Below are 102,230 nucleotides of genomic sequence, written 5' to 3'. Positions count from 1 at the left end.
CATAGAGTGCTGCAGTGACTCTAGGATGCTCTGCACAGTTTTCAGATGCGTGCCTTCCACATGAGGCCTGCTCCAGAGGAAGTGCTCTTTTGGTTGCAGACTCCATGAACTGAGTTCAGTTTAGCTGCCCTTCAGATTCCAGGAACAGGTCTTGAAGCAGGCAGCAGGGCTGCAGAAAGGCTTATCGATTTAAAAGTCCCTTTGTATGTACTCCAAGTTTGGTTCAAATGTTTTCTTGAATAAAGGTCAAGATGAAGTACTGAATTTCTGAAATGCCGAAGTAAGCTCTGAATATCCTAGAACTTCAATTTATTCTGCCTGTTTTGTCTGGATTTCTGTTAAAAAGCATGGTTGTCTGTCCTTCTTAACGGATTGATGAACAATACTGAGTGTGAAACAGCCTGAAAGAAATACTGACCTATGCAGCTGCTAGAACTGCTTGACTTATCTGGAAAACTGCAGGTTTCCATGTCCTCATTCAGCCTTAAGCATATTTGACTAAATTTATTTTTTTTTGTTGGCCTCTCTTACAGCTGGAAGAGAGATGAAAGAAAGCATGCAAGAAAAGATAAAGAGTAAAAAAATAAGACCTCCTTGTTTCAGGATGGCTGGTGCTTTAAGGGGAGATCAGCCCAGTTTCATCTGTTAAAAATCCTGCTGAGATGGATTGGTTTATGGAGAGGTGATTATAAAACCAGCAAGTAGCTTAATTAGGATGGACAGTTATGAGAAGTAGCTTGGCTTTTGTAAGAAGTACTGGAGCAAGTGACTCTTGGCAAGTGGCTGGGGAAAGCTAAGCTCAGGAGTCAGGCAGGATGGTTGCTTGGCATGCTGCACTCGTATTTAGAAGGAATAAAGCTGAAGATTGCCAAAATCATGCCTGAATCTGGCTCATGTCAGGCCTTATTGTCCTGAGATTACACTTTTCTTAAATAATATTTTCTAATCAGGAACTTCAGAACGCTTTGAACTTGTATCAGCGATTGTTACTGTGTCAGGTTTTTTAAGAGCCTGGAGAAAAGCGACCTCTGCTTTTCCAAGCTGCACGTTAGAGTTTGCTCTTGGCAAGAAGAAATACCATATATCGTACCATGAACTCCATCATATTTACTGTCATAACAGTGGATACACTGCCATCTAAAACTTTCATGTACCTCTTCAATGAAGAGCAATAGCTAGTGGATGTGCTCAACCATGTATTGAATAACCATCATGTTTCAAGCTTCCCCTTGCCTGCTGCAAAATCCTACCTCCGCAAGAAACTGGTGAGGAGTAGAATTCAAGCATTATATATGCAAGCAAATTCTGCTGACTGCTGCTAGGCAGTGAAGCTGGAATGATTGTGCCAAATTCTGGCCTTTCATGATAATGGAAGTGGAATTTTCCCCAGAGGAAACCAGTGTCAAGACAGAAAATCCAGGGGACAAGACAGAACATTTGAAAATACAGCCCAGGCATTAAAAAAAGGCAAATAGGCTTTAACTAGTTAAGTTACAGAATTCACAAATATCCCAGAATTATGTAAAAGCCTGATCCTGCAGTTGTTGGATAGGGAGAACAATGAGTTTAAGTGACTCTAATACTGCAGGATCACCAATATAGTCAAGAAGGAGCAACTGGGTCATTCTGTCTCAGCCACTTGCATATTGCAGAACTACTTGTCTGTTCTTGCTACTGTCTCATCCCTCCTAATGTCTGATTTAACCTGCTCAGGATAGTTGTCATTTTGAAAATGTGCAAAATATATTACATTTTAACTACATCATGTAAAAATACATGTATTTGTGCAGATTTTTCAAAGTGACTAGGATCTCAGTGTATAGGGCAACAGAACACGACTCAAAGCCCAATTTAAAGAAAGTATGTTTTGAGCAGGCATCAACAGATAGACTGAAAAGCTAGGCAAAAGCATAGGTTTTTTTTAGATGTTGAGTGGACTAAATGCAATGTGAATTTATCCGCAAACCATCTGTGATTTCTGGTATTTTTGATGCCTTCACAGCTCTAATTTTAAGCAGTTATCTAGCCTTTAAATAATGATACTTTCTCCCCATTCGGTTTTACATCAGATTCCACACTTGATCACTGAATGTTTAAAGAAAAGAAGTGGCTGAGTATACTTCTCTGCAGATTGCACACATACAGAATAAAACAGCAGCCTTTTATTTTTGCAAGTAAAATTTGACATATTTTGGGACAGAATTCCGCATGCATAATATAACACCACGAGTTTTGCTGGGTACGGTTTACTTTTTGTATTTTGCTTTACACTTCTCATGTAAATTCAGTGCTGGAATAAGGTGTTAAGTTGACTTCCCTGGGGACCGAAACTCCAGAAACAGCACGGCATAACAGCAGTTCTCTTTGAATTATCTTAAAACTGATTTCAGGGGTGCCGGTTTCATCAGACAAGGGGGAATTGAAGAGTCATAATCCATCCAGTCCCTAGTGGTTCTGCAGACAAATCTGTTACGTGCTGGATTTTCCGTGCGTGATGTGGACACTTTATAACCATAAACTGTAACAAAACGCTCTGGCTAAGGAACTGAAGAGCCACCCCAAAATTGTAGTTCTTACAGTTACAGTGATGCCCTAATGGGACTGGGAGGCCTCCGGGTCTGTCTTCCAGACACCATGATGTGGGCGAAGATCCTTTCGAATGTGAGCGAGGTCGCCTGAGAGCCTGAGACAATACTAAGCTAACTCTATTCATCCCACAGGAAATCTGATGATAACTACATCATTGTCAGCTTAGTTCATTATTTCACTGTTTCTCTGGCAGGAGTGTTCAGATAAGATTTTTTGCTCACTATTGTTGGATATAGAGGGAGATCCTGATTCAGGGAACAATAGGAAAGAAATAGCACTGAAGATCAAGGCTCCCCCACTTTGAAAATGTCTTGCCATTCCAATATTGTCTAAAAGGAGGCAGGATGCATTCAATTCTCTTGGCAGAAGCCTCAACCATGAGTCGATAACCCCCCAGCTTCTCTTCTGTTTCAATAATGCATCATGTAGTAAATTCTGTGGCTAACTGAAGACTTAAAACCTGAAAGAAATTAATAGGAATGTAAAAATAGCAAGAATATCCTACCAGTTGCACTATTGAGCATCACAATTATTTGAACAACAAAAAAATCATTTTATTATTTTTATCTGAAGTGCTGTCAAGAACACAGCAATGAAGTATGAAGAAATGAAGAGGCCCTGCTGATGAATATCAGTCCAGCTTGCCACAGAATAAATATCAGCATTTTTCTATCTCAGAGGAAGGCAAAGATCATTTCTTATGATGTCAGTAATTCCAAATGTTGAGTCCTGTCCAGACATTTCACAAGAGATTATCTGCACTTGGTATGAAACCCCATAGTCGCCATTAGTTGTCTCTCCTGACAACAAAATTAATTTCTCTTAAATGAGAATGCATTTCTAATTGCACATTTTCTTCCCTAACAAATTGTTTACAGCACCTCTGCAAGGATTCTGAAATCATCCCTTTTCTTTGATGTTGCTGATTAATTACAGCCCACTTGGTTCTTAGTAGCTGCAATTTGAGTAATATTGCCATAACACACTTCGCCGTGAAAGGTTCATCTTAATTACATGTGCCTCAGCCAAGCTTCTGCTTCAGAAGGGAACTGTACTGCTCTTGTCAAGCTGCATGTGATGCCAGGTTGGATTGTTACTTTTTTTTCCCCCCCTCTCTCTCCAAGTGAGTTCAGGGCTTATGTACGTTACCAGACTGACAGCACCCAAAATGAAATTCTCTCTTTAGCCACAGAACAGATCCAGAACTGGCAGTTCACTGCAGTCTTCTCTATGCCATCTCTTAGTCTGTCTACGTGGCACAGTGCAGCAGTGTGTGGAGATAACTGGGCTAGCTGTAGTATCACCGTGTTAGCACGGTGGTCTGCCAGAGCTCATTAGCAATGCTGAGAAGCAGGGTTTATTAGTCTGGTCAGAATGCTGAACTAACAGAGCAGGCTGCTTCCGGGACTGCGGTTGCTGTTTGCATCTCTCTACGCGGCAGTGCATTGTGCGATGTGGATATAACCCATATGCTCCAAACGCAGTCTTTTTTTGGAGGGAGATCGCTAGGTCCTTGAACTTCTGGTGGAGAGGATAAAAGGTGTCAGTTCTGATGCTTGCTCAGAGGCAGATACATGTCCATATTGGGCCACCCAAATAATTTTGCAGAAGCCCACTCAGCAGCTGTCAGATAACAAGATTTTTGGATGTTTTTGAACGTCAGCTGGATTCTTGCTTTTATGTTTCACTAGTGATTTTAAGGCAAAAAAATTTTTATCAGTATCTTGGAGATATCCTGGTTTCACGTATTTTCTATCCACAATGCCCACCTACAATATACCTATAATGAAGATGAAATTAGCATACTGCCTTGGTTTGGGCAAGCTGCCAGTTAAGGAATATTGCTTAAAAGAAAGCAGTGAGCAACTAAGGCAAGGTGATGCCGTACAAATGAGCACACCAAACTATGTAGTCTTTTACTTCTAGCTGGGACAAAACAGGAGGAAGAATAATAAGAGGAACTGAAACTCCTGCTCTCCTCTTTAGCCATTACCTTTAGGTGCTGAAGCAGAGTCTACCTTAACTCCCCACAGATCCAACATTGCCTGTAGTCTGTTCAGGAGAACTTGGCGGCTCATTTATGTAAGGAAAAGCAGTCTCCTCGAGCAAACAATGTGAATGCCCTCCTTCAAGTTTCTTAGCCAAAACTATGCAATGCTCTTTGCTCTTCACGGTCAAGTTCCAAATGGTTCCTTACGTATTTATGGGTTTTTTTCAGGCCACTGTTTTGTCATTGCTGTTTAAAAATGGTAAAACAACTGTCAAGCCCTTTTACTGTTCCAGCTAGGATGTAAAACCAGAAATCCTTGCACTTGGGCACCACAAGGACAGGGATCTTGGAGATAGTTAAAATAAATGTGATATTAACAGCTGAAAAAATATACGTTTAAAAATAATAAATCTTAAATCAGAGGGCAAAAGTGGAAAAGAATCATCCATTTCCAAAAGGTAACATATAAAACAGGTTACAGACATCTGCAGTGTGCATCCAGAGTCTGCACTTTGCAAGGAGAGGAAAAAAGAATAATGCCATGCAGGAATGATCCTTCAGTCTACATGTATTCCCTTATAATAACACAATACCTTCTTGACCAGTCTATTATAGTCTAAAGAAAGGTATTTTATGTCTAACATAACTAATATTATAGATCCATAAACAGTTTAAGTTGCCATTCTGGCAGAGGTAGTCCTGTGCTTTCTGCCTCTGGCTGCTACTCTTTGATTCAGTGTTTTTTTACATAAAGAACTGTTCCTGTCTTGTTCATATTTGCCTTACTAAGTGTGCTCAGTCCGTTGCTGATTCTTTGAAGTACACCACCATATATTTCATTGTTTATGTAGGCTGAACTACATTGCTTCAGACTATATTGCTTTCAGGTTTGCTTTACCTCCGCACTTAGATACAACAGCATTACTAAGCTCAAGAGAAGCAGAACCGCAGCCTTTTCATTTTCTCATTCTTCATGCTAAGTAATAGCGTTTCACTTATCAATACCTCGCATGTTGTCTGAGAACATTTAATTGATCAGATGCAATTTTCAGAATCCGTCGCATGATAGACAGGGAAGTGTGACTGAGTGGAGGGCAAAGCCTCGCTTCACTTGGCCACTGACACATCTGCCAGTCCTTGTTGTATCCATTTCCATTTTATATATAAAAAAACCAAAGCACCCCTGACTAAAAGATCTGGCTGTGTGGATTGTGCATACTGAATTTAATTAATACCTTTACGAAAGAGGTTGTTATTTACTTTAGAAGTTGAGAAAACAGAAAACCTAGCCCTGTGCAGCAATTTGCTCTGTGTGGAGTGACTATTGGCCTGCTCAGCACTTGATTTATTTCAGCTCCGTTTATTTTAGCTGCACTCTAAGGGTGAAGAGGGCTGGCGGTGGCATCAGAAACATAAGCAGCTCCTACAAAATCCAGCTAGGACTACTTAGTGCTGTGATAGCAGCCTCGAACTTTGCAGTGCTTTGCAAACATTCGATAATGAAGGCCAGGTCCTTGTCCTGTTGATTTTGGCAGTAATCATGACCGAGACATGAGCTGTAACACAGGGCCCAACCTTAAAACATTAATTCAGTCTGCCCGTGAGCATAAGGCTTATACAAGTATTCTTGCCTGCTTGAAGCTAAGCACAGTTGCAACAGGACGGGGACCCCAGATTCCTGTTTTAAATAGTTTTATTTCTGGCTTTATGCCTGGAAAAATCCATGTAGAGCACCCAGGGGAGAGAATATAGCCTGTATTATGAGCAGAGAATGATGCACAGCACAGAAAAATAGAAGAAAATACGACATTTGAGTGGAAAAAATTAATCTGAGGAAGGAGAGAGGTATTTTAGAGATGCACATGCCAGTGTTCATTTCTTTTGCCCCTGGCTCCCGCCCCGGGGCCGGGCAGACACCTCAGCCGCTCCGGTCACAGGAGGCGGGCACGGGGCGCGCGGGGCAGATGCGGAAGAAGTCCCTGAGGTTAGAAAAAGAGGATAAAAGACGTTAAAGTGCCCTGTTGTATCGGTCAGCCATCTCCCCCCGCCCGGGGCAGCCCCCGAGGAAGCGCCTCTCCTCGCCGCTCGCCCCGCGCCGCCTCAGAGCCCGGACTACATTTCCCAGCCTGCCCCGGGCCGCCGCGGCCTCGCCGCGCCCCTCACGGCCCGCTGGGCGGAGGCCGGGCCGGGCCGGCCAAGATGGCGGAGGGGGTGCTGAGCCCCGGGGTGAATCTGGAGGCCTTCTCTCAGGCCATCGCCGCTATCCAGGCGCTGCGCTCCAGCGTAACGCGGGTCTTCGACTGCCTGAAGGATGGGATGCGGAACAAGGAGACCCTGGAGGGCCGCGAGAAGGGCTTCGTGGCCGCCCTCCAAGAGAGCCTGCACTCCGTCAGCCGCGACCTGGGGTGAGTAGCTGGCCCTGAGGGGGCTTCCACCCGCCTCGGTGCGCAGCCGGGCCCTTGCCCCGAGGGGTCCGGGGGACCCCCGGGCTCTCGGAGGCGCCCGGCCTGCCCTTCCCACTCCCGGAGAAAGTTTTAGGCAAATAAATGCGAGAACGCTCCGGTTTATGCCTGCCAACGTTGTGCGCGATACCCCTCGCGGTGTTCCATTCCGCAGCCTCCGAAGGGATGAGTGCTGCCCATAACATTTACCTGATTTTTGTTCTTGTTTTGATTTACAAAAGGAGCTGGCGGTGGGATTGCCTTGGCAAGCTGAATGCTTTTGGTTGCATGGAGATTTTTCTCTGTTCTCTGAAAACTAAAAAAAAAACCCACAACCTTTTTAGGCTCTGACTATTCAGTAGCTTCCAAGCAATTAAAGAATGACCATTTTATTGCCAAAACTTGTAAGACTGGAAAGTTAGTGCATGTTAAGTGTAGTTGTTTAGTGCCAGCAGGTGTGTTTCACGTAAACAGAGACAACTGTGGAGGCTGACGGTCCGTGTGGGACCTGTGGACTGTTGGGTTCAGTTGTCTCCTGCCAGAAGCCATCAGCGCTGTCCAGGGAGGCGTCGGAGGGCAGGGCAGGCGCGTAACCACCCTTGCCCAGCACACCTTCTGGCCTCCTGAGATCTAGGGTTCGGGGTCTTGTGTACAAGAACTTGTTTCTTGCTGGCTAATAGGCCTTGCTGATTGTTTAGTTCTGATCGTGGTAATATAATTTGTTACCTACTTCTTCCCTTCTATTGGGAAAGATGGTAAATAATCATTCTTATGAATTATGTACGCACCTTTGTAGACTTCTCTTGTACCCCTTTGGTTTTTATTGTTTGCAAGTTGAGGAGGCTTCGTGGTTCCCTGCATGGAAGCCGTGCCATTCCCTTGGTTATCCTTCTTGTCTTTCTCGGTAGCTTTTTGAAGAATTATCTGGTATAACCGCAAAATCTTGTTCGCAAACAATAATAGATAGCAATTGGTTCTGATCTATCTTGTCTCATGTGTAGTATTTTATACTCGTCTACTTTGCAGTTTTTCGTCCAGTATTTCAGTGCTGTGAAGTTCTTGTGCGAGTCTTTGCAGTCAGTCCCTGTCCTTACTACCATACTTGAGAGTAGCTTCATCATCAAACTTCACCAGTTCCTTTTTTACCATGTCGTCCATGCCATTAGTAGATATGCTTATCGGTGCTTTGGTGACCATTTCTTTCCTGATTCCTTGCAAGAACTTTTCTTTTTTAATATTTTGGAGTATATTTAATTTGTCTTTATTGAAAAGTAACTGCCCCAAAATATTGTAATGTAAGTGTTACATGTTCCATTACATGTTTGGGAAGCACAGATTTCAAGTAGCAAGGGAATACTCCAAGGTGGATTGAGGTTAATGATATCAGTGGACTTTGGCTCATGTCATGAAAGTATTGACTGGGATCCCTGTTCAGCATTTTCTTATTTGTTATGTCTATTCATGTTTATTTTGTTGTATTCTTTTGTCAAGAAATATTAAGCACATTCATGAGTGTTCACAGCACCAGAGGCTTAGAAGGAATATAGGCCATGGAGGCTTGACGGAATGGTGATTAATAAAGAAGAATTTTGTGGTAGGAAAGCATGCAAGTCTCTTAACTGTCAGGTCTGCTGGCATTTATTTTTGTAACCTTCATTAAATGCAAATTGAGATATTCAGGGATTTTTCTTTGCAGAGATTTTCCGAAGTCATGCTTTGAAGGGTCTGAATCCCGCTTTTAATCTAGTAGAAGTTCTGAGGTTCAGAGTAGGATGTAACATTCAGAAGTCAAAAGGAAAGGCACCTGATTAGTCATGCCACTTTAAAAAACTGCATTTTATATCTGTGCAAAGCGGCCAGTCTTTCTTCTACAGCTGATTAATGCAAGTTTTAAAAATTGCTTAACTTTTGTTACTATTAAATGTAGCGTTTGACAAATGAGATATGAAGCAGTAATAGATCATTTCACAGTGAGCTTTTTTCATGGGAAAAGTGTGCTTATTATGCTTTAGTTGAGTATTTTATACACGTCTACAAATGTACAAACTGCTTATGGAAAACAAGATGCTTCCTTGCCCTGAGAACTTGGAATGTGTATACTTGCTGAGAGTAACTGTAGTTTTTGCAGGGCTATCTCCAGGCTTAGGAGTAATGTGAATTCCTCTGTATATTTTTTTGAGGACAATTTTAATTTCTAGATCTTTAATGAAATGATGAGGCATCTGCTTGCCTGATTGGCAAAAGACTATGTCTAGTATTGCCCCTAGTATTGCAGCCAATGCTCAAGTAAGAATTTTGGAGTTTCTCATGGTATGCATTGCTCAGAAGATGCTGTGGGTTCTGGAAGTGCTCGTGAATAGGACCCACATAGTTTGACTCTTTCGAGATTGTCTTACAAAGACTCTTGACTTGTACTTTCTCTCCCTAGAAACACTGAGCTTAATGACTAACAGACCACTTTAAATTGTTTGGGTAATGACAGTGATTAAGGTTTTTGTTTCTTTGTTTTAATTGAATTGCGTGGGTATTTAAAATTCACATAGGTATTAAATTAGAGTTCATGCATGATTGCCTTCGCTGCAGGGGGATTGTACATCTTGGATATCTGTATCTGCAGATCTGACTTAGAAAACAGAATGGCATTTTTTTTTTTTCAGTGAACTGGAGCGTCTGAGCAACCTAGTTGGTAAACCCTCTGAGAACCATCCCCTGCATAACAGTGGACTGTTGAGCCTAGATCCTGTTCAGGACAAAACACCTCTTTACAGCCAACTTCTTCAAGCCTACAAATGGTCAAATAAGGTAACAGAATACATCAATGTAATTTAGTTGTGCATTCCTACAGAATGTTTGGTTTGTGATGCAGTAGACCACTGAGTGCTTGAGACTGTCAAAATTGCTGAGTTTGTTAGGAAGTTGAGGAGCATAATATGTACCTAAATGTACTTTTAAGGGTAAAAATGGTGGTTTAATTGAGGGGAGACTTTTCTGCAATACTGAGGTGTGCCGTTGTTTTTGAAAGCAGGTGTTAATTCCCAAGCAGAATAATAATAGAATCATAGAATGGTTTGGGTTGGAGGGACCTTAAAGATCACCTGGTTCCACCCCCGTGCCATGGGCAGGGACACCTTCTACCGGACCAGGTTGCTCAAAGCCCCGTCCAACCTGGCCTTGAGCACTGCCAGGGATGGGGCATCCACACCTTCGCTGGGCAACCTGGGCCAGTGCCTCACAGTGAAGAATTTCTTCCTTATATCTAATCTAAATCTACTCTCTTTCAGTTTAAAGCCATCACCCCTTGTCCTGTCACTCCATGCCCTCCTAAAAAGCCCCTCTCCAGCTTTCTTACAGGCCCCTTCAGGTACTGGAAGGCTGCAATATGGTCTCCCTGCAGCCTTCTCTTCTCCAGGCTGAACAAGCCCTACTCTCTCAGCCTGTCTTTACAGGAGAGGTGCTCCAGCCCTCTGAGCATCTTTGTGGCCTTCCTCCGGACTCGCTCCAACAGGTCCATGTCCTTCTTATGTTGAGGGCTCCAGAGCTAGATGCAGCACTGCAGGTGGAGTCTCACAAGAGCAGAGTAGAGGGGGAGAATCGCCTCCTTTGACCTACTGGCCATGCTTCTTTTGATGCAGCCCAGGATACAGTTGGCTTTCTGGGCTGTGAGTGCACGTTGCTGGCTCATGTTGAGCTTCTCATCAACCAACAGCCCCAAGTCTCCCCAGGGCTGCTCTCAATCCATTCTCTGCCCAGCCTGTATTTGTGCTTGGGATTACTTGGCCTTGTTGAACTTCATGAGGTTTGCATGGGCCCACCTCTCCAGCGTGTCAGGGTTGCTCTGCATGGCATCCCTTCCCTCCAGTGCGTCAAGTGCACTGCACAGCTCAGTGTTGTCACTGAGCACCTCAGCACCTCAGCTTGCTGAGGGTGCAGTTGATCCCACTGCCCATGTTGGCAAAAAGATGTTAAACAGCGCCGGTCCAAGTACTGACCCCTGAGGAACACCACTTGTCACTGGTGTCCACTTAGGTGTCAAGCTGCTGACCACAACAATTTTAACTGTGACCATCCCATGTCAGCTGTTTGGCATCTTATGTAAATACAGAAGTATATTGTGTCCTTGCATCTGGTAGTAAACACTGTAGCAGAGGACAGTGGGGATATTAGAGCAGGGATCAAGCGCTTACGTCACTTCCAAGCCTATTTCTAGGAAAGAAACTTAGAGGGAAGGTGTCATCATCAGAAATCTTGATGCCTTTCTGTACAATTTGCTGCTGCTAAAAGCATCTGCACCTGGTCTCAGAAGTAACTTTGTATTCAACAGTTTTAGCATACTTAGTGTTTTCAGACTGTATATATTGCATCAAATTTTAAGTAATGTATAAAAAAAAAAGACATGTATTGTTACTGCATTTTTTACATTTTTAAAAAATTGTTTTTGTTGAAACTTCTTTCTCATGAGCATAATTCAGTTCCGTAAGCCTGTATGCTGAGTGTTGCCCAGAGACAGAGATAGGATAGGCATCTTTCCTTCTCTGCTCTGAATGTAGTCTACTTGTGGGTCAAAAATATTCCTTTTCTCACATCTGACTTTATTAAATAAGTAAACATTGCATTATCACAGTTATTACTGGTCTCTGAGTGTTTCAGGTTGCCTGTTCCTTTTGAGTAACCTTATTACTTTTTATAGAAATATTTCAGTGAATACATATTTAAAAGCTTTCTTAAAATTATCTTTGAAATACTAATGAGCTGTTACAAGGTGTAAAAGATGGATTCATATCTGTTATGGTAATTGTTACTAGCGAGAGATTCCAGAGTTGTAGATTTAACAACCTTGTACAAGACAGCAGGAGTAAACAAGAATAATAAATCTGAAAATATGTAGGGCATTAAAAGAAACAATTCCACTTTAAATTATTTATTGTGATACATGAGCAAGGAAGACTTTCAGACTACACAAGTCTGGCAAATTCTTGCTATACGTTGAGCCAACCAATCTAATATTATTCAGATTTAAAATAGAATGCTACAATAATATTTGTATGAATACCACAATACTGCTTGTACAGTCACTTTTCAGAATACAATTCTGTGTTAATGTCTTCTAAAATCAGTAGAGTTCAGCATCGACAGAAGTTTTGTATGGTTGGAAAATGGGGGACAGGAAAGATTTTTAAGTAGAGATTTATTAATTGAGAAAATGTTTCAAGATTGTGTTTCTTGCTTTTAGCAGCAGATTACTGGCACTGAAGAAAAGAATTAATTTGCTACTTTCAGAAAAAATAAAACCATCTAACACATGAAAACTTCTAAACTTTTAATGCAGTTAAGTCTTCAGTGATTTAGTTACTTCTTCAGGTCATTATCAGAGTAAAATCAGCTGGTGATGAAATGGCTTTGGCAGAGTTGTTCTAGTGCAGTTTTTTTATTAACTTAGAGTGTTATGGAGCTTTGAAGAGCAGTTTTTTGTTTTACTGGATTCTGATTTCAGAAAGAAAGTTTTAGCATCCTGTGCGCTGATACACACAGTTAAATGTTCCAGGAGAAAACTAGTGGATTTTTTTTCTTTTATCTCTGTTGTCTTTGACTTTTGTTTTACAGCTAAAATAAAAGATACTCTTTAAGTGGTATTTAAATAGCTACTTTCTACCTGGTGGTTCTTCTGAGCTTGGCTAGCAACCTCTCTAGGGTTTGCAGTAACCAGGAGGCATGGATAGGTTGCCCCTGTTCCTAACAGCAGATGTGTTGCCTGTGTGAGGGTGTTAGCTGCTGGATTTACCATTAGCAGCAAAGACCCTGTTCATGCTCATGTGAATGGCTGCTTAATTCTTCATTGCTAAATAAACTTCCTGAGTAAGTGTTACTTCATTACATCTTTTGGCCAGCTTCTGTTCTTATTATGTGTGTCTGGTGTTTTCTGTTGCTTCAAAGGGAGGATTTAGATGTGGTGACGTGTCAATACACTTTGTCTGTCTGCATTTCATATTTAATTTGTGACCCCTTTGTGGCTTGCTTGTATTTTTGATGAGCTGAGATAAGGGCATTTTCCTCTCTCTTTCATTGTTCGTTCATTACTGATGGCATGAATAGCCACACGGCTGTCAGGGGAAGATGGATGGAGTAGAGTTTTGGGGCTGTGGTGCAATTCAAAAAGGGCATTAATGAAATACAGGGAAGATGAGCGCACAGACTTTGTGTTGCATGTTTCAGTGCATTCTGTTTATTTTTAAAACATGGGGAGGGTAGTAGTAGTAGCTTGTAGGACAAGGATGAGTGAGGTTGGTAGTAATAACTGGGCTATCTCATGAGAAGCAAATTATTGTTCAGTATATCAAAGCACTATACATACATAGTACTGTATATTTAAAAAAAAAAGCTCTGCTGCATTATTTTTTTATCTAAAATTGAACCATTAGAGGTAACTATTAAAAAAAGCTGCTTAATTGTAATTCTTTTAAAAAAAAAACCAAAACACCAAAAACCCCATAGAATTTCAAAAGTTATCCTATGTAATAGTCTGTTTAAGAGCTGAGGGTTTAGTTGGTCCACTTACCAGTATTTCTGCGTTGGAAATGATAGTCTTGGCCACTTTCTGGAGAATATAGTGACAGTAACCTTCCAAATACTGTAAACCACATAAAGCTCTTCAAAGCATAGTACTACCAAATTAGTTCTTTTTTTTTCTTTTGTGTATTAATGTAGCTCAAAATTCAGCAGTTTTGCAAAACTGGATCATATCTACCTATCTGACTGACTTTTTCTGGCAAAATTGGTTGCAAAAGTAATAGCTTGTTTAGTTTTCTTTTCTTAAATTTCAGCTGAGGCTGTATTAATCATTGTTCCTTGTGGTTCACAAGATACTGGATGTTAGAACAGTTATTTATTTACATTTGCAGCTTTGTTTCAATGCTAAGTGAAGCAAATGCCCAATTTTGATCTGGTCTTGGATCAATAGACAAGCCGTTTGGGTTAAGTAGCAGTGCTGGGTGGGAAGTGTAGTGAGGATCATACTCGCAGGCATAAATAAAAAAACTTCTTTAAGATATGAATGTTAATGTAGGAGATTAGACATACCTGACACTTTTCAACTTTTGTGTACCATATTTAATACGTGTAGCTGTGGCTGGTTACGTACTATGAGGAGACTTTTAGGTGCAAATTTACTGACCTAACTCTTCGGCTTAGTGCAGGAGAGATTAATTGCATTTAATTGTGATTTCAGAGATATTTGCTCCAAACCTTATTTTACTGCGTCTGCAAGTCACGACGCTAATTCCTCTGTTTCTGAGTATCTTAAGTTTGCCTGCTCCAGGGGTATAGAAAAGTCCAGTGGGAAAGATTAAAACTTTCCTTATGGAAGTGTGTTATCTTGGCAGCACTTGCTATTTATTAGCACCTGCTATCCTGGTATTTACTTACTGTAGTTTACCCAATAGTTCTGCAGATGGTAAAGTTGTCCATATAATGGAAGCAGCTGTTTGGGGGCACGACAGCTTGTCAAATGCATTAATTACATACTCATGCAGCTGTAAAGGAACTTTACTTTTCCAGGTGTTTAACAGAGCTTACAACCTACAGCTGAAAAACTCAGGAAGTTTAAGTTGGTCTTACTGCAAGCAAGAGCTAAGTGGTTTTTCTTCTTTGCTTTAGCTTCTTTTATGTATCAGTAGAAATCATACAAATAAATTACTTTTCTGACTGTGGGGTGCATGGAGGCATGTAGTAGCCATGGAACAGTATTTAGGTCTACTTGATAAATTTTTTCCCCCTCCTCTTCAATTTCATTTAAGAAATGTTTCCATCATTGCAGTTGAAGTGCTCCTTCCCAGAAGGATCCATATGTGCCGTCTAATGTAATACTGAAGATATAGTATTAGAGAAGATAAAAATGAGCTATTGCTCTGTATGGGTAATGCAGATAAAGTATTATTGGTAAGTTAGGAAGTTTGTAGCAATCAGTAGAGGTTTTTTTCACGTGGACTGTCTCAGTTTAGTAATTGTAATTCCTGCCCTGACCTTGCACTAACTTAACCCCCTGGTTTTAGTGGTTATGTACATCTTAGCTGTTGAATTTTTTTGTAATATGATTGTTGTGTCTGAGCAGCTGAAATTTAAGATGGCAGTAGCAGTCAGAAGGGATTCTGGTGTATATGTACATGGCCTGATACTACTTGGAGGAGTCAGGACTGGACCTGCCTGCAGGGTGCTGCTGCCTTACCTCTCATTACCAGCAGGTGCCTGCGTCTTGCATTATATTGGAATTCAGGAAACTACCACAGGGGAGACTGCATCAGCTATAAGTTTAGATGAATGGAATTTTTAAAAGTCACTTACTAGACTGAAATGCAGATTAAATTTTTATTTAAAAAAAAAAAATGACCTTATATTTGTGACAGGGCACTGGAAGAACTCGCTTCTGTTCCTCTTCAGGACACGTCTGTAAGAAATGCCCTTACACTGGCCTTCCTTGTTCCTGGTGCTTCTTGTTTTCTGCAGTAGATGAGACCATGATCTCATGAGTAACAGCGTCACTTACTAGGCAACTGCATGTTTCTTGATATTGGTTCTCAATACTGGGTGACAAAGAGGTTTTGTGGGGGCAAAAATACTTGTTGATGATGTGATTAAACCAATATTATATACTTATCCATATATAAAATGTTTAATAAAGCTTGTGATAGTGTGGCTGCCTGATCCAGCTACAGTAATGCTGGCAGTCAGGGTAGATACAGGTTTTTGGAATCCTGGAGTTTGAACTCATTCACTGAGTGGGATAAACTTTTTGTTTTCCATCTGCAGCTTTAGTGAGGTTGGTTATTGCCTGTAGCGTCTATTTGTTCATCCTCTTTGCCCTTGGCAAAGCATTTGTATAGCCTAGCCCCCTGTGTGCCCGAGGCAGTATCTGTTAAGGTGTTTCCACTGACTCCAGTGGAACAGAAAATATACAGCGTATTATACATCCACTGAGCCAGGCAAATGCTTTTATAGGGCAAGCTTCCCCTCTCTTAATGGGGTGCTGTTAAGTAGTTCATGCCCAACATTTGAGCTTTAATCACTGGTAGAGCTTTTTTGCTTATTTGCTTTTGTCTGCTTATTTGAAGGGTATATGCAAAATGGATCAACTACCAAACCAACACTATAGAATAACTCTTTCTACCAAATTTAAGAAACATTGAGTTTGTTAGATAGCAGCAAAGTCTTCCTGGAGTTGCTGAGTGATAGCAGTGTTAGCAGAATTTACTTGCCCAACTGAAAATATTGTCTTCTAGAAGTTGTCTTTCCTTTGTTTCCCGCCCCCCCCCCCCCCCCCCCCTTTGGAGTAAAGGGTTTGTTTTCAGACTTTCAAATAATACTATTAACAGGAGTAGAAGTGGAGGAAATTTTGAATAATGGTAGTCTTGAGCAGGTGATGTTATTTTAGATTTTTTCCTTGATTTTACCTTCACTGAAGTGCAGTGTTGTATGCTTTACTGTTTTCAGAATTGCACTTGTCTGTTTGCTATACTCCAGTTCCAATGCTTCTGTAGTTTGAACCGATGTGTGTAGGTGTGAGTGAGTGGTGGTATTGTTTTATCATCATGAGATGGTACTTAATAAACATGATAACCATGTGTTTGGAAAGGCTGTCATCTACCACTTCAAGCAGAAAGCAAAAAATCAACTTTTCTGACTTTGTGACTCTTGGTGAGTAAGATTTAGATCGAATTATTCTACTCTTCTGTGAAAGGAAGATTATGGCAACTTGCATAAACTTTATACTATCAGTGTGTTGTAAATTTTCCAAGGGAACAAAGCTGGGCAGGAGTTCCAATAAATTTATTTGGAAGTCATACACTGGCAAATACAAAATGCAGAAAATTACTGTTGATCTGCATGTTGAAATACACTAAAAATATTTGGATTTAAGTTTGTTACTTCATGGCTTCCTCTTGCTTTTACATAAATTTAAAATCGAACTGTTGAGATAATTCCCATTAATTAGTTAAAATGATTTTCTGTCACATGACAGAAGTGAAAAGGAATATATAGTTTTTGTTTATTAAATTAATTTTGTGTGTTCCTGATAAATTATTTGTATAAATTGTATTTGTTGTAGGTCTCAAAAAAGAAATCAATAGAGCCTGTAGAGAAAGTCCAGACTTGTTACAACTGCCCTTGGTAGCTAAGTATTGATTAGACACAAATATTGAGTTTCATGACAATAAATGACATTAAATGTTAACCATAATAGTAGAGGAACACTGTTGAAGTAAATTTTTTTTTTTTGTCCAACTTGATTGTAAAACGAAGTGTTCATTCCCAGGAACATTAATTTTAAATTTTGGAGGCACTTGAAACATTTAGAATTTAATGTAGTTTTACAGTAGCATGGACAATGTAACTGAATTATTATCTTGGCAGTTCTTTGGAGGTTCGGGCAGATGGCCAAGATTTTGTCCTTTTAGGACTTTTTTTCCTACAAAGATGCGAGGTTGTAATATTGTGACATACTGTTCCATGCAGATCCAGCTTCTTCTGCTGAGATTTCATCCACCCATCTTGGGAGACATTTTCTTTTCAGGTCTGCTGTATGATCAGTTGCAGACATGTGGCATGGAGGAAAAATGTATCATGATAACTGGATCATCTGCTTGCCCAATTGCTTTTGAAGATCCCCTGTGCTTGCTGGGGTGAGAGTGGGAAGGTCAGTGGTGCAGCTTGAGCCACTGGTATTCTCAGTGAGGAGGAGCTGTGAAGAAGTTACTTAAAGAAAAGATTTGAAGTGACCAAAATCCCTTGGTTTGTTCACAGAAGGGAACAAATGAAAAAATAAGATTTTAACTGAAGCAATGTGACAAGTCCCTACAAGGATATCTCTATTGCACTCTGAAGAGCACATTTTAATCTGCTTTGTAAGAGCAGAATTGGTGCTTCATCGAGGGAGTGGGAGTGGAAAGGTTCTTAGGGATTACTGGCTGTCGACTCCTTTCCTGTGCAGATAAGCCGTGGGAGTTTATATTCCTGTCACTAGAGAAATGAATGATGCACGAACTGGTGTTTTCTTGTACATGGGGCACAAAATAGGAGCTGGGCCACTTGGATTCTATTCTTGCTTTTCTTATTAATTTTTGTTGTAACCTTGAACAGGATGCCTGATTTTTCTGTGCCTCATTTTTCTTACAGATAAAACAGGATAATAATACTTAACCTACTTCTTGGGAGAGTTTCTAGTCTAAATGTGTCTCAAGTGCATTGGATTCTTTGGACAGAAATGCTTTGCAGATGCCAGGTATTATACAGCTGGTGACTAATGTTGTTTGCCTGGCAGTCTGGAAAAATGCCCTTTATGGGCTTTTAATTTTGTGTGATTTTAGGCAAATGTTTTGGTGAAATGCCCTTGGCTGTTTGGAGTTACATTAATGTGGTTTTTTTTGTTTGTTTGTTGTTTTTTTTTAAGATATGGCTAGGAAACAGGTGGTCACCTCTTTGCCTCCAACGGCCATAGTTATTAATTATTGCTCAATTGTCTGCCTGGAAAATCTGAGTTTTATTATTGCAGAGTAGATTTTTAGTGACCAACTATGACAGGGGTGGCAAAATCAGATAATGTGCAAATTATCCTTGATCATAGAATCATAGAATTGTTTAGGTTGGAAAAGACCTTCAAGATCATAGAGACCAACTGCTAATGTAGCACTGCCAAGTCCTAAACCATGTCCCTAAGCACCACGTCTATGTGTCCTTTAAATACCTCCAGGTATGGTGACTATTACAGTGCTGTGGCAAGCAGCACTGGAAAAGCTGAGGAGGAAAACAGAGCTTGTACCAAAATGCAACGGTGGGCCAGGAATTACGGTAGTCTATGTGCACTTTATTGGAGAAGGAAAAAGGTGGCACAAGAAATTTTTCTGAGCGTCTCTGAGCTATGTAATGATAGTTTAGTTAAAAAAAAAAAAAAAAAAGGAATGTAGTAAAAAATATTGAAAAGCTTAATGAAAACAGGGAAGCTTATAAAAATAGCAACAGTAAATGTAAAGGCAGAATCACCAGCTATTGTATGTTGGGTGGGTTTTAATCTCCCTAGAGATCCTGCCTAAAGCAGCACATGGAGATGGATAATGCTGGGTATGTCCATCTTCTTTTTGGAGGGTGCCCCTTTCCTTCTCAGCTGGGAGTCCCTGGAATCTGCAGCTCTTGGACTCTTGTGTTTCTTTGTCTTTGATTCCTATGCTGGTTTTGAACAAAAGTCCAGCCCAGGGCTATCCTATCTATTTTACTGTTAGCATGCATAACTATGAAAGTGTTTTTGACACCTAATAATTGGAACAAAAGGAAATGAAAATTACTCGTTTCTTTTTTCTTTGCACTGCCAGAAAGACGCTATAGCAGGTGACAATTTGCCATCTTGTGCCAGTATAATTCCCTTGGTTAGTGGAATTTCATTGACATTTTAGTAGACTGAGTTTAGTTTCTTTCTTCAGGAAGGGAAGAAAATACTTCTGTTGCTAAAAAAAAAAAGAGAGAGAAATAATTACCCTTTGGTTCGGGCTTGTTTGTTATGTAGTTGGATGTTTTGTGTCTGTGATCTTCCCGGAGTGATAATAGTAATAAAATTCTCACTAGAATGCTATTGTGAGATAAGGTTGTATGCATTCAAACAGAGTTTGCCTTTCTTACTGAATTTTGCTAGAATACTTAATTTCAAATCTGAAGCAGCCTGAGAACATGATATGGTGTTTTTATGTTGTTGTGCCTGGTGTTTGTTGTTATTCAACAGGGTTTTTCAATAATGCTGTAAGCTGTACCAGTCTCACTTTTTCTAATTATGGGAAGTGATATATCAATACACACTATTATAAATCACAGCCCTCTTGTCAGCTGGTGGGAATTATTTAATGCTTTACAACACCTTTATTTGCTAATGAGTGGGTTCCCCCCCCCATTTCTTTGATAAGTATTAATGTTCTAGCTGTTAGCCTATTTCAGGATGGAAATGATTGATGTTGCTCTATTTTAACCAAAACACTTCTGCCCACTCCCGGTTCCTCCTCCTATAACTCCTTTTTTTCATCTGCAAGAACTCTTCATACAGTTCTTGTTGGATGGCTGGATTATGTAATTTGTAAATCGGTGATCACTTTCTGTTTAAGATGTATAATGTGGTCATCAAACCAAATTGGTTAAAACTGTTATTAACTCAAAGCAATGCAGACTTTGAATCAAAGCAAGCCATGCACAGGCACAGAAATGCAGTATGTAGCTGAATAAGCCATGGTACAACCATTAGATTGGAAGAAAAGGCCTTCCTTTTAGAAGTTGAGAAATACAATAAAGTAACTGGAAATCTGTGTTGTCTGGGGATTAATTGAAGAATATGTAGCACTGCAGAACAAGAAGAGCATTGTAAGAAACGCTCGGACCCAGAACTCCTTTGAATTTCATACTTGCCTGCTATCTCAGCTCCTGGTAGCTCAGACTGACTCATCTTCTAGTAGATGGTGGCTGCCATGAAAGCACAGAGGATGTTTTCAGAGTCTAAGTTGTGTCTTATTTTCTCTGAGGCAAATTAAAGATGTTTGTAAAGCATTTGGGGACCTTCATATGAAGGGCATTCAAGGAATACGAACACTAATATAAAATAACTGATACAGGTGATAAGCATCCCATTGATATTCTTTATATGGAAAAAAATTTTATACCTTCTAGAGGAAATCAAAAAATGGAAAATTTAATGATGTCACCCTGTTGCTCTCTTCTATTGTTGTTGTCAGGCCTTTTTGTGTGACTGTTATTTGTTGGTTTGTTTTTTTTAATGTAGAAGTGTGCTCATCTCTATCTTTTTTCAGAGTTCTCCTTTGGAGTTACTAAAGTCAGCCCTCTCAGACAGTGCACAGAGTGATTTGTGTGAATTGCATATAAGCAATACTCAATTCTATCCCATTGTATCTTAATCAGATAGTGTTGATAACTGAGCTACAAAACATGGAAATCATCTAAAAGCTAATAAAATTGAAAATAGTCTCGGTAAGGAGCTGTATCTAATCAAAGTGTGGTTCAGGTCACTGGTTTGGCTACTGCTTCATGGAAATGTACGTTTGGCAAAAGTGTGGCAACAGTTTTACATTCAGCAGTAGTTAATACGGAACTTCTGACGTTGAAGGCCTGTAACCCAGAAGGTCTATGGTCATTCTTGAAACCTCTTGCCTCTTGGGATCAATGCATACTAATTTTTATTTTCCTGGGAGGAAAGAGTAATCCTGCCCTGCAGGAGTGTTGTTTTGTGGCTCTGATGCTGTGACAATTGAAGAATGTGAATAAGGAATTCCAGACCATGGCATCGGTACCATTACTATTCACACCTGTACCTGGTTTTTAGTTTTAACATAAAGGTGTATTTAAAAAGATGTGCAGTTGGTCTCAGATGACCTTTCAGAGTGAATTTGCTCTTTCCAAAATATTCCTGTTAATAAGGTAAAATTTTGCTTGATAGTTTGAAGCAAGTTGTCTTCTCCCCAAAGCTTAAGGTTTCACTAATGATGTTAAGCTAGCTATTAAGGAAGCCCACGCTTTGCAGTAGATGTCATCATTTTATGTTCTTCTGAAAATGCTTGTTTTTGCAGGTGAACTTTGTTTCAGATCTGGCGGGTATCTCACCCAGCTTTTAGGGACACTTGAAATTGGTCTTCTGCTTTCTGCAGGAGCTCTGATGAATGACTCCTCCTACAGAAGACCAATACTTTGCTTCTGTTGTAAAATCCTGCCTCTTGAGAAATGGCCTTGAGCTTCTTTTTCTTCCCCTCTACCCCCTGTAATAATTTTCTTCTGTCTTGGGTCAGCTGGGAGTAGAAATGTGGAAAAACAATATTCTAAACGTGGTAGTAAGAATTGTAGCCTGTGTTACTTTATGGCTGACTGTCGGGCTTGTTCAGTAGTTGCAGAAACGTATCTTGGCTCTCAGAGAAGTTTGAGTAGTGTCACAGTTGGGCAGGTTTGGGGGTTGATAGGAGAATAGAGACAAGAATATGAACATTGCACTCAGAGTTACTTCAGTCTTAACTCCATTTGTTGTTGGTGCATATTCTTTGTGTGAGCTAGCATTTAAATTGATTAGAACTGTAAAATCCTGAAGTTCTGGAGATAAAGATGACTTATCAGTACATCTTATCGCTTTCTCTGCCTATACAAGATTAGCCCAAGCATGTGTAGCAGTTCATTTTATCTAATTTTAAATGCCTGAATATAAGGCTTCTACTTGCATGAGAAACAAAAACCATGAATAAAATCTTTTAGCCACTGACATTTGTTTGGTTATAGTATACCTAGAAAAAGATGTCCTCTGAATTTATGAAAGAAGATTTAATGAAAGCTGATTGATTCTACCAGATGCTAGCCTTTCACATTTTTGATCTTTTCACAGAAAGATCAAAAGTTTATGTATCCTGAGCGCAGTTACCTTGTTGTGCTCTTTTGCGAGGTTCTTGGCTTAGTGTGAAGTGTTCAATCATGCTCTGGTGCTCCACTGAGTTTGCTGAGATCTCAGGTACTCCAGTTTAATGCCTAAAGCTAGACCATGTGAGTAATCTGAAAGCTGAAATGGCGCATGACTGCAGTTGCACACTTGCCTGGCGTCTTGGTGAGTTAAAAATGCATTTCTTGGAGTGTGCATTTTTTTATATGCTCAAGAGTCGGCTTGGTCCCAGCACATGTACTGAAAAGCTGACAGTAATAACTAATACACTTATTGGGTAGAATTAGTCTATAACATTATTGTGGAAAGTAACAAACATGTTGAAATGCTAAGGATATTTTCAAGTTTACTTTAGATTTGGTTGGAAAGCAGATATAAAGTCTACATCTTACAGCATAACAGAATAACAGTTAAAATCACAGGGGTCTTTGATGTTCAGAGTTGAGCTTTGGAACAAATAGTTCTGTTCAAAACCAGAACTGGTCTTGATTAATTTGGTGGTTGTATTTGAATTCTTTAAGTTTCTGTAACTGACAGCGACATAGTATTAAGTGGTGCTCTGTATCCTGCACGGGCCATTAGGCACAGAGGAATTATATCTAGATGTGACATTTTACAATATATTCTAAAATAGATGTATTTACTTCTCATTATGTGCAACTGCAATTCCTGTGGAAATCAATATTGAAAATACCCACTAAAAGCTTCCTAGGATCTGCAGGCATGCACAAAAAGGAGTTGTACATGTGTACTGTTACTCAGAAGTGATGGGCTAAAGTGAATTCCTTTAATCTCTTCATGTCAACAGCAACTGAGTGTATTTTCCTTATTGCAACATCCTGTTACTGCTACAGAAGATGCAGAGAATGTGGACTAGAGCAGAAAGAGTCCTCAGGTATCTTTAAACTGTTTTAAGCTGCCCATGGTTTGAAAATATTCAGGAATCTGTGATATGAGCTGTTTGACATTTTTCCTATTCCAAATGCTCAAAGGAATAAATCTACATAAAGAGTGTTAAAAATGAGAGAGTCTTTGCAACAACGTCTGGAATCTCAGAATGTTACTTTATTTCTCTCTTTTGGCTGACCACCACGATAAAACAGCTGAATCAAATACATTCTTTTATGTATAAAATATATTTTTTAGGTCTTGACAGCTTGTTTCCAGTTTTAGTCTAATTCAGTTTGAAACAGCTGTTTCTAATCTCTGCAAAACAGTTTTTTGATGGAAATCATGACATTCTCAACTACTGCAGTGTTCCTGGGCTCTATCTCAGTTCAGAAGTTGGCTTTTCTTTAGGTTAAAAGAATTCTTCATTCAAAGAAAATGTCACTTCTGTATCAAATAGGCTGCAGTTAAAAGAATAATAGCTGCCTCCTCCCCTCGAGGTTATCTCTGAATGAGGTTGGATATATGTTTCTCTTCCTACATGACTTTTAAGAAAAAACATCACTATGTGTTTTACCATTAGTTAGATTTTTATTCTAATGTTCCCTGCCCTACCCATATGCTTTCAGTTGGGTTCTATTTAGAGTTTTCTCTGCAGTTGTCTCTGCACTCAGACTTAACAAGTTCTCTGGCTTGCCTTACGGTTCAGTTTTACTCTGGAGTCAAATCTTGTATTTTCAGAATTTTCAATGTAACATTTTCAGTTTGCTCGGTGCCATCATCTTTTTTTCTTTTTTCTTCTTGGTTGGCTGCACTGCTTGGTGCCTCTTCCAAAGCTGTTTGTAGAAATTTCATAGATCACAGAGCTGATCAAGTCTGTAAGCTCTGTTGTGCCTGATAAAGGACAAGCTAACCTTTCATTTCCAATTTTCTGGTTCTTTTGGACAACCTAGCATGTAATATGGGGTGAAGTTAATGACTTTCTGCATAAAAGAACTTGCCATCTAGTTGTGTGAACACAAGTATGTGATGATACCATGCACGGACATTTCAAAACATTTCTGATGGGGAGGCTGAAGGTTTCAGGAGTGGCAGTGTTGTCAAGTTTATGAGGAGACTGGACGGACTCTGGAGTTGCACATCCTCTTTCCTCTGTCCTTATTTTGGTGGATGAGGTTTCACAAGTCATTTTGTTATGCATGTTGTTGTTTTCCCATCTATAACGAGGACTGTGCTACAGAATGAGTACTCTGAGAAATCTGAGATGCTGCGTCTGAATAGGATCACTAGTGGTTGCTGATCTTGGTCTGAGCCCACTAGGGATAAATACCATCTTGAAGACCCTTTTGGGTTATTTTTTTAAAGCACAGTTTATCAGCTGAAATAAAACTAACATCTAACACAACACAAAAGCTTTACTATTTAAAGAGCTGTTAAATAAGTTTTCAGTTCTAAATTCAACGTTTTGCCTGGCAAATATATAGGGGTGTTTATTGTTTTCCTTGTGTATTTTTTTTCCCACAGTCTAAAGAACCTGACTTGGGGCTGCAATAGGATTAAGTGAGATTGCTAGCATCTTCTTTCCATCCCTCTTGTGTACCTGGTATGAATACATCCTAATAACTATTGATATTGCATTCATCCTGCAAGAAGCTAAGACCTTTAGTGTCTGCTGATGCTGCAGTTTTGATGTTGTGTTTTTCTTGCAAGTAAAATCAATTGAGACAAATCTTGGTAACTTTTACAGCAAAATAAAATGACTATGCCAGGCAGCCATTGGAAGTTTTTAAAGTACGGGTACGCTCATAGATCACATATGCAGGGTTGTTCCAGCAGAATTGATTGGTTGATCTACTAGATTTAAAGGTCAACTGTAATCACATTTCAGGAAGATTGAAGAAGATAGAAAATTGCTACTGTGCTTTTCTGGGTTGTATACCCGCTTCTGGTGCTCTTTGCTTTCCTCCTGTACATCTTAATTTACTCACCTCAAGCATCAGTACATAAAGGGCAGGAGTCAATCTGCTTGCTTTCTCCTGTCAATGAGGGAACCAGTTAGTTGTATTTCCTCCAAGCCAATACCTTCCCTCTGGAAGACCCGAAGCAGAGAGTAGTCCACTACATTCTACAGAAATGGAAGAAACAAATCCCTTTTTCAGGGGAAGGCTGTGAGGAAAGCTGCAGTCCAGCTGGTTTGTTAGATGATCTGTTCGGTTCCTAGAGTTGATGCATCCAAGGGATGATATAGTCCATTCAAAGTGAGCACAGATCGGGGAGAGAGAGATGGCGTAACCCTCTTAATGGGTGGAGACCTTTGACTGTGGGCAATCAAAAGAACATCTCATGAGTAGTGTTTGATGTGGCAGCTTGGTATTACACAGATGTCCATAGAGACCAACCATATCTGCATACAGAGGCGAATAAATGTAATGTTAATTTTTTGCAACAATGCAAACGACAACTGCTTTGCTGTAGCAGGTAGCGTGAACTAAAGGCAACAGGGACGTAGAATACTCACCTGCACCTGCTCAGATACAATTCATTTTCCCTGCAACAAAGCAAGAGGAGTCCTGAAATGAAAAAGGGGTTGATGGGGAAAAAGATGATTTAATTTAAGTTGGTAAACCAAAACACATTATTCTTCAAGATTTTTCCCTCATGAACCATATTATTGCTATATTAATTTGATAGGACTTTGTTCATTGTTGTTTTGCTCTTTTTCTGCACTGACAAACTTGCTGTCCTTCTGTGTGGATCTATTCCATAGAGCAACAGAGGAGAAAGTGTTTAAAATGGAATAGACTTCAGTGGCACGGGAACTGTTCCTTAATCAGAGAATACAGCATTGCAAATGCTTTTAGCTAATCTTCAGACAAATTTGAAAGTAACTTTATGATTTTGTGTGGCTAGTAAATGCATATTTGATGATGGGCGTGCTAGACTAAGGGTTTTGTTGCATTAATAGTCCACAGAAAGATAGGTCTTTTTAAGAGTCACTATCCGCCAAAAAATCCGGTGTAGGGGATGTTAACTGTTTTACAGAGGTTATCTGTAGTACAACTCCCAGAGTCTATTTAACTCGGAGAGTACTGTCCTTCGTGCATTTTCATACGTGCTAACTTGCAAAATGTACTAATTCCCAAATGCGTAGAAACCAAGAGTCTGTCGCTTTTCTGTAAGCGTCCATGACCTGCTTTCAAAGTAGACGCTGACATACAGCAGTGGCTGAAGACTCTGCTTGAGTGGACTGAGGAGACATTTACTGTGTGTGTGTTTAAAGCGGCCTTTTCAGAGATTCTTGCTCTGATGGCCATCTAACTTGAGTACGCGTTTTGCTTTGTCAGCCGCAACGTGAAGTCTGGGAAGCTAATGTCTCATGTTCACTACACTTACAGTAAATATGAAAATAATTTTTTTAAAAATAAATAATGGACTAGGCTAAGTTTTCAGAGGCTTGCATGATCAAATCAGAGTAGCAGCAAATCCTTTGTGATTTTCCCAGCGGCTGATGAAGTCCAACAGTACCGTGACTGACTCATTTGCTTTTTGTTTTCTTGCAAGTTGCTTAAATCTGGGGGTTTTTTTGTTTTTGTTTTTTATCCCTTCATGATGCCTGCCTTCATTGAAAGGGTACTTATGGAAACAAGGAATTTTCTAAAGTGCAGTAGTAGTGTGGTATGGTACTAAAAACGTGATTGCTCTTTTGGTGTACGCAGCTGCTTGTCATCCTGATCAGTAGGCCAGAAAGACATTTTTGCAGGGACTTCAAAGAGGTTAAAAACAAGAATACCTGACACATTTATGAAGCTTCCAGGTTACAGGGAATTGTCAACTTATCAAAGAATGATTCTGTGTGGATGAAAGTTTGCAGGGTAAAAAAACCTGTCAGCAGGACTGTTATAGTGCTGTGGAAACTTTGTCTTTCTCTGCTCTTGTTTTCCCTTGAAATCACGGGGCTCCAGCATCCCTCCTTTCTTCAGCTTGGTAGTTGTAGTAGCAGGTTTCTGTTTTGAATGAAAACAGTTTAATACAGGATCCATCAGTTGCCAATGTAAAAAACCTATTACAAAAGGGGAAGAAAAATCCCTTTATCAAGAGTATTTGAGCAAAGTAGGTATTTAATCAATCTCAGGCATTCACGTTATTGAGAAGAGCAATACCAGTAGCAGCATTCATGGCAGGCAAAACGCTGGGAATATACATGCTGGTAATTTGTTTGCAGGTTCTGTTCTAATTCCTGTTGTCAGTGTACTCATCAGGCTTAAGTCCAGAAGAAGAGAAATGTGTTAGAAAGCATCTTCCTTAAAACGAACTCACTTTTAATTTCTTACTTGATTATTACTTTAAAGAACAATAATATTTGGTTGCTCACTGAGAGCGATAATAAACTTGTGTTTTCATGTTTCTTTCACAAACTAAACACAAGTGCAGTGTTTTAATGCTGACTTCTTTCAAAACACTGCTGAGCTTATGCCTTCATCAGTGTCCGGACAGTGCACTAGCCCTGCACTTTGGAGATGCTTCGGACAAACTTATTCCTTTTTTTTCTCCTGAACTCCAGTTGTCACCTGTAGCAACATGTACGTCTTGGTGTATTTACTTAGAACAAATTGCACTTTCCTCATCGTCAGCAGGGTTTATGGTGGGATTTGCATTCCAGAGGCTGTTGCAGCCTCATAGGGAAACATTTGGATTTCACGAAATACTGGTAGGTAATGTTATTTAGTAAACAATACCTGAAGATTGCTTTAATCAAATTCCTGAACTATGGAAAGTTTGGATTTGAAAAATATTTCACAGAGGCTGGAGGGGCTGATGCTTCGGCGTAAGTTTGCTGGCTCTAAACCATATTGCAAAACTGCATGCTGAGGCCTTTGATTTCCACTGCCTTATAACAGCATCACCAATTGTGTCAGTGAGCTTTGATTCAATAAAAACAAGTGTTTTACTATAGAATATGTCTGTTGTTTTAATGGACTGTTTTAAATTAAAAGAGTCTTGTTGCTAAAACAGAGAATATGTCAGCATGATCTGTAGCTGCATAACATCACCTGTCATGGTGTGCAGGGCAAGATGATGCTTCCTCTGTTAACTCCAGCTACTGACCTTGCCCTTAAACAACCTGGTTTATTGTAGGAAAGTTGCAGAGGAAGAAGAATCTTACACTTGGCTTTAAACCTAGGTTTTCATCTGTGCTCCAACTCCTTAGAGAGCATATATATATATGTATTTTAAGAGGTTCCTGTGGTCAGAGAGTTTATAATGATTTGGCCTTTCTGAAAAGTTGCCGGGTAAATTTTTAGGTTATTAGAAGTCCTTGCATGACTGATACATTGCTTAGTCAGGATGACCTTAAAATGTAATAATATTTGAAGGAGCTCGAACTAATTTGTTTTCTTTATATGTTTGTCAAGAAGTCCTTCACCTGTTCTTCGTGTGTCTGTGTGCATGTGCACTGCGAGTCCCTTGCCTCCAAGTACGTCCTCAAGTTCTGAAACAGGACTTCCATTGAAAGCAGCCAGCTGCTTGTCTGCTCCAGCACGTGGTTGGAAACTTCCCTTGGCGAATTTTCATTTTCCTTCACAAATTGAATAAGTCTGCCAGAAAGAAGAACAAAAAATAAAACTCCCACAGCTTGGTAATGCTGCCCAATTGCAGTCTGTGCCATCTCCATGGTTTTGAGCCTTCATTATGCAGCTTGTACTCAGCACGCTTTTATTTAAAGCAGAACTAAAAGTAGAACTAAATAGCTGACGTTCATAGCTGTTCGGTATGATGCAGAATTACTGGGAGGGGGACGGGACAGGAAGAGGAACACGGCTAGTGCGGTGTGGATTAGGCTCATTTATTTCCACAGAACTATGCAGGACTGTCTGAAAAAAAACTAAACTAGACCATGCTTTATCAGGGAACATCAGCTTACTGAACTAGGAAGTTCCATCTTGGTTTGCCGTCGTTAAGTTTTGCTTTGGTTTATATCCTGAAATGATGCAAATCAGTTTGATGTGGCTGTTGCAACAACCAGATGAACTATTGCTACTATGTTATTGCAGCATCCCTGTGCCGGTTGCTTTTCATGGACCCATCTCCATATTGCAGAGCCATCTGTTTTCCTTACTGTCCAAGCATTCGGCTCAGTAGTATAAATTACTAACCGCTCCGTGGCTTTCAATTGTTCCTGTTTGTTTAGTGTGCCAGCAGCGAGTCTTCAGCTCTTTCAGCACCATTTATAATTTTCCTTGCTCTTTTTAATGCCTCAGGCAAAAACTATAGTTGACCAAGTTGTCAGTTGTTCAAGTTGCTAAATTATTGGGTCGATAAAATAAACTTCGGGCGGTAGGTAGGTAGTGTCCTCATTTACAGAAGATTTTGTAGCTAGACAGGTGATAGTAACAAGTCAAAAAATCATGGTTTGTGAAAAGCAGTATTTTGCTCCCCCACCACCCCAGGTTCCTTAAATGCACACTAGTTTGTCATATCGCTGGCGGTATGATCTCAGACAGAAAGATCCTTCTCTGTGTGAAGTAAGTGCACAGTAAGGAGGCTGTGTAAGTATGTGCCCTGCTGAAGAGTTAAGGATACTTTTGGAAAACTTAATGCTGAGTTTATCAGCTTGTGTCTGTTTCAAAATTTAATTGTAATGTAACACTTGTGTAGGTTTTTTAATGTGATTTTCTTGTCTATCTTTAAGACCAAAAGTATGCAGGTTGGGGTTGGTTTTTTGGGTTTGGTTTTTTTCCCCTTATGTATAATATGTTCTTACGTTCTCAATTTGCTGTTCAGACTGAACTTGTCACTTCCACTAGTTCTCTGATGTTCTGTGCCCACCATAGCTGCAGCGGTGGGCACTGTGAGTGCTTGGCTCCGGAAGGTGTTTGCTTCTGGGCAGCTCAAAACTGTTGGAGGCGAAGGGGTTACTTTGTTTTTTTAGATGAGAAAGGTAAGAATAAGTGAGAATATAGGGTGCAGCATTTTGTGGCTGTTGCAGATTGGCAAGTTTTGGAGGGTGGCAGGACATGTATATTGGATGCATTGTGCTTTTATGGGAGGCAGTTGGTAAGGTGGGGTGAATACCTGTTCGTAATAGGCTGGTACTGAAATTTTGGTGCAGTGGAAACTGTGTCTAGGGAAGCCGGTGCTGTTCCCATAAGTCAGATGGACTTTGGAGTTTTCCAGCCCAGGTTAGAGGAGTGGTTTTGGTAATACACCATAAAATGAATTGGACAGCAAGGGAAACACTTCTACCCTCTCTATTTCAGCTATGTCAGGCAGCTCAAATCTAGCTGAAGGCTTTGAGTCTCCGTAGCATCTGAAGCCTCGTAAGCTGCTGCTGCTATTTCAGTCAGGCTGTGAGGTACGGCGGCGCGGAGCGTGGAGCGGGGCAGCCTCTGCCGCCACGTGCCGTGCCGTGGGCAGTTCTGCCCTTCCCTGGGGGGTCCCTTCTGGGGAGCTGTGAGCTGGGTGACAGCTGAGTGGGGAAGGAGAACCTCCTCCAAGCCGCCCCAGATTTTTTCAAGAGACTAAGTAATAATATCATTTTTTTTCCCTTGGTAATGGGAAGCATTCAGAAAAAGAAAAGGCCAGTAGTGTCGATTTTTTCTGACCAGTACATCCTCTGGACTTTTTGGCAATGTGGCCTTCAGTAGAGAAGGGTGAAGCAGCTGAAACAATCACAGAAGTTTTGTCTTATGATTTGAGGGAGGAAACGCAGCTCTTGGTCAGATGAAGCTGTGTAGGAGAATTTTCTATTCCAATCCAATGTTATTGCCTCACTTGTAGCACTGTGGTCATTAGTGCTCTTAATTTACCTTCCAGTAAATATGCCAGATAAGCCACTGTGGCCAGCCACATAGCTTTATTTTTCTTATGATGGCCACCTGAAGCAATAGATTGATGTCTGCAATTTTTACTTCATTAATAATGAAGTCCACAAAGCAGTGAGAGGAGTGTCTGTTTACTTGGTGCCTTAAACTGGGGTATTGATGAACTGCTGGTTTTTGATCCGGTCAGGTTTTCTTAGTGATTATCAAGATACAGCAATAAGGTATGTCCAGATTTAGATAAGGAGCTGAAATGTCTGTGGGTTAGATGGTAGATTTTAAAGTGGTAATAGGGTTATTGAAGAGTGCCTGCAAGATAGGCGATGCATGAAAAGTCAAATGTGTGTGAGTCTCCTTTGAAATCCATAAAAATTAATCATTTAGGTTTTCCTGTGGTTTTAACTGTCCCACAGCAACTTAAAAATGGCTCAGTCTCAAAGTCTTAAAACTCTTTTGATAACATCAGTGTGAATCCCTAGCACAATAAAGAAACTGTAGTGTTTATTTTATTATTTTCAAAAAGTAATTTTCAAATTCTTTTGTGGCAGTGAGTGATAGGAGTACTGTAGGACTCGTGTGGGTGGGGATGTTTTGTGCTGAATATGGTGACAGCTGCAAGTCTGGTCTTTAGAAACCTGGGTTTGGCCCTGAGTATCATTCTCTTTCCCCTCTATTCCTGTTTTGGGTCCGGTAAAGAGAAGCATATGTTTTCTTGCATCACCTATATTGGTGTTACCTTGAAGCATGACAAGGTTATGTGTTTGTATGGCAGAAGAGGAAATCTCAAATTGTGTTTGAATTGTCTTAGACCTGCTTTTTTTTCCTTGTGATGTATTTAAAGATTTCTGTTATATACATGGTTAAATTCCATTCATGTAGATACACGTGTGTTGATGCGGCATTGTTGCTTCTGAAATTGGTACTGTTATATTATTAACATTGCAGATCATGCCAAGAAGGTGTCTTGCATTTCATATAGAACGTAAGAAGGTTTGCTTATTCCACATGAATATCTCAAACTGGGACTGAAGATGCTATAAAAATTTAAAAGGGATAAGGTCAGCCTGAAAAGCACATATTTTAAAAAGCAGAAAATCATCAATTTTTAACAAGCTTCCTTACCTCTTAGTACCTGTACTAATAACATTGTCAGTTATTAAAGCTTGAAAATGTTTTTAAGCATTATTTTAATGTAAAACTACTTGGTTGCCATTTGTCTACATGCCTGTTACTTTTGGGTTTTCTAGTTGAGAGACATGAGAACTGATCAAAAGCATTTGGGTTCCTATGCTCCTTCTGGATGATCAAACAAGTTCATTTTATTTCACTCATGAAAGAAAAGATAACGGATGACTCACTTTGTATCAACATCTTTACTGAGGGGGGGGAAAAGTGAGTAAGAGGGTTCTTCATTATAGCAAACCAAAGACAAAAAAAATCAGTAATTGAAAATAGAAGTTTAATAAATTCAGACTACAGCTGAGGTGCATGGTTTAAACACTCGTGATAATTAAGCACTGAAACAATTGGAAAGGAATGCCATGGGACTCAGCTTCCTTGGAAGACTTGAAAGGTGAGCACATGCGCATTCTGCTTTTTTCTAACTGTTTGCTAAATTTTAAACAAAGTAGCTTGAATTAGTGAAGAGGCAAGACTAAATGTTACAAAGGTTATTTTAGGTTGCCTTAATATTTCCTAAGGAGTTTGTGGAAAGGATTGATTCCAACTGTACAGGCTCTTAACCATAACATAACATTTTTAACTCTTTTATTTTCCTCTTTTTTTTTTTTCTTCCTTGTTCTGTGATGTGATCACTAACTATATGCCTTCTAATTTGAGGACTCGAAAGGAGAAGGGTCTGTATCCATGAGAACATGATGTCCTCCAAAGCGCAGAATTTAGTTCGGAAGTTCAAGATCTCAGTTTTTAACTTATTTCCAGACAATAGCAGGCAAGATGTGCTTCAGTTCCAGTTAGTGGCTGATCAAGACAGAAAGTAATGGTGAACAGGTGAACAGCTACCAACTAATCCTTTATTTCAGGTGATAGAAGTGGGGGTAGAGATTCCAACCTTGCCATGACCTGACTTTCTGGCTGCTTCCAGGACTTCCTGAGCACCTGACTGCAGTTATCTATAGGAAGTATACTACAAATATAGTAAGCAGTAAAAACGTTTAGTGTTCTTAAAAATCTGAGAGTGCTCAGATCCACACCCAGCATGAGTAGAATAAGAATTGTGAAGGTAAATTTAACAGTATTTGTAAAGAAGCAAGATAAAGCAGGAGACTATAGAAGACATCTGAGAAGATAAGTGTAGATGTGCGAAATACTGTAAATAACATTCTGTGCATGAAAATGAGTGCTGAATAGCTGCCTCTTCCTCCACGCGATCCTGCAGGCTGTGGTAACTTGAGGTCCTTTGGAAAGAAGTGCGTAATCAGTTTGAATCCTTACCATAAGCAGACTGATTCAGATTGCATAGGCAATACGAATTCAATCATTTCCTAGCTACTGAATTCTTCATTTGTAACCTTAACCATTTCAATATAACTTTTTTAGCATATATAACAATACATGAAAAAACACTACTTTTCTCCTCCTGTATGTTAGCCTTTGGATATGGAATGTTTCTTGGGTTGGCACAAAAGCTCAGATCTTACTGTAAACAGTGTGTTATAAATACCTAGATAAATACAATAAAAAGTGTTTGGAGAGGGTTTCTTCCTTTTGGTTCCAGTGAGAGAGCAGTAAATAAAATAATTGATGTGCCCTGTTAGCTGATGACCAAGTTTCATGTGGCATGTCTTTCCTTTGGCATGCACATAGCAGCAGCGCATTTTAGCACCTCGCCTACAGCATCCACCTCCTGACAGCAAAACTTGCCAATAGAAAAGCATTCAGCACTTCATTATTTCTACAACCTGAGTGCATTTGCAAATTAATTGATGTGTGGGAGGAAAGGCATCTGCTATTGTAGAAGACCTTAACTGTTGCAGTAAAACTAGAAATAAACTGGTTAGCTGTAGTGAGCTGCTATGCTGTTGCAGGTGTTGAAGCCTCTAAAGTGGCATCTTGTCCATTTTTGTTCTGTCTTAAGTATTTTTTTAAAAAAAACAAAGCAAACCGCTCACTGCATTGTGAACATTGAAACAAGCAGCATGATAGAGATAATACCGTATATAATTATATAGGGGCAGTTAGCAAGTAGTTTCATACTTCTTGCTGGCTCAGCACCAAAAGAGAGTTTTAATTAGGCCTGTAATGAATGACTGGGAGTGTTTTAAAGGCTATTAATCTTGTGGTATAATTGAGTTAATTATAATATCATTATAAGCTCCCATGAAAATAATATGAAGTGTATTCAATTGGTTTTACTCCTAAAGATATTTCTCAGGTCCCCTGGCTTCATCTGAAATACTCCTACTGGAAGTCATCAACACTGACAGAGAAAAATGTAAAACCGCATTATGTGCCATTCCACCAAATGTTTCCGTCCAGTTCATCGTCCTGTTCCTGGCCTTGGGCTCTCCGAGCTGCTGCTTTACCTGTAAACTGCGGGTAACTGCTTGCAGTGGAGTGTGTCTTTTTTTTAGCTTTCGTTGCACAGTGTAGTATTTCCTTGTTTCTCTGGTTTCTGATCGGTTAGCTTACCCGAGTGCGGCAGATGAGGGTAAGAATATGTGATCTATTTTCAGAAATAAAGATTACAGCAGCTTTCGAACTGTTACTCTTTGTGCTGTGGTAAAAAAATGTGTAGCAAAAGAGGTGTTTTTGCAAAGCATATGGCCTTTACACTGGTTCAGACTACAGCAAGTTTTGGATTTGGTTGTAAAACATCCCTGTGCTTTCTGCACTCTCTAGTCAGAGTGTGACATCTTCAACAGATGGACAGATAAACTTTCCATAATCCATGTCTTTCCTTTCAGAAGAGGAGATGAGGCTCTTATTTGCAAAAGTTGTTGAGGAAAACCTCATCTGTATAACTCTGTTGTATGCTTAGATGTCGGGGTGTGAAACTTTGACGGGTATGCAGCTAAGCGCTGGAGTTACTGATATTTTTGGGGCTGCCTTTTTGCAGATGCAAAGTCAGCCCTGCTTTTGTACGTACTTCAAGCCTTATTAGAGCATTTGGTTTATCTATTTTCAGAAGCATGTGCTTAATTGTGGAACAGGCATGTTGCTCAAATCCACCTTCTCTCTGTTTTGGCTGATAAACTGTCTGGTTTGCTTTTTGTAACCTTGTGTTATCAGGTTTGTTTTGCTTTAGTATTTTTAAATTCTACAATCAAAGGTTGTTTCCAACCTTAATTAACCCTGCTGGGATGGTAGAACTGCCTTTTTTTCTTTCAGTAACTTTGCTGGTGACACTTCTATATTTTCCATCCCCTTGACTATTACAGATTTGTGTAAATAGTTTAGAAATGGCAGCTTGTGATGTATGGGCCTCTTTAACATTTCTATGATTTATGTGCACTGTGCTGAAAAAAAGCAGAGGAAGCATATTATTCTGGAAGAAATGTTGCCAGTCTTCAGTTTTTTCAGTCTTAGTTAAAAGCTACACTTTTATCAATCAAACCTGATAGATTCTTATTTCATTCCTAAAAACATTCATAACTTAACTCTTTGAAGTCTAAAGAAATAATTTGACTAAGACTTTAAAATGTCTACCTATTTTTTAAATGTCTAACTTTGAAATATCTTTTAAACTGATTTTTCAAAAGTTGGCTTTTTTATGCATTACAGCTTGGTCACCTGAAGTAGAGATTCAAAAATCAGAGTTGTGGGGTTTTGTTGGTTTTGTTTGTTTTTTTTTAAATAACGTTTGGCCATTTGTTGCTATTATCAATAGTGCATTGCACAGACTGATGTAGTAGAACACGTTTTGGTCTCTAGCAGTATGGAGTAAGATGATTTCGCTACCTTCTGTACAAATGACAAGGACTGCAGATCTGTGATTATCCAGCTTCTCATGTAAGTGTCCTAATGAAATGCAGCAATTGAATTTTTCTGAAGGCTAGTATTTTCTTTCAGACAAAATTCCTGAAAGTCCGTGATGTAAGCCGTAAATGGCTATTCTGAAGGGTTTTAAAAAAAAAAAAAAGATAATTGAGTTTGCATTAACTAAAAACTGTTAATTAATGTTTCGGCTGGAGAAAATTTTCAGTGAAACTTCTCAGAGAAGGAAGAGTTCGCGCTGCTGCCGCTGATCAGCGGGATTGCTCTGTCTCCCAAAAATCATTGAGAGGTTGAAGGCAGGATTCAGATACATGTCGTTAATTTTTGAACACAGAAAACTTGAGTTAAAGGCAGAAAAGCTCTTTTTGAATTGCCTTGTGGGGGGGAAAAAAGTTTCAGGTTTTGTTGACTGTTACATTTCAGCATTCTGCTTGCGAGTACAATGGTTATGGTCGTCTCCTCCAGCAAGTGTTCTAGAGATACTGCATTCAATTCTGAATGGACATGTTTTAAAGGGGAAAAAATAAGTGCTTCTTTTTGATATTTATCCTCCAGAATGCAGTTGATCTCGAACTTCCAGCCACCTACGGTGATTCTAGGGTTTGTCTGTGCAAAAATCCGTGTTGTTACAAGCGAGGGTGAGATTTTAAACCTCTTTTTCTAATTGCTTATAACAGTGACCTGTATCAGTTGCTCTTACTTGTGTATTTGCGCTTTTTGTGGGTTACTTTATACTGTCTTGGAGTATAAATTAATCCAAGTATGAATATACTGAAGCTATAGTAGGAATGTTCATATAGGGAAATAGGTCACATGCATTCTGTTCCAGATCTAACTGTCCTGCTTCAAGCTTTAATTGGTTGTCCTTGCTAGCGGGCTGGAAATGAGCATTCCCAGCAGCATTTCTTTGGGATGCCTGCTAGATGTAAAGAAAGAGGATATTAGCAAAAGTAACCATTTGAGGAAGAATTCTCTCCTAATTTGGCAAGCTCAGCTCAAACAGCTTAAACCGTACTCATGCAACCCCGTCTGCTGGCACAGTAGTGGGATAACCTCTAGTAGAAGAGATCAGTGATGTCTGGTATAGCTTTGCAGAGTGTATCTGTCTGCCCACGGCATACCTGTGTCGGGGTGAACTGTATGCTGGGGTTCTGATCTTTGAGTACACCTTCCCTTTCAGGAAGGCCATGGAGACTGAGTAAAGCCAGGTTTCCGTATGCTGGAAGGAAGGCCCACTGCTAGGCTAATAGCTACAGCCTGACACTCAGTGTGGGTATTTGCTAGTCTAAATATATTGTGCATTTTAATTATTGTGCAAGTGACCAAAGCTAAGGAAAGGCACTTAACAGAAGTTAAAATAATTAAATTTAATGAGTTTAGAAAAAAAAGTAATTTAGCAGCTCAAGTACCAGCCGGGGTCATTACTGCTACATTGCTTATCCACTAACGGATTTCCCTCTCATCTGTTCTTTGACTGTCTTTTTCCCATTTGTCTGATGGCACAATTGGACTAGTTGGATTTGCGTAAGCAGCACCTTATAGACATTTTATTGAAGAAGAGTGTTTATTTCTCTGTTCATCTGAAAAAGTAGTTTGTTTGCTATAGTGGTAAAGCCAACCACAGTGCTGCAAGTCATGCATGCTGCTAGACAATTTGAAGAGTGTTGCTGACCCTGATTCCAGCCCTTTATTCTACCACTCAGTTTTAAAGTGTCTTCACATTTCTTACATAAGCACCTGAGCATCCCCTGTCACCGAGACAGCAGGCCATTCTTTATACTGACATCGCTGCCACCTGAGCCCTTGACACCAAAGATTAAGTCTAGGGCTTTAGAAAATATTAATTTTAGTGTGAGAGCAGCATCTTCCGTTCAAAGTTCTGGTGGCTGTTTAAGGGAGCACAGCAGCACTGGGGGAAGGTACTAATTGTGCCCTTACTCAGTCTTGAGTTTTAGTGATGACTTCTCCCTGCTACAGATTATTTGTCCTATGCAAAGATAATACTTTTGTCAAAAAGGAACTTGGATTTTCTGTCAAATACTGATCAAGTGCACTTCTTGGGTTTTAGACTTTAATGAAATCCATTAAATGAACACACAAGTTTGAATATATCACACAGAGTGACACTAAGACCATTTCCGTATCAGTGGACAACCTCTGTACCAACTACTACCCTTGAGCTCATGGTTACTTGAAAATACTGCTGTTTTACTGCATGTGGTTTTTTGTCATTTAGATGCTGAATGCAGTGTAATAGTTTTACTCTGCTTTTTGTGATTCTGTTATGTGTCTGGGCTGTAGCTGCATATCCAATGAAATGCCAGTTCGTTTAGTTATCTTTCGGGAAATACATATGTTCAAGCTCTTCAGAGCACCCGGAAGTGTTTATAAACATCTTAAGCATAAAATACAGCTCTTCTGAAGAGGTAAATAAGGTAGTGTGTAGCCCCAAATTATGATTGCTCTGCCTCGTTATCCATTTCAAATACTAGATCTCTTTAAACATCAGAGCCTGTTGGCTGTGTAGTGTCCCTTTGTGTTGACATTATCCAAAAAACTGATGTAACTATTAAATGGATTCCAGAGTACTTTAAGTTAAAAAAAACCAAACCACCAAAAACAAACCCCAACACCTGGAGGAGGAGTAGTGGCTTTTGCAGAGACTCAGCACAGATAATTCCATTGGCAGCAACGATGCCGATGCTGAAGTTTTGACCAATTCCTTCAAGAAAGTGCCACCAGATTTGCCATCTCTGCATAGTAAAAAGCCAAAGACTTGCAGGCAGTGTTGGAGTGAGGGAACATTGATGCAGTCATTCATTAGCAGAACTTCGGTGTTTTCGAAAGAAAAGTATGGGAAGAGCACACTTCAAGGCAGAAATCTGACACTAATTAAAACAGTGCTCTCAGCAAAAATAGGAATTCAAAAACAATGGAATAAAAGGGGTAGTGAAGACAAGATGTTAAAAGAAACAGGGATAAGTATCAATGCATTTCTGGCTATTGTAGTTTTTTTTATATATATATCTATGTATAAATGTCTAAACTTGTTTTTCAACACCCTAGCCTTGGGAAGGGAGGAGGAGAGACCTAAAGGAAAAGACTCTGCAGGGGCATGTGCATGTAGATGTCCTCAGAATGCTCCACACCTCCAGGTTTATTAACCAGGGGGAGGCAATGGTGCTGTGCATCTCAATGCAATGCAAATAAGACCTGTTGCACGTGAGAGGTTTTTAACAGAAGTGCGAGCTCGTTAGTTTCATAGTTTAGTCAGATCAGGGTGTTTAGGAAAAGATCCAGTAACTTTTGTACAGGGATTTAAAAAAGAATGAAATGGACATAGCCTTTGTTCCCATCACGAAAGGTATTTATTACTTAAATATTCTTGTGAACTGGAAAGTGTTTGGGGGGCATAAGTGCTTTGAAAAAATAGAACACAGTGTCCTAATTAAATTGTGAACTAGAGCAAAGGCACAACGTCTAGCTTTCCATTAATTGAAAAGCCAGTTCCACAAGAGGAAGACCAATGAGTAAATAAATTGGAGATTGCTCTTTTGGTTTATTGATGCTGTTTTGGCCAAGTCAAGAATTCAGCTATCCTAAAATGATCAAACATTGTTTGGAGAAAAAGAGAATTTCCAAACCGGCCTCATTATCTGAGAGAAGCTTAAAAATATCAATTAAGGTAGTTTAATTTCTCTCTTGCCTACTTTAGTCTGCAGAGATGAAACTGTGGGAGTGTCCTGCTTGCTGGCTCATTGCTCTTTTCAAAAGAACAACTAGAGTTTTATCATAATAGACAAATCCCTTGTTAGCTGCAAGGGAGAAATAATTTAATGATGAGGGGCAAAGTACTGTGCATCTTAAAAGGAGGCACATGTGCATGAGTTCGCCAGCATTACAGTGAGCTCAGAAAAATCCGTAATGGGCAAGTATCTCTCAGCCGCTTCTGTAAAACACCATTTCTTGGAGGAACTTTTTTTTTTTAATATTACCTGTATCTGAGAAAGTACTTTGTATGTGGTCTGTAAGTGTTTACATGAGAATGGAAAAATATCACAACAGGGTAATGTGGTCACAAAGAAAAGTCATGCTTCTGATTTCACTTTTTAAAGAAAACCTATTGGTGCCTAAAAAGCTTTAAATAATGGAAAAACCGAAGTTCAACGTGCAACTGTGCGTTATGATCGATTGTAAATGCCCCAAGTGATGGGGCTTTTTTTGGGTGGTGGTTCCACACCCCGCCCCCCCTGACTCTTCCCTTCTTCCTACCTGACCAATTTTTGCAACTTTAAATGGCCTTGTAAGTAAGTGAAGTGTAATGACTTGTTTGGTCAGCAGTCAGCACATGCAAAATCTCCAGTCCATGAATTATGTAAACAAAACACCTTTAGACCCAGCATGATTCTAATGATGAAGCTTTAATTTTAAAAGTTCTAAATTAGCTCTGTGTACATGTTTTTTGTTTCATAACATAGATTGTCGAGTAATCCTATAGGCCAAAATATAATCAGTCATGGTACGGTTGGTACATTTCTGTTAAATGAAGGGGCTTCACTGCATTGGTCTGGTTTGAGCCCTTTGGCTGTAGCAGAAGTTCTCTCTGTGCTCCAGACCTTAAAGATCATCTTCAGACAACTGTGATCTTGCAGGGGGGCTGGAGGGGTTGTTTTAGGGGGTGTGTTGCCTCGTTTCTGACAAGAAGAGAGTGGGCAGGGTAGAATAAACAAAAGATATTAAGTGATTAACTTTTTTTAAAAAAATAATGCTTTTGGAACTAAATCCAGTCTGTATTTTTCTGACACGTCCTCTGTTTAAATAGTTCATGCGAAAGCCAAAAACATCTAACACAAATGAAGAAATTGCCCTCCTTCAATTACTACTGCGAGAAAAGTAATCCCAAAGTGCTATCCCTGTTATGATGTATTTCAGTTTGTGAGGAAGATTGAGAGCCGTTAATATATGAACATAGTTTTCATATACTCAGGAACACTGTGAAAATGTGAATTATGGCACCTGTAAAACATTAGTGATAATGTTTTCTAGACAATAGAGGCCATGTTGCCATTAACATTGAAAAATAATGAATCTTAAAAACAATGACATTTAAAAATAATCCAAGTTCTGTTTTTATTTACCTTCAGGTAGAGCTTTTGTATGGATTGAAGTGTTAGTTTCAGTACTTTTCCTACATCCTTGAGAACTAGATTCTCCTTTAATTTTAAAATGCGGAATTCACACATCTACTTGGAACCACAGTTTTAAGAAAAATATCAGCTATCATGAGACTCATCCTAAAACTGTACAAGTTGGCACTGGCATATATCCTAGCTGCTAAGTGTTATAAATTGATTTTTTGTTGTTGTTGTTTTTTTATTTCTTAGTTTTCTGAAATACATTTTATGTTTCATCTGCATGTATTTGGGAAGAAAGATCAATCTTGTTGAAATTTTACGGAGGAATATTTCATTAGGAAGTAAAGAGCTTAGCTTCACATAAACCAGTTGGAATTCCCCAAGGCTGAAAGACATGGATGCTTGCTGTAATAAAGCTGCAGAATGATGGGGAATTCCTTAGCGACTGATAAAGAAATGATTTGCAATACTACCTAGTGCTGCACCAATATTCAAGTTCAGTGAGTATTTAGCATATTTTGTGGATAAAGCTATTGCTGTTTACCATTCTGCTGGCTTAAATGAGCACAGTTGTCAAAAGCAGATGGGAGGTTGTTGGGAAAACACGTAGAAAAGGCAGTTGTGCCCATCCATGAGTGCCCAACTCTTGGCTGCGCTGGGTCGCAGGCTCTCGCAGACCTGTGTGGAGCACACCTCTGTAGACATGAACTGAAACACACGACAGCTCTGCTGGGTCAAACCAAAGGCTCGTGTAGCCCCATATCTCATCTCCAGCAGTACCTATAAGCACATGCCTGTTGTCCTCCCCAGGGTTCTTCCGGCTGTCAGGAGTCTCTGGCTCAGGGACTTCTTGAGCTAAATGTGGTTTCTATGTGTTCATTAACCCTCAAAGGGTTTGTGATGCACAAGCTCATCTCAGCTTCCCTGCATGAGCCTTTTAGGACTCGTGATATCCTCTGACAGTACGTTTCATGTGGCTTCCCTAAGGTGAAGATAGTATGTTAGGAAATGGCGTTCTTTTGTTAGTAAACAAAAACTTTGATGGGACTGGTATGTTTTTAGCTGAGATTTGCTGTCATGGCCAATGATGGCAGACAAAGGTGTTTATTTTGCAAGGGGAAAAATGAATGATGTGGCACGTTTGTTATCCACCAGGACTGTTGAATCTCCTGGCTATAGTTTTGATGCTAGTGGTACTGCTTTGGCACTATTTTCAATCTTGCTTCTATTCCTCAGAACAAATGATTAAGAAACAATTCCCCAATTTCTTCAGTTAACACCCCTCTGCCCCCAAAACAGAATGCATTCTGTGCAATACAGTAAGTGTTACTTTAATAATGTATAAATCAAGTTGGACAGAAACTGCCTGTCAGTTTTATTAACTTTGACCTTTTCTCCCATTATAAGGATGGTTTGGTAAATATTTAATGGCCCTCATAGATTTTGACAGTTGGATCTGCATTCCTGGGAGCAAAGGTAGATTATAAAGAAATACTTACAATTAGTGAAAATAGCTTAATCACTGGGAGAGAGCTTTCAAGGACATAATTGTGTTTTAGAATATATTTATTTTTAATTCCTTTTTTTTCATGCCTGACCACAGAATGTCAGACTAGCCGGGAGGTTATGAAATATTTTTAAAAGGTTGCATTTAAAATTCATCTCTGATTAGCACCTGTGATTACCTCTGTCCCTGAGCAAGTGTCCAAATGATGTTGTTTACTTTAAATACCTGTCAGTGTCATTCTGTGCAGTGAACGTAAGTGAATGGTGTCAACAGCACAAAATGGCTGAAGGAGGGCTGTTCGTAATGAGATGCAAGAAGAAAAGGGAAAAGTGTGTTCCTGGAGTCAGAGGGGTCTTCTGTCAGAGCTGTCTTTCCCTTTAATTCCCTGCATATTGCACTCGCTGCAAATTCTGGTAGTGAAGATTGAAAACTAAGCCCCTGACACTTTGAAACATTGCCTTTCAAACATGTACTGTCCATTGCTCTCATTGATTTCCACCCCCTCGCCCCCTCCAGGAATCTGTCGGAGAAAAAAAAATTTGAGCAGAATTCATTGGTGTAAGCGGAGCCACTGGGGCAATGCAATGCCCCCCTTCCCTGGCAGGGCACGGTTCTCTTCCCATTAGGAATGCGATGTGTCTTCATGTTGTGCCACAGCCGAGATCACGTGGCAAAGCAGCCGAGTAGATCAGGAGCCTGTTAAAAAGCCTTATGGATGCTCTGAGCACTGACATTTGAGTCAAATTGGCTCACGGGATAGCTTCACTCATTTTAATAGCTGTCGTCGAGTAGATCGCTTTACCAAGCTTTGTTTCCCTCATTTTTCAGAATAGCTTTGCCTAAGATTACTTTATTTTCTGAACACTTGTAAGTCATGGTTTCCTAAATGTAACCTTTTTTATATGCAGATCATGGAAAGAGAGTTGTTAATTTATTAAACAGCTCACCTTTTTCACAACAAATCTTTAGATAATGAGCACATTGATGTAGGGAGTGGAATGGTGAAGGAAATTGCATTTGTCTGACACTGAATCTTGAACTTTTTTTCCACCCCCTTCTCTTCAGAAATGGGGAACTAAGAATGTAAATTGAAGGTGTCTACAGGCGAGCTTGTAACTTGTTGCACTCAAAGCTGGTTTCAGGACTGACACAGCACTGTAGCTGTTCTTATATCTGCGAGCAATGGGAGTGTGCTCAAAATCTTGCAGATTCACATTGCATCCTTCATAAATCGGTCTTTCATTGGCAAATAAAAGGTTAGAGGAGAAAGCTGCTGAATGTGAATCTTTCTGTTGCAGTGCTGTGGAGATGTGCTGGCAGGTATTTTAAAGGCTAGGTTTTTCTTTACAGTGGTAGAAACTTTGTGAATGTTTTGTGTTTTTGTTTAAGAGAAAAAGATGAGTGTTCTTTCACTACATAAACCAGCTTTTTAGAAATGGTTGCGTCTTTCTTCCTCTTATCCTCTTCAGAAAAGTAAGAATGCTTGATCCTTTGAGAGGAGAAACAGTCTCAACATTTAAAAGAAAGCCCAAGTTTCAGGAGAGTTAGGACTTGAGAGGATTCATCATCTTACTTGCCTACAGCATGATTTCCATGTAATGCTTATTTCACACCAGTCATTTTAAATATGCTTTTGTTCGAATCATCTTCCATCCAAGCAATATATATGAAATACATACATTAACTTACTGACTAGCTGTAATTTGAATCAGATGGTACAGATAGTAGAGGTCTGACATAGATAGAGTACTGCAGTGGTGTATATTTTAATATATATGTTTTTTATTATGCAGTTGCAGTACCATGCCGGGCTAGCATCTGGCCTTTTGAATCAGCAGTCTTTGAAACGTTCAGCCAACCAGATGGGAGTATCTGCAAAACGCAGACCAAAAGCCCAGCCAACAACTCTTGTCTTACCTCCTCAGTAAGTAATGGAATATTTTGAAGAGTTTACATGGTGGGGGGGATTTTTTTTAAAAACCTTTTATTGTAATTATTATTTTTTTAAAAGTCATTATATTAGCAGCTTGGTGCTTGCATTTTTGTTTCATACAAGATGAATTATTCTTGTTGGAAGGGTGGGGTACTCTATGGAAACAGTATTTTGCTGCTTCTGTTCATGGAGGTACTGTGACAACAGAAAAGTTGCAAGGTTCTGCTTTGTAGCAGGTCATAAACGTTTTTGCAACACAAGATTGTCATTGAGGAATGATGTTCCCCTGATTAGTATGACTTGGAGCTTCAAGTAGGACTTTTCTGAAGGTCCTGAAAGGCTGAAGCCAAAAAGTCTTTGGTGTGTGTACTTTCTCGACAAAGTCTCTCTGAGTCCATCTGTTCACCATATGTTAATTTTGCATTGGATCTAAACCTCTTTTACAGGTGACAAGCAATTATGAGGACACTTAGAAACTGTTTGAGGACACAGAGTATCAACACTTTAGGCAGTCTGTGTACTGATGCCAAAAACACAGAGAAGTCCACGACTAAGCTTATAAATTAATAAACTGCTTAAAATATTTAGTTACATATAAGAAAATGATTATTATGTAGAAAACGAAGTACTAAGCAATTATTCATTGTACTGAGTATCCGTGTAGTTTGTGGAAACTGCCTGCCTTTTTCACAGAACAAGAATCACTGATGTATAAACACTGTGCTACTAAAAACTTCATAGTTGTAATAAAAAAAGTCCCTGTTGTCACCAAAGTCCCCAGGCCTAAGTTGATAAAGGAATGAAAGGAAGTTTAGAGTTTTTTCCTTATATGAAATGAGAAGAAAAAAATCAGTGAACAGAGCTTTCCCCTTGTATATTAACTTTAAAGGGCTGCTAATTCAAGAATTCATAAAATGACCTATTGTTTTATTGATATGTCAGACAAAGCAGAATGGCGAGAAGGGCAGCTCTACCAGAACTACAGGTTTGAAAACCAGATGTTATTTCTCTTATATCTATGAAAGAACAAGGGTATGTTGTGACAAACTGGCTAATTCAGTTTCTTCCTTTGTTTTGGTATCAGGTTTATCTGGAGCTTACAATTGGAATTCTCCAAGAAGTCTATAAACTAGAGTACTGTGACGTCAGTGGTCACAGTTTTTACTCAGAGGTCTTAAAATATTTCAGTGTTTTGGTTTTGGGGATTTTTGTTTGTTGTTTGTTTGGGGTGTTTTGTTTTTTCTTTTTAAATTATAGCTTCTCTGGTTACTAGAAATATGTATGGTGAGACAGAAGGAGCTAGCTTCCATTTTTGCATAGAAGAGTCTGTACTTGAACAGTTGCAGCTGTATAAATCTTAGTATGAGTATGTAATGTACACATTTAAAAGTATCGTATGTCTTTTTATCTGCAGGTGATTTTTCCTTCAGTGCTGCATTTAGCTAGAATTTGCAGATAGAATGAAATTTTAGTGTGCTAACTAAACTTGAGCTAGTAGTTGAATTATGTTTCAGTATCTTATTACCACTTCAAGCATTATTCACAGGGAAAATATGTTTATGCTGAGCTGGCCCTTTATCTGTCCCCGGTTTCCTCCTCTCTGGCTTCTCTTTGACCTTTCCATATTTGTCCTTATTTGTTATCTTGGTGTGTCTTAAGAAGAGAATAATAGTTATATTAAATCAAATCAAAAACCTGTTGAGCTCAATATCATGTCTCCAACACAGGGCAGAAGCGGATTATGAAAAGACTTATGCAAATAGGCTTATGAAAAGTATTAAAAAAATACAGCAAATGGATTTTAATATCTTGATTTTGCTGTAGTTTCATGCAAATAATGATGAATCATGCTGTGATTTTTTTTTTTCCTTTCTCTTCGTTCCCTCTAAAATGCAAAAGAAGAAAACATCCAGGTGCAAAACTACATATCTTGTTGAAAGGCATACTGCATACTAATTTTCCCATGGCAATTCAGGGAAAATTTTTTTTTTTTTGCGTTATTGATTAGTCAGGGAAGGGGTAACTATTCCATTTTCCTTTTTTTGCTTTGATGTATGCAATTAAAATTAAGTTCAGTGACAAGTCTTTGGGCTGAGTAACAATGTGCTATGAGTTGAGTATATATTCAATGTTGTTCAGAGTAACTATATTATTTAGAGATTTTCTTAAATGTAAGTGGTTAAAACCGGCTATATGCCAAAATGTCATTTTAGGGCAGTAGGTTGGAGCAAGTAGCAATACCGCAGTAATCCTTTTCGGCCAGCAAGGGAGTGAAGGAAACACGGTTGCTTGGGAGGTAACATAGGTGATGATTTGGACAAAGAATCTACTAAAAACTGTTCTGTTTTTATACAGATTCTGCATATGGATAGTTTTGATATTAAACAGGTCTTAATTTGAGTTAAAGGTAGTGTTAGAGAGCAGGTTACCAAATTGTATATGTTCCTGTTCCTTGAAGAAACTGCATGGGTAACTTATGCTATTGCACATTACGTTTTTAATGGCAATGATGCAAGCTGAGCAATTATCTTGCTAATCCATATCTTTGGCCTTCACTGCTATGGTGAGAGTTGAGTTTCATTCCACAGACTGAACATATGCAAATGGGGGCTTTTCTCGCAAAACTTGATTCTTGTGCTGTGTCAACTCATCGTTCACTTGAGCCCTTCGTCTCCCTCCCTGCTCTGCTTTTTCTTCTCCTTTCCTCTCCAAAATGGCTTTAAAAAAAGAAAAACAAAAAAAGCCCAAAACCAACTAAAGAAAAAAAATCCCAAACCCCTCTCAGCCTGTCCTGGAGGCGCGGGTATCCCTTCCTGCCTTATGCCAGAAGGAGCCGGAGAAAGGGTTTCGCTAGTGGTGAAGCTCACTTTTGGTGGGCCCACTCATTTGTCCCTTGCTAGCCTTAGGCCGCCTCTTGATGCGCTCTGGTTTGGGAGTGAGAAGCTCTAGCTTTTCACTAGTAGATACCTGAAACAGCAGCAGCCATTTTGAATTAAGAAGTTATTTTTAAAACTTGAAGCTCTTTGTCCTGTGCAACCACTATCAGTAAAATTTTCATTTTCTCACTGTTTTTATTATCTGAGGGCTTCTAAGGGTGCTGAACAGTTTTGGAGGGAGGCCTTTTAGTGTTCAGTTTTGCTTTTCAGTATTGGTTTTCACTGGCTCTGAAAGTGCAGAAAGGAATACTAGATTGATATGCATCTCATGTCTAGCCAAATGTATCTGTATGAGAAAATGACTAACTGCTGGCTTCTTTCTCTCCCTACTTTGTCCCTCCTTCTGTCTTCTATTAACAAGACATCTCCCTGTACTTGCTAATAGATGCGTTCCCTCACATGCTTCTCATCTGGCTGCTGATTCCTTCCTTCTGTTAAAGAATCTCAAAGCAGTGTTTGCTGAAGTGCTGAAAGCTGTCAGCTCCTTCCAAGTGACTAGGAAAGCATATATATGCAACCCTTCTGAAAACCAGGACGGCTGTTTCTGGTTTGAAATAAATAAATATGTTAAGGAATGATGGCTCTTAGGTTCTTTTTTTTATCTTGAAATGTAGTAATTGACACCATTAATTAACCTTGTATTATTCTGCTTGGCACCACATCTCAAAAGCAAATTCCTGGTTATGAAGTTGGGTCCGTGACCCCGCGGGAGCCGAGCTCTGTGCCCCAAAGAGTCTGGCGTGGCTGAGAGCAGTGTGCCCACCGAGGTAGTTCCTGCCTGTGCACCACCCTGCTGAGAGCCCAACAGATTCTGGTATGTCACTGTCTAGCTGAAAAAAGTCAGCAGCGAGTTACCGTGAGATGAGGAGGAAGAAAGAAAAGAGAAAGCACAGGATGTTAACTATATTCTTGCAGTTATGTTCACTGGCACACACAAGAGGGTTGGTTAGTTTTAATGGGAATTTTTAGGGGTCTCAGCTGAGAACCCTGTGACTTTGATAGCTCTGTTGTGTGGGGCTTTCTCAGTGCTCCCAGATTAATCATCTGTCTTCTGGCAATTTCCTTCCAGACAGAGAACAAGAACTCACTCACCACAAAAGGTACTGAGACTCTTGCCCTTTGTGGTGCCTTTTAGGGTCATTTGTTGTGACATTTGCGGGTTTGGGAAAATAAGCACACTATAAACAAGTGGAAGTCTGGTTCTTGTTTGACAACTTCAGGCTCAGTGGACAGAGAAGCTTGAGTAAAAGAGTCCAATTTTTTGTTTTAGGGCTCTTCAACTCATCTTGTAAATCTCTTGTGCTCTGATGTATGCCCTAACCTGACAGTGAAAACATTGTTATAGCTTGAGTAAAAATCTCTGAGTTTGTACTCTCTTGCTGGGAGCAGATCAGCAAAATTACTTTTCCTTTATTTAAAAAAAAAAAAGTGCTTCCCATGATATTGCTCTAGATAAAAGAGCAACAAAGCTGTGAAGATAATTTTTCTTTTAGGAGATAATAAGAATTTGAGGATAGAGTGCTGGCCAGAGACTCAGGAGGGCCACATTGTTCCTGCTGCTTGTTCTGGGTGAGATGAAGGAGTTCTCTATTCTGCTGGAATCCATCTGGATTCTTCTTCTAGAGAAGACGGATATATTTAAAAGTCCATCCTTGCTTCATCCTTTGGAGCTACATTAGCAAAAGATGCTCTTCAGTGAGTGGTCTCCTTTAAAAGTTTCATTTTCTGGCTCAGCAGGTCTCTGTTCATCTGGATTTGGAAAATAAATTTACAGATATCCCAAACTCCGTGTTTACTGTAGCTTGATTCAAACCAGCGTAGTCAAAGTGTTGTTCTTCCATAGCATTAATGGCCTATCAGTTTTAGGGGTTCTGGCATATAAGTAGTACTGTAAACCTTCTATGGTGTTTGTTCAAGAGGTTTTTTCAGGACACAAGTTGAGTCTTGATGAAGGAATTTAATTTAAAATAGTCTGTGATGTAGTATTCAAAAAAAAGTTGCTATTTTTACCTGTTAACTGAAAGGTATGTGTGTATATATAAACTATACACCCAGACATCAGATGTGCCAGAATAAATTATTTGGAACTTAGCTTGTGTAATTTATCATTTTTACATTAAGAAAAAATCTTGATGAGCCCTTTGCCAAGAGTTTTTGGAGGAAAATTCTTTTTTTTTAGCATTTTGTTTTATAAACAGCATCTAATTGCTTCCTAGGTTCAGGGATTTTCATTACGAGAGGCGGGACAGATTATTCTAGAGATAACAGAAAAGCATGCTTAAGCCAATAAATGTTCATAGGTTTTGTATTTTTTAAGACTGTATGTTTAAATGATGTTTGTCTAGTCTGACCTCGCTGTGTTATAGCAGTCTGAAACTCCAGCCGGGGGATTCATACTTTGAAACCAAGAATCCAATTTACCAGTTAAGTGTGACACCTGGCATATAGGCTGTGGGGAATTTGGCTGTTGAACATGCAAGTGTTGTTATTGCAGTGATCCCATTCAGTATTACGGGCTGTATTCTAACGTTTGGGCCTCTGCTTAGAAGTATTCAGGAGTAGAAGAGCGAAGTGTGTGGCTGTGTTTTCCATTGTGAGAAAAGTCATCAGAATTTCTTTGTGCAGTTCTAAAATTCTTCTTTCCCCCTACTGGCAAAGCTGCATTAAGTATCAATATTCATTAAATACCACAGAGATGATAATGTAATAAAGCAATAATCCTCAGGCCCACATCTGTACTTCTCTCCAGAAGAGTTGAGGTTGAGAATATAATTAAAGATTAAAACTCTGTTTGCATTCTGGAACATGGAGATATCTTTTTGTACATGGTGGGGAATTGTATTAATAAGGAAGAGATCAGTTTCCAATAACTTTCAGTACTAGGAGCTCATTTAATATCCCTGTTCATGTTTAAGTTTCTCACGGTGTTCCTTTAGCTTGACTTGAGCAAGGCAGTTCAACAGGAAGTGTAAAAGAACATGTTGCTGAAATATGTGACCCTTTTGCTCCGCAAATTAATCCCTTTTTATAAGAAGAAAAAAAGATTAAAAATCAGTTCTTTATATTGTAACAATAATATTTACATGAATAAGTTTAATTACTTTGCAGCCATGTGCCATGTAGATCAAACATTAATTTTAGTATTTGGTAACTTGTGCACAGTTTGGACCACACTGCTGTACTGTTTTCTTTTTATTTTTAGTAAATTGGTGAACACCTGTTCTGCAGATGTTTTGTGAGGCTGTTCTGGTGTAAGTTGCAGCGTATTGCCATACAGTGAGGTTGCATCAATCCTTAACCGGTAGACTGATTTTTAGTGTCTTCAGAGTTTATGTGCACATCTTGCAGGATGTTTTGATACTCAAGCCTCTAATGTTTCACCTGGTTCAACTAAAGAGAAAGTTTCTTTAAAACTTTCTATATTGTATTTCATCAGCTTGTAAAATAACTTACTTTCCCTTAAAGAATCTTAGCCAATTGGTTCTTTGCTCTTTTATTTTTTTTTACTGCCCATGCATATGGTTTTGTTGTATATGGTCAATCTTTGTTAAATACTACTTTGTCTTGCTTTTTATAAGGTCCATAATTTTGCACAGAGGGTCCAAAATATTGGCTTTCCCCCCCTTAGATACTGGTATTTGAACTACCAAAGCTAATCTAGCTCGCTAGAGTACTAGTTCTTAGTAACCTCTGATGAAAAGGATTGTGCTCATTAAACAGGTGCTTTTGTGAGTGTTTGTCCATTCCCTAGAGGGAAATCAATCTAAATTATAAGACCCATGCTGTCCATTCCGTTCTTTTCTAAATGTAGTGGTGCTGGCGTGGTATGATGTAACAATGCTGTTCCATGGTATGCGTTCCCTCAAAATTTTTCAAAGGAGTACAAGTAGTGTATATGTAGTCCTTAGTTTTTAAAGGAAGACTACATAATAATATGAACCTGTTCAAACTGCCGCCTACAACACTGCTTCAGAGAATAGCAATGTCCCCAGGCGAATTTTTCAAACCATATAGAATATAGTAGAGAGTAATGAGCAAACAGGAAATGACTATTTTGACAGCTTTGTTACAGGAGGATAAGTGCTGACAAATTCAGATCATAATGAATTTTAGCAGCTATTGAAAATATGATACTTTAAAGTTATTTTAAGATACAGACATGTTTTGGTTTGTTTTGGGTTTTTCTTCAGGTTTCCCTTCTGCCTACCAAGCAGAGGTGCCAACAGTTGCTTTTAGACAAGTTGTTTTGGAGAAATGGGACTGGACCCTGTTAGAGAAAGATACACCTTTCGTTTTGGGTTTAGTGAGACCTTTGGGTACTTCTGGTTACCTTAAATACGGTTAATATTAAAGTTGTATCCCAGGGCATGGGAGGAAAAGTTATTGATATAATCCTAATTTCCTTGTTTTCTTCTCAACAGTGTTTCCCCACCACTGAAAGCTCAGAAACCTGGTTGTGTGGATTACTACGAAGTACGTTGCCACTGCAGTATTAGAAATTCTGATTTAAGTTACCCTTAAACTCAATGGCAACATCTAATAGACAGCTCAGAGCTGATCGGGTTCTTTTCAGATTCAGTAGCCAGGACACTCTGATCCCAAAGCTGGGGAAGCATCTGCTGTGATTGAACCCATACCGTATTACAAAGGAAAATTCCTAGGTGATAACACATCATTAAACTTCATTGGACTGAGTTTTATCAAGAGAACAGCTGTGCATGCGGGTGTCATGTTCTTTCTGGTTTTTGAATGTAACACGAGTGAGTTAACTAGTGCTTGTCATTTGGATGAAAGATGAGTCTAAGCTTTTAGAGGTGATTTTTTTTTTTTTTTCCTAATGGCCCATGTTGACAGCAGTGACAAGTGGTTCGTAGAGCTCAGTGGCCAGCTGCTCTCAGGTGCAGAGCGGTGATGGGCCTGCTGTTGCTTTATCCTGTTTCTTTTTGTGTGTTTTGTTTAAATACGGGGGGAGCAGCAGTCTGCTATTAAATGTAATAGCAGTCTGTCTCTTTTAGTTATGTGTTTATTGTTTAACAGTCAATATAATTTAACTTGAAAGAAAAAAATCCAAAATACTGTTTTGATTCATGAGGGGCTTTATTAGACAACTCCAATGAGATCAAATCCAATAACTTACCAGGGATAAAACATTGATTAGTCATCTCACTATCTGTAGCCAAAGATACTTAACCAAGCTCTGCTCCAAAAAAGAGAGAAGCGGGTAATCCAGTTGAACTTTCAATCTCAGTGTAAGATGTAAACTATAAAACAAGGTGCTGCAGATTTGTTTTGTCTCTGCTTTGCGTTCACTAGATATCTCCAGTTATCTATCATGTTAACTTTGGAACCATGCATGTGTTTTGTAACCTGTTTAGATACCGGAGATACCGGTAGGCAGATGGTTTTCCCCCCTTGCCTTTCTTTCTTTCCCTGTTCAGTCTGTGGGGCTCTTGAGGTCAGCCCATTGTCCTTTCCTGTGCTTTATTAAGGGTGTATGCAGTTTCTTTAGTTAGGGACAATTCTGAATAGTGGACCAACACTGATTTAATGAGAATCTGAAATCTGAGGAAAAAATGTCATTTGCTTTTAAAATTTGTAGCTAATAAAAATATACTATAGCACTCAGGCCTGCAACAGAGCTGCTGGGACACATAGCCCACTTCTGCATCTCTGGCTTCTAAATTTTTGTGTGGCATATTGTAATACAGTATAAATACAATTCTTTTTTACACTGTAAACTTGATCACTCCAACAGTATTAAGCCAGCATTCAGACAATAGGAGAAACCCTCTTCCAGTGTTAATGTGTTGGATTATCGTTCGTTTTATCTCCGATCAGTAAAGGTGTTTGAGCACCTGATAGAGCTGTACGACTCGAGGAGTTGGCTAGGATCCAAACTAGACCCTTTTCCTGGTTAAAGGGAGCAGTTCCATAATAAACTGTTGTGGTTTTTAGTAGATTTGGCCCCAGTATGTGTGAGGAGGCGCTGCTCTGCTCTCTGTGCCTTGCCCTCCTGCAGTAGTCAGTAGGTGTGTCGTAGGGTGACTTCTATAGAAGCTCACTGAGTGTTGCCAGAGGTCTAGTAGTCATCTGGGTACGCTCTGCGTTGCCACTTCTTGCGTACAATGTGACTTTGTGTGGAAGGCTGTTGGGTCGTCTTCTGTTTTTTTTGTAACAGCTGCCATTCTTGAGTCTGGTGATGCTTGCTAGCTCAGTACTGAGTCGACACCTTTGCTGTTCTATGCATCTTTAGACATGATTCTTTAAAAAACTTTAATCTTGAGCTAATCTCCTAATATGTTGGTATATCCGACAGCAGGGTTTTCTGTAATCATCTTCTTTGCTTTGTTATATCAGATCAATGCTTTTTTTTGGCTATAGTTTCATGCTGAATTTCACTTCATTCCATTAAGGACTATACGGCTGCCTATCTTCTTACAAAGCAATTAGAAAAAAACAGCAGGCATTGATCAAAGAGATTGTCCAAAGAAAAGATTTCAACTAAAAGCAAATGTTCCTTATGATATTCATTAACAGGATAATAATTTCTGTCCACACAAGTACAAGAGACAAGGGTCCTGGATGTTGCTTTACCCCTAGTAAATTGCTTAAATGTGCGTTAGTTGTAAAAGTTCACAGTGTATTTTAATACCAAAGAAAAATCTATTTTATTTATTCACTTTTCAACAAATATTCTAATCAGCCACTGCGGAAAGAGAGTGCATGTAATTAAGATTTCATCGTTTCTTTACAGTGTATAGAGCTTTGCCTACTAGTGTGTTGTGAGCTGTTATGGGCTGATAGCCTTAGCTCAGATGTCTTTGTAGTGAGCACCTCCATCAACATCTGTCTTGAAGACATTAACCAAAAGAGGCCTGAGGCTGATTGCTGTTGATATTTTGGTGTCGTATCCCACAAACTAATCCCGCAAATAGGATTGCTCCCAGTGTGATGTGCAGCCCTGTGTGACTGAGCACAGTGATTTGAAATAATTCCTATCTACTTTGCTGAAGATGAGCTGGAACGCTCCGTAGTTGGGAGATGAAAACGCTGTGTCTCTTTGGAAACTTTGGGCTGTGTACTGGCCTGGATCTGCATGTCCTTTCTCCAGAATATGCACAGATCTGGAGCCATGTGTAGCCCTTAGTGAACGTCAGTGTTACTGAGGTTTGCAGCTCTCTTGTAAAAGAGCAAATTTCTGACTCTTTGATGTATGTTTGCCTTAAAGGTAATGTTTGTGTGAGAACCACGCTGTTAAAAGGTGGCAATTAATTAAAAGTTGTTCCATAGTCCCAACCGTTAGAAGATGCCCTTGCAGAATTTAGAGCAGAACACTAATATTGTACTGTAGGGAATCCCTATACTTTCAGTAAAAAAGACAGTTAAGGATGAAGATTTTTCATGTGTAATAAAAGACTGCAAATACTAGTTTAACTGCTTGTTTCTGTGTCAAAAAAAAAAAAAAAAGGAATACCCACTACCAGTGGTTGGACTAATTAGACAGTGAAGAACAAGCTAGATAAGAGAGGAAATTTGTATCGACTTAATAACGATATCAAAGCTTTTGCTAAAGCTGTGATTTTATCATATGATTGCTTTACCCTCTCTTTTTTTTTTTAACTTGATTATTTTGGGGAGAGGGATTAGAGGCTGCTTTACTGCTGCAGACAATCCAAAAAGAATAAATCAAAACTGCCGCTTGCCAAATTCAGAAACGCATTATAGCAAGTGTTTCCATCTGCATTGGTTGTATATTCCCTTGTCAAAGATGACAAGCAAAAAAGCAGAGCCATAGTAAGGTGGAGGGAGAAGGTCTCTCTCTTTTGGTGGCTTAGCAAGAATGGCATTATTGTATAATCATGTTGTCTAATGTGGTGTGATACGAACGTATTGTGAATGTATTTATTAATGACTTTTATTTCTGTACCTCTACATGATTCTAAGTAGCCTTTAGCTATTAGAGGAAAACTAAACAGCTATACTGTGAGGGGGGAGAAAAGTACGTTCAAATGTGAAGGTTGTGCTGTTAAGGAGAAGGAAGCTCCAGGTGAATGACAGTATAAAATGTTGAAAAGTAAGTCGTGCCTGAAAATAAAGGCAATTGGAAAGCCCCCTGTAGTTTTGACAGTAACTCTACAAAAAGGGGAAGTTTTCCCAAGTAACAAACTGCGGATGGGGACTTACCTGGGGACAGAAGTGGCCGTTCCCTTCCCTGAGGAGCGCAGTGGATGGTGGGCTGGCCGAGCACAGCGCTGCCACGCGCGGCTGTATTCAGCACCCATCAACCGACCCAGCTTCTGAGTCTGAGAAAGGCAGTTAAACGCCCTTTCTGACTAGAAAGGATACAGAGTAGGAGAACTGCTTTGTTCTGCTTTTGTTACTTCATGTGAAAAATAACTTATTACATTTTAATTTCACTTCAGGGCATTCTCTGGGTATTCTTGTGTTTACAAGGAACCCTATGGATGGGTTAAATGAAAAAAGCTTGGGTAGCAAGTCTAGCTGATGACTTCATAGAGTTTTCCTCTAAACATAATCTTAGTTTGTAATGATACAATTTTGATACAATTATTTTGCTTGTCCAATTTTCCCAACTGCCAGTGGAAAAAATACATAAAATGCAACCATTAGAAGTTTCACTGGGTGAAGCAGCTTGGTTTCATCCCTTTATAGATGCTGCTTCTCTCTTACTTTCGTTCCTGGTGCTTTAATTTTGCAGAGCACTTCCTCTTTGCTGTATAGGTTTTTCCTAATAAAGTCTTAGCACTGTCTTTGTAACTTCAGTAATGTTACTCAGTAGCGTATGTCATTTTGAAAACAAGTGTATTAATAGTGTAGCGCACATTTCTAATTATGTATAGATACATTTGTCTCATTATTTTAGTTTATTTCCCTGATTCTTACTTTTGCACGGGTAACACAGTGAGTGAAACACTGGACAGGGAAGATCTTGTTAACATTGGCAGGCTTGGTTTTGATTTTTTTTTTTCTGTGACTGCATGAAAGGTCCTTATTGTTTGTGAGTCATGACCAGGAGAATCCTATATGAAGTCCTCTAATTTTAGCAACCAAAAACATCTTCATGCAGCAATTTTTGTATTGAAATTAAAAATTTTTTGTTAGTTTTTCAGGGTTGTTCTTACAAATTTTATTTTGGGAAAGAAAGTCATAGTCTGGCATAGATACCATAGTAAAGTAGTTACTTAATAGTAACTACTTACTATTAAGTAGCTACACTTAGCCTTTGCTAAATTTACCTGGACCCCTCAAATGAAATGAAGTAAAGATTACATTCTGTGTATGATCATCATGCTCCATTATTGCCTATAATATTTCATTTGTATCCCTCACAGAAAAGGATTGTGGAATAGTGTTCAGCCTTTTCATGCTGTACCTACATGTGTTCAAAAGCACTTAAAGGTACAGAGGTTCCCGAGTAAGTTGTTGCAAATTTCTGATATTTTTAGTTGGTCTGTGCCTCGGTTTCCCCATGTGAACTGTGTGAAGTGTATCATCTGGGAATTGTGCAGGAGCTCTGAGAGTGACTTGAGTAATATTTGTACAAAGCTGGGATAAGAGAAGGCATTAACTGTAAAGCAGATGCTTTCATCCAGGGGAAGAGTCTGGATTTTTGTCTTTTACTGTCAGTTGTTCAAAACCCGTTAATTTTTTTACAAAATTCAAAGTCCAGGAGTGACACGTTGTGAAGAATGGGTGACCCTATCATCCCTACTTGCAAGACCTAATAGGAAGAGGAAGCTGTAACTATCCACTGTCAGCGTTTGTTCTGATAAATGAATGGAGATGTGTTATTCTGTATCCTTTGTGTTCTTGCCTTTAGGTGTTCGTTTCAGTGATGGAAGACAAAGTGCAGACACATGAAATAATTACACAGCAAGCTTGGCTGGAGCCTGTCAGTCTGTGTCAAGCTCCCTAGACTTCTTGAACCTCTGAATTGTTGAGCTCTTTTGCTGATTGTTGCATTCAGTGTTTGGTGTTAAAATCAAATGTGCTCTAGAAGTGGCAAAAACACCCTACTGTTTTGATGTATTTTAAGTCAAAATTTAATAGCTCTGTCCAAAATAGCACTGTAAAACTGAGCTCCCCTCAAGCCAAAAAGGAGGATTTTCTGCTTTTCTATTTTACATGCAGAACGTTCTTTCATTTTGGCTTTTGCATTTTGACAGTTGCTCAGTGAAGATGATGTTTTTGCTCATGACAAATCTGTATGTGCCTTGTAGACAGGTCTTATAAAAGAGCCTTTTGTGAAGGACTGAAAGAGAAATCAAACTTGGATCTAAATTTGGGGCTAATCAGCTACATGGCAGACTCCTAGTTTGAAGAATCCTAGTCATATCTAACAGTACCTTACCTTTTTTATAAATAAAATCTAATTTTAAACTTTTATTGCCTTTTAACTTTTTTATCATTCAATTTTAAATTTAAGTTATGAGAAGAGGGTGTTAGGCTGATTAGCCAAATGTCACTGAGGTGTATTGTTAGCAAGTAACCCATAAATCTGAAAGTTTAGGAAATAATTCCTGGTTGATAATCATTGGTTTGGTGTTTCAGTTACTGAAGTGCGATCTGTCCACTGAGCGCACTGAATAGGCTCCGTAGTTGTAATTCCTCCAACTGTTCTCCTGTGTGTTTATTCTTCAGGTACCGCCTCTGCCTACCCTCTGCCTGCTGCAGCTTTTTGTATTTTCTAGTCAAGTAGGCATTAATAGAAGAGTCTGCTGTGGCAGTGAGTGCTCCAGACTCTCAACTCTGAATTCTCTTTGATTTCTAGTTGGAGATTGAGTTGGAAGGGACCACGGGAGGTCGTGCAGTCCAGCCTCCCATTCAAAGACTGTCTCTTGTCACAACTAGATCAGATTAGCCGTGGGGTTGCCTGGCTGAATCCTGAAAACCTCCAGGGATGGAAGACTGACTACACTTGTAGCTATCATCAAAGCAGTTCACCTCCTTCTGGAGGTCCAGTTAGTGCTGTTCTTGTTTATACAGGTCTGCTGAAAACCTCCATCTTGAGAAAAACCTGTTCTAAGGAGGGTTTGAGGGAAGGTGGCTGATGGAGAGAGAAAGCAGATATTTTTGGAGAATCTGCATTAAGTAGTAACGTAGATTATAGTAGCCTGTTTAAAAAACAGTGAGAATCAGGTGAGTTAACTGAAAGGAGGGCTACAAGGAGGTTTGCTTGTGTTTTAAATAATATTTGTACAATTTCTTTTCATTTAAAATTTTGGCTTAAAAGCTGTTTACATGTTGATGCTTGCATGATCCTTTCTACTTTTAAATTTGCTCTTTGTTGAGACAAAAGCTTACTTCAACAATGTGCTTTTTACAGCATAACAGACAATAAGGGAATTTAATAGTATCTAATCTTAGGTATTTCTAAGGAAGTTAAACAAATTTCTTGACACAGCAATTGTGGCTCTTGTATGATGCCATTTCTAAAATGAGCTTGTTGACAGAAAATGCCAGGTAGAACTATTTTAATGTGTGATTATGCTTTGAAAATGAAAACTTATTTCCAGTGCAAAGATAGTGACTTTAAGACCACAGACAGAAAATCAATTATAATTTTTGTTAGTACAGCTAAAATATTATCTGCTGCTACTAATTTTTTTGTTGTTCCACAGTTGCTGTCTTCCTTCTGTTTTTAAGTCATCAACAGGGATAGAAACTCTGATATTGAAGCCCGAGCGTTGTAGTGTATCCTCCTTTCTCTCCTGCTATCTACTTTTGCATCTGTCTGCAGTACCATGGTTGAATCACCTATTTCTATGCTTGTATGTACCTAAACCACTTGATTTTTATTGTGTCTTAGGCATCATCCTCCACCAGCAAGCTCTTATGCAAGTGAACCACTCTTTGGTTTTGCTATTAATTGCTTTGTTAAAGTGTAAGTATATACTGGACCCTAAAGATCTGCATTTTGCAGATCTCAAACACCTTCTGCTGAAGTTCTCTGCACATCTTAAAATGCTGGTGTAAACAAGCTTCGTAGAGAACCTGGTTGTTGGGCGGTGCTTAGTTTTTAGGTTGTTTCAAACATTTCCTTACCTGTTAACTTGTTCTTTTTGGTTGTTTCAGAGGATTTGAAGAGGTTTTCTCTCTCACATAAGGTCTGTCCAAATAGTTGACTTCCTTTGCTTTCAGATCCTAAGTAAGTAGTTAATTTCCATCTCCGGAGTGTGAAGGATAGGATATATTAAGAAAAATTCAACTCTGATTTGAGCATAGAGCCTCTCCAGATGCGTTGGTTAGCACTGATGGATACACTGTGGCATGCGAGGATAGCAAGTGCTCCTTGACTGCTCTGTGATACTGTGAGATATACGTACACACACTGTATTTAAGGTAATGTTTTAGGGGTTGGGGTTTGGTTTAAGCCCTTGAAGAGTAAAACAAGCCCTATGTTTTGCCCATATTTTCTGCCTTTTGCTGTTGCTGACTTCTCACTAGTTGCAGCTTACAAAGTAGTCTATTTTCAGTATAATGGGATGGGTTGCAGAAAGACAGTCAAAGCCGCAAACCTCTCAGTAGTGCAGCTGAGGATGTAACGATAACGACATTTGATTTGTTTTCAGTCTTTTTTAGCTTTCCCATCTTTGTGCTTCCTTTTCAGAGATGTTGTGCAACGTTGGTCTCATGTCTTTTGCCAAGTAGTTATACGATATTGTCTCCTTTTAAAAAATACCTACAAAATGCTATTAAGAATGTCTGACACTAGATCAATGCAATTGTATTTTGTGTTTGTGTTTTGAATCTACAGAAAACTTGATTGCAATTAGGCAAAAAGTGAAGAATAATGAAATGATTAGGCAGAAGTCAAATAGAGAAATCCATATCAGTGCAGTGAGTACTGAATGCAAAGTGAGCTTGAATGGAGCACTCCCTTGAAACATTTGCAAAATCACTGATGTTTGGAAATATAACTGCAGGACAGTCTTTTGAGGTGATAGATGATGTTTGGTAATATTTTCACTGTTTCTGTAGGGCATCAGCTTCAACTGGTAGACTCTTAGTAGCTACATGTTAGCTAATTAATCATACAGTTTTCTGTCATGTTACTGGGTGAACCTGTATCCTGGCAGCAGCGTGAATTTGAGATCAGGGTTTCCTAATGATCGAAATAGCTGTAATAGCCCTGGCCCCCATGGTTGACTTCAACTTGCCTCAGGTTGCTTTTAGAAAAATCTTTGATATAAGGTTACTCAAAAGTTCTGTCTGCTAACACAGATAGTTTGCAGCTGTATGTATTAACACTGAGTCCCATTCACTTCTTTATATGGTATATTTTTAATTAAAACACCATACTACAATAATACATTGGTATATATTGTACATGTGTTTGATATCAAACTATTCTGTAGCATCTGCTCTGTGATGAAGCGCAGGTTTTTGTTTTTAATTGGCTGTGGTATTTTGCTTATGCTATCATCAGACCTTTTCCTAGGAAAACAGTTCTGTTGGGCAGAATACTTCAGATTTGCCTAGAGAGTTTTTAATCAAAAAATTATGGAACTTTTTTTCCCAAGAAACCTTTAAGCTAGACAGTGTAACTGTGTAATGTGAACAGCGTCTCAAGGAAAGGGAAAATATAAACAGTAAGTTTAAAACAAAAAACCCAAAAGTAACGTTGGCTTAAAATACACTATCATTTATCTGCATATTTTAAATTTTGTCTGTGTGCAGGGAATGTCTTTAGTCAGTGTAAAAATCTAATTAAATCTTCTCATGGTAGTGATTCATAGCTGACCCTCTCTTTATTGCAGCATCTTATTAGAATAATAAACCACTCCCTGCTGAGAGACACTGTCATAGACAGACAGGCGAGACACTTAGGCAACTGATTAGGAAAGGTTGATCGGGCTGGTATTGTCTTCAAAGTCTGCATTTTATTGTCCCTTCTGTAGCCAAACTTTTGAGCTGCTGTTTGGCAGCGTCTGAGTTCTCACTTGTGACCCTGTGCAGTCCCATCCGGTGTTGGATTATTTCATGCCACTCATTCATGTTACAGAGGGCAGTCTCTTTTTTTCCCCCCCCTCTTTAATTAAGGACTGTGAGTGCAGAGAGACTTTAAAATCTGTACCTATTTACTATTAGAAATTACCTGACAATTTGAATCTCTTTACTTTGGGTAACCAACTTGACATTCCTTAAAGGAACTTGCTTTTTACAAGTTCTGAGCCCAATATTTGTGAAATGGATGCTCAGAATTAGGGAAATGTATCTAGGAACAAAGCTAGGCAGCATTAATAATCACATTTGTATTTACCTAAGGAGATCTTCAGTCCTTGTTTTTCACTTAGGCAGTTTTCTTCATTAGTATACTTACATAAACAGAATTGTATTATTTTTTAATAGGCTGAACATTTCTCCCTGATAGCCCTGGACACAGTAGTTCTAGAGCGCTTTATGTTTTACTTCTTAGGGAAGCTCTGCAGGTCATGTAAAGCGATGCAGGTGTAAGGATATACTCATGAACAGAACTGTATTTGCATACTGTGGTGGTACTTTGGCTTTAGTCCAGGTTTCAGCCCTGAGAAATACTTCAAACTCTGCTCTGCCTGTTCTGCACAGTGCAGGAACACAGGCAAAGCTGCGACTCCAGCGCTTGAAAAGCCACAGTGAACATAAAGCCTGTCTAATCTGTGCTGTGGTTGCACGCTGATCCTCGTGTGCGAGGGGAAATAACATCAGAGGAGAAAGAACCTGATTACAAGAGTAGGGAAATGGCCAAAAAAGTGTAGCAAATTTCTGCAGTTGCTTTGAGGTGTCTGGACTGTATTTGGCAAGGCCAGAGTAACTCCGTGATGAGCCCATTCCTTTCACCAACTCTGGTGTTTAAGTGGTGGTGGTGTTTAAAGAGAAAATTTTTGGGGAGAATTTGCTGAAGGGGATTATTGACTTGCAGTGGAAGCCACACAATTAATTTCCGTGAGCCCTGTAAAAATCCTAACCTAAGGAACAGCTTGTCATGTTGGAGGAAGAAATGATGACAGTGTGTTTTTTAGAAAATAGTATTTTGAAGGGCTTCTATCTCCAAAATGTTTGTACAAGAGAGTCTTGAGTTTACAAGTCTAATTGTACTTATGCTAGAGTGTAAAGATGACCTTGAAGGAGTCTTTAAAAATCTATCTGAAAACTCAGAGGTTTATCAAATCTCTAGTATCACTGGCAGATCGAAATACTTGGTCAGAGCATAATCCTGAAGAAAAAAAAAATCAGGACTAATTATGAAATTCCCTCAAGAAAACTTAAGTAGGGGATCACAAAAGTTTAAATTGGTATTTGGTAGGAGTTTGTGTAACAAATTGCACTGGGCTGTACGAGCGATCATTTGTTACTGTATTTAATCTTTTCTGGGTTTTTTCTTCACCTTTACATCCCTATTAATTACAGAAGAACAAATTGATCTTAAGTGTTCTTAAAGGCTGATATCAAGTATCCAAAGTACCCTTAGAACTAGGGCTATTAAGATTTGTCTGTTTCTACCATAATTTATAATTTAATAAAGCACTAGATCTTGAAGTGGATGCTCTTTTTGAGTGGCTGCTTGAAGTCTGTTGGTGAGGCCTAAAATCTGAGCCTTTACTTCCTAGTCCTGTGTGTTCCAACATCTTGTTCTATAAGAATAATATAATTCTAACAGAAGAAATCAGAAATATAATAATACATCACTGTGAGGACTTGAATGAAATAACAGAGGCCATACTTTTAATGCCTCATGTCTGTGATAGTTTTTTTGGTTGTGCCTTTTCTCTTGCCTGGGGCTCCTTCAGGCTTAGATGTTAGCACGGTTACAAGGTTTTGAAATCTGCTTGCAAAATACAAGAGTCCAGTGCAGATTCCAAGGTAACAGACAGCACTGAGTCTTAGCTTTAAACCATTTTGCATAAAAGTTGACTGTCTTATCCCAGTAGCTTCTAACAGGTCATGAAACATTGGATATGATAGAGTCAATAACTGTACAACACACTACACATGCATTAAATAATGAAATAAGTAATGAAGCTCTGGCACGCATGCTGGTGCCTGAGTTAGGTGCTAACATGAGAGAGACAATAAGCTATTGTATTTTTAGCTGAAGTTAAAAGAAGCATATGTTACGGATGCGTCAGGTTTTCAGAGTATTGAGCCATTGTGAATTTAAAGAATGTTTTAAACACACTCCTGCAGACTATCAGAGTGTGATTTAAGTAGGGCACACCTTTTTTAAAAGCAGAAAATGGCAGGGCTTTGGTAACTTAACTGATAGAAACAAAACCTGTCTTATGAAATGGTCTGCTCTGCTGTTTTGATATGTTAGCCATTCCCTAGAGGGTCATATCCTTAATCCTCCTTTCCTCCCATCCTCTGGAAGTTCTGTTGCCTTCCCTAAGTTGTGGGACTTGATGTGCCTAACATAAATGATTACTAAGTTCTCTTCCTTCCAGCAGTGCTAGTTATGTGGTCCAGCATAGTGTATAAAAAGGTCTAACTGTGCAAAACATGGTATGTTTCCTATTCATCAATCTCTCCACCCAAAGGTAAAATCTCACTGTTTTTGATAGGTATGGAATATATAATAGGTATCATGCATCATCTGTTGCTTTTCATAAAAAGAGGTAAGTACTGTAATTTCCCCTCTGTTGAGGGAGAAATAAAGCACAAAGAAAGAAAGAGAGACGACTTTGCTGTTGAAGTAATTCTTCAATAGCAGAGCTGAAAATAACATGTTACAAAATACTGAATTCTAGCTTTAGAAGGTTCAATTCAGGAATGACAGCATGGAATAATGTGCAGCATCAGGATCCCATCAGGTGGCCAGTCCACACAATGGGACCTTCCCTGTCTGCAGGGAGCCCCGTTTACTTCGTTTGGGAATCTGGCTGGGCAGGTGGGCTGGAAACCGTCACCTTGTCTGGAAGCAGGACTGAACTTGATGTGTTATTTTGAGGCCTTTGTCAAAGCACCGTCTGGTGTTTACTGAACATCAGCATGTCACAGTTTAACCCTCTCTCCCTCGCTGCATGATTGACTAGAGAGTGCCGGAGAGGCGGTCTCGCCTTACAGCGCAGACCCAAGCAACCTCAGATGAGCTCTGCTGAACCACAGGTGGTAGAGAGGGTGGGGATTATCCATCTCTGAAACCTCCTGGGGTGGGACTGTGTGTAGTTTGTGCAAGCATTTTTTTCTTTTCTTTCCTTTTTGTTTTTTGTTGAAGGCTGGCTGGATCTCTTGGCTTGAGTTTCCCTGAGCACTTTCGGCACAGCTTTGTTGTGCAGAGTCATGTATGTGCGTGTGCAAATTTGGGCTAACAGGTGGGGCATAAATTGCTTGACAAGTTAGGAGTAATTCAAGAACCATCTTTGTAGGTAAACACTGATATAATAATACTGATTCTCATCCAGGCCCCTGAAAACTACTGTTCTTAGCATTTATTGTTGGGCTGTGGAGCAACATCTAGTTTTATGAAGAGGAAGTATAAACAATACATACGTGCTGTGAAGTATTGCTTCTGAAATTCTATTGCTACCGATGCTGCATAGTTAGGGAGGGCTGTTTTTCCTCTCGAGGTATATGTAAAAGAGTTAATGTTTTCCATAAAGCACAGACTAGTAACAGGCTCAGACAAGATCCTGGTGATGACTGTAAAGTAGATGCATGCTTGTTTTGTTACCCAGCTTTCACACATTCTAATATCCATATTCCTCTCTTGATTACTGCTGTGAATTAAAGACGTTTTGAAGAGCGTTCCATATAAGTACAAAGAAAGCTATTTCAACAATATGATAAAATACCTATGGGAATTTGACTGCAAGGTCTCTATTTGTAACATAAAGTTTTCCTTATTAAAGTTACGCTTTTTAAGGTGGTGCACTGGAATTTGATATTGTGAACAGATGTCTTTTTGCTCTATCTTAAAAAAACTGTGCAGTGACAAAATGTGTGTTTTCAGAGTGCATTAAGGAGGTATTCATATTTAACTTATATGTGCAGATGTCCAGAGACTTTGATTCAGGGCCAGGTTTGCATTTCCCGAGCATTCAGCATGAGAACCTGCGTGCATTCGTACCATCACTGTCAGCTCATGCCTTTGAGGAGGACATTCCTCGCAGGTTTACACCACATCGCTTATCAGTGGATTCACAGTAGCACTGAAGAATTCAGAATTGTTTTGTTGTATAAACAATACAGTATAAGTAACACATTTTACCATAAAGTATTTTATTCTTGAAATAGAATGACCCCAGCGTACAGTACGCCTGGCCCAAGGTGCACAGTCCTAGCACGAAGTGTGCTGGCGCACAGTGTGTACAGCCGCACCAGGGAGCTGAATCATGAAACTGGTTTAGATTTAAACTAATACATTTTGCCTTTTTTTTCCTTTTTTTTTTTTTTTTTTGTAAACCAGATCAGTTGTGTGATCCAGCTCTCCCAGCACAGCACAGTTGAGGGGGTTGTACACTGCAGCGTGCGGGAGGGGATGTGTCAGTGCCTTATGGCACTATTGGTGCTGAAGACTGAAAATTGTTGAATCACAGCCTTAGGTTTCTGAACATCTTTGTAAATCCAACCCTTAAACACTCTGTCTTGGCTTCTAGAGAACTGTCCAAACGGCTTCACATGCATCCTTAAGTGCTGTACCAGGTTTGGCCTTTTGTGAGTGAGAAGTGCAGATGGTTAAGTGTTTGATACAGCTATATGTGCATATGCTTTTGAAGCAGACCACCCTGTGTTTACATATAAACACTTCTAGACTATTTAGGCACATAACTTAATCTTTTGCATCCACTCAATAATAAAACATAATTCCTCTATGACCAAAATAACATCCTTAGCAAAGTTGAAAACGAGCTGACTTGAAGAATAAATGGAAATCTGCCTTCTTTCAGGTTTGGAGTTGAATCTTCCAGCACTTTCAGATGCATGTTGTCTCACTTCTCCACTGCAGGGTTGGGCATGAATCTTAGTGAATTTGTACCTTAGGACCTTTGTCCAAGGTCTCTTAGCAAATCTGTTCTTACAGGCTGTGCATTCTGCCTTCTTCCCACACCTGTGACTTCATATTACCAAGACGTTCCAGTGCCGAAACTCCCTCATGTTGATGATATGTTGTAGCCCCAAGATGGAAGAGCTGTGTATAACTGGAGAGACTCACGTTTGCCCCTTCTGCCCTCAACTTGCCTCATGGTAGTTGGAAGTCAGTTAGTTATTTGAAAAAGGTAACATTTTTCCTTCATAACGTATCATGAATAAAGATTTCACAGCAGGACGGAGGCATTGGAGGAGTAGCAGAAGACCGAGTTAGTGTGCAGATGAGAAGGGAACAGAAGGAAACAAGATGAGCCAGGAGGAGCCTGGCTGGAGTCTTCCACCAACAGAAACTTGGAAATTGGGTGAGAAGAGAGAGGAAACCACTGAAGCACCTTATTCGGAAAGGACAGGAGGACAGTGTTAACAACTCTGAGAAGTCAGCCTGGCAAGGAAGTTTATAGATGGAGGGGAAGTTGGTCAAAACAAGCAAGTGATTTTAGTACTGGAGCTGGGAAACACTGGCATTTTTATAGAGGCTCTAGGGAACAGAAGAGCAAGAGCCTGAATTAACAATTAAAAAAAACCCCAACAAAACCTGTGGAATTTGGGGAAAGAAGCAGAGACTTCCACGATTGATGTACAGATGTCACGGATTGTGCCAGCTGTCTCATTTAGTCTTGAGACTTGAAGTCGCTTTCTCAGCGTGAGCGCTGTTGAATTTCTTTTCACGCTCTTCATTGCCTATCCAAGCAGGAAGTGTCTTTTCACAAAAGCTGACAGAGGTCACTGTTTTAATAACTATTGTTAATTGATGCTTCTGAAAAGCCTTCTATCAACTTGAATTTGCTACCTGCAGAGACTTGCTCAGCAGGTAGCTGACTCAAATTAAAACTTTAATTCATTGATTAATAAATCACACTGGAACTGTGACTACCCTGTATGTTTTATAATACAATATTTCTCTAATCAGGTTGCCTGAAAACTATTTAATCTCTGTATAAAATCTGTAATATTTAAAATCCTGCCCCTGCTAAAAGCCTTAAGTTACATATTGAGCCTGGCTCTGCAAAAAATAGCTGTTCCATAGGTCTTAGTAGAGTGCAAGCAAGCTCTTTGCACGATGCCTTCATTAGCAGACACTACATATGCTAGCAAAAGCCTGCAGGGCCAGCCCATGCTTCTGAAATATCAGGCATGTGAAAAGAAATTATTAGCTGTGTTCAAAATAGTAACTGGGGAAAAAAAAATCTGGGACCAAGCAAATACTGTGCTACTAAGTGAGAATGTGTGGAGAGTTTCCCCTATTGCTGTCTAGAATATCGTGAATCCAGGTTTAACAGAATCGTAGAGTTTCTCATAATCTCATATGTGTTGTTTTCCACTGAGTGTATAGGAAAGATTATACTCTCTTATATTACAAATGTGGAGGGTTTTTCTCCTCTCCCCCTTCTCTGTCTTCCCAAGACCATTTAGCAAAATTTTCTTTCTTCCGAAAGAAAAGTATTGTTAATACCTATAATTTTAATCTTTAAATTGTTGTATTGAGTGGAAAAAATGAACAGCATGCAAGTTAAACACTGTGTGGGATAAATGCTATTTAAATCTTGTCTAAGCTGTTAAACATCACACTAACATTGGATCACTGGATCTAATCCAGTAAAAATTTAAAAAAAAAAAACCTAAAAACTAAAAAGAGAGGTCACATTAGAGAACTAAACCATCTGCCCAGTGTGGAATTGAAAGACATTTATAATGAATTACTTTTCTAAATTACTGTCTTTGGGGGGGCCTTTGTGTGAATCGGAGAGTTGTTACCAGGCCGTTCATCTGCAGAGATGGTTCCGAAATTATTTCTACCATGTCAACCTGATGTTTTAGTATGAAACTTCTCATTTAGCATTTTGCATAACTAGTAAGTCCCTTATAAACAGTATTTTCTAACTGGCTGCAAAAGTATCTTCTGCCCCAGGCATTGTTTCTCTAACACAGACTGAAGGATTTATGTATGCGCTTCTTGGCAAAATGGCAGAGAGATTTTTCAAAGAATATTTCTGTTCATTTATTCTAGGGTTGATTTTTCTGCATGTTCATAGTAAGACTTCATTTGGAATATAAAATTTTGAATTCATTTTAGTCCTTGCTAATGTTAATGAAGTAGATTGTTGTGTTTTAAATTCTGTGGTATTAATGAAGTGTTTCTGTAGAAAAGGTATTCTACTATATTAAAATGAAAATAACAATTTATAGTGTTGATAGCCTTGAAGAGCATCTGATGTCAGGTCTGATCTTACTGGTGGGTTCTGTTGCACATTCAGATGCATACCTCTGAATGATACTAATTATCATTTTTAAAATAAAGATTTTCTGTCTGAAATACAATTTTAAAACCTCCTTAAAGTTATGAATATGTGTCATGAAGGAGAGAAGGATGAGAAAAAAAATAGGAGAGGGAAGTTGGTACAAACCTGCTATTAAAGCTTCTTTAAAAATCCTCCCTCTGACCAGTAAAATTACATTAGCAAAATTGCTTTAGTATTTGATATGATTTAATGATCGGAAGTCCTGGTGGTCAAGTCTGTTGTTCTGTTCTGACTAGGGTGCGTACAGGTCTGGATTAGGCTGAAGGTATTGATCAAGTTACTTGAAGCTTGTTTGAGTGGAATGGGACTAACTTAGGATGTTGCAATCGTAAGGGATTAATGGGTTGTCTTTTGAGGCCTACAAGAATAAGAAAGATGAAATTCTGTCTAGAGAGTTTAAATACTGTGCTGTAATTGAATAGTTACTGAGTATGACCTTTGGCAGTGGTTTGCGATCTGTCTTCAGACCTTTTTGAGCATCCTTTGCATGATAGAGAAGCTATGGGGAAGGGGTTTGTCTAGACGCTCTATTCAACCCTTTGGAGGTGGAATAATGCCTGTTCTTGGACAAGAGGGGAAGCTGCTACCCTATAATTTCAGCTTGTATTGAATTTTAAGAATTCCTTTTTTTTTCTCTTAAGATTAAGATATGCCAAATGTTTGAGCAAATTTATTTCCAATTGCTTTTCCCTGCTTTGCGTTATTTCTCCAGGGTTTGTAAATGCTTGTTCCAACCAGCATCTTTTGTAAGTAGGAGAAAACTGAGACGTACGTTAAAAGTTAGAAGTGCTTATTGGCAAAGTAAAATTAGACTTTTCTCCATCCTTAACTGCTGCGCTTCTCTGAGACTGTGTAAGAGATTCTGTAACATACATAAGAACTATCATCTTTTTGAGCTAAAACTGATTGGACAGAGATGTGTAAGTTGTGACTCTGCTTATTTTGGCACAAAATTAATGTATTTCAGCTCTGTAAAATAAGTTCCAGACAGCAGCTTTTTCTCTGACCCTCTTTGCAGACAGCCTCGGGAGTGCACTTTATCTTGTCTTTATCATATGTTCTTCAGTTTTCTCTAAAGTCGTCACCAGTTACACTTCTACATTACTTTGCTGCATCTGATTTATCATATCCATCCTTTTGCAAGATGTTTTACCAGATGTCCTCTCTGAAGGGCATATCTATAGAAGAATTTTGCCTAAGATTAAGTTGTTTGTCATTTTATATTTGAGGCCGCCATGTAGTCAGGCTAATTTAGTAATTATATATGCATCTTTTGAAGAATCCTTCTGTTCCGATGATTCCTCAGGAAACCCTGATGTCTACTTGAAAAAAGGCAAAGGGGCAAAACAATGATATGTACATCAATGCTCTTTTCTCATATTAGCCTTGGATTTTCTCTCACATCCTCTTGACTGAGAAGAGAAGGAAAAGGCTACCTGTGTGGATGGTCCTGATACAGCTGCTGAGCCTTGCCAAAGTAAAATGTTCTGTTTCCTTAAGTGTGTGGTTTTAATTTTCTTTTTTTGTCACCTGACTTATGAAGAGTAGTACAAAATTAACAGGCTTCTAAGCCCAAGGTATCTCAGTAACTCATCTTTAAGTTCTTTCAGGAGGTGGTTAACATATTTTCACATTTCAGTTTTGCTGGACATGTGATTTCACTTAAAGGGAAGGCTTCACAAGCTCCCTGTGAATTCCCTGTTCTGCCTTCTACTGCTCAGGTAGTAGAAGGTGACAGTCGGGTTTGAGTCAAGTCAGGCACACAGTGAAGACAATTTTTACATTTAAAAAATAATCAGATCTAAGAAAGAGTTAAAGAATTGGTTACCTCCAGCCATCCTGGATCACATTTTTGAAGAATAAATGTACATGTCTCCTGGGGTTTTTCAGAAGCAGATTAAATGCCTAAATCCAGCTGTTGTTTATATGTTTGAAAATAACTTGAATTTTGCTTCCTTAATGCATATAGACTCTGTTGGTGTGTAAGCAGCCCTTGTTTTATGCAACTTCATATTTTGACATTTTTTAACTTATTATTGCCCAAAGTTTGGAAAATTAGAAAATTTAAGTTATGCAATAATCTGCATCATAGTGTGCGAGGCTTTAAGACACGTTCCTAACCACATACTTATCAAGAGACACAGAATCTCTCCTTGCCTGTTTCTCAGTCACCTCTACTCACGCACAAGCGATACCGGAGCCTGGAGTAATTGCATTTATGAAACAATATGAACTCGAATGCTGTATTAAAAAAGTATGGGATTCAGTAATGTTTAAAATCAGTTAGGTGCGTACTGTCGATGTGTCGCTTACTCATCCTGAAGGACTGCTTACGCTCTCCTCTCTCACCGGCTAGGGAGGTTCTTGGTTTATGGATGTTTTGACTTTGCTTATCAGCAAGCAAGCTGTTAATGAGTCACTCACGTGAATGGGGAAACTTTTTTTCCTGCACAAAGAGAAGTGCGGATTAAGATTTTTATGCAAAATTGTCATAGCCAATTCCATTCTTTTGTTATTTTTAAAAGTGGATTGACTTTACCAGCTGTGTAAGTGTAGCTTTCTTGATTTTCTTTTTTTTCTGATAATTTTTAATCCTTTGCAAAATAGTAATTGGAGCAGAGCATCGCACTGGTTTTCGGGCAGGGGGGCAGCAACTACCATTAGAATGGAATAACTTTGAAGAGCAAGAATTCCACTTTTTTTTTTTTTTTTTTGCCTTTATTTAGGCAGGTTAAAGAGAAATAATTAGATTTCTCAGTTTTACTGTTAATCTAACTGGGGCAGCCGATTTTTCCAGAATCTTTTTTTCAGAGCATGTATGTGGGCTAGCATGAAAACAGTTCTATCAATAAACTCATTTGTGGGTCTGATCAAGTTGCAGAGTTTGTAGATGCATATGATAACAAGGCAGCAGTGCCCCTCCCTTCTGCCTCCTTCAGGAGAACTGGAGGTAGTACCGGAGGCCAGATTAGGGCATAGATGATACAGATTGTCTTGTAAACTCTGCTAAAGCAAACACTGTGCATTTTAACGAGTCCAGGAGAATGGCTGAAGGATGTGAGACATGTCTGTGGGACAGGGAAACAAGGTCTCTGAAAGGAAGCTTTTGCTGTAAATGGACGTCAGCTCTTAATATGATACCGGGGAGCCAAGACACAAGTATGCCGGCTGGCTTTGGCCTGCACAAGCAGAGGGATTATACCCAGCAGTAAGGATGTTATCTTACCTCTGAGTTTGATCACCCCAGAGAAACTCCTGGAATGTACTAGCCAATTTGAGAGTCACCAGTGCATGAAATAAAGTCGAAAGATTAAAAAAAGACCTCTGTAAGAACTGGTTGAAGACTTTGAGAAAACCTCTACCTGTTTAGTTCATCAAAGAAAGGGTAAGGAGGTGACCACCTATGAATTCCTACGCTGTAATAATGTATCCTTTTACCCTGTGAGGCAAAAGTATAGAAATACGGTGGCAAGATTTGGAGGCTAACAGATTTGGACTAAGACTTTTCAGAATTAATTTTCAGAACAGCTTACATAGGGCTGTGCTATGTTTCCTCTTATAACTTTTCGAATTTTCCTTGCATGTGTTTTTGAAGAATATGGAGGTATCAAAGAGAAATTAACTCAGGGAAGTCCTGTGAACATTGTTAAAAAGGAGTAATAATCTGAGTCTGTGGCAAGGAGCACGTGTGTTAATTCTGTTGTTTTGGTTTGTTTGGTAGATATGTTGATGATGTGATCAATCGCATTGATAGGATGTTCCCTGAAATGTCAATCCAGCTATCACGGCCAAATGGAACCTCAGCAATGCTTCTGGTAAGTTGGATCATTTAATCCCTTGAGATGGATTTCTCAAGGGATTTAATTACTGTTCCTAAAATTGAGGCTATTAAAGATTTTTATTTGGTTCGGAAACACTGTTCTTCATTTGTCACAGCAATGTAGGATCTTTCTTGCTCTTAGGCAAATGAGTGATAAAAAGAATTTCATCTTTAAACGAAAAATCTATTACTTTTTATTGTTAAATGTGATTGTAGAAATAATAGTGCAAACTCAAATATTCCCTGCGTTTTTCAGCAGTCTTTGCAATGATTGAGTCTTAATCGTGATAATTAAGGAAAAGGGTGGTCAGAGGAAGAAAAGGAGGAGGAAACCAATATGATTTAAATTTGTTCAGATTGTTCCTGGGTCAGTGAATTTCTGTTTTATGATGAAGTCAAGAATTTGCCTTTGAAGTAAATGAGCAGTAAAGGCTGGATTAGAGATAAACAGGTCCAATACATTTGACTTACTTCTGCCTGACCAAGCAAGATTTCACTCCAGAAGAAGCTATTGTTCACATCAATTTTCACAGGCAGCTGTTGTGCTTGTAGCAAGAGAAGTCTTTAAAGCTTTTACTCTAAGACAGCAATAAGACAGCAACATGGAAGTGGAGTCTGTAGCTTAGCAGTTGGATGCTGATTTTCCTCTAGGAGGATGAAAGGCAGAAGTTGCATCTTTTGCCAAATTTTAAAATAAAACTAGAAAATACACTGTATACACAGGTGGAGATTTTTATATTGGTTTTAGAGTTTGTTGACTTTAAAAGACTATTAGGGTTAGATTTTTGCCTGTATTTTTCAAAGGTTCTGTTAATTTCTCTATAGTAAGTATAGCTGTGACTATATTTAGTTTTAATTAATCAACTGTCTAACATCCTGTTATTAACTTTCTTTGAACAGCCCCAAATTTGCAAGAGATTAACTGAGTCAGAGGTTAAAATAAACAGCTGGCATTAAAACATTTAATCTGCAATTGTTGGATTCACCAAGTGGAACAATATATTCCAGAAAAGAATTGAATTAATTAGTGCAGTCTTAGGAAGCTGTAAGTCTTGGAAGCTTTTGCATTTCCTCTTAAGCTGACTTTAGTTAACTGTTTTGCTATAGAAAAATCTCTGGCTTTAATTCCTTACTTTGAAACCCTTTGCACTGTCTTAGAGCCCCTCTTTGCATATAGTAAGTACCTTCCACTTCTAATGGCTTTTTGAGGTCAGAAAATAGATGATGCTTTTCAGGACTCAGGCATGATTAGGAAATCAGGTAAATTATTTTGGATATGACTGATAAGGAATAAGGTAGGGTGGAAGGGTAGTAACTGTAAAAGAAGCCTGTTTTATAAGCAGTAGTAATTTAGTGAATTCTATGTTGCAGTTGCTCCCTAAATCAAGGACTTTAGTTGCTACAAGATAGCAGCCCTGTATTGAACCAGTGGAGTGCATATTTTCCTTGGATCAGAGATCAAAAAGATTGTTTTTAAAGTATTTTTGTATGTGATTGTGTGATGGGTTTATCATTTTTTCTTTTAGGCAGGTTTTCCCTCTTTCCCATCTGTCTCAGTTGATGTTGCCAATATGGCACTTTCCATCTGGCCCTGACTGCTACAAAAGCTTTTGCTGTTTTCAGCCACAAATCGCTCAGTGAAAGGTGCTGCAGGATGGGCAGTGTGAAGAGCACCTCCCCCAGAAGAAGGGAGGTTTTTTCAGTACTTGTGATTTCTCACTCTGAACTTATCCCAAGTTAGATTTGGAGTTGCTCCCATGCAGCAGCATGGTTTACCACAATACCAGAGGATTCAGATAATACTTATTTTATGTAAAAATATTTCACAACCATGCTGTTTGCCCAGAGTTAATTAACTAACTGTATCATCTCAATGATTTCATCCTCGGACTGTTCATATCGTACCTGTTGCTGCTTTTGAAGGTCTTTGACGCAGAGGTCTAGTTGTTATATTAAAGCATCTTTATACACAATCATTCCGTTTACCAGAAAAAAAAAACATGTATTCATCTTCAAAGGCACTGGTAAGCACTGTAAATATTTTATGAATGGCAAATGATCGGAAGGAGACTGGGAAGAAGGGGAAGGGATTGCCTGTGAGATTCTTTGAAACTTCAGAATAGCTGGAGACTTTGCCAAACAAGTCATCTTTCGGAAAAAGACCTAATACAGAAAGTTTCAGCCCCAGACACTACAACTGCGTGTGCCCCTGTAAATCCATTTATGTCCGTAGCTGTAGAGGTGGGACTTCATTGGTCTAAGATTCATCTGGTGTTTCAAGAGGAATAATTAGCAGCCGCACGAGCCCGCTGGTCAAACTCTTCTGGCGAGTAACCTTTGTGCTAAGCTGGGTTCTCCCTAACCAGGGTACAGCTTTCACATAAGCCAAGAACTTAAGCAAAGAGAAAAATAAACTATTCCTGAGAGCATAAATGCTGTGACTTGGAAGGTTGCTACCTCCTAGTCCTTTGAGGCTACTGTTTCATCCAGACAATAAGGAGGTTTTTTATACTTTAGATTTATACACAGCAATTGTACCTCATTAGTCTGGATTTATGCTACACAGACCAAACACATAAATAATTGAAACCTTTCAGAGCGGTGTGAAATCCTCAACTGATTTTAAAAGCAGTTTATCATGGCATTTCAAGGTGCTGTTTAATCCCAGTCTTCACTAGTGATTTTTCAATTAATCTTTTAATTGCACTATGCATAAAAAAGACTAAACATAGAATTATACCAGCTTTAATAACAGTGTTATGCAAAATTAATTTGCAGCAGCAGCGGAGGGAACTGCAGACTCCTTAAGGTTTTTGTGAGCTTTTGTTGGTCAAATGCCAAGAACTGTAAATAGATAAACATCATCTTATATGTTAAGAAAACATTAATTGATTTTTAATTAATGAAAAATACCTAGATTTTTGCTTATTTTGAATTATTAGTTGTATTCCTAGATACATACTAATTTTTTTCTAATAAAATAACTTGATGGTGTGAATATTACACGATGGTTTCACACACTTTGTTTCCATTATCAAAATTCATAATATTTTTGTCAGCGTGAAACACTTAATTCCTGTGTACAATTCATTCATTCATTAATATCAGAATTATTTTAGAAAACAGTAAAATTAGCCCTACTTTTCCAGTTGACAAACATAACTTCCTTAGGGTCATGTACCGAGCCAGTCCTGGTTGGGTGTGGAAACTTACCTTCTTGTCTTCATCTGGACACCACTTTGTCTTTAAAATTATTTGTCTCCCCAGTGTTTGAAATGCTATAGGGAAGCACTACTGTAGAAGTTACAAACACTGGGTAAATATTTTTACATGTCATTGAATAGTTTTCTGTAATTTGAGCAGTTTCTAAAGGATAATTATACATATAACTTCCATTTGAAAAACTAAATTGTTTCTGCCAAGCCAAATCTCATGGCAGAAATCATGATTTCTTCTTTTCATATCATCTACAAATTTTCAATGCTAAATTAATTTTATAATTTTATACTGATGTCTAGATTTTTACTAGATCTTTCAGAAAGAAATATGAAACATGTTTTTATCCAATTTTATTCTTCCTCCATAAAATCACACACATTTGCATTTCAACTTTCAAGTCTTGTTCCAAGCATTTTAAACAGTCTGATTCTATGGAAGTGGGCTGTATTAATTGCAAATAGGCTAGACATCTGTTCGCTAAAACGGAGTAATTCCTCGTGTCTCATTTTTGTTTATCAGTGTTTTACGTAAAATCATTATTATTTTCTGTTGGAAAAATAGATTCTGAAACTGATTACTTGCCCATTAAGAACAGCCACCAAACTGATCTTTGTTCGGGAGACGCTGATCTTGAAGAACTGGGGAGGGAGGGGAAATTTGCTGAGTGGTTTGAAAGCAGTGTTGATGTCATACTTGAACGAAAACAATTTAATGCTGCTGTTTTCAAAACAATCTCTTTTTCTCCAAAACACTTAGCAGTGTAACTGATCCTCCTTGCAGGTCTGGTGGCTCGTTAGGAAACGAGTGCAAAGTGGCCACTGGGTAGAGGTAGGCAGGTTTGTGAGGGGGTGTAGGTTTGACGGCTTAGGCACCTAATTTTGGACACATATGATGAACATTAATTTAGGGTTTACTGTCTTGGAGACACTAGCTAGGTTTTGGTCTTTGACGGAGGTACTGGGACGTTTAAGGATCTCGGGTGAGCTGGATCTTGAGGAGTCACTTCTGAGCTCATAGGGGGACTGTTGTTACTGCAGTGGCTTCACAGTTTGTCTCTTGAGAACCCACATTTAAAAAGCATTAAGCCAGCATTTGGGGTCACATATGTGGAGGAAGAATGTCTTGAATCAGCAAAGTATGTGAGCAGGGAGTGGTAAGTAAATTGTAAATTATTCTCTGTTTGTCTAATATAAGAATGGGGAAGGGTCTTTTGATGGGAAAGGGAGCAAAATCAGCAAAAGTAGAGGAAGACCCACAAGAAATTTCCTCAGCTTTGCTCCCTCCACAGGGCTACTGTACCCCAAGGTTGCTGTCTAGTCCCAAAGGCTCACATGTCTGTGTTGATCTTGCAGAATATAAATCTATGGGAATATCAGACATCATCTTCATCCCTGTAAAATTCCTGGTGTGCTGTAATTCAGAATGGAAAAAGAGGCAGAATCCATTTAGTCATCCATAGCAGTGCTGGACTAGGGTGACCCTTCTCTAAGTGTGACTAGCCACTGGCAAAATCAGTCTTTTAACCTTTGAACAATACTCTGTGCAAGTTTGCTCACTTTATTAAGAGAATATGCCATGTTACCGGGGGAGAAGATCACCGGCTCATCCCTAATATGGCAAAATCATTTCAAGTCCTTCGTTTATGTTGATTTTTTTATCATGCACTATTGCAATTAGGTTAGATTAATGAAAGGTAAATTCCAGCCCTTACATAAAAAAAGAAATCCTTGTAAAGAACCTAATTAGTATGTTTGTTTATTTAGACTCTAATGGCTTAATTGCATCTTATCTTGCTATTTACAAATAGGCATCATTAAAAAATAATGAGCATGTGAGGGAAAGTGCAGCGTTCATACCAGCAGCAGATGAGACATAAGAAAAAAAAGAAAAACTAGGTGAAAGTCTGGGTGGGTTTTTTACTTTATTTTTAATATAAAACCTTATTTTTCAGTTGAGAGATATATACACACACCATGTATATGGTTTCCAGGCATTGTACGGATTAGTAAGATAGATACACAAGTGGGAGGACAAGCTTATGGCTGGCTGTATGGCAAGGAGCAGGTGTCTGGCCTTGCTGGAAATAGGTACAGCTTGGTTACATCTCAGGTTTGATGTTGTCTTATTGTTTTCTAAGGTGAATAAAAAATGCATACATACTTGTGCTCGTTTTATACAAGCAGGGAGGTACCCATGTTAACCGAAAATAATGTTTTCTTTCTTTTAGCTCTGCATTGCAGAGCATCTGCAGCTCCAATCAGCAGCAAATTCCCTGGGATGCTGAGAGGAAATCTGGAGCTTTGGGATTTTTTTGTGAAGTGTTGGAGCTTGGCGTTGTCAGCATACGTTTTCCTGATACCAAACTTCTGAATAAATTTGAAGGAAGGGTGTGTGTTAAGGCAATTTTAGAAATTGTTTACAAAAGGGCTTTTTGTTTGGTATCAGTTTCAGTGAGGAGGCAGAATTGAAGGGGGGGATTTAAGCTATTTCCTCCAGAAATTCTGCAGAATTCTGGCATGGCAAATTAATTTTGATCCTTTAAATTTCGTAAATTAATTTTGACCCCAATTCTGACTTACTTGGAGAGGTACTTATTTCTTTTCCAGTCATAAGGGATGTTAAATAGGAACTTTTTTAGCAGTCTTACAAGAAATTATCTAAGCCATTCTCACTGATTATTCTGTTTCCCCCTCCCCCTTTCTTGGCATACAGTGTCTGTCATATGCTCTTTGAGAATTATCTTGGTGATAGACAAAATATTTTTAAAACTGGGATATTTCAAGAACATTTTTATTTTATATATCTTTGTCAGAAAAGCTGCATAATATTGCAGCTTTCAATCAGCTGGAGCTTGCCATTTTAGGAAGCAGGGGATTTATGAATAACTTAACTGTCTGAATTTAGTATACTTTAGTTAAAAGGAAGTTAGAAGTACATTGTTATTACACAGACCAAAACAGAAGCTACAGAAGTATTTAACTTGCAACTGTTCCATTTTCAGCTCACAGAACTGTGGGGCATATTTTTTCATTCATATTAATTGAATTTTAAAGTGACCTTGTACATGTATTGATTTGAATTAAAATTTTCTACATCAAGGACGAGTTGGCATATATCCTTCAGGCGAAATATTAAAAAGCCAAGTGCTGTCTTAACAGGATATCGACAGAAGTTGCTGAAATTTAATAGGAAAAGTTGGCTTCGCAAGGAAATTATTGTCTTTTTGCCACAAGTGAAAGGTATCTTTCCTGTATAATGAAAGGAGTTTCTTTCAGTTGATATCTGTGGAAATGCAGGGACATTTTAGTACCCATTAAATAGGGACCATCTGGGTGAGTCTTGACCTCCAGAGGAGAGACCTGGGCTGCTGGAACTTAGAGCAGAACTACCAAATTACTTTTTTACCAGAGCCGTTAGTTTTTTATTACGTTCTTTCAGGTGATCTGTAGGGACACAGTTGTATGACTATAGGTGTAAATTACATTCCATACATAGATCTTTTCTGAACATGGACTCCACTTAGCTAAGTTGAGCAGGCATTGAAAGAAAATGATTTGCTGGAAAACATGATTTGTAAAATACAGTTGAGGTGAACAAAAACATTAAGGCCTGAAAACAGTTACCAGTCTTGATTATTAGAGGAAAAAATAAAGGATATCCCATTTACTTTGTATAGTACAGAATGTGCTTTACCCTGAAAATAGCTGTGGAGCATACTTTTGGCTTCCAAATCTAACAGCATCCTCCAGCCTAGTGACAGGCTGTTGTTCATTCTTTGTACTACAGGCCTCATTCTTTCAATGCTGTTAAAATGATGAGCCATAATTTCTCTGAGCTACGCTTAGTTACAAAATTTCTGCTTCTGTCAGCCTTAACCGATGATACAGTCCTGCAAAAATCATCTGAAAGTCCCAAACTCTCTTCCAGACAGTGTAAAATCTACAGGAATCCCATGTCAAAACAACAGCAGCACAAAACAGGAAAGCTTTTTTGTTTCAGTGCCAGAGCACTGCAAGAGCTAATTCAGACAACCTATCCAAAGTTGCAATGTATTCAATTGTTCATTTGTATTCCCGTGACGCCTGGGTGCCCCTGCTCCTGGAGAGGACCCCCTTGCACAAACCATTGTTTAAGCTGAGATTGCAACAGTAGTGCCTTCCTCAGGGAGCTCAGTCTTAGGTACCTGCCGAAGGATGGCTCTACACTGCTCCTTACACATGTGGGAGACAGCGTAACCTTGCTTGTTCGACCTTCAAGCAAGTGGGTGGTTGAGGTTACTGTCCCGGACCAGTCTGCAGAATCTGACCTTTCAGTATTGGATGGTGGATGATAGCTGGGGTCTGGGTAGCTGTGGCAGATTCTGAAGGTGTGGAGTGAATCATTGGAAGGGTATGAAAACAGATGACCTGGGGAAAGGCAGTGAGCTAATGCAGAAGCATTTTGAAAGCATTTGTGCAGGTAAATCTTGTGGGGAGGTTTGAGGCCAGCAATAAGTATATTCAAGCAAGCCGGAGTGCCAAACATGAGGTTTTTCAGCTTGTTATGTTCCACTGTTCACTCTGAGGATTTTCAGGAACATCCCACACAGGCTTCAGATCAACTTCATCCAATTTTTTTTCCACCTGGCAGCAATGTGGGTTATCATGAATGCAGAAATGTAAAGGAAAAGGAGGGAAGTGAGCATCCACTAAAGTGTGTGAGGGCAATAGAGATATAAAATATTATATGTAAAGCTGGGCCTGGGTGTTCGTAGGGCAGCATTTTTGCTCTTCCATTAAGAAGATTTCTTTTCTTTTTGTTTAAAATTTCTTCTTCTCCTTTTAATTTTACCGTGTACGGTTGATGCCTAGTGTGAAGTTATGAGTCAGTTCTCTCAGCAGACCTCTATCCTAGCAAAGTGCCAGTCTTGCTAAGGTAGAAAAATAAATAAAAAACTGTTAACTCTAGGTGTGCTGACAACTTTTTTCAAAACGACTCCATTTCCTCATACTAGCAGTTAGGACAAAACTGTCTTCCTAATTCTAGTGGGTGATCAGCATCATGGATCGGGCACCTCTGGGTCATGGTATTTTTAACTTAATTGATGGAGTGGTAGGTGCTGAAATAACTCTGCCAATTTCTTTTATTTGCAGACTAGCTAGGTCTTATTACAGAGTATCACAGCAAGATACTAGCTTTAGATGCAAATTCACAGTACCTGATATCATGATATCATGTTGCCTGAGAACACTAGGCAGTTCTATACACGTTCAGGAAATCCCAGTCTATATTAAGAAGGTAGGAACCAGTAAAATCTATTCACTGTATGTGCATGGCTCAGGCGTTGGTACAAGTTCCCCTACTTAAGCCTGTAAGATTTTTCTTCAAAAACTTACCTGTTCTTCCAACCTCCTTTTTCTCTTCATGTTCTTGCAAAATTATACCCAGCAGCCTGTCTTCTTGAAGTCCGTCATTGACTCTTTTTTCCCCTTCTCGTTTCCGTGTCCTCTCTTCTGCTGTCAACTTGTTCTTCCCTGTTATTTAGACTTCTCTGTGCTAGAGTTGCTTTCTCCATGTCCAGTGCCAAAGAGTTGTCATCAGTTCTTCTCAGGATTTGTAACTCGGTCCTGCTATAAAGTGATATAATAAGCAGCATTTAGAGTAGTTTGGGTAACTGTTCTGCAAAGTCCTGTATCGTCATCTCCTCCCTACCACCATTTCCCCTCCTAACGCTCCTTCAGCAGCATGATCCCTGCATCAGCTTTGAGATGCAGTCTTTGTGCCAGATTTTCTGTCTTCCTCCTTGAGGGGAAAAGCATTTTGGCACTTCCGAGTTGATTTGCCTGTTAGTCTCCTAGTTAGTCAGCATCAAGCTGAGGTTACTCATGTTGAAATGAGCTGGTGGTTAGGAGTCATTAGCAGGAGTTAAAAAGGAAAAACATGTAACAAATCAATAAAGATGCATATTGACTGATTTCTTTGGGTGTGGATTTGTCTGCTGAGGTTAGGAGTGAAAACACAATTATTCTAGCCTGTGTTAATCTATATTGGAGGAAATGTTGGAACACAGACAAAGGAAAATGAGCCGCTGCTGGTTGGGAAGTATTAAAATGAACAAATTGTTTCTTTTTTATCTCAGTTTTATGCTTTTGTGGGTGAGGAAAAATCTGTAATAATATCTGTAATAACAAAACACAACAACAGAATTATTGTTAGACACACATCTTAACAATATTGAAGTGCAAGTTCATCTTTGAAATATAAATTGATTTTTAGATTAAAATGCGTTCATTATTGCATTTTTGTCAATAATATAATTTAGTCTTATTTCTGTTGTTTTACTCTGACTGACCCTATATATTTTCCATGGTACTAGTTTTATTCTTCACATTTACTTCTTTCACAGAAGAAAATTAAACCTTTGAAAATGTAACATTTTTACTCTTTAGCTGTAGTTTCCTTTTAAATAATTTTACATTTTCTATTGGAACTAAAATGTTTTCCATTAAACTCATGGCATGCTTTTAAAAGGTAGCATTAGAAGAGTCCAGTTCTTTCAAATTATTTTTCTCTAAGTGGACTTCTATTGGAGAATGTCAAATACGTGGAAAATAATCACATTTGCTCATTGTTTTTGACAAGTTATTGAGTTGTGGTGTTAATAAAATTGAGAGAGTTGTTTGGCAGTGTCATGTCTACACAAGGGAATTCTGTGAATTCATACATTTTCAGTTGCAAATGAATGTTTGTTTGTTCTACACTTTATAGTCTTATCTGTTCCTCATAACACACACAGTGGTTTTAGATCTTTTGGTCTGTGTATAAAATATTGAAAACTGAAATTGCACCAACTTAAGCTGTTAACTTGATAGTTTTGTGAATTCAGACACCATCGACTCTCCTTCAGCTTGTTTTTGTCCTTCTCTTGTTCTTCACAGGTTACCTTAGGAAAAGTGTTAAAAGTGATAGTGGTGATGCGGAGCCTCTTCATTGACCGGACAATAGTAAAAGGGTACAATGAAAATGTCTATACTGAAGATGGCAAGGTAGGTTATTGTATATCCAGCAACATTAAATTTTATTTTCACCTGGTATTTAAATGACAGAGATCAGGAATCCCATCACAAGTATGCCAAAAACATAAAGCTGTCAAAAGACACTGTGGATGTTTTGCAGAATGCTCTGGTTTAATTTGTCGTGCTTTGCTTGGATTTTTCATACCCAAATGTCTGACTTCTTTTTAAGCTCTGAAGCCCTTGCTTGAATTCCTAATTTATCACCTTAGACCCCAGTTGCCTCATTAATAGTGTCTACTGAGAAAACATTTTCTCAGCGTACCAGCACAACAGTAGCCCAAGGTTCAGATTTCTCTTTTCTGAGAACCATTGGGAAACCTTGGGCTAGTTTTGTGCGCAACTTGATAAACGCAACTGAGTCGTCGGTAGGTAGTCCTCAATAATTTGCTTGTCAGTAATGGCACAGCTTGAACAGCAACTATTAAAGCAAGTCTTACCTGTTTCCACGAGTGATTGGTTTTATGAACAATTCACCCTGCTTGAACCCTCAAATTTCGTCTGACTGCACACGCTCCATATGGCTCTCTTTAGCGCATCGGAGATGTTAATGGGACCTGACGGCCTTCAGCTCAGCTTGTTTCACTTTTCAGGGTGGAGTCGTGTCTCTTACCAAGACATCCGCCAGGACTCGCCTTTGCCAGTAACAGTACTAAATACCTCCGTGTTTCACATTTTCTCTCTGGAGCTTTCTCTTCTGATTATGAAGCCTATTAAAATAAAAAGTTCATTATATCAAGATGAGTACTTGGCACCCATAGGCCATGTTATAATGAAGTGAGACTTTTTTCCCTTTCAAAAGCGATAACGGTGTTTTAGCACACAGAAGCACGTTGTCTACTGACCCAGAGTTCAGCAGCTCTGAGTCGGAACCTCTGTTGTCTAGAAAAGGCCAGGAGCTGATGTGCTGAAGGAAATAGCACAGCTGTATTTCCCAGGTGAGAGATTCTCACTCGAAGGGCGGGGGATTGGCCTAAGAAGTAGTAAAATAAAAACTGCCTGATTTTGATTTGCATTATTCAAATATGCAGGTTTAAATACCACTTTGCCACAGAAGCAGCTGCACTATACTCCCTGTATATTAGCATATAAATACAGACTTATAGCACCAGCCCCTCTTCACCCCAAGTTCTGCTTGGAAGTGAAATGATAGTCTGCCTAAAGAGCGCTGACAGTGCTTGATGGATTCCTGTGTCACACACTTCATTTTGGTGTGCTCATTTTCTCTGATGAATCCAGCTTCCTTTGAAGCTCCCTTGAAATATAATAATTCTATATATGCTGAAAAGCTAAGTAAGAGAGTTCCTTTCTGAAACTCGGCATCTGGCGTTGGGCTTCTGTTTAGCTCAGGGTTAGCTCTCTTGAGAGCCGTATACTGTTCCTCTGTCATCGTTTGCTGTGAGGGGGAGAGCCGGCCTCACCAAGGCCAGCTTTGGGCACGGGGCACTAACCTTTGTCTGCTGTCAGTGGGGACCAGTTCAGCTTCTCCAGAGCATCGGTGTTAACACCTGGCGTATTTTCTTGCTTTAAGCCAGTCTGCAGGGGAGTCTGTTTTCTACTGATTTAGCTTTCTGTGTCCAAAGTTAGCCTATGTGACTGCTCCCACGAGGCCACATGAACCTGTGACCTTTACGTGGCAGTTTGCTATTCCACTGGGCCATCCAAGGGCTTTCGCAAACTTGAAGGTCTGCGTTTTAGGTATAAATAGGAACATTTAATTTGACTGTCATGGTTTAACCCCAACTGGCAACTATGCACCACGCAGCCGCTTGCTCACTCCTCCCTAGTGGCATGGGGGAGAGAATTGGAAGGGAAAAGAGAAAAACTTGTGTGTTGAGATAAAGACAGTTTAACAGGTAAAGCAAATGCTGCGAAGGAAGCAAAGCAAACCAAGGAATTCCTTCCCTCCTCCCCATGGGCAGGCAGGTGCTCAGTCGTCTCCAGGGAAGCAGGGGTCTACCACAGGTAACGGTGACTTGGGAAGACAAACACCATCACTCTGAACGTCCCCCCCTTCCTTCTTCCCCCAGCTCTATGTGCTGAGCATGACGCCATGTGCTGTGGGACATCCCTGGGGTCAGCTGGGGTCACTGTCCCGGCCGTGTCCCCCCAGACCCTTGTGCCCCCCAGCCCCTCGCTGCTGGGGTGGGCTGAGGGGCAGGAAAGGCCTTGGCTCTGCGCAAGCCCTGCTCAGCAGGAGCAAAACCATCCCTGGGTTATCAGCGCTGTTGCCAGCACAGATCCAAACCACAGCCCTGTACTAGCTACTATGAGGAAAATTAACTCTATCCCAGCCAAAACCAGCACACTGATTTAAGTAGAATTGGAGTTGCAGCCACTTAAGTAATGAGTAAGTTTGGGTTGAAGGATTGAATAAATGCGTAGCTTGCTAGTTTTGCCAACTGCAGCACATATTGACAAACAGTGAGCTCCCTCTTTTTCACTAATTAACTATGCTGGTAATTGGAGAATAAGAATAAGATTGTGCTCTTTCAATGATTCGCTTTACTTATTGTGCCTTCTGGGAATGAGCGATTACAGTCAATTGCAAACACAGTCCATTCCAATTCCTTCTCTGTCACAACAGATGCTGTTGGGAAAGTACTCCAGTGAGGTTTTACCATACTATTCTGGCTTCTCAGTTTCTAGGCTGGTAGGGGAAGAAATACACTAGTGTTCAGAAGAGACACAGAAGAGTATGAAAAAGGAGATCAGTGAGTATCTTCTTTATTAAATAACAAAAATACAGAGAACCCTCAGGATCACAGTAGGAGGTGATCGTTTTTCCAGTGAGCAGTTCACACAGTAATTGCTGATTTGGGGGGTTGCTTATGTATTCCTAGGAAGCATTTAATATTTGTAAACAGCAGAGATAAGAATAACTAGGTGATAATATTATAACAATATGGCAATTTTGAAGCTCCTGTCTTTTCCGTAAGCCATGTTGAAGAAGGGACACTGGTTAAGTTGTGCTTCTTTACACTTACATGGATGGATGAGGGACTGTTGAGTCACCCCCCTAACTGCGCAAGTCAGAAGGTCCTTTCAGTACTAAAAGTGAAATTCAGTAGAGCTTTCTCCAAGTAGAGCAGGGTTTGGGGCAACAAAATATATTCAATAGTATTCAGCAAAAGAAGAAATGGCCATCATCGGGAGACTGAATGGTCACACAGGCAATAAGTGAAAAATGGACTGTGCACAGAAGAGGCCACTGATTTGCTTGTGGGTCAGGGGAGTCATCATTTATCTCTGAAAGTACAACTGTTTTAGCAAATTTCGCATTACTGGCAAGAAAAAGGGAAGAGATGAGTGCGAACAGCAGAGATGTTGATACTCTTCTGGTCCATTAGTCAGGCAAGTCTAGAAGAAAACCAAAATGTGTGTTTCTCATAGTTGTGGAACAGTGCACAGTGGCATACTAGCAGTTACACAGGAAAGCTGACAAGGCGTTATCCAGGTTGCTTTAGCTTGCTGTGTGCTAGTACGTAGTGCTATGTAGGTTGACAGGTACTTACGGGAAAGCTTCACGTGGTTTCTGCTGTAGTGAAGTCTAGTTAATTGGGTACTCCCTCTTACAGATTTAAATACTTTCAAAATGAAGGTGAAAAAATAGCAGTCTAAAGCTTGCAGTGAGTAAAATAAGACACTACATTCTAGGGTTTTATTTTCAAGCTTTGCTTATACAGATGAAGAATCGTTGCATTTCTTAAGTGCTTCATGTACTTCTCTCGTGAATTATTCACCAACCCTGCAGAGTATGTCTTTGCCAAGTTGCCAGCTGCATAACTTAGACATTTTTGGTGACACTTTGCAAAAACAATAGGTGAGATCTGGCAGCCTCTGTCATGTCGTGGATTCTGGATGCTGATCGCTCTGCAGTCTCTCTTGCTTACCGTACTAACCCATTGCGTCCACCACATACTGATGCATTTTAATTAGCCCCGTGGTTTTAGTGATGGCACCGTGCCACCCTTAATTTCAAACTCTGACATAGTCATTGTGCGCTGGAATTTAACCATGGATAGTAATTAATTACTGGTGTTGTCCTGATTCCGGAATAAATGAAGCTGTGCAGCTCACCCTTGCAGGGCAGGCTTATTGTCAGCTGCGCTATTAGTAGCCCTTGTCTGCCAATAAAAATAAAAACGTATTGGGATTTTTTGGCATGGTAATCCCCTGCTTTTCTTTGGATGCAGAGACCAAGAAACACCTTGACAGGGCGTATTTAGAGTGGGTACTTAACATCGCTGCCTAGCCAAATTCCTCTTTTTGTATCCCTTAGACTTAACTAAAGAAACATAAGTGTCTCTGTTGAATTATCATGTTAAGGAACTTGGGTTATGTTAATGCTATGGCTTCATTAATTACCCCATATCAATAAGAAAAGGCAGCTTTTAGCCTCCTAGCATAAAAGAGGTAAAGAAATAGTAGTATCAAACGAAAGCTTCAAAGACAGGCAGAGCTGTCTCTCGGGTAATTTCTGATCCCTACATTCTTTCCACTTCAAAGCTGGATGTGTGTGTGTTTGGGTGAAGCGGGGGTTGAATCCGATTTCTCTAATAAGTGTTGGCACCGGACCTGTTTGATATTAGATGCAGGGAACGTTCTGATTTGTTATCGCCTTTGAAATCGTTCAGACGACCTTCAGAAAATGGCCTCTTGTTACTTACGCTGGGGGTGGGTGGGGAGAGTGGGGCATTGGGAAAAAAAGCCCCAGTTTAATTCACATGCAGAGGATGCCCTGAAATTGTGCTTTCAGCAGTTTTTTTAGTTACAAATGTGTGTCTTGATTGAAAGTGAAAAGTTGAAGAGTAATAGACCTATAACAATGCATTCTTTAATCCGCCTCTGCCTTCATCCTCAGTTTCAGGGGGAAAGGTGGGCAGTCATTTAGGATGTATGCATGTGGTTTGGGGGGTGGGTAACTTTTCCTTTTTGTTTCTTTTTTTTTTTTTTTAACTTGGATAACATCGTGTCTGTAAGACACGCATTCATTACTTTTTCAGTTTTTCAATCTTCATGCCAACTAATGAAGATTCAAAACCTGTTGGACTCATCTTAATGCAGCATCTGAAGTGGACTTTTCTTTCTTTGAGTCTAACTAGAGAGGATCACATACTTGGTTTGATCACTAGAGATTAGCAAAACCATATATACATTCCAATTACAGCAACTCTCTCTGGAGTCAAAGAAAGCCTTAAATTACATGAAAACAGTTTTTTTTTAAATATACATTAATTTTTTATTTGCAAATGTAGGCTTTTATAATAAGGAAATGCAATGCTTCCTTCCTGACAAGCACAGGTCTATTATTACACTGTAAATCAAGCTTAGGTCCAAGTCCAAGCTGAGCTGCCACTTGTGGACTCCAGAGCACGAGTGGTGTTGCTGTTCACACCGGTTCTTGATCCCACCTAAGAGCCAGTAAATGTAAAAAGGTTTGTAGGTACATGCCTGAGGGTACTTCTGACTTCACCTAACCTGGAAAAGGCATCAAGACATCAGCTGCCTTTTGTCTCACGGCAAGGTCAGCAGTACTAAGCCATGAAACATCTATCCTGAAGTGATTGTTAAATTCTTTAACATCACCTCCTGTCGAGGCTGCGGATTGGGGATTCAAGAGTCACCCTTCTGCACCAGTATTTAGAATTGGGCCACTTAACAGGGATACTCCTAAAAGAATGGGAACTCATAGCATTCTGAACCTTTTTAGCTATGTGAATTAATTGCCTGGGTTCAGCATTCTTCCTCCCTCCTTCATCACCCCCCCTTTAGTGTGTTTTACTCGCTTCATATGAGTTCCCTAATTTCAGACTCTAATTTTTGTGCCTTTTAGCTGTAAATTCAGCTAGAGCTTATGGGCACTACCCTAAGACAGAACTAAAATAATCAGGTGTACTTTAATAGTAAAGTAGACGAACCCCCATTGTGGGAAAGTGTGTCTGACTATGTTACCAAGCACTAGAGGAGCTATCCCTGCTTCATAAATTCACTTTAAAAAATTACTTCTTTTGGCTAGGCTGAGATTCCTGAGGTTAGTGCTGTAGCAAACACCTTTTCTGTGACAGGTTTTGCGCGTATGGAATTTTTGAGTACAGTGGCATCTGTAGAAAAAAAGTGATTTGCAAGTCTGGGATTGAAGGAAATTCCTCTTGTTTCTCCCTGCTGCTTTTCCTTGACAACGATATTCCACAGGGCTGGACTAAAAGAGCATTAGCATCTCACTTGATATTGTTTAATGTGCAAGCCATTTGGTTGTTTGACAAGGACACCCTTACCTTCTGGTTTCTGGGGTTAATAAAACTTATTTCAATTTTGTTCTTTTAGTTTGTCTATAGTTGAGCACACATTTAAGTCATGGATATGTGCAGTTATCTACAACCCTAAATCTCTTTTAGTGTGATTTTGGCTGCAAATGTAAATGCAGTTTCCTAAGGGATGTTTTATTTAGCCCCAGTAGACTAGTGCTTCGGCTTAATTCAGCTAAACGTTCTTTGTGTCGTTTGTAACTGAATCACTTATTCAGACACAAGACAAGCATGAGCTTAGTAAAAATGCCCTCATTTTAGAAGCAGACTGAAGTTGATGAATATTTGCATAGATCAGCCACAACCCCATACAAATGAAGATTTTGCTTGTTCTAAAGAGAACAAGTTGATTCAACAGGTCTTGTATATATTATTTTTTATTGAAACTGTGATGAGCTATGTTCATTCTTCATTGTAATACAGAGGAAATCTTACATTATTAATTCCTTTTCTTAGATTGCAACAGGTAAAGGCAATTGGTCAAAATAGTGAACTGAGAAATATGCCTCCATAGCTCTGTTTGCCTGCTCTTTTAATCTGAACAGCTGCTTAGCTTCTTTTTCTCCATAATCACATGTGGTAATATATAACTCTCTCTCTTTTTTTTTTTTTACTGTAGCTTGATATATGGTCTAAATCCAACTATCAAGTTTTTCAGAAGGTAAGGCTCACATCATTTCTGTCTACATAATGCATATAGGAGATACACAGAGTTTATTTTAAATATCTAGGTCCTTTTGTAAAAGAATTCAGAACTATTCCTTTGTCATCACAACTTGCAATTAACAAACAATAGTCTGTAATAATAGGAAACTGTGAGGAGAAGAGGAGATCGCTTCTGCTATTATTTAATTTGGATTTCTTTCCCGTCACAGTTCCAGCCCGTGGTTTGAAATAGGAGATTGAAGATTATACTACTCTAGCCTTAAAATTTCATGAGGACTCTTCAAGTATTCTTTTTTTAGTTTAAATCTTTTGGGGAGGGGAAGTACTGTTTCAGATTCATTTGGATTTTGTTTTGTTGTTTTCATTGGTTTTGGTTTTCCCCCTTTCGGGGGGCTTGAGTTTAATAAATCAGTAGAACTCACTTTCTAAAATGAGTTTGGAAGCTTTTTCCGTGGCGTTATTTTGCCTGCTTCTCTTCCCATGATGGTGTAAGCGAAAGGAATAACTTAGTGAAATCAATGCCATTCCAGAAAGTAAGAAAAAACCCATGAGAGAATGGGAGCAGTAAGCATAAAAGTACTAAGAAGGTTAAAGTGTATTTTGGATAGATCTATATCTTGCTATTTTCCAGGCAGGGAAGAGATTTCTCTTTGAAGGCCTTTTGTCAAAATGCTGTATGTTCAAATTGATCTGGGTTTGAATTCCTGTTTCCTTACCTTCAAGCCACAGTTCAAGGAGCTTGAGTCTCCAGCTAGTGCACTAGCTTCCTTTCATCCGCTTTTGTAGTTTGTGTAACAAATTGGGGGTCAGGGACTCGAAAGGGCATAAAAGCAGGGGTCAAAAGTATGGCATATTGGCTGTATTTGTGCATCTTCCTACCAAGATTTCAGATGCAGTCAGAAGGGAAGACGTTTGACCTATGATATTAACCTGCTAGAGATCAAAGGACAGCTTTTGGGGTGGTTGGTTGCTCTCCCTCTCTGCCTAGCATTAAAGCAAAATTTTGCTGCAGTTGATTCTTCACCCCAGAGGTTAGTGGATTAAATATTCTTCCTTTTTTTCTTGCTCCTCAAAAATATTTGGTGTCAAGTAGGGTAATAGAGCGGGAAGTAAAACAGCATATATCTTAATAACTTGTTTATCGGTATGCTTTAAAGTGATTTTTGCAATGGAATAAATGTAAGGTTCTGTAACTAAGTGCATTATCTCCATTTCCCCATGTGTGTTTGGTTGTAAGCTCATTTGGGCGTAAGAGTGTCTTCCTGGATGTTTTGGTTTAGAATAATTTGGAAGGGTTAAGTCATATTGCCATAATTTGTGCTAAATAATAATAAATCATAGGGGTTTGATTTTGTAATTTTAATTGAGTATGTGCAAGATAATAGTAGAGTAAATGTACAGTTTGCTTAGAAGTCTAAGTTAAGGACTGGGGGAGCATAAATACGTACAGTAAATTTCTCTTCGGGTCCAGGTGAAGACCTTCAGACAAAAAGTGGAAGAAGTCAGTGAGAAAACATGCAATGTCCTTCTTAGTGCTGCCTGTGCAGCTACATTATGGATAAATAAGAATCTTTATTTTCTTCCTAATTCTCTAAAATGATGTGATGCAGCCTGAATATTAAGTTCCTGTTCTCCAATTCCCTCACCAAATGCATTAATATTTACCAAAAAAAAAAAAAAACCAGAAAGAAAAGACTGCAGGAGAAAGTGTTGCCTGTGACCAGTTGAACAGCTTTCTGCATTTTTTGTGGTAGTTTTATACATTTTGTTCCCAGCTCTGTCACTGTGTTACCTTGGGCAACTTAACCCCTCTTTGGATCAGTTTTCCTCATCCCTTAGCCAGGGGTAATACTTGCTGGCTTCACAGGAGCTATTGCTGAACTGGTTGCATGGTGCTTTCAGATTCTTGCATGAAAAATGTGATAAAAATGCAAGGTGATGGGACTTTCTAATCAATAGATTCTGTACGACTGAGCTGATAGTTAAAGAAGTTAAGGCTAGGACCTAAGTCAAGTTTTCAAACAGCTGATAGAAAATGCTGTGGTTCAGCATAGTAAGTTTTCTCTCTGTGGAGCTGTGCTTGGTTTGGTTTTCTCTAGTCTCTGAAGCTGCACTTTCATCCATTTATAACACCCGAGAAAGTGATGTTGCAGTAGGAAAATAAAGGAAGTAGATAAAATAGTATTAGAGGAACCACGGTACCCTGTTACTAGTGTAGGATCTGTACCGCAGCATCTTCAGAACAAATGTTTTCATGCCATTAGAAAATCACCAGTAAATGTGTCAGAGTGTAGCTCAGTGTTCCTGAAACGTGTTTCTCAGGGCAGTCAACAGTAACACGACGTGGAAGTGCTGTGTTGTGAAGGGAAAATACAGATCAGTAACTGCCCCCACTGAGGAGGCTGGGTAGCCTTTAATACTCTAAAATCAATCATCCCTCCGAAGGACAGGGCTGTTTCTCTTTAAAAGCTGGACCAGGTTCTCCAACTCTGTCTTCAATGATAATATAACAACATCTGGAGCTCACAAGATACCTGCCAGTGGTAGCTACAGGCCTGTCAAATTCTCACAGGGTTGCAGCATGACTTTCTAGGTTAAGGACCAGGGACCTCTGATCTTCAATCCAACCCTGTCAAACAAAGCTAAATTTGTCCTGACTTTTTGTTTGCAAACGTTGGCTGTGTCAGCAAGCCTTTTCTCTCTCCTTCTTATTAGGCAGGATACCCGAGTGTGTGTAATTTGAAGGGGGACAGCTCCCGGAGGGCCCATTACTGTTAAAGTGTACAGTCATTTTCTAAGTTCCCTGGAGACTCCTTGAATCTGGTCCTGGGGTGAATAAGCTTTATAGGCATTGAATCCACCAGCAGGGTTAGGTTCCAAGAATGGAGCTGGGAAATGAGAGAGGGAGGGCTGAAAGGGCAAAAGCACAAGGAGCAAAGAAAAGGGTTTTCAGACTTCCATGTTGGTCTGACATTTAAACTCCACAGGAGCGGCAACTGTTTTGATCTTAAACCTCCTTATTTTACCACCTTGTGTCTCTTGATCCACTAGTGCAAGAGGAGGAACAAAACAGGAAATAAGGAAATATTTTGGGGCTTAAATCTGGGTGGGAAGGAGTCTACATGAGGGCTGCATAATTCCAGGTCATTGTGCAGAGGATTAAAAAAATATGTATTGGAGAGAATGGTCTGATATTCATAACTTTGCATTCAAAAAAGAGGCAAAAATATAGAACAGTGGAACTGCCAAAATGGGAGATGGTGTCAAACATTAACTGTTTTGTTTATCAAGCTGCTCAGTTAAGAGCAGCATAGCTGGTTTTGCTGTGTAATATGATCAGTTTGGCTGTTTAAGTCATATCTGTAGGCTTTCAACCTGTATATTTTTTTCTGATCTTGGAGTCCCATTCTTATTTCCACCTAAATGGACTACCGATTTTAGCATGCCACGAACTGGTTTTGTTTTGGCTTGATATGCTTCTTCCCAAGGCATGTTTTAACCTAAACTTTGAGAAGCTGTTTGTGCCTGTCCAGCTGTTTGTGAGCTGTGTGATCCCAAAGCGATGGAACTCGGGAGCACAATTTTCACAACTACAAGGGCACATAAGTATTGTAATGTATGAAGATGTATTCTTGTCAATAATCTCAGAATAACATCACATGCAGGATGAATGCATGCATGAGACAAACACCGGGCTATTGATGATGTCTGTTCAAGGAGAGGAGATGGACTGTTCCAGGGTCACCTGCATGATTGCTCCTGTGCATGATCAGTGCTTGGCCCTGTTCAAAGACCTGCTTAGGTGAGATAAATCTCTGTGACCCAGTCCAAATAAGCAGCACAAGTGAAATAAAAGCTTAAACACTCTGTGAGCTCTGAAAACAAGCGATAAATCCTACGCTTCAGAAAAGTGTGCTTTACTGAATTGGGAATGGGGAAGGGTGTGTAAAGGATTTGTGTGGAGTTCATCAGTGCCTGTTCATGGAGGTACCATCTATCATCCTCCCGAGCGCCTCTCGGGCACTGGGTTCCGTGCACCGGATTCCCTCCAGAGAGACTCATACATGGTCCTGGAGAGAAGATTGAGTAATGGGAATCCTTGGAAATGAACACAGGTCCTCGTGCAGTTTTCCACACTATAAAAGGTGTAAACACTAATAAAATAACTTCCTTTTTTTTTTTCCTTTTAGTGCTGTGATCATCCCCCAGAACTCATTGTTACAGGCTACTGTTAAGGCCATGAACTTAGCAGGGTTTAAAAAAAAAAAATTTAAAAAATTTTCAGGGGATTTAGAGAATCCCTTTATATTAGAAGGAGTTGTCAGTGCCATACTTGAGGGAATAAACCAATAAGTAAGTGGTGAGGAAAGTTATGTCTCTTAAAGGAAGTTTTGCACCTACTTTTGAAAAGCAGGTTTACTGGCGGTGAGATAAAATACTAGGAGAGAGAGAACTTCTGTAATTCAGTTGTGTGACGTCTGTATTTCTATGTTTTAGTTTTTATGCCAGGTATAGCTTCATACACCTATGGAACATACCTAGTCTGTGGTGGAGCAAAGCTATACCATAGGTCTTTGCTTTTGTGCTTCTCATTCCAGTTAGAAGCAGCACGGGTTCAGCTTTTCAACCTGTGAATTGCAGAATGCCTTTTTTTTTTTTTTTTTTAAAATGAATTTTCAGCTTTGGGAATGCTGACTGGTGTTGGCTCGGTTGAGACAGACAACAGGGATTTTGTTTTCTGCTCATTGCTGGGTGTTGGTCTCATGAGCTATTTATAACTTCACCGAGCGGGCAAGCTGAGCAGTCGGCAGCGAGGGGAAAGTCAGGAGTCCATGTCTCCCTGCGCTGCCGCAGAGCAGCGGCGTGGGCTCAGCAGGTGGTTTCTCGCAGCGGGCCGGTACCCAGACAGCCCTGCTCGCCTGCTGGGGCCTGGTTGTTCGCCAAGAGCAACAAATACGTAGGATTTAATTTGCCCAATGTCGCAATGAAGATTAGGTTTGATCCAGTATCAGTCTGTTTTGTATTCCTGATATATATGGTGCCCCAGACAAGGGAGCAGAGATGCATTTAAAAGTACGTGGATACAGTCAACTTGAATTTGGAAGCGAAAAGGAGAGGAAAAAAATAGTCACAGGTGGTACAATTAACTATTAACAAGAAGGGAAGTTTTTGTGTTCAAACTGACTCACTTTGCCAGAATTTTTTTTCCCATGTAACTGAAGTCTGTCTTGCTCTGTCTCAAAGTGCTTAGTTAAACAATAGCGATTTTATTTAGGAAAATTGTGCTTCAGGAGATTGCCTTGTCTTGACTTTTTTTCAGACAAAAGTTCCAAGTGCTTTTCAATATATGAATTGTGAAATATTGAGCTTTTCTGCAAGATCTCTTGAAAATCTATTTCAGAGCAACAGAGCAACAGCTATCCCAATCAATGTGTGCTCTTCTGAATATGCTCCCATATAAAAAGAGGTAGAGAAATTAGAAAGTGACCGATAACTTAGCAGTAGGTAAGGTAGAGCAATAAAAGTGAAGTTAATAAAATAAACCCCTGAAACGTACAAAATGCCATCCTACACCCGGAATAAATTAGTTTGTGATTCCAGCTTGGCTGGAAAAAGAAGTGTGTCCCTTAAGTGAGCTGGCGCATATGCAGTTTGTTTTGCTTTGCTTTGGTGTGAAATCGTATTGCCATTAGTAAAGCTGGGTATTGATCTTCTCTCCCCCACCCCTTTTTTTTTCTCTTTTTTTTTAATCTTGGCCAGTCTGTGTTTTCTCTCATCATCTCTGTTATCTTGGGGGGGGAGTTTAATTCTTCCTTCGCTCCCATGCACTGGCCAGTTTATCATTTGCCCAGCTCTTTTCTCTTCTGTTTGACATCAGGTTCTTTGCTGGGCTGGGTGGGGTTGTCATCCCCTACTCTTCTTCCTCAGATTTGACACCCACTTTGTTCTTTTTTAGACGGACTTTATCAGCGCTTGCTTATGGTAGAAATGGCCTCCTTTTTGTTTGGAAAACATTATTAGTGTTCTAGCAGGGCTGGGATGGCTTTTATCTCCCTGTGGAATCTCATTAGCTTTACATTACAATAGGAACAGCATATGTGCAACTTTGCCAAAGTGGCCAGTCAATTTAAATTTGTTAATAGAAGTATTTTTTTTTTAAGCAACTTTCTTCAGTGCCAAGAGAAAACAACTTTGTTGTTCAGGAAACAAAAATACAGTTTGTTAGAAGTAGAAATACAGCAGAAGGAGAACGGCTGCTCATAAATATCTTCAGAACTTTCTATTCTTTGACATGTCTGGTACTGTCCTATAAAGGCACCATCTTAAAAGAAAAAAAATCCACATAGCTACTAGGGCTTGGATTACAGTCATTTCTGAACGCTACATGAGGTGTGCTTAAAAGAAATGACTGATTTGAGTTATGCGGTGCTATTAGTGCCCTGTTAATCACATTATTTCTTTTTTTTTTTTTTAATATGGTAATATAAAAATGGCTTAAGTGGGTTGAGGTCCATTTTGTGGATATTTTTGCAAACTCGCCAGAATGTGCACAGCCCCCAAAGTTTTCCCTTCCAAATGGCAGAATCTGATGTCCATATTCGTGCTGAATGGAGCTGCTTTTGGAGTTAGGCGTGAGCACGAATGATGGGGAGCAGAATCTGTTTCTAAAATTGTAGTATAACTTAAAACTGGATTCAGTGTAGGGCAGACTGATTTCATGTAGTGTTCTGCGGAGGAAGTTTGTGTGGTGTGAATTAGAGCCTGTCTACACATGGATTTATTCAAGAATATCTTTTACAGATTCACCTCCCTGAATAGCTTCAAGCATAAGACTCTCTCCAGTGAAAGTTTTGAGCGCTTGAGCACAATTCACATTGCTGAATTAGACTAAATACAAATTAGGAACAAGTGGAGTTAGCTGGGAATAGCAATTGTAATTTCAGTTCACACTTTATCTTACTCAAAGTTTACTATAGTTTATAGACAAGCCCTGGGAAATATATCGACAAGCCCTGAGAAGAGCACTACTTCTCCATGTTAAGACTAGAAAATGCAATTTAATCACTAACTAGACAATCACGTTGTTAGTTGGATGCTTTGATATTACTGATGAGGACCGTTAACAGATTTCCAAGTTACAAGATGCAAAAGAGCTCTCATGGTTGTGTTGTCTTGAGTTCTTTCATAGTGTAGCCCAAAGAATTTTGCCAATAATTTCTGCATTAAGGCTAGAACTTCTGAGAAGCAGCAAGCTGTTGGCTGTGCTAACAACTTAGGACGCTGACAGGCTGCGTACTCTTAGTGAATTGTATCATAGCTGTCAGGAAGTGCCCCCTTCCAGAATAATTTAAAAATGGTAGTGATTTTAAAAAAAAATATTATCAAAGCATTGGTTGGTTTTCCTGATTTTTTTTCTTCCATTATTCTTGTTATTATAAATATACATTTTATATGTATTCTGTCTAGCTGTAATTCCCAGATGTAAGATATTGTTACGGCTCTGTCTGGGAAATTAAAAAGCTTTCTATCAGAAATCTTTTTTCTAATGTAAGTATTTATAAAACATAATCGTATTAATTGATTCCTGGTTTCAGAGGAAATGAAACTGAGAGCTTGATTCCTGCTTGTTCAATGTAAGCAACCTGAAATAGGACTACAGGAGTTCAATATTTTAAATTTTCCCATTAAAAAATGGAGTGTACTAATTTTTCTGTAAAAATGTGGTTTCAATTCAGGGTATTTTATCCCATAGGGAGGGGGGCAGGGGGGTGTTTTTTGGTTTGGGGGGATTTGTTTGGTTTTTTTAATATTTCCTTCACTAAAACAAACCAAAACCAAAGCCTTGGGGTTGGTTTGTTTGGGATTTTTTTTCAAGTCTTAACCTCTGTTCTTATAAGTTAGTCTTCCAGAACTATTTAATTTAGCTACATTATTGACAGTGTTTTTTCTTTTGTTGAGCAAATCATCATAGAGTACGGGAATGTATTATCTTAAAAAAAAAAAAAAAATCACCAGAGGAAAAATGGGAACATTTAAAGAGAAAACCGAAGAGCTTTCCTCTGATAGGATTTGTATAGTACCTGCTTGTTTATGATTTTACACAATACATAGGATTTCAGTCAGAGAGCACAGATTCTGCTCTGATGCTGTAGACACTTGAAAGTTAGGCAAATTATTTGCTATGGATGTTTTTATTTTATATGGTTACAGAAGATTATTTTTTTCTTTTTACGGCTGGGTGGTTAGTCCAAAGCGGGAAGTGAAGCATATTAGTTTAGTGTTGTTCCATGTAGCGTAGAGCTGGACACCTTCCTCATCACTTGGCTCACATTCGCTACCAGTCTAGGGTCTTTTACCAACACTATTAGCTTTTATCATGTTTATGAACTTCCAACTGTGTGTGTGATTTTCCTGTATGCATAAGAAGTTACTTATCATGATTGCTTCAGCTGACTCTTGCATGAAGTTGGCAGAAGGAATGGAAGCTAGCTGTCACAAGCTACCCAAAATTACTTTGAGAGTGTCTTCACAGTGATGTAATCCTTGGTTTGCTGCTTCCCCATGGAATTTATACTATTTTCCTGCAGATTAACGCTGCTTGGTCTGAAATACAGAGTAAATAAGTGTGTATTTTCTTTTTGTCTGGTACAGGTGACAGATCATGCGACCACTGCTCTATTGCACTACCAGCTGCCTCAAATGCCAGATGTGGTAGTCAGATCTTTCATGGTAAGTGTACTGGAAAATACATTTTTCCAGACAGACTTCAGCATGCTTACAGTGATTGGCATTAGGCAGTTCTGATGCAGTTGTAATTTCCCCTATTTAAACAAGCTAGACAGTAGAGAATGACTGTAATTCTTTGGAGCTGATACTTGGACGAGGATGAAGAGCTCATTCTCATTACCCTGGGATAATTGGTGCTGGAAGACTGAGCTGTGTATGGTTCTTCTGTCACAGGTCTCAGTGTTTGCTTGATGATTCCTATTTGCAAAGCTACTCTGGGTCGTCTCTAAAGACAGTAGGAAAAACTCTCTCAACCAAAATCTTTGCTATGGTCCAGCCCTTTCACACTGTGCAAGGAGTTGCGTTCTGTGTGTAGAAAGTCTGCTCCCCTGGAAGTTCCCCGGGAAGCGGGAACTCCCGGGTAGTGTGTTCCAGCTGAGGCGGCTTGCTTGTCAGCTTGCCCAGTATGGGAAGTGGTGAGAGTTACTTGGAGAATGATGAGAGGGAGGAACATGATCGGGAAGAGTCCGTTTTGCTGTATCCACATTCAGCCCCAACTTTGTTCCTAAGGAGTTGCATGTACTCGCCCAGCACAACAGCAAGTAGTTCTGGGAATCAAGGAAATGCTTACTGAAGTATTCCCGTTTTCTTACTGAATAAAATTAATCAAATGCTGCTCTACCTTGATATGCAGATTTATCATTATCACCTTTAATTCTGATTGTATTTAGAATTTTATTTGTGAAACAAACTTGCATATAAGCAGCCCTGTTAATCAGCGGGTGAGAACAAGGGTTTATGATTCAAAATTCCTTCTACCAAGATGAATTTTGGCAGTGGAGACTCTTGCTGTTCTCCCTGCTGCGGTTTCCCACAGGAGGCTTTTGGGAGAGTTTTCTCTGCTCTTCAGACTTTTTCCTTCATGTAACTTCCATTACGTTACCCCTTCACCTGGAGCAATGTAACTGAGGCTTTTAAAAACAAACATCTAATTTTGCCATTCACAGTCTTCAGGTGTGTTCAGTAGCACTAGGTCTTTTATGTCTTTAATTTCCACTGTGTTACTTCAGATCAGTCAGACTCCCTTACCTGCTGTGCTGCTTTGTTTATTTAGTAAAAAGGCCACTAAGGTGAGAGGTTTGCAAAGATCTCTTCTCTTGGAGTGCATCTTAAAATAATAGGTTTTGAAAGGTGAAAGCAACTCTTACTGGTCAAATCCATGTTTCAACATGTTTCTGAAAATTAATATTTAATAGAATGGGTAGCACGTTTGTTTAAGCCATGGACCTGCCTTATCGATTTGATAAAGCACTACTAAAACTTCTAACAAAGCCAAACCAGATGTACACCAGAAGTGTCAATACGTTGGTCCTTTCACATGTCAGTTGTGCAGTCCACATGACAGGAGGTAGTGAATGAAGCCTTAATTTTCTGGTGGGAGTGAAGAAGGCATTTGTTTTGGTTTGGTTTTTTTTTTTTCTTTCAACGGATGTCTCAAGTGCTCCATTTAACTTCATTTACCTATTTTTGCATTAAGGCTCAGAAAATTTGATTTCTCTGTGGTGCAGACAAAGCCCATCCAAGCTGAAGTAAATAACAGCAATTTACTTTGTAGTGTTCTGTTGCCCTTGTCCCCATATTTACTGCCAAACCCAGAGAAGATCTAGTTCTTTTGGAGGGGAGTTATTGACGGCCAAAGGCTCGGTTGCTATAGAGAAGGCTCTGATGAAGATGGAAGGATTTGTTTCAATAAACTCGGCTGACCTCTTCTTCAGAGAACAATTTTCTCTTATCGTTGTAATTCAATAGGACTTTAAATGACAAGATTCATGTGCATCCTTCACAGTATAAATCTGCTGGTCTAGGTGTTTTTCAGTTGTGTATCCCCTTGAGTTGGGAATTGAGTTATGTAATGCTCAGTGCTATGTATGACAATGGGAATGATCCGCTTTTGAGGCAGGAACTTTACTGAGGAACACCTGATCTTACTCCGTGTTGTTCGGCACTAGCCTTTTGTATATGTAATTATCAGTGTAATCAGATTTTAAAAGGTACAGTATTTTTATGACCCATGAGTATTGATCTTAAAATTGCATTAGAGAGGAAGTTAGTTATCTTGCTGTGAAAGTCCTTACATCTTCGGCTATGAAGAGCTCAGACCGTTGCAGTATGGTTGCAGCAGGGGTGTGATAGATGATCATAGGAAGAGACAATCCAATATTCGGTTGAAGAAGGTACCCATCAAGAACAATTATGTTCCAGTAAAAATATGAGGAGCGTTACAATACTTGCCTTCCATCGTGATTCTGTAGCTGTGAATACCTCCTGCTCAGAGTGCATGAATTTCTATTAACAAATTTGCTTAAGTGACTAAAAAAGCAAAAGATGATTAATAAAGTGGGAATTCAGCTATACAGTGACCTTGTAATCTTCGGCATGTTTCTGTTTATAAAATCGCTGTATATCTCACTGGGGCCTCGCCAAAGTACATTCTCTGTCCTTGCTATCACTGTTTGACAAGAATGATGACAAAGGGGAACATCCATATCCAGTTTTCTCAATTTCTCTCTCTTTTCCTTTTAGACCTGGTTAAGAAGTTACATAAAGCTGTTCCAGGCTCCATGCCAGCGCTGCGGAAAGTTTCTGCAGGATGGCCTGCCGCCCACGTGGAGGGATTTCCGAACACTTGAAGCTTTTCATGACACTTGCAGGCAGTAGTAGCCCAGCTCAGCCGTTGATAGGCGAGGAGTGAACAATCTGTCGGGCTCAGAAGAGAGCTTATGGCTTAATAGGTGGTGCCATTTCTGAACCTTCCATCCTGTACTAAGTAGTGAGGTTGCGCTAATACATTTGACTATTTAAAAGACATTTGTCTGCAAGGTACCTGTGAGACTAATCTATTTTGAAGAAGACGGTAAGATGCCGTACGTGATCGCTTGATGCTGAAATGATATGTCTGCGGAGATCTGACAGTAATAATCATTATTTTAAACCTAAATAAAAATATCTGTGGACAGCTTGTTTTTGTGACAGAATTCACAATGTTGAAGACATTTATAAGCCTGAAATAAATTTTATATTCCAGAATTTGTGCTATTTATTTCATTATTTGATCAACAAAATCCTTGGGTTTGGTGTGGATTTTTCAGCGCTGCTCTTTTGTTTAGAAAAACTGGAAACATTTAAACACGCGTGCTGATATGATTGGGGGTTTGTTGTTGTTGCAAGGCTGCTTATCCGAGTGCTGGTCTTTTTCTGGAAGAGATTATGGCATTGATTAAACATGGAATTTCAAAGGCATGTGGCAGCTTGGAAGATGTAATGTACTTTCTAAGGCAGGGGGAAACAGATGTTTCCCTTTACTAAAATTGTAACGAAAAATGTTAACAAAATCTGCATGTATTAA

At 39.3% G+C, this 102,230-nt stretch overlaps 1 protein-coding gene across 2 annotated transcripts; it reads left to right on the top strand.

Moving 5' to 3' along the window:
* The first annotated feature begins 6,515 nt into the window (after positions 1-6,515).
* On the top strand, positions 6,516-101,911 carry MED27 (mediator complex subunit 27). 2 transcript variants are annotated; one of them, XM_075111849.1, is made up of 8 exons: positions 6,516-6,984; positions 9,678-9,822; positions 44,568-44,698; positions 72,754-72,847; positions 82,989-83,096; positions 90,051-90,092; positions 98,750-98,827; positions 101,408-101,911. In XM_075111849.1, the coding sequence occupies exons 1-8, from the start codon at positions 6,779-6,781 to the stop codon at positions 101,540-101,542; spliced, it is 939 nt and encodes a 312-aa protein (XP_074967950.1). In that variant the 5' UTR covers positions 6,516-6,778; the 3' UTR covers positions 101,543-101,911. The 2 variants fall into 2 exon arrangements, with proteins under 2 accessions (XP_074967950.1, XP_074967951.1); XM_075111850.1 differs by lacking the exon at positions 90,051-90,092 and having other exon boundaries at positions 6,746-6,984.
* The last annotated feature ends 319 nt before the right edge of the window (positions 101,912-102,230 follow it).

Source organism: Phalacrocorax aristotelis, chromosome 17 (assembly GCF_949628215.1).
Source record: "Phalacrocorax aristotelis chromosome 17, bGulAri2.1, whole genome shotgun sequence".
NCBI lineage: Eukaryota > Metazoa > Chordata > Aves > Suliformes > Phalacrocoracidae > Phalacrocorax > Phalacrocorax aristotelis.
This window is presented reverse-complemented; position numbering and strand designations above follow the sequence as displayed.

Bases quoted from the DNA above. Each gene is read 5' to 3' on its own strand.
- MED27 (XM_075111849.1), top strand. From the start codon at position 6,779: ATGGCGGAGGGGGTGCTGAGCCCCGGGGTGAATCTGGAGGCCTTCTCT. The intron at 72,848-82,988 runs GTAAGTTGGATC...TGTTCTTCACAG, and splicing joins GAACCTCAGCAATGCTTCTG to GTTACCTTAGGAAAAGTGTT. The intron at 83,097-90,050 runs GTAGGTTATTGT...TTTTTACTGTAG, and splicing joins TCTATACTGAAGATGGCAAG to CTTGATATATGGTCTAAATC.